The sequence below is a fragment of the Sebastes umbrosus genome, chromosome 1, assembly GCF_015220745.1.
Source record: "Sebastes umbrosus isolate fSebUmb1 chromosome 1, fSebUmb1.pri, whole genome shotgun sequence".
Lineage (NCBI taxonomy): Eukaryota > Metazoa > Chordata > Actinopteri > Perciformes > Sebastidae > Sebastes > Sebastes umbrosus.
This window is the reverse complement of record NC_051269.1, coordinates 23,863,773-24,007,951: the sequence shown is the minus strand read 5'-3', so window position 1 is coordinate 24,007,951 and position 144,179 is coordinate 23,863,773. Positions and strand designations below refer to the sequence as shown.

Below are 144,179 nucleotides of genomic sequence, written 5' to 3'. Positions count from 1 at the left end.
AATAAATACATTTAAAATTAAAAAAAATAAATACATAAAAAAATAAAAGGGAACTTAAACAGAAGAGTAAATAAATAATAAAAAAAAAGAAACAAATAAAGAAACAAATTAAAACATAAATATTAATTTATGTCACAACTTATCAATTAATTATTGGCTACATTCATGTTTAATATAATTTTTGCTGCAAGAAAAATTCACAGTACACCAAAGAGTAAAATGCAGAATTGCTGGTGCTGCGTACCGGTGAGTACCGGCTTGCTCAACAACTTTCTATCACCTTTTCATTTTAAATTGATTAATTAATTAACCCATATTTGTTGATTTTGTGATGCGACTTCGCAATCATGAAATATTGATTTGATTGACATCTCAGTGCAGCAGCGTAGAATTTACTGTTCGGCTAACAGGTAACATTCATCAGTCCTGATCAGACTGCTATTTCATGATTGCTCAGTTGTCTGACAACAGAAAAATAATAATATGTAAATGAGAGACGGGAAGACGAAGAAGATATTTAGTTGTTTTTTCTGTTGTTCAGTTTTTTTAGTGTGGATGGAGATCTTTACAAAAGATACATTACCGGTACTCCGGTTCGACCCACCTGGGTCGAGCTCTCGTAATCCCCGAAAGACTCTCAAGGCTTCCAACCTTCATCTAAAACAGTACATTGAGTTTTCTTACTTGCTTGTCCTGGTTCCTGTGTACGCTGTGAATAAATCACATTATCAATGTTACTCGCCATTGTTTGTGCTGCATTTGGGTCCATACCACACCCATTACAATTAATGCTAATGCATCTATCTATAGACTGTAGAAACTGTAATCTCTGCAGCATTATTTTCCAGGACTTAATGTTCCAGCTCATCAATCAATATCTTCAATATTTACAGTATGTAAAAGCACAAGTCAGTCTGTATTCCATTTATGTACTAATGGTATCATCATGTGATAGCAGGTGTCTCTCCTTTGTGTATCTCAGTTTGGGGGGCCTTTAGCATTTTTACCTCGGTTGTCTATTTGTATGTGAATGACAAGTATTAAGAATACAATGTGACTTTTAGCATTAGTCAGTGAAGTTAACGTCAACCATGACTGTTTCCTGACCCTAACTAAGTGGTTATGTTGCATAAACTGAACTTCCTGTGAAAATGGAAGGACACTATGCATGTAACGAGCATATATTGTCATGCCGTCCCTGGTCCTACCAACATTAACGCAAATGGGGTACCCCGTGTGTCAATCTCTGATGCTGAGGGGCGCTGACCAAGCAGCGGTATTTGATGAGTTGGGAGTGAGAATGTGTTGTGGGAACACTGTACAAAGAAAAGGACCTGGTGACAAACTTGAGTCGAACCGTGCCATGCAGTGGAAAACGCAGCTCTACTGTGAGAGCACCGGGCCCAGGTGCTTCCAACCGGGTTGATCAGAACTCTGCCTCCCCAGGTACCTGCTGCATTAAAGAAACACAAAGCGTGAACAAGCCAGAGGACCGACACACATGAGATAAAATGTAAATGTACCATTTAACTTATGCAGATTTCCTTTAAACATTTGATCCTGATTAGGTATTGAGATTGTTGAGAAAGGGTAAATCATGGGTTTAAATGTCAGCATGGCCTGGTGTAAATTCTTCATCTTCATAGCTCCATAGGTTATGCTTATCATGCAGAAAATGCATATATGTGCCCAGGAATAGACGGGGTGAAGAAAGGGTTAAGAAGGGCTATTATCTGCCACTTATATGCGGGCATGGCTCGGCGCAGATTTCTCATCTTCCCTGCTTCCATCTAGGTCCCCGATGGCCGATTGCATATGTATCCATTGTCCCTGTGTCCTGGGCCAGCTGAGCCAACTAATCAATTATAATCAGGTAACCAATCACGGCACAGGTACACCAATTAGGAGGCGCCAGGGATCCTGGGAATATCAATTAGAAGACCTGATTTGGCTCTAATTTAGAGCAGCTGCTGCTGAGCCCTCTGGACGACAGCTAGTATTCCCCTTTCTAGGACCGTGGTGTCTGTACCACTCACACGCACACACATGTATACACAGAAATGCGAAAAATGTATGAGAGTAAAAATAACATAATAGATTCACATACAGCATACATAAAAAATGAGAATGCACATAGAGAAAAATAAAAACGTACTCACAGACATACAATATGTCCATGCGTGTGCATACAGCAGACAGACACACACACACACACACACACACACACACACAGTATGGGATAATAATCCTAACTATCTGCTCAGAGTAGCGGTGCGGAACCACTCTGAGCTCCTGAGGACAAAGACACATTCTAGCTGACACTGTCTCCTCCTCACTCCTCTGCTCTTCTGTTCTCCTCTTCCTCCACCTCAGTCTCTCAATCTGTTTCTCCTCTACGTCTCTGTTTCCCTGCAGTTCTGCTGTCCTCTGTCCTGTACATTAAAGCACAGCAATGACAGCAGCAGCAACACATTCTCACTCCCAACTCGTCAAATACAGGCGCTTGGTCAGTGGCCGTACGCTTCAAACCATGATGCCCTAGGTACCCCTCTAGCATCAGCTTTGGACTCAGGGACAGCGTGTCAAGTTTCTGCTTGTTATATAGTACGCATAGTGTCTTTTCAAAATAAACTTCCAAGGTAGGTTGCCTTAGTTTTTAGGTTTTAGTTACGCAACAAAACTATGTGGTTAGGCTTGGGGTTAAAGTAAATATGTTTGTTACGTAAAATAACTACGCTTGTTACGCAACTACGCACTGGCATTAGAAAAGTCCGTAAGTTACGTAACAAAACTATGGTAAAAAAAGTCAACGGTGACTTGGTTTCACATGGAACATACCAGCGGTCTCCTGGGTGAAAGTCCTGTATTTGTTTGACCCATCCAACTACCCATCCCACCCGCGACTTTCTCATTATTTAAACTACATCAGTTGCTCTTACCGTCTAATAATGACATGGATGGGTTTACATTGGCGTTAGTTGAAAGTCCGGTGCGTCTCAGCTGCTAAAGGGTGCCTCAGTGCGTTGGGATCAGATGCAGAGGGGCCATGGCCAAGCTGCGGTACTTGACGAGTTGCAACACCTTCCCAATCCAACTCATTGCATACCACAGCTTTGTCTCGCCCCTTGGCGTTACACGCAACAAAACCACTTAGGTAGGTTTTGGAAAGAACTACATGGTTGGGCTTAAAACTACTATGTTTGTAAAGTGAAAATGACACTGAACGTTGTGAACACGAGACATGAGCAGCTGTCTCTTGGATGAAAGCCTTGTGTTTGTTGGACCCATCCACCTCCCCTCCCGCCCGTCCGGTGTGTGTCTTTTTGCTCTTTAAACTACATTACCACACTCCCAGCGCACTTTCTCTGAGTGTTTACTGTTGCTGCGGATGGGTTTACATTGTAGTTAATGGAACGCCCGGTGCATTTCATACTGACGTCAAAAGGTGCCTTTTGTGGCACACTCAAACGTCTGCGGCCGTGACAAAGCCTTGGTATTTATGCCCTGGGAATGAGAATGGGCTGGGGGCTGGAAGTGAGACTGGGTTGGCAGCAGACAATTACTCCGCTTGGTATAGAATATATGGAGCATTAATTCCGGTATTTAATATTTAAAGATACACTATGTTTGCAAAGGCGGTAGTAGGCTAAATACATCTAATAGCTTAAGGGTTGTTAATAGATCTGTATCAGCAGTTGTGCCAGGATTGGACTGTGTTGATACATTATGTCCATGAATCATGACTTGACAACCAATGGTCTAAATAAATCCTCTCTAGGAGCTTTATATTTTGATGTGGTTGTGTAACTCCCTGAAATTATCAATCTTGATTTGTGGAAATATTTATCTTAAAGGGGGACTAGTATACGTTTGTGCTTTTTTCCCTTTCCTGTAGTGTTATATATATATTTTGTGCATTTAAAATGACTTCAAAGTTATAAAGCCCTCAGTTATCCCCCACAGAAACACTGCTCCTGAACTGCCTGAAACGCCTTGCTCGAAGTTCCACCGTTTCTTCCGTAACGTGGTGATGTCACCAAGTAATACATTTGCATAACGGCTAGTTTGGCACGCCCTCAAACAAAGCTAGTTAGAGCGGAGCTGTAGTGAAGTCCAAAGAATTTGGTTCGGTTGACCAATCACAACAGTGGGCCAGCTGACCAATCAGAGTAGACTGGACTTTTCGGGAGGCGGGGCAGGTGCTCATACAGAGCGTTTCAGGCTGAGGGTGAAAAGAGTTGCTGCAGAACAGCTAGTATCAGAAAAGAGTTTTTTGAACATTAAATCATGTAAACATGCTCTAGTAGAAACCCAAAATACAAGTGTGCACCTGAAAATAAGCATAATAGGTCCTTTTTAAATTGTGAAAAAATACCAAATGTGAACTTCTTGCTCACATTAGTCGTGGAAGGCAAAGTGTAGATGATCTTCCATTCATCACTCAGGTAAGTGAGCAGAAGGCATCCAATGATAAAGGCATCCAATTTCTATTTGTTGCAGTCCTGCTGCTCAGGGGCTGACAGTGTTTGACTGAACACAGGCCGGGCAGCAGATGTGAAATGGCTCTCAAACTTTTCCTGGATAAATCAAGTAAATAAATAAACAAGCGACACAAAAAATGTGGTGAAAAGACAAATGCTGTTATTAAGGCTCCTTTATTAAAACAAAATTTATTTCACACTTAAATGTTGATTGACATTTGCCTTTCAGTTATACTTAATTGAACTACTTTGGGAGATTTTATTTTTTCCTGAATTGTTGCCTGTGCATTCGTGGATCTATTATTACAATGATTAAACAAAAAACTAAAATGAGTAAAAGAAATCATAGTATGAGAAGAGATAGACAAGATGATTCATTATGTATAAAGAGCATTTTAAAAAGATAAAATATCATCAGCATGGAAAGAATGTAGAGGTTTATTGTATGAAAATATACCAGAACAATAATGGTATATGGCAGCATGTAAATAGGAGTTGATGCAATAAGTGAAACATGAGCCATGTAGAAATACAACACAGTCTCACGGCAGTTCATGAAATAGTCATGAATTTAATCTATTTGATCTGTGTACATAGACATGAATTTCCCTTTTTTGTCCAGTCAGCTAGACGTTCAACAGCGTATTTTTCTGGCTTTTTCCTACGAATGTCCAGCAACGTGACGCACATGTCAATTTCCACTCTTGTCTTTTCAGAATAAAACTAAACTACTCAGTTAGATTTAGAAATAGATCGACTTGGTTAGGCTAGGTTACAAAACAACTTAGTTAGCTTTAGGAAAAGATCGCGGTTTGGGTTAGAATAATTTAAGTACGGAAGTTACGTCATAAATAATTCAACTTTGACTTCTGGTTTCACGCAGGAAACGAACACTGGCCTCCTGGGCGAAAGTTAGGTCTTTTTTGACCCACCAATCCACACCAACATCCTCACTACGCAGCGTTCACCGCTCTCTATATTTCCCGATTCACAATTACGTGGATTACATACGAATTGATTTCGTGCTGACCATCATGAAAACAAATTTGAAATTTGTGTCTTTGTACAGGAATCAACACATTCAATTTTGTGACTATTTCACGAAATGCTGTGTGACTGGACTGATAAATATGTACATGATGCTACAAGCTGCTCCGGTCCAGTCGTGCTTCACTTGAGAAAGACCAGTCCACTTTAGCCACGGCCTCACTAATGGAGTACAAATGCAGGGTGCTATAATGGTTACCAGTATATGAGGCTGGCCTAGAGCCACTTTACCTCTCCTTGACTTTATTATGTCTAATGGTTTTGGCCAGTGTTGTATATGCTGTCGATAAGTCCCTAATGAATCCCTACTGGTTGCTATTAGCCAGTAGATGGTGCAAGCTTTAGGTTGGTATTTGACTTGTAAATGTGGACAGCAGCGAGGAGTTGTTTGTTGGGGTTTGCCAGAGTCCTTGGCGCCTTAACAAAGATAATCAGCTCGCCTAGATAACCTCTATCAGTTCATTTTAGACAGCCTTGCTCCACTGCAAGCGACTGGAGCGATGGCACAAAGTACTTGGAGCAGCTCCCAATGCATTTACCCAACTCAATAAAAATGCAGACATGTGTAGGCATGTGTACATTGTGTGTGTTGGGCTTGGGTGGGTGCATACTATTGTGTTTGATGCATATGTGTGTATGTGTTGTAGTTTTGTAGATATAAGTCTATCCATTTACCTGTATATTCCAGTGTTTGAAAGCAAAGTACTTTTACTCCAGTACTGTACTAAAGTACGCTTTTGAGGTCCTTGTGCTTCACTTGAGTATTTATATTTTTTGCCACTTTATACTTCTTCTCCACAACATATCAGAACTGAGAGCTTTAGTTACTTTTCAGATTAATATTTTACATAAATAATCATATAAACTTATAAAATACAATGCATTACCTTGGATTAAACTAGCTAACTCTATATAAGGTAGTTAAAACTAGCTCTACCTCAAGTTGCTACAACAGTAAAATGTATGCATTAATACATCATATAAGTATATTTACTTTTATAATTTTTGATACATTTTACCAATAATACTTCTGTAGGCCTACTTTTACTTTTGGATATACGACTTTTTTTTGAATGTGGATGTTTTTGTATTTGGTCAGAGCAAGTCGACGTACTACAATGAGCGACACGCAGATCAAGTGACGTGGTACATGGAGCGACCATTATTGAAAGTTACGTGGTATAATGAGTATAAAGAGCGAGAAAGTCCACTAAGGGCTGGTGGGAGGGGTGGATGGATTGATGGATGGATGGGTCAAACAAATACAGGCTTTTCAACCAGGAGACCGCTGTTGGTGTCCAGGTGTGAAACCAAAAGTAAACGTTGACGTTATGCTTGTTACGTAACGTTAAATCCGATAAGGCGGTAATATTTACGGTATTATTATGTCATTATTTGAACACGAACCATGATGTTTTTTCGAACCTTGACCGAGTAGTTTTGTTCTCTAAACCTAACCAATTGTTTCACAATGTTAGCCACGTGTCATCGTGCGTTTCAGCAAGCGTGATACGAGGCTGATATGAAACAAATATATGAAACACATTTTTGATTCACAAACTTCGACATTCAACGTATCCGTGGTGTGCAGAAACGTACAGTGCCAGCGTTTTGTTTTCTGGTGACTGGGTTGGCCGTATCCATACATGTGTGTATGTTCACAGTGGTGTGTGTATGTACCTGGGTGTAGGTGTAGTGGTATCATTCGGTGACAAAAAGGTGTAACCAATGTAAAAGTTGGTGTGTTTGTGTATGCATGCATGTGCTGCACTGAAGCTCTTCGGGAGTTTACACCACATGGATTTGTCACCATTAACCGTATAGCCTGCTGCTACTGATATGTTATCTCAAGGCTCCTTCCTGCTGCCAGCTAAAAGCTATCTCTACTAAGATATTATTAGTCTCTGATCTTGCTACTGCTCATATGCACACACACACTCAATGATAAGTCACTTGGACTCTCAGCCAGTTACTTACAAACACACACACACACACACACACACAGATAGCTTTATTTGGCCTTCCTGCTCACCACTGATAATCAGGGGACAGACAATTCTGCAGGAGCCTTTATTAGCTTCACGTTGATAGCTTCTCGAAAGCAAGGCTGCCACTGAACAACAACAATGACACAAACAATATGACCTTTACATTCAAAAACACATCTCATTTAGGAGTTGCTTTCATATGCTGTGCTTGTTGTGCTCTGTGCCGTTGCAGTGTGGGAGGGAATACTGTGTTCTAAGACACATGAGCCTCTTATCAAAATGCTTTGGCTTCTTCTTGCAGTTCTGCGTATACCCTCCGTGGGAAGAGCAAGGCAATGGAACTCTCAGGGTCAGAGGTTTGACTCCCGAAGGAACGAGCCATGCTTAAGATTCTGTTTAAGCCTCCAACAAATAGTGCAGTATGTGGTCTGTTTTTTCCGATTTTCATCATTCTTCATATCATCATACATATAATTACATTACGGTGATTGTCATAAAAAACACTGTTGCGGTATTTAAAGGAACAGTGTGTCGCATTTTGTGGGATCTATTAGCAGAAATTAAATATAATATTAATAATTCTGTTTTCTTTAGTGAATAATCACCTGAAATGTTTTTACAGTAGCCCAGAACCGACGAACCAAACACTGACTCTAGAGAAGGACATTCACGTTTTCATGTTTTCATGTTTTCATGTTTTCATGTTTTCATGTTTTCATGTTTTTGCGTCAGCCACCCTAGTTCTCCTGCACGCTTGGCACACAGGAAGAGTTTCAGTCGGTTGCAATCTGCAACCTCACTGCTAGATGCCACCAAATTCTACACACTGTACCTTTAATGCAATCTATTTTTAAAGCAGTCAAGTAGTAAAATCCAACTCGTTCTCACTCCCAACTCGTTGAATACCGACTGATTAGGTAGTGCCCCTCTGCATCGGAGACTAATACATGGAGGCACCCTTTAGCAACGAACCAGGCTTTCATGTAACTCCAATATAAACCCACTCGCTGCGTTATTCGATGGTCGGAGCAACAGACGTAGTATTAATAGCGTGAGAGTCCGCTAAGGTCAGGCGGGACGGGTTGTTGATGGGAACGTTGACTTATTTTGTCACGTGAGTCTTTAGTCATGTGACTCATTGGTATCATCTGTCCCATTTCCTAACCCTAACTATTCCTAACTTCCTGTGGAAACAGAAGCTTATTTTGAAAGGACATAAAATCAGGGGGTCGAAAGAACATATTTAACTGCCCCAGAGAAGCTGTGGTAGCAAATTGTATTACATTAATTTTTCAAAAATGTTTCCGTTAGCTTAGACACTGGCACAAACACTGGCTATAGAGAGAGCCTTTCATGTTTTTACGTTACCTGAAGGCCACCATAGTTCTCTGACGTGCTTGTGAAACTGCGGTAACGTGAGCAGCAGAGGGCAAAACCACGGTACCGCCAGCCGACGTCTGACTTCCGTTGCTCCTTAAGTAAAGTTATATGGTAAGGATGACCTCTGAGCGAGGCCAGTTTTGTACTCGGTGACTCATGTTACCACAGTCTTGGAAATAGAGGAGTGAGAGGAGGGGTACTCAGTTGGTTGCTATCTGCAACCACACCACTAGATGCCACCAAATCCTACATACTGTACCTTTAATGTTCACAATCAAGGCAGGAATTTCACGGAGGCCATGAGGGCCATGACCGCCGTGCCCCTTCAGTTTGTGTCATCTCCCGAAGGTGACTCACAAATTGCGAAAACTGCCGGTATTAACTCTCTGTAGGCTTCCGCCCAATAAAGTAGTAAATAAAAAGAATAAAAACAATTAAAACATACAAAAAATAAAATATTTAAAGGGAAACTACGCCCTTTTGTTACTCCTATGGTCTAAGACAGCCCTAAAAATACTAATAAACATGAACAACTCTCTCCCAAATCCAAAAACTAAAGTGCTAAAACTCAAATTCATGATGTCACAGGGTATAAAGTGTGGAGATGCTCCATAGACAATGAATTGGGAAAGATGTTCTAGATGACACTGAGAGCACCCAGGGGAATGTCCTGAATATATGGGTACATATTCTGTTTCACAACTGAGAAAAGAAGAGAAGCTAATTGGTATAAAAACCTTATTTTTTTATTTTTATAACCCTATATTTATCATAATATAACATAAACTTAATCTAGATACAAAAAGGTGAAAACAGTGAAGTGAGGTGACTGCTCTTTTCTTCACTGTCCTTTTGTCATGTTTCCGTTCAGCAAGCAGAAATTCAGAGGTCCCATGATGCCTTTCTGTCTCTTCACAGTTCAGAGGACAGGAGGGCACAAAATGGCCGCCATCACTATGACATTACCACCCATTACCACACAGAGAAACAAGCTCACACACTGTGTGGTTGCACGCAATTTAATTTTAAAGAAGGATGCGAGTCCTTTCTGTAGCAGATTGATACACTCATGTACACATTTACTCTAAATACACATACAGTGCTAGATGAGTTCATTATTTCTGAAGGTGACACACAAAGGTTGTGACATGAGTGAAGAACTGATGGTGCTGCAGATTGCAAACTGGGGAGGAGGGCGAGCTAATCAGGTTCCATTCCCTCTTTAGTCTTTAATCTAGACTGAACTGTCGTCAATTATCAAACCACCTCCTGAACCTGGCCTCGACACAATGGCTTGTTAATGAGAGTGCAGGTGATTGGAGAGGCACGGGCTCATGTATAGCAATAACAACCAGGAGTGCATTCATCACTGATTAGGCTGCGCTTTGCACCTAGCCACATCACACAAGTACCAATAATCACAGTAGTGTACATGCTCAAGGATATAATGGCTCTCAGAAAATACTACAAACATTTGAGCTACCTGAAAAGTTTTCTTCTCATCACAGTGATGTGATTAACAATGAGAATTAAGAATTACAAAAAAAAAAACAAGAGATTGACTTTTTCTTTTTTTAAGTAACCAAACAATACCCCTTTTTATATTATTACATAAAGAAATACATAAAATGTAGACAATAATAGTAGAAAATAAATATGAATAAGACATTAATATGTGACAACTTTTTAATGTTGTTAAGTATCGAGGACCAACAGCCCGAGCCAATCACAAGACGAACTACAAAGACACAACAACCAACCATCATATCTCTACAGCTACATTTATCATCAAATTGACACATGTTCTATTGCACAGACTTCTGACGGTTATGGAAAGTTAAATTTACATCTCTTCTTTATTCCCGAGCCTCCAGTTGCGACTACTTCAATCAGAGCAGCTGTTGATCATTTTTTTACCTTTTTTATAGCATCAAATTACTTATTAAAACCAAACTTATCAGAAAAATTAAAACTTTAACATACATCAGGATGATAAAATGAAAACTAAAATAACAGAAACAGTCTTTGGGAAAAAAGTATTTGATGTGTACTTTGACTTTTTAGTTTGGCCCATGTCCCATCTGCTAACATGGAGGGGGCGGGATTAATGACCTATACTACAACCAGCCACCAGGGGGGCGATCAAAATCTTTTGGCTTCACTTTTGGAGAGTTGTCATGTCGTCCATCTTTATATATAGTCTGTGGTCTGGAACAAGTTGCCATCGGGCCCAAAAATACTTTTTCCCATACACTTACATTGGGAAAGAGACATCTGTAAATAAGCAGATCATTTATTTTTTGAGGTAAATCAACTTCCCAGTACGAACACTTGAATAGCCCTTATTTAAATCAGTAGGTCCTACAAGTTTTAAAAGGCACTAATAGCTGAATCCAGAGTTATTTCCCTTCCTCCGTTCATGTGATTGAGCCCTTGTACGAGGCTGACCCGAGGGCTGGGAGGCAGAGTTAGAGGAAATCCTACTGCGCCTGCTCTATGGGCCCAATGGATGCGGAAGATCGCCGGAAGATCCGGCTACTTTATCACTCAGCAGTCGAGCCATTTTGGCTTCATGCGCCACTGAGCAACTCTCATAGGAATGAACGGGAGCCCGCCTCTAACGCTGCATTTTTTTTTATATACATCCATGGTCTGGACCCGAGACTTGAGAACTACCTTTGCAAAGGTGCACCATATTTTTCTCACTAGCCAATCAGAGCAGCTTTTTTGGGAGGGGGGGGCTTAAAGAGACAGGCGTTAAAACGGAGCCTTTAGCCAGAGGGTGAATAGAAGTATTTTCAGACAGACAGGATGAGAAAAATAATGTGTTTTATGAACATTAAACCCTAAATGAACCCTAAAATATAAGTATGAAGTTGAAAATGAGCATGATATGTCCCTTTTAAAATGCACTTGCTGTGTGCACCACCAGTAACCACAGGTGTCGCCAAATCAACCTGAAATGAAAAAAAAGTTTGTCATCATTTGCATTTGGAAAAGTTTAGTGCTGTCATGCTCTTTTCCTTTAGTATGAACTCGGGGGTTGTATAGATCACACTATGTCCAGAATTCAGTTGAGACAGTTGGCTGTCACACAGGAGCCTAGTGGCACGTTGCTTCTTCCCTACAGCACCTGCACTGGCTCTCAGTTCAACACAAACATATACTACAAAGTCCTTCTCCTTGTCTTCAAATCCCTGCACAGCATGGCCCCTCCCTATGTATTCACTCTTCTCCATCCCTACACACACCCCTGCCCATCTGCTCTCCACTCCTCACTGCAGGCTTTGCTCCATGGATGACAGGGCTTTCAGTGGAGCTGGCCCAGAGCTCTGGAATGCGATGCCTCAGGGTCTGCGCCAGTGCACATCTGTTGCTTCTTCAAAGGTGCAACTGCAAACACATCTTTGTAGACCAGCTCCCCTTTCAGCTTCTTAATCTGCATATATAAAATGTATCCGGCTGCCTTCACACATCCTGTTATCATCAACTTCTTCTTTCTCCTATCACATATTCCCTCTTTTTGCAACTTTTATTATTCATTAATTAAATGAAATTTGTAAATTGTCAACAGGTGGCTTGAATGATACATATAAATAAATAATATCATCAATATTCAAAGGTACAAACTATTAATTGGAGTGTAAAATAAAAGCATATTTTGATATTCTCACCGTGTGTCTTGTCTGCTTTTAATTACTGCCTTTGTGTTTTCCCGCCTTAGTGATTGTCTGTCCCGCCCTGATGTGTTCCCCCTGTGTCTCATCATCCTGCTCTCCTTGTGTATTTACTCATTGTGTTTCATGTGTAGTGTTTTTCTCCCAGTGTTTTTTTAAAGCTTCAAGTGTATTCTCTATGATCAAACCTTGTGGATTGGCTTTTCTGTATTTTCTGTATACAATCACGTTGTCCAGAATGGGTTGAGTTGCACCTATATTTATGAATCGACAACACAGAGGCTCCGTAGTCTGATCCAAGACGGCAAACTTTATCACTCCTTTCAACCTCGACAAAGGCAGCGCAGACCAGATCCACTCTTTCCGTCCCAGCTTTCACAATAAAAGTCCTAGACATATAATATTTGAGTAAGTAAATGCGTAAGTATTCCGCAATTTCGTGTCGTTTATTCGTCATGCACCCTGTGTGTAAAGGCCTTTACTGCTAGACAATGATTGGTAGGCTGATTTTGTGGACCCACAGAATGTTTATTTTCTTTTTTATACCCAAATGAGTTTTATTCTACTGTAGTGTTGTCAGTTGTGAACAGAAAATGTACCTATATACTCAGAACGTTCCCCTGGGAGCTCTCAGGATCATCTAGAACATCTCTCCCAATTCATTGTCTATGTAGCAGCTCCACACTTTTTACCCTATGACATCACAAGTTTGAGTTTTAGCACTCTAGTTTTTGGATTTGGGAGAGAGTTGTTCATATTTACTAATATTTTGTACTCTCTTATAACATGTATGAATTTAGAAATTGGGCATAGCTCCCCTTTAAGTTTGGAAAGACATTTCTGCTATTGTCTGTCTGCTGCTGTTCTTGACTCGGTCTCAATCCCATTTGGATATGGGGACACTCCAGAAAGTGAGATTTGCAAATAAACAGCATCTGTTAACTGGAAGTCACTATAAAAATCTGATTTTCTGTTCCAAAAATGGAAATCAGAATAAGCATGGATCAAGATTACTTCAGATAAACCATTTCATAGACAGTTTCATTTAAACCGTATTGAACATTATTACTAGGGCTGTAAGTTGATTAAAATATTTAATCGCACGATTGTCCATAGTTAATCGCAATTAATCGCAAATTAATCACTTAATATGCCTGCTTTATGAAAATATATGTATATATTTATTATTGGAAATCAATTAACAACACAAAACAATGAAAAATATTGCCCAGAAACCCTCACAGGTAATGCATTTAGTAAAAAGAATATGCTTAAATCATAACATGGCAAAGTCAAGCCCAACAGGCAACAACAGCTGTCAGTGTGTCAGTGTGCGGGCGTGGGTACCCATATAATCCATTTTCATTCACATATCATGAGGTCAGAGGTCAAGGGACCCTTTTGAAAATGGTCATGCCAGTTTTTCCTCACTAAATTTTGTCTAATTTTGGAGCGTTATTTAGGTCCCTTCCCAACAAGCTTGCCATGTTATGATTTGAGCATACCAACAATGTATGCTAAATACAGTACCTGTGAGGGTTTCTGGACAATATTTGTCATTGTTTTGTGTTGTTAATTGATTTCCAATAATAACTATACATATATTTATATAAAGCAAGCATATTTGACCACTCCCATGTTGATAAAAGTATTAAATACAAATTTCCCTAAAATTTCCCTAACTTCCCAGGCACATTTTGAACAGATAAAAAATGTGTGATTAATTTGCAATTAAACGTGATTAATCATGGACAATCATGCGATTAATCACGAATAAATATTTGAATCAAATGACAGCCCTACAAAAGAATATATGTAACACACTAAAGGAAAAGGAAAAAGCACAACAGCATAATAGGTCCCCTTTAAGAAGTAGGTTTGGTAACAGAGAGGTTGTGAGTTTGAATCCTGTCAGCACATTATTTCTACTTTTTAGAGTAGAGAATGATATTTTAAAAAATCCAACCAATAAAACCTTTATTTCAGATTTTTCCTGGATCCCACCTTTCAATGCCCTCATGTGACTGTAGAGGGAACAATGTTGACTAGTAAACTTCAGTATCTTTGGTGCAGGAGAGGAATCTTTTCTTTCAGCTTATTTGTGAAGAGAATTTGAAGCCCCATGCTAGCTGTCTCACACAGCCACACTCCTTGGGAGCCTGTTCACTGCTCCAAGTCTCACAGGTATGATCAGCCGGCAGCTGGCCGCTGGCTATTAGCCGGCTGTCAGTGTTGCTGGCTCAAAGAGAACTTGAAAGAAACAGCCAATGCCAACAGCAATAAGAGAGCTGCTGGCTACTGAATAAGTACGTCCCTAACCCAAGGAAGCATGGGGCTATGACCAACAGAGGAATAATGTAATTTGCTGCAGTTATTTGGTAGATAATTTGGCTAGCGTATTTTAGCAGCTAATGGCAGCTAGTTAGCAGAGCTAAATTGGGGAAGTTCATTTTCATGCCTCACATTACCTGTCCAAGAGGACCCATTTGGTTGCTGAGTATCCCTGAATATATGTTCAACAGTGACCTCAGTTCATTTTGACCAATGTACAAAAGTGAAGCCAAAATATCCCGGGAGCTGCCATCTTGCACTGGTGACGTCATTTGGAGTCAGATTCTGCACAGTAGTGACGGTACACACGGTCGTGTCTAGAACGTAATCGCAAATTGCGAAATCTGATCTGAGATCTGCAAAAACTTGCAAAAACTCTTGCAAAACTCGCTGCCCGACAACATATCCTAACCTTAACTATTCAAGTGAGCACGTCTCAGCTGCATCTCTTCTAGAGAATAGAGGCTCGCCTATTTTTGATGCATGCCGCGCGGGTCTCAAAGCAACAAGAGACAGTGAAAGAGATCTATTGAGAGTATATTGACATCATACCAGCAAGATTAATACAGTTTCGATGTCTAGACATCTGTAGAATATGTCACTGACAGTGAAGGTGATCTATTGACTGTATATTAACATCATACCCGCAACATTACTACAGTTTTGAGGTCTATCTGCAAAATATGTTACGGACATGAAAAAAAGTAAAGTAAACATTTTTTTCTATGGACAGAATTCCTACATTTGTTAACACAAGGCTTTTATTCTGAAATATAAGCAGTCAGTGCAGTGACTTGGAGAGCTCCATGAACTGATCAAATATGGGGTTTAAATCAACACTTCCTGCTTTCATCAGAAATAAAATCCCGCAAGCGTTTTTTCTGTGTACAGAATTCCTTCATTTGTTAACACAAGGCTTTTATTCTGAAATATGTGCCAGACAGTGTTCTAGAACATAGAGTGACTTGGAGAGCTCCATGAATGAATATAGTACGGAGTTTTAATTGTGGATTATTGCTATTATTTACAAATTACCACGTTTCTTAACCTTTCTCGGTCTAAAATAAATATAAATTATATTTATAATGAAATGAAATGGCAAACTCTATGTAGAAAGAAAGGGCTGACAGCAGCAGCAGAAACACAGCAGACACGCAGCAGACACGCAGCTGGTGTGAACGCCCGACGCGTGTATCACGCAGCCACCACGCGACGCAGCCGCCACGCACTCCTGACGTTCCCATTGTGGATGAGGCTTTAGACCTTTAGAATACATGTCCTATGTTATAATGTGAGGGTTCAAGTTGAAAATCAATGACAGGGCCATTTAGATTTTTCTTTTCAGTTGAGTTCAAGCATTCCCTCCCTAAATTATGCTTTCAGCAAAAGTCATATGATGTCGAGTCTGGTTGTAAGAATTCTGGAGAAATGACCTAAGAGAGAGAGAGAAAACTTATTTCATTACAGCGTTTGCACAGAGTAATCCCATTGATCACATTTCTGACTGCAGTTTGAGGCAGATAAACACTTGTCTGTGCCAGATTACATACTGAGCGTAACCTTGCCAGCACTGCTGCCTATGGGAGCTGTGACTCCTCTCTCCTGTAAACAAGAGGACTTAAAAGGGATTGTAGTTATCCAGATTAGCTAACTCTGCTGTAGTCACTCTCTCTCTCTCTCACCTTCTCTCTCTCTCTTTCTCTGATTCAGATTTAGCAACTGGTGGTAGGTTGCAGACCTGCTTAATTCAGTTTTGCTTCGTTGAATTTACTTTGGATTTAAAGTGAGACCCTAAAGCATCTTTACAAAAGATGGACTTTTACACATCTCACTCTGTCACATTCTTTACAGTAGACATGGGGACAGAGTCTAAGTTTAAAGAAGTCAGAGTAAACTCAGAGACATCATGTGCAGCATTTTCACCCCAGAAGATCAATCCTTTGGGCTGCAGGTCAGCATGAATGGAACAATAAGTCTGACCCCATCTCAGAGGAACTTAAAATTGGCTGGATGCCCTTCTGGCCTTTCCTCCTGCCAAGCGACAGACTCTCATTCTGATGAAGGACACCATTCCTTGTCGTTATAATTCAGCAGCTCTTAAGTGCAGTGTAATGCTGTGTGACTGTGCTGATTTAAGTGGGATAGTAGGTATAATAGGTTTGGGGCTGGAAAATAAGTGCCAGTACTCTCTTATTCACTTGTTGGCGTGTGTATCGGCCGGTATCAGCAACTTATTGCGATTTATTCCTTTATGCATTATTTCTTTAAGCATGTAATACTGTGTCAGTCATAATATCAGCTGTGGTTTTATTGCTAGATTATTATACTTGGGCTTAGCCTCTTATATAGTAGGCCTACAATACTCCGATAATATTCCAACTGGAACATTATTGGGTAAAGGTGGTGTGTTTAGTGTTAATAGTTAATAGAAGTGCTTTCCTGTGTTATTTGTAGCCTATAGTAGGGTATCATTCAGGTCCCAGTCATGATGCTCCTACATGTTATGAGGCAGGGTAAAGAGACACATTCTGAATTCATACAGTGAATATAAGATGCTAGGAGATATTGGGTTTGGGGGTCCTCCCCGAAGAATACGATTTTTTACTTAAAATTGTAAGGCTTTTGACTTAAAACTATGTAATTTGACATATTTTTGGAGCATCATTATCACAAGTTAAATGGTTATTTTATAATTTATCACAGCCTTCATCTGAACATTTAATTATTCTGGAAATGTTTGCCCTAAAAGAGTAGATTCAGAAATCTTTTAAATAATGTTTCATTCGTTACAAATTGCCGTAATGCATCATCATTATGAATCTACCAGAGAACCTGATAAGGAGAGGGCAGAGAAGAGCACCGGCAACTTGTGATAAGTGCTGGGAGAGAGCATGAAAAAGTCCCGGTATGCCAAGGAGTGAAATTAAGGAGTGGCAATACTGTGTACCGGTGAGTGTCGGCCCACTTTGAGCACTATATAGGATACTCATTTTATACAGTCAAGTGTATTGGATTCATCCTATAATTATTATTGTCAATGTGTAATTTATTTATTATTATTCATTTTATTTTAATTTCTTTTTCAATCTTTTCTTTTTTGTCTTCTATTTTTTTTATTTAATTGAGTTTTTTGTTCTTTAGCCTTTTTGCATCGGCAATGGGTGAGGGTTGGATGGGAGGGGGCTTCGGGGGAAAATACTAAAATATAGAGGACCCAAAGTTCCCAAACCAAGCTTTTCAAGCACTGTACATCCAGATCAGTCTTCAGCTTAAACCCAGAAGTAGCTCTGAGTTTAAAACTATTTCTTTAGACCTCCAAATAAGTGGGTTTGATGTTAGAACTAAAATCTGCTGTCTCTTCAATGATGTTGGCGAGTACAATGTGATGCTAACATTGGCCAAATAAAGATATGATTTTAGTCTTATGAGTTGAAATCATTTTTATATGAGCCTACAGAACACAATGCTTTTTTCTTTCCTGTCATCTGTCACGTGTTTCCTCTACTTTCACCCAAGAACAAAAGCAGTTCAGAGTTAAAGAAAAAAAGATAAAACCCTCAATTGCGTCTTATCTGAGTCAAGCTGCAAACCATAATTTTAGTGTGAAAATTACCTTGAACAAAGGCATATTTTTGTTGTTGTTGTTTTATTTACAATTGAATAACTCCCTCCCTAAACCAAAGCCTGTACACAGCAACACTTCTGACCAAACGGGGACTAAAGGCTTCAGCATTCCAAGCAACGCTTCAACCAGAACTGAAAGATGGATCTGAAACCAAACACCATAATTAGCCCCACTCGCCACCAAAATAAGACACAGCGATGGTGGCATTGTTCACTGCCGGGGAACGCTCATGCAAAGTGGCCCAGGCTTAAGCAGTCAAGCTGCTAAACAGGGATTGGGGGGAAGTGTAAGAGGATTGGCTGTAAGTGACCTCCAGATCGCTGCCTTTGGTCTGTGACTACACGGAGAGCTGTAACTACAACATGGCTTAGTTCATAATGAGAGAGAGAGGGATAAACACAGACAGACTGGGAGTTAGAAGAAGACGTAATGTTTGGCATCCTGATTTCATGGCATAATGAAAGAGAGAGCAACAGAAGATGTTAGATGGTGGAAGATGCCGACAGAGACGCAATGCTGTGTAGCTTCCCTACAGTATTAAAACAAACAGGGAGAGAGGGCGTGGGGGTGAAGATATGAAGGAAGATCACCTGTCATCTGTTTCAAATAGCTGTGTGTGTTCATTTGAAGTCAGTCAAGCATGCACACATACATCATCAAGTCCAAAATAACAATGGAAGTCAACCAACCATAAACTCCCAGCCGTAAAGCCAACCTGTGTGTGTGTGTGTGTGTGTGTGTGTGTGTGTGTGTGTGTGTGTGCGTGTGTATGTGTGTGTGTGTGTGTGTGTGTGCGTCCGTGCGTCCGTGCATGCGTGCGTGCATGTGTGTTCTTGTCCAGCTATCTTTCTGAGGACCAATCTGAGTTTTAGACCTTCAGAGTGAGGACATTTTTGGAAAGTGAGGGCATTTTGGCCGGTCCTCACCTTCGGACAGACCTTTAAGAAGAAGAAGAAATGTGGTTTAATTTAGTCCATGAAAATAATTTAACGTGTGTTCTGGTATACGTTTGTCTTTGGGAGGACTTATTTAAGTTTTGGATCTGGAAAGGAGGGACATTTTGGAAAGTAGGACACTTTGTAAAGGGGGCACATTTTGGAAAGAGTAACTTTTTTTGGAGAGCGAGGACATTTTTGGAAACCACAGACATTTTTGGAAAGCAAGGACATTAAGAGAGCAAGGACATTTTAGGAAAGTGAGGACATTTTTGGAAAGCGAGGACATTTTAGAAAAGTGAGGACATTTTAGAAAAGCGAGGACATTTCAGAAAAGCAAGGACATTTTAGGAAAGCGCCGTCATTTTTGGAAAACACCAACGTTTTAGGAAAGCGAGGGCATTTTAGAAAAGCGATGACATTTTTGGAAAGCAAGGACTTCTTTGGAAATTAAGACATTTTAGGAAAGCGAGGAGATTCTGAGACTTGGTTTTAAGGTTCAGGTTAGAATTAGATTCAGGTTAGGGTAAGTATTGGGCTCAGGCATTTAGTTGTGATGGTTACGGTTAGGGTAAGGGGCTAGGGAATGGATTATGTCAATAATGTGAGTGTCCTCACAAAGATAGAAGTACGCGGCTTTGTGTGTGTGTGCGTGAGAGCATTCCTGATGGCAGTGGCCCGTGGCAAGGTGCCAATCACTCCTCACTTCGCAATTACAAAGAGCAGAGGGCTGCAGGTAATCACCATTGATCAGTGCACGTGTATACACACATACACACTCAGACACACATGCGGGGCCAGTAGCATTGATCCAACCAACCCAGCCTCCAGGGATGATGGTGTGTGTGACAGCGAGAGGAGATACAATACAGATACAAAAACAGAGACGGGGGGAGGGAGAGAGACATGGAGAGAGAGAAGAGGGACATATCGAAAATTGGTGATGTGATGGACAGAAATAAATTAGAGTGACATGCCTCTCCTTCTTGGAGCGCCATTACTGTCTTCACTGTGAGAAATGCAGCCACATTAGTTAGTTACTTGGCCATGTAGTCATTCAATCAGCCAGTCTATATGTGTGGACTGTGAGTCCGTGTGCATGTTATCTATTCTCGTATTGAGTGTCACCGCTGCGACAAGCCCATTGATCAGAATCTAGAGAAACACACAGCAGCGCCTGGCTTTGTGAGTGTGTGTGTGTGTGTGTGTGCGTTATTCTCGAATATCGTTTTTCAGGAGAGAAGAATGGTGGGAGTTGTGGTCCTTTCAATATGTCAGTACAGAATTTCAGCGTGATGTCAACTCTACCTGTCCGTAGAGAGGAATCCATCATTGGGTAGAGTTTTACCTCCTGAGGCTGAATGGTACGGCTCAAGGTGTATCAAGGGGGAACCAAGGTCACCATCACCATGAAGATGCTCACGGGCGCTCATATTGTGGTCGGTTTTGTTAGAAGACATAGTTCTATGGTAAACAACAGAATTGGTACACATTAATCTCGGTGTCCTTTATGATTTCCCATTCACTGTGAGTTTCAGGGCAGACCTTAGCCCTTTTGGTGTTCTAGGTGAAATTTGGATTTGGACTTGACCTCTGACCTCAAGATATGTGGATAAGGATGGGTTTTATGTGTACTCACGAGTCTCACCTTTACAGACATGCCCACTTTATGAGAATCCCATACAGTTTTGGGGAAAAAAACAGGCATTTTTGTGAATGCAGTATGAATGTGTTATTTCCACCTATTCTAAAATTATGTGTTTGAATATTTCTGCACACTAGGGTCCATACAACAGTGTTGAATATACATAATCCATACCCATCATTGGATATGACTGGAAAGGTGAAACTCTTGTGGATCCAATGATATCAATTGTATTCATATGTGATGATTTGAGTCCCCAAAGTAGCCATTTCAGTGTAGTAAGACCATTTATTTTTTTTATTTGACCTCACTGTATAAAATGACCTGTGGTGACCTCTAAGATAATCACAACGTCATGGAACTTTACAATCACAAACTAGAAACCTAGAGCATTCAGAGGATGGATGGCTTTCCAAGGTATATTGACAATAAGGGGGTTTCTAAGCAGTTTCCAGAGCAAAAGTGCTCGCCATCCAATCACCGAAAAATGCATCTAAAAATAACCATGTTTAAACAACATATTATCGAGTCCTGTTTTGAAAGATATATTTAAGCTTCTGGGATGCGTTTTCTCCACTTAATGCGTCCGTGCATTTGCAACATCTGTGCAGGCTTAAATACTAAACACTTATAACAGAAGCTTTGTATCTTTACATAATCAACACCTGCATATTTTCTGAACACATTAGGGAGACATCTGTCCTCACCACAAATGTGTGCCATCTTATTACCCTAATCGTCAAATCATTAAAATCTCATTTCTCGCACTCTCCTGTTTGTGAAAGAGCGAGAGAAAACAAGTTGTGGTGGTGTTGGACCACCAGACGGCCAGATTACTTTGTGGCAAGCGATGGTTGTAAAGTTGCTAATGAAAGTCGCTGATGGTGCCTAAAGCTTCCTGCTTTTGCTTAAATTTCACATTGCTGTGATTCTCAGCTACAAGCTTGTTCCATATGTGTGTTCATCTCAGTGGAAATTACACAGAAACCCAGGACAAACACGAACATGGCGCTGACTCACACAAGCTTTCTTTCTTTCTCAGCAGGGCAGGTTGTATCATGAAGGCTCTTAAGGAGCCCGTTCAGCCACTGTTTACTTCCCATGGGTAAATATGGGTCATTTAGCTCACTCCTCACTGTACAGGAACTCTGGAAAGTCCCTCTGTAAGCATGTTGATGGGGATGAAGAAAAGAAGTCAATACACACTCTTAGCCTGTATGCAAATAATCCTTTTATTCATTGCATTCTGTGGTGCATTAAATTGAATACTTTTAGCTGTTAAAATACTTTTCTTGAACGCTCGTACTAATGCATGACATGTAAATATTGTTTGCATTAATGCTCTGAGCGAGCAGCAGCTTGTTATTCTACTTTGCCGCAGCCCACGCCTCAACAACTCAGGAGATTGTTCTCCCTTTCTCCCAGAGATGGAAGGAAGACGGGGGTATAGAGAGCTTCATCTGCATGCGCATGTGCAGACAGCATCCACAGACAGTGGAAATAGTCTCCCACTCCTTTGTCACACAGCCCGAGGCCTTTGCACACCATGTCTGTAATTTTGTATGCATTTTTTTTAGGGCTGTGAATCAATTAATATATCTAATCACAATTAATCACACATTTTTTATCTGTTAAAAATGTACCTTAAAGGGAGATTTGTCAAGTATTTAATACGCTTATCAACATGGAAGTGGACAAATATGGTGCTTTATGCAAATGTATGTATATATTTATTACTGGAAATCCATTAACAACACACAAAAATGACAAATATTGTCCAGAAACCCTCACAGGTACTACATTTAGCATAAAAAATGTGCTAAAATCATAACATGGTAAACTGAAGCCCAACAGTCAACAACAGCTGTCAGTGAGTCAGTGTGCTGACTTGATTATGACTTGCCCGAAACTGCATGTGATTATCATAAAGTGGGCATGTCTGTAAAGGGGAGACTCGTGGGTACCCATAGAACCCATTTTCATTCACATATCGTGAGGTCAGAGGTCAAGGGACCTCTTTGAAAATGGCCATGACAGTTTTTCCTCTCTAAAATGTAGGATAACTTTGTATAATTTTAACTCCCTTCGCCACAAGCTAGTATGACATGGTTGATACCAATGGATTCCTTAGGTTCTCTACTTCCATATGATGTAAGTATCTTCACTCTCCCTTTAAACAGAGCTACAGACTCTGAAAGATTGATTGTGTTGATGCGTTAAAGAAATTAGTGGTGTTAAAACGATTTTGCGTTAATGCAATGACGGCCCTAGTTTATTTAATCCACTGATAAAAATCATTACGCACAGAAACTTTGTGCACTGAGTCCCAAGTACCATGTTTTATTATTCTCTTTGTCTCACAATATGAGACAAAACTGAATTGGGTGCAATGGATAGCGTTAGTCCCAAACGGGGCTAAGGAATGAATGACATTAGAAAGAATCTATCGTTTAGCTGTCTAGAGGACAATCACTACTGTCTCCTTTGTTTTGCGACCAGTGGGCAACTTCCAGGTCTAAAAAGTGAAGCCAATCCAGAAGAGCCTTAAACTTGCATTATGTCTAATAGCCAGCAGGAGGTGACTCCTCTGGTTGCAAAAATAAGTCTGATTGTATAGAAGTCCATGAGAAAATGAGCCTACTTCTCACTTAATTTATTACCTCAGTAAACATTGTAAACATGAGTTTATGGTCTCAATCGCTAGTTTCAAGTCTTCTTCAATACAGCATGATGTTCATTGAGTAAATGATGGTCCCATTTAGAGTCAAATAGACCATAAAGCAGGGGATGCTTCAGGGCGTGGCTATTACCATGGCCTTGTCCGGTCTGGGAGTTGTTTGTGTTTTTGTCTTAGAACTTTAACCCTTTCACAGTAAGTTTTCAGTTCATGAAAGTTAATTATAACCTTTCAGCATTCGGTTGTACTTAGCTCCACCCTTTCGTGTCACTTCTGGTTGCAAGAAACCAAGATGGCGACAGCCAACATGCCGAACTCGAGGCTTCAAAACGGCAGTGCACAAATGGGTGACGTCACGGTGACTACGTCCACTTCTTATACAGCATACAGTCTATGTTTGCGACCATGTCTGATTCTAAGCTTTTCTGCAATCACCTGACACAATCTATATTTAAATTATGTATCTCTGTATCTCTGTATCTCTGTATCATGCTTTGTGCTGGGAGGCGAAGTGATGTTTATCATGCCATTTTGGACGATGACGTTGGCGCAGACAGTGGCTCTGAGTGGTCAAACAACCCTCTTTTGCTTTGTGACGGATTTGAAAAAACGCAGGAAATACCATTCAAACAAACCTATTCCCACAACTTTAATGATGGATGTAAGTTTCAGAGTCTGTGTGTAAACGTGATTGACACAACGTGAGATTGTACTTATTTTTGTGCCAATTTCAGGCGAAAAATACAGCCTTGGTGTAAGATTGAACCTAATCGCGCGCCACCCACTGTGCTACAGTATGTACAGCCACAAGTTAACCCTGCCCTTTGTCTAAATGTCTCCCAGAAACTGCTTTTTTAAAAGGATCCATAAAAAGAGGCATTCTGCTTTAAAGCTGAATTAGGCAATTTCACACATTGCCGATTGCAGTGAGAAGAGGTGACTGAAATTGGATGACTTCAATTCACAGAACTGAGAATTTTATGTAGAACTAAATGATTCTGATCAGGTTGAAAAACAAGAGCACACCGTGGCATAAAGTATAAATATAAAGCTGTCAATTCATTAGAATATTTAGTTGCATGATTGTCCGTAGTTAATCTTGATTAATCACAAATTAATTGCACATTTTTAATCTGTTAAAAATGAACCTTAAATGGAGATTTGTCAAGTATTTAATACTCTTATCAACATGGGAGTGGACAAATATGCTTGCTTTATGCAAATATATGTATATATTTATCATTGGAAATCAATTAACAACACAAAACAATGACAAATATTGTCCAGAAACCCTCACAGGTACTGCATTTAGCATAAATTAAGCTCAAATTATAACATGGCAAACAACAGCTGTCAGTGTGTCAGTGTGCTGACTTGACTATGACATGCCCCAAACTGCATGTGATTATCATAAAGTTGATATCATTGGATCCACAAGAGTCTCAGCTTTCCAGTCATATCCAATGATGGGTATGGATTATGTAATTTCAAGACTGTTTATGGACCCCAGTATGCAGAAATATTCAAACACATAATTTTAGAATAGGTGGAAATAACACATTCATACTGCATTCAAAAAACTCCCTTTTTTCCCCCAAAACTGCATGTGATTATCATAAAGTGGGCATGTCTGTAAAGGGGAGACTCGTGGGTATCCATAGAACCCATTTTCCTTCACATATCTTGAGGTCAGAGGTCAAGGGACCCATTTGAAAATGGCCATGCCAGCTTTTCCTCGCCAAAATCTAGCGTAGGCTTGGAGCATTATTTAGCCTCCTTCCCGACAAACTAGTCAAAAAATTGCAAGTTGCGTTAATGCATCAAAGAAATTAGTGATGTTAAAACAAATTTCTGCTAACGTGTTATTATCGTGTTAACTTTGACAGCCCTAGTAAATATGTATTGAAATTTCTCAGGCATTGATGGATTTTGACTGCATGCCATTGTGGACTAATGACGCAACAAATAAGTGAATTACTTCAGTGAATGGACTCCAAACGAATGAATCACATGAATGAGCAGGAGAACTCGGTTTTATGAAGCTTCCTTGCTTAAGGGTTTTTGTCTCTTCTGTCTTTGTATGTTCTTATCTAAAAATAACAACCAGTGTTTCATGCTTGTGGCAAAGCATTTCAGACCAGACTTTATTATTGTCTGTCTTCATTGTAATTGGGTCGCCGGTTATTAGTTTCTACATGAACTCTGTGCTTTAGGCTGTGAGAGGCCGCCGGTGCAGTGGGAGGTTTTCTGAGTCATCCGTCCCTCCTTTTTAACCTCATTTGTTCCTGATTGTTACCATCACAGGGAGGACACAACAAATACATTCACCTGCAAATTAGGACAGTAGATGACATGACTTTATGAGCCCTATAGCTACGTTTAAAACATATTTGAAAGGATTTTTCACATCATTATACAATGTTTGCACTCAAAGAACTTCTCACAGTGACATAAAAGTCACTTTAAACTGTGTTGCTCAATCTGCAGTTAGTGATCTAAATTCCTCTATCAAAAACTTTTAACACCACACCCTCTTGGGGCTTTCACCTAATTAACTTTAAATGCTACTCGCTAAAAGACAACACGCACCTTAAATTGCATACATTCAGCTTTATTACAGAACTGCTTATGTGGGTGATCATTGCAGGCCTTTTGTTATGAAAGCACATTGATAGGGATTGAAGGGGAAAAAAAAGTTTTTTTCCTGTCGACTGAATTACAAACATTTAAAATGCAAAGTCTGTTTGTTTGGCTCGCTCTTACTTTCCATTTTCTGAAAGCATTTTTCTCAATTGGTAAATCAATTCTGCTGCCAATTTGTCGCAAAACTGTATAAGCACTTTGTCGGCTAACTTTAAGTCAAATTGGATTTTTAATATACTCACAAACAGAATGTGGGGCATTCAGTAAACACAGCTTAAACATGTAGATAAAATCAACAGAGGAAACTTCAAGGTATGTGGTGCGAGATACCATCCCCCTGCGTGGTATCACCACTACGCACCACACCCTGTCAGGAATCTCCCCTCATTAACTTTAGCGCTTAATGACAGACCATGAGTTAAGATCAATTATGTCGCCTGTGTCGCCATTACTTTCCCAAAGACCTGTCCCTCTGTCTGGGTGATCAATGTGCGCCCTAAAGTACCAAAGCAGACGTCTTCTGTTTTCACATTCCTTCAGCCAATATTGCCCGAGGGGGTGATTTTAGATAGGACCCCTCCTCGCTTGGAACAATGGATCAATGGCGTGACTTTGCATGTTCCTCCGTAATTCATTGAATACCTTTAGTGACCTGGTCTGTGTGGCCTGAGGACAGAGAGATGGATAGAGACAGAGTGAGGACTAGGAACACACACACATCTATGCATGGATGTTCAGATTGTATATTTATACTTCTATGCATTCATGCATCTATCCGTACAAATACAAGCAAGCATTGGCAAACATATTTGCTCATTGGTATGTAAGACAGCAGGATACAAGGAGACAGTGTGGTTGTGTATGTATACACACACACACACACACTCACATACACATATATATGCAGTATAAACAGTATATATAAAGATATGACCAGCTCTCCAACAGTCTCTATATGGGTTGTAATTAGGTTAGGGATCTGGGAGCCTATTGCATCTACAAATGGTTATTGATCATGCAACAGGTGTTGAAAAAAAAGAAAAGTGTTTGTGCATCCTTGTCTTTGGGAATCCTTCTATTTATGAATCCAACCTGATCTCATGGGAAGGCGTATAAACACCACGACTTTACAAATGTTGTGTATCATGAGTGCGCATTTAAGCCTTTTCACGTGTCATTTGTACGCCACACAAACGCCCACAGTTAGGTTCAGGCAAGAAAACCACTTAGTTAGGGTAAGGGAAAATGTCATGTTTGGGCTTAAAATAAGTACGTAAACTAAGTAAAGTATGTATGGAAACAACGTAACACAAATACGTAAAACCTGTCACAAACGTCAATAAAAAACACGTCACAATCATCACGTGACAAACGTTGCTAACTTAACTTACAAAACAAAACACTGGTCAACAACTGTCTTGAACCTCCCCATCCGTCCACCATAAGTGGTCTTTTTCCCTTTTTATATAATGTCATTAACTTTTACCATAGCATTTATATGTGGATGTGTTTACATTGCAGTCAGTACAGGATACATGGTGATTAAATAACACGTGAAAATAAATAATGGCTGTCAAATTTAACGCGTTAACGCAAATTTGTTTTAACGCCACTAATTTCTTTACTTTCAGAGGTTGTAGTGGACTCAGTTTTAAAGCTAGAGTGAAGATACTGGCATCATGTGAAACTAGAAAAACCTAAAGAATCCATTGGTGCCAACCATGTCATAGTTAGGAGGCTAGTTACAAAGTTACGCTAAAATTTGGCCAGGAAAAACTGTCGTTGGCATTTTCAAAGGGGTCCCTTGACCTCTGACCTCCAGATATGTGAATGAAAATGGGTTCTATGGGTACCCACGAGTCTCCCCTTTACAGACATACCCACTTTATGATAATCACATGCAGTTTTTGGAAAGTCATAGTTAAGTCAGCACACTGACACACTGACAGCTGTTGTTATGATTTGAGCATATTTTTGAAGGCAGCACCTGTGAGGGTTTTATAATTAATACATAATTCATATTTAATATTTGTCATTGGTTTGTGTTGTTTATTGATTTCCGATAAGAAATATATACAAACATTCCTATAAAGCAGCATATTTGCCCACTCCCCACAAATCTCCCTTTAAGGTACATTTTGAACAGATGAAAAATGTGTGATTAATTTGCAATTAATAGCGATTAATCATGGACAATCATGCAATTAATCGCAATTAAATATTTGAATCGATTGACAGCCCTACAATAAAGGTGTACTTATTGCACGCTAAACGCCTTGCGCATTATCGTGGCATTTATATGCCTTTTTGTGCAAACGGGCTGATGAATCTCTGTGCATACTGGAATGCCTCCATGTAGTGGCTCAGTGTGTTCATGTGTGTCCGCCAGTCCAGAACGTGTGATTCTTTGTGTTTGTGAGCATGCTCAGAGCAGGGGATCAGGGCGGGGCGCATTAACCAGTGACATTTACAGCTATTGTCTCATCTGTCAAACCCTGCTTGCTCTCTGGGTCTTTAATTTGCTAATCAGGCCGCAGGACCCATTTGTTTCAAAAGACCACAGTCTAGATACTTATCTGTTTTACAAGATAATTCCCTGACAGGGTGGTATGCTATGTTTATCCCAGTGACACCTTATTCCTCAGCACACCCTAGCATGTTTTACAGACACAAACGGACACAAAGTCTAGTGGAGATGGAGATGGAGTGACTTAATCAATAGGATTTTTTTTTTTCTCTTGTGGGGAAGAGACAGGTTAGTAACTTAGACCGAAAAAGTCACAAAAGACATTTTCAGAAACATCCTCAGTTTATTTTCCATAAAATCCCCATGCAGGTATTTGTGTCATTGGCATCAGTGCAAGGACAATAACTAAAATATCATCAGCACAGTACTGATATGCATAGCTGCTGACAAGCACAGACAAGGACAGCTGTCATGTTGGCAGTAAGCCCTCAGTCTATTTTTTATGAAGAATATCAGAGGTTATTTACTGAAGTGCCCTGACTGACTCATCTAGCTTACAGTTCTTACAGATCTGCTGGTGGCTGAAAACAACCCAATCTCCTAAAAATGATGTTCCCATATAACAAAACTGCATTGTCAATTACGTTTTGAGGCAAACGTATATTGTTGCGGATTACGTTTGTTTTAGGGCAGTCAATTGATTAACATATTTAATTGCATGATTGTCCATAGTTAAGAGTGATTAATTGCGCGTTTTTTACCTGTTCAAAATGTACCTTAAAGAGAGATTTGTCAAGCATTTAACACTCTTATCAACATGGGAGTGGGCAAATATGCTTGCTCTATGCAAATATACGTACATATTTATTATTGGAAATCAATTAACAATGCAAAACAATGACAAATATTGTAAAGTTTATTTTGTAAAGACAGTGTATGTAACAGGCGGAAATTGACATGTGCAAAACTGATTCTAGCAGAGCATCAGTTTGAAGAGTATTTGACAAGTTGAGAGTGAGACCGTGTACGTTTACTAATAATTTCAACTTATCAACTTAAAATGTGATGATATGTAACATTGTGTTAACGACTTGTTTCTGCTGCCACTAAATGGCAAAAAAACAACAAACATTTATTATGATTTACTTTGCTAAGACTAGCTGCTTTAATCTATACGGAGCGACAAGTTTTTTAAAATGACTATTGCGAGATACAGTATATCTGTATGTGCAAATACATATAAAGACACACAGAAGCATGAAAAATGTGCACCAGACAGATGCAAATACACATACTGTGGAGATACTTCTGGTACATGCATGAAGGCGTACTGACACAGACACACAAACATAAGAGAAAAGAGCTGTTGATAATGTCAGGAGGAACATCATGTGTGCGTTATCATGCTTGGCGACAGCTGTAGAGATCGGCAGATCCACACTAACACGTGTAACCAATCTCCTCGTGTGTGTTAAATTCTCCTCACGCTAAAACCAGAAATCCCACATGTTATTCCTGTGATCTTAGACACTTCAGTGAGATTCTTTATATAACATCTGCAGCTCTCTCCAAAAGCTAGAACTCAGAGAAGAAAAGATAAGTCCTAGTAAGAGTAGTTAGTTAATAGTCTCTCCCAGCAGGCGCTGGACATTTAAACCATGGATAAGCCTCCAGTATATCACAGGGCTAACTTGGATTAATTCTGTCTCCAGTGCACTTCACTTGCATGAGTTTGGACTGAAGGAAGCTCGCAAGAACAGTTCAATTCCACAAAGAAAAAAAAAAGAGAAAAGCTCATTCTTTTTTCTTTATTAACATAAATGAACAGGTACAAATACCTTAAAGGACAAATCGATGATTGTAAGCTAGGGGTAGTTACACCTCATATAATCATTTTAAACAGAAAGTAAGTTCTAATAATTCTACCTGCCTTTGGATTGATAGAAAACAGAGTTTTGCTCGATATCAAACAGAGTTTGCATTGATGAATATGAAATATAGCCTATAAATTAAAGATTAGAAATCATAGACTGTATATAAGAAGTGGATGTAATCACTGTGTTGTCACCCATTGGTTTGTGGACTGCCGTTTTGAAACCTTGAGTTCGTCATTTTGGCCTTCACCATCTTGGTTTATGGCCTCCGCCATCTTGGTTTTTGGCCGTCGCCATCTTGGTTTTTGGTCGTCGCCATCTTGGTTATTGGACTTCGTCACCATCTTGGTTTTTGGCCGTTGCCATCTTTGTTTTTTGCAACCGGAAGTGACACAAGAGGGTGGAGCTAAGTACAGCCAAATGCTGAATAAAACCTTTTCAGGCGACCAAAAAGGTTATGATTAACTTTCATGAACTGAAAACACACTGTGAAAGAGTTAAAGTTCTAAGACGAAAACGCGAACACCTCTCAGACCGGACAACGCTGTGGTAGCGACCTGTCAATCACGAGGTAGCCACACCCTAAAACATCCCCTGCTTTATGGTCTATTTGACTCTAAATGGGACCATAATTTACTAAATGAACATCATGCTGTATTGAAGAAGACTTGAAACTAGCGACTGAGACCATAAACTCATATTTACAATTTTTACTGAGGTAATAAATCAAGTGAGAAACAATCAGACTTCTTTTGCAACCAGAGGAGTCGCCCCCTGCTGGCAGTTTAAGGCACTTCTGCATTGGCTTCACTATGCAGAGCCGGAGGTTGCCCACTGTTAGAAATATACAGTCGAGAGTTCAAATTCATGTGATCTTATAGGAAGCCAAATAGTTAATGTTTCTAAAATAATATCATTAATAAAAACAAAAAGACTATCACAAAAGAGCAACATAACTGAGTCACAAGGGCACTCCGACAAAATTAATAACCACATTTCATTCTGGTTTAAAAAAGGATCAGAGATGAACGATTAATTCTACTTGACACCAGAGCTATGAGGATAACTTGACTGCAGTGTTAGTGTGACGGCCGGTCATGACAATTAGTTGCAGGAATATCAATGTATCATATCTATAGACAGACAGGCAGGCAGAGCTAAGTGTTTATAAGATTGTCTTTGAAGTCTCAACTCAGACAAGCAGATTGTGTCATCAGTTATTCCCTCATTAGCCATCTTGCTACCAATCTCTATCAACCAAAACTAATGTGTCATCATTTGACTTTTCAGTCATGGCTTGCTACATCAAATAAGACAAATCTCTGTTAAGCTTCCTCTTTGTTGGTGCAACGTGCTAATGATAGCTTCTGATAGCTGATGAGCAGTGCTTGAAGAGGAAAAAAATAAGTGGCAGTACTCCTCTTTTTCAAATGTTTGCGTCTGTATCGGCCGGTATCGGCAATCTCTTGCTCCTATTTTTTTATTTATTATTATTATACTTGGGCTATGCATCTTCTATAGTAGGCCTATAATACTCCAATAATATTAATACTGGAACATTATAGGGTTAAGGTGGTGTGTTTGTATATTTACCCATAGTGTCAATACTTTCATCAGTGTCCCAGTGAGGATGCTCCTATTATAGAGAGACACATTCTGAATTTCTACAGTGAATAAAAGATATTTGGAGATATTAGGTTTAGGGATCCTCTCACAAGAAAATATGAAAGTTAAACTATACAATTTTACATAATTTATTCCCATTAATATTACCATAGATAACTCCAAAAAAGCTTAAAGACAACACCTGCTATTGTTGAATCATTATTTTATTATTTACACATATCACGGCCTTCATCTGAACATTTAATTCTTCTGGAAATGTTTGCTCTAAAAGAGCAGATTTAGAAAACGTTTAAATACTATTTTATTAATTATATTTGTCCACAATTAAAAAAAAAATTAACAGTTCACTAATTATTTTACAAAAGGGACGTGAAGGACATATTGTATCGATAAATTACAGCAGCCTCATTCTGACTCCATCTCCCGTGCCGTGCGTCGGATCGTCCAGATGCTCTCCACATTGTTTACACATTGTTTATGTTCATACGGCTTATGAGGGGTGGTGCCAAAATGCTGGCACTGTACCATATGATTGTGAGTCTCCCAGAGAACCTGATATGGGAAGGGCAGAGAAGAGTACAGGCAAACTTGTGACAAGTGCCAATACGCAAGAAAAAATCACGGTACACCAAAGAGTAAAATGAAGAAGTGCCTGTAAGGCTTACCAGTGAGTACCGGCCCACTTCCAGAACTGCTGATGAGGCTGCACTGCACAGCCGCGCCATACAGGGCTGTTGCAGGTCTGTGTAACCAGGAAAGCCAGACATAAAAGTGCAATTGTCACAAATCGCCGATCAACTTGTATGATGAAAACATCAAATGGCCAGAGTTTGCCTGCACTCAGGTAATGACCTCATATCTTAAAGAGCAAAATAGCCAGACTTTTTGACAGTAGTAAATCAGGATGCATGAGAGAGTTTTGAAAGGGCTGCAAAAGCCAAGAGGGCTCAGTGTGATACCTCCAGGCCTCCTCCAGTTAGAACATCAGAGTTATCTTCCACCACAGGCTGAAAACTCATCTCTTGGAGAAGTGCCTCACGTCCCCTTGTCCCCACTGAATCATATCCCCTCTCCCGTATCTTCCTCCTCTACTGGCTATAATATGCTCTTATCTTGAACTTAACAAAATCCTTTCTACCTCTCCCGCTTGACTTTCATTTCTCTTATTTCACTTTAAAGTACTCCTCTCTTACATGATAATCCTCGGGTCATTGTAATATTGTCAGGACACTGTGGCGCTGGCCGTTGTGATAGGCTGAAACCTAACTGAAGGCAAAAGTGGGAAATTGCCAAGTTTTGTTTTTCATGATCAGTTTTGAGTCGACCCTAATTTTAATCCGATGAGTCACAACACTGACGAAATGCTAACTGCTCTCACTGATTACTGCAATTATCATCTCTCAACAGTGGATAAAAACACAATTTTCCCAGAAATGAAGAATTGCTGTCTTTAAATATCTGTTTTTGTTGCTCTTGCTCAGCAACATGCAACAACCTAAGGCAAGTCCATGTACTATTATGACTTCGCTGAACCCAGTAAAACAAATCAATTAGGGCTGTCAATCTATTTAATCGTGAGTAATTGCAAATTAATTGCACATTTTTTGATTAAAATATACCTTAAAGCTTCAATAGGCAGAACGTTTTAGACATATATTGTCCAGAAACCCTCACAGGTACTGCATTTAGCATAACAAATATGCTCAAATCATCACATGGCAAACTCAAGCCCAACAGGCAACAACAGCTGTCAGTGTGTCAGTGTGCTGACTTGACTATGACTTGCCCCAAACTGCATGTGATTATCATAAAGTGGGCATGTCTGTAAAGGGAAGACTCGTGGGTACCCAGAGAACCCATTTTCATTCACATATCCTGAGTTCAGAGGTCAAGGGACCCCTTTGAAAATGTGTGTAACTTGTGTAACTTTGGTGCAATTAGACTCCTTTGTGACATGCTAATACAACATGGTTGGTACCAATGGATTCCTCCAGTGGGAATGGTTTTCTAGTTTCATATGATCCCAGTATCTTCACTCTAGCTTTAAAACTGAGCCCTCTACAACATAAAAAACGCAAGTTGCAAAAAAAGAAAAAGAAATTAGTGGCGTTAAAACAAATTTGCGTTAACGAGTCATTATCGTGTTAACTCTGACAGCCCTAAAATTAATTAATAAATGAGGTGGGAGCAATCATTGCAGAACAAAAGGCTTCCACCCACAGACCTTTATAATTCATATACTGTAAACATCATATAAGGGCACACTGTGTCTGCAGCTGTACAGTGGCTATCTGCAGTAAGAATGACTCATGGCTCAGATCTCAACTTTATTATTCACTTAAGGTGTGAATAACACATTTCTCCCCCACACTATGTCAGAGTAAATGATCAATATCCGTTGACATTCCCAAGTAGCAAGCGGTTGCTTGTGTCATCACTATGGAAACTGTTGCTGGCAACCTAAATGACATTCTCAGCAGTTAAAGAAAATTCTCTTTTTCTGTAGATTTATATCTGATTTGTATCTCCACCTGTCTGTAATTTCTTAAGGGGATTTTGAACACACTGATGTCACAAAATGTTGAACTGGCTGAGGCAATATAAGATTTATCCAAATCATGTATGTTTTATGATTATTATGGATTTACAGTATATACTGTACCATAGCCACTAACCAACGAAATGCCACTATCAAATTAACATATCAGTCGTACTTACTTATAGGCTGCAACATTTGAAATATCATGGTATCGTTCCACTATCGCAGAATTCCTGTTGCTTGAGTTGCTAGGCAACATCTAGCTGACCTGGAGAGCGTATGTTTCACAAAGCTGAGCTACGAGTTTTAAAATCCTGACACAATTTCCCAGGCAAAACTTTATTTCACCTGCAAAACTTTTTTTTCACCTGTTTCACAGATGAAAATAAAATTAAGAAGGATTATCCTGGCAAAACCTTTTTTCACATGTTCTTAAGTCATAAACACAGGAGAAAAAACAATTTCGATCAAACTGAATTTTTTTTTCACTTGCCTCTCAGGGCTTCCGTACATACTGGCTCCAAACCTTAAAGCCGCACCATTGCTGTCCACATTAATTAAGAACTGAAAACAAACACTTGCGAAATGGCGTCCAGTTATACTGACTGGTTAATCAGGTTAATCCACACCTGACCACCAATCAGAATCAATAATTATCATCAGCCATAGTATAATTTTAAAATAGCCTATTTTAGAATAGAATATTTAAAAATTCCTGTCATGAAAATATACAGTAGGTGGGTCATATAACCCGAGGCTGAAAGTAGACATATCTTTTCCTTCCATCTGGCATGTTTATTTAACTTCCTGCTAATGCAGTGGGATTAGGACATCCCTATAGCAAATTACATCATGCATTTCTCATGAATTCCACCTCACATGTAGAGTGCAGCTGACATGTCGATGACAGCATCTAGGAAAAAGTGTTGAATTTCGTTCATACCGATCACAGAACAGAAAGCTTTAATTGCACATACATGACAAACACCGTCATGGCTGTAGCACAAGAGCACGACACGCGAAGAACCACGAAGCACATGTGTGCCAGGACACATTAGTGAGCCTGCATAGGGTATGTGTCGGTCTGTACTGTATGCATGCAAGCATAGACACAGATGTATTGAAAACACACACATAAGCAGAGTAGTGGCCTCTTTTAAACATGCTAAGATATGTCCATAAACAACAGAAAAAGCAGGCGCAAAACAGTCAGAAATCAATAGAGAATAAACAAAACAGCCACAAAAAACGGAAGATGTGTGCACACACATAAACACACATCCCCCTGCTTACGGAGCGTCTCCGTCGCATTAGGCCTTGTGTGTTTCTCTGCCCCATTTCTTTCTGCCAAACCTTTTTTATTCACCTGTTTTCACGGATGGAAAAAAGTAACTTTCACCTGCAAAATCTGTTTCACAAGTGAAAAAAAAAAGAAAATTAAGGAACTTAAAAGGATTATCCTGGCAAAACTTGTTTTCACATGTTCTTAAGTCATAATCACAGGAGAGAAAACAATTTAGATCAAACTTAGAAAATCGATCACCAGAATTTTTCACTTGCCTCTTACGGCTTCCGTACATACTGTATAATACTGGCTCAAAACATTTACGCTGCACCATTTATGTCCTTGCCAGCAGTTAAATACTGACACATTAATTAAGAACTACAAACAAACACCTGCAAAATAAGTGTCCTGTTATACTGGCTCGTTAATCCACACCTGACCACCAATAAGAATCAATCATTATTATTAGCCATAGTGTAAAGATATGTCCAAAAACAACAGAAAAAAACAGGCGCAATACAGTCCGAAATCAAAAGAGAATATACAAAACAGCCACAAAAATGTAAGATGTGTGCACACACATAAACACACATCCCCCCATCTTACGTCGCATTAGGCCTTCTGTGTTTCTCTGCCCCATTTCTTTCTGCCAGCGCTGAGATGAAATATTAACAAGGAGGACGGCACCCTAACCCACATACTGTATCCTGCACCGCCAATTTAACAGGCAGAGGAGCAGAAAGCACACACACACACATGCAGAAATAATGGTGTCTTTAAATGTAGATATACATGCTGGTACTTCACAATCATATGAGTATGAATGAAAACACAAACCAACGGCACCCCGACCCATCTCAAATGAAATCTATTTCGCTTCATCGACTTATAAACACCCGCCGAAGACGGAGAGTTGTCACATCAGAGACGCAGTTTATCTTTTTTTGTAGATTGATCGAGTACAGTACGAAGTTTTCCTATCACACGCTCATCAGATTATCTTACACGCTCTGAATACCTGCCATTCAATAATCAATTTACTTGCTATCTTTCAAATTACGCCGTCAAACCGTCTCGCTGCTTCTCCTTCTTTCTCTCCCGAAACATCTGCCGTTCCGTTACTAGTGACTGCCTACAATTTCTCAGATTGTTACACATTTAAAACCCATCTTCCCTCCCTGTCTTTTTCCTTCCCCTGAGGGACAATTACAATCTTTAAAATATAATAAGACTATATTGGCATCACATTTTCCAGAAAGTGGGGAACACTCGTTAGAAAACTGAGAGGGCGATGAGAGGAGAGAGACGGGAGAGTGGTGGTGATGGTGTGGGAGGTGGTGGAGACGGGGGGGGGAGCAAGCAAATAGGATTTGAAGCCTAGCAAAACAGGAAGGCTCTCCGGGAGAAGGGAGTTGTCACTTTTCATTAGATACAGTCACGCGGATGGGCCCCGGCTCGCCTGACGCCTTCCCTGCATTCATACCAGCAGATGAAGAGCTGTACAGCTGGAGAGATTTACTTTCTTTCCCCTCCTCAATGTGTGCATTGCATCTGTGTGTTTGGATGCATCTGTCATATGTCCTACCTCTGTCTCCTGTGTTTGCATGTCTTCATGTTGCCAGCTTCTCTTCATACTATACTGAACAACCTGCTTTTTGTCTTTCATTCTGCACAGATGCAAAGTGACAGAAGTTAGTTTAGGCGTACACGTCACATTCATTTATTGATGCACCATGTTAGGTGACTGACATTTGGAGCACTTCCAACACTTGAAGGGCATAAGACCAGAGACTGTACTGTACATAAGAAGTGGAAGTAGTCACCGGGACTTCACCCATTGGTTTATGGACTGCCGTTTTGAAGCCTTGAGTTTGGTATTTTGGCAGTCACCATCTTGTTTTTTTGCAACCAGAAGTGACACGAGAGGGTCACGTTGTTTCAATTATGTTTACACACCGACTCCAGAACTTTCGTCCATTATTGAAGTTTTCGGAACAGGTTTGATTTTCTGTGTTTTTTTCGCATCCGTCAAAAGCCAAAAGAGGGAGGGTGTTCAACTGATCAGGTCCACCGTCAATGAAAACGCCATCATCCAAAATGGCATATGATAAACTGATTCACTCCCAGCACAAAGCACTATACAGAGATAAAGAGATGCAGAATTTAGTAGATTCGTATTTAATAGTTTGTCACAGGTTCAACATTTAGTCTGACGCTGTCTTGGTTTTTGGCCATTGCCATCTCTTTTTTTTTTCAACCAGAAGTGACACGAGAGGCTGGGGTCAATTTGGGTCAATTTTTTATGAATTGGGCAACTGTAACGCTGTGTTCTGTAACAATTTACTACAGCTCTCAGTTGTGCCTCTGACATTTGCGCCTTCTCCATAGTAACGGCAACTGAGACTCATGGGTATTGTGGTATTTAGAGCCAATGGCCATGCCAAACAGATGGAAATAAACATGACTTCTAGGAAATGTAGTTGAAAGCATTTAACCTAATGGCCAAAACATAAACATACACTATGATATCCTGTTTTATGTTGAGGACTTTAAAACTAAACCTAACTAAAACAAAATTTCTGTACCCAGCAGCTGCTTGAATCTCTATATACTGAATATTTTTGACAGGTTATAGTAGTATCATATTTTCTTCCTCAGACTCTCCCTCTCCAGCTCTTTGTCAGACTCAATATCCCTTCTACCTCTTCTCTTCCTGCCCTCCATCTCTCCATCTCTGACTTTCTTCTCTCCCTCTCTCCTGTCTCCCTCCGTGGAGTTGGTTTACTCCTACTTCACCTCTCATCAACGCTGCTGTCATGTACCGTCATGAATATTGAAACGCCACCCTCCCCCCCCAGTAAAGCCTGGCCTGTCTGAAGATGTTAGGAGCAATGAATACCTCCTCCAGCAGCTAGTCTTTGCTCTGCGCTAACATGTTTGAGTGGTGCCTGGATGCTGCAGTGAGCAGGTAGAGCCTGCTAGTCCATCATGTTAGGTACAGTTGGACTTCACAGGTAGATGGCTGACCTCTGCGTCGCATGCTATGATGTCTGTGAGCATCAGTGAGGAGTTAGCAGATATGGTTTATCTTATTGACAGTTGTTGGTACTTAATGCTGATGTAACCAGTCAGAGTATATTAGATTCAAAATACTTTATTATCACGACCAGAGTACACACTCGGCACATATGGAAGCAAGATGTCGTTCTCCCCAACAATGTAATGGCTACAATGGACAAGACACATCATTAAAAGAAGTCGAGACAGGTGACATAATAAATACAATAAATAAATGTAATAAATAAGATGGTTGAGAACCTGTGTAATTATGCAATGAGCAGTAGAAAAGTATAACCTGTTCGCACAAAAAGGCGTATAAATGCCACGATAATGCACACGGCGTTTAGCGTGCAATAAATGTGCCTTTCTTGATTTACGCGTGTCTTTTTACGCCATGTTACTGACTGTAATGTAAACGTATCCGCGTATAAATGCTACGGCAAGAGTTAGCGAAGTATTATAAAAAGTGAGAAAGAGCACTTATGGTGGATGGGTTCAACAAACACAGGACTTTTAACCAGGAGCTCAGTGTTCGAGACCGTTGACTGGTATTTTGTTTTGTAAGATACGTTAGTGATGTTAGTCACGTGTTTTTTGTTTGCCAACTTATCACAGGTAAACCGAAACAGAATTTTGATTAAATTTCATTTGTTTTTCTGTTTAATTTCAACTTCTGTCAAGCTGGAGTTGAGTGTTCAGAAGCACATGATTATTATAACCATTTTTCAAATTTGTCTTCATTTCTCATGCAGATTATCATCTAATTGACATTTGTATATTTATTAAATGAAGTAATGACTGTCTTTACGTGGGATTTGACTCAGGACTTGCCTGTCTTGACTTGGAACTTGTCAGTCTTGACTCGGGACTTACTTTTGACTTGCAAAACAATGACTTAGTCCCACCTCTGCTAAGTGCAGCCTCACAGAGTTGCTACCACGGCTGTCGACTCTTCATACTTAAAGACAATCCGCTGTGTTACGACAATGATCATTAAACTCTTACATTTCCCCCTGATTATTTTAAAGAGAGACTCATCAGATACCATTTTTTTTTTTTTAGAAAAGTTAATGTTTTATTATTTGGACACGCTGTAGTTTATACAGCTTTACTGATAACTATTGTGTAATCAATAGAGAGCAGCAAACTTAACATTCATTTTTGAAGGCTATACCGGCATTATTCCCTCTCCCCCTACCTCCCACTTTGTCTCAGCCAACCAAACACTGCCCGGGTTACCGGTATAGACAAGCCTTCTTCCCCGTTTCTCTGTGTTGCTCATCTAACATGCACCCACCATAACCTCAGCTCCACCTTCCATCAGATGACCCCCGCGTCGGCCGGCTCCGACGCCCTCCTGCAAAGCGCTCTACCAGGATGTTGCTCCAGCCTTGGACCACATAACCTGAGACCGGCTCTATGCCAAAACGCTCAATATAACAGTTTTACTTCTTCATCTTATTCATGAGTGGTGAACTGTCTTCTTCTTGAACTACAAAAAAATATTTTTAAGGTGAATAATATATTCAACAGACCATGATGCAGCGGGCTATTATACAATTCTTACAGATGCAAAAATGTATTCACAGTGCTCATTTTTCCCTCATCCCACTGTTTTAAAATGCTTTTTTTGCATATGGCATCAACATTTTGAAGGCAGGAGCTTCAATGTGGTCTACTCAGTTTATACAACCAATCCTTTAACTTATCTGTCACACAACCCCAGTGTCCTACAGCAATCTTCTGTTGTCATAAAAATCCTTTTTTTTTTTTAAATTGAGGATAAAGTGGTCAATTGTCCAATTTTGGCTTTTTCGTTTTTGACATTTAACAATACATTTTCAATTATGTGACTCAGCCACAGAGTCATGGAACATTTTTTTCCTACACAATAGGGCCAATGTCTGCTGTCAGTTATAATAACACTCTCAAAGATGGGACAAAATACCAACAATTTTCAGGATATGTTTCACCTCTCTTCCCCCTCAATCATATCCCTCTCTCCCCTACCACTCCACGACGGTTCAATGGGTGCTTTATTCTGTACATTGTCAAAGCTAACTACATATCTTCCATCCCTACTTGCTTCAAAAAATATCCGCTCTACGTGTACCTCTCCACTTGGCTCTGCTTTCCTTTTACCTTTTTCTCTTTCATATAGGATCATTGAGTAGTAACAGAGTCAGTTCACTGTGGTTCTTACACTCCTATGTGTTTGATCTAAGAGGAATTAAATAAACGTAAATTAAATGAAACAACTTTAATGAGTTTCACATTTCACTCATTCCGAAATGAGACATGCATTACTTAGAAGTGACACCTACGCTCGTCTAGTACAAACGATGTGATAACAGAATAAAGCTGAATCAAATTAAAGCAGTTTTCATATGGACAGTCAGCCACTTAAAGGGATAGTTTGGGTGTTTTGAAGTGGGGTTGTATGAGGTACTTATCCATAATAGGTGTATTACTTACAGTAGATGACAGTCGGTGTGCTCCCAGCGTGGAGAAACAGACAGGAGTACCGACACCGGAGCAAAGCAATACAGTGCTGTGGAACGGCGCTGGCAAAAAAACTTATTTTAGCCACCTAAAAGAAAGGCTCACCTAAAAAAAAAAATGTGATATCCGTTTAAGTGTACGCTATATTTTGAATATTTGCACCAGTTTATCTTGCCATAAGACAGCCCTTTCCTCCTCCTATCCGACAGGGAACTGAAAGTTCAGAACTCAAACCACGAGCAGCTCTCTTCCCCCAGGAAACAAACATTTGGTGAAGCTGTATTGTTGTCTGGGAGTAATCAGTGGGGCTTTTACACGCTGCACAGTGCCAGAAACAGGTTGAGATAAGGAAAAGGAAAAAAAGGTGTGAACATTTATCATAAATTGGCAGAAATACGGGAGAATGGTGACCCTGGGGGGAAACTAGGAGAGGGCAAAACGGGAGTCTCCCAGGAAAATCTGGAGGGTTGGAGATACGTTTCACTTTCAGTTCAGTTTACCATAGGAAAATATTTTAAATATAGCGTACACTTAAACGGACATACAATTTTTTAGGTGAGCCTTTCTTTTAGGTGGCTAAAATAAGTTTTTCTGCAATCCCCGTCCACAGCACTGTATTGCTTTGCTGCAGTGTCGGTGCTCCTGTCTGTTTCTCCGAGCTTCGGGCACGCCAACCGCTATCTACTGTAAATAATACATCTACTATGGATAAGTACCTCGTAAAACCCCACTTCAAAACACTGAACTATCCCTTTAAGTCTGTAGCAAGGATACACAAGAATAGCATCTGTGCAGAAGAAAAAAATAGAAGAAGTAGAATACCCTTAAAACAGTCAAGCTGTTTTAATGGCTCAGACAGACAAAGGGAAATGTTTTCTATTCAATAATGCAGTGCTTCAGTGGTTCAATTCCCAGCTTCTCTTAACAGCATGTTGAAGTGTCCTTGAGCCAGACACAGAGCCCCAAATTGCTCCTGATGAGCACCTCTGCTTCCATGGTGTATGAATCTGTGTTTGTGTGCGTGGGTCAATGTGCTGCAGTGTGAAGTGCTTTGCAGGGCTCTTGGGATAAAGGCGCTATATAAATGCAGTCCATTAACCATTTACCATCACCCTACTTCACACTCACACTATTACATATTGCATATTCACACATCTCCACCTTCACCAGAACAATTGCATGTTAAGTGCCTTGCTTGTCGGCACATTCACGGTAACTGTTGGTGGAGGGATGAGTGTTTTCCATTCACTGTTCATGACCACGTCTGGGACCTGGGCCAGTGACCTTCAAGTCAAAGCAGGTCTGAGGCTTGGCCCATGGAGGGAAATCAATGTGGATAGCATCATGAGCTATATATGAGGACCAACAACTTGTTAAAGAATAGTCGCCAAGAAAAAATGTTGGCATTGCACGTTTCTGCAAACCACAAACACGCTGAAGGTGGACGTTTTTACAGTTGGTCAGAAAAAATGATGTAGTACAATGAAACAAAGTTACGTGGTGTAATAACAAGTATACAACTGATAAAGTCCACTAAGGGGTAGTTTTGTTGCCTAAACCCAACCAATTGTTTCACACATTAACGCTGCAGAAAATATGAAAAAAAGTTTTTATTTCGAACTTTTTTTTCCACAGATTATCTGTCTCATGCACTACTGTGAGGATATAGTGACCATTTTATAAAAATAACTTTTATCATATTTGCTCAAAGTTATCGTATGCAGCTTTAACCATGTGAAACAATTGGTTGAGTTGAGGCAAAAAAAGTACTTGGTTAGGTTACCATGTGGCATTGTGCGCTTCTGAAAATACAAGGCTGATATGAAACGTATTTATGAAATATATATTTTGGTTCAGAAACGTCAACATTCAAGGCGACTGGGTTGCAAAATTCAGTGTGTTAAAGAGCTTGTGGCCACCAACATGAGGTTGCACTTCAGTCTGTAGAGGTGAACATGAATCCCTCTCGCACAGAAAGACCAGAAAGCCATTACAAGACAAAAAAAAAACATGAAGCTTTTACCACGGACAAAGAATGATTTTATGAATGCATAGAACACTTAGTTGAGCTTTTATATCCACTCAAGCCTTATTTCACACAGTGCTAAAATGTATGAGCACATATAAAACCACTCCAGGTGCTGTCACTGTGTCCATAAAGTCAATATGAGCAAAGATACGCTCAGTGAGGCAAATAAATAAGGCTTTTACCTTACAGAGATACACATTTGATTGTTTTGGTGACACAAAATGGGAAAAAGCAACTCTTTTCATTTGTCAATATTTGGAGAAGCATTCATATGAAAAAATTTGCAAAAAATATTAGTTGAATCACTTTTATTTTTGTTAGTTAAATGCCAAATATGATGGTTTTCATAATGAATGCAGCATTCCTTCAGAGCCGTATCAGTCGAAATAATCGAACTTGGCAACCGATTTGATTGTTATCAGGCCATTAAATAAGTGTTATCAGTCACTATAAGTACCATCAATTTGGGTCAATAGGTGCCTACTACGCCTACTACATTGGAAAAGTGAAAATTAAACTTAAAAGCAACACATTCTAACATGTTGTAAAACTGAATGAAACATCACATTTTGATCACAAACGACAAAACAAAAAGGTTTAGGCAATAAAACTACAACTTATTAAGGTTTAGGCAAAAAAAACAGTTAAGTTTAGGCAATAAAACTACAACTTCTTTAGGTTTAGGCAAAAAAAACAGTTAAGTTTAGGCAATAAAACTACAACTTCTTTAGGTTTAGGCAAAAAAAAACACTTAAGTTTAAGTTTAGGGAAAAACATTGCGTTTGGGGTTAAAATAACTACGAACACAAAGACAACTACATACTGTTGGTTTCACATGGGATCCGGTCTCCTGGGTCTCCTGGGTGAAAACCCTGTGTTTTGTGTACCATCCATCATCCCCAACCTCAACCATTTATGGAGTTTCAAAAAGTCTGTACTACAGCGCCTGACTTCCACTTCTGCCCCTGTCATAAATACTACGGTCGCTAGAGGTCCCTGTCGTGTTTCTTTTATACCTTCTTTCGGTGATCTACCATGTGAATAGATGATAAAGCCTACTAGTGGGTGTAGTAGGCCCCTATTGACCCAACATCTATGGTGCTTATAGCAACCAGTAACGCCTATTTAATCGCCTGACAACAATCTAATTGGCTGAACCTGATCCTGTTTAGTTGTTGCACCAATGACAATATTGATTTAGTGAATTTCACTATCGCTTTGAATAAGAGAGCCAATGCTCTCCACTACACTGCAATGCACAGATATTGATAAAAAAAAAACCTGCATGATGATCATTCACACCCTGGATCAATGTCACCATCATAATTCCATCGGTGGAGGTATTGAGTAAACATATTGATTTATTTGCTCATGATTAGGGCTGCATGCCTTTAGAGACACTGTGGCCCCTGCACAGTGTGGAACTGAAGAGGCTGGGCTGCAAGAGGAGAGGGGCGTGATGGAAAGAGACAGGGTGAATTAAAGAAGGAAAAAGACAAAAAGGAAAAGAAGAGAGCAAATAGTGAATGAAAGAGAGGTAGAGAGGTGGAAGGGATTGAAAAAAAAGAAAAAGGGAGAGGGGGAAGGCAGATTTGGGGGTGGAGTAATTCAGAGAATGCAAGCCGCTGCCCACCTCTCTCTCTCTCTCTCTCTCTCTCTCTCTCTCTCTCTCTCTCTCCACTGCTCCTCCGGGTGGAAATTCATCCTTCAGGCTCAGTAGCGGACATTTGTGTTGAGGACCTCGGGAGTGCAGGACGTGTTCAGTCTTGAGGTCCAAACAGCAGCAGCAGCAGCAGGAGCAGCCTCTCCAGCCGTGTTAACTGGGTGTAGCAGCGGACACACACACTGCTGTAGCCATTCAAGTAGTGATTTTATTTACCGCTTACAAAAATGATGTGATTTTCTTCTTTCTTTTTTTTTTTTAATTCTTACCACTCAACTAATTTCTTTCTTTTTTTTTTTCTTTTTCTTTTTTTTTTTTTACAGGATTTTGTAATTCATATCCGGACACTATTCTGTATTTTGTAGGCAATATTATTTTGTATTTTTGAATAAGGCTTTATTCCCACCTTCCGCTGCGACTACTAGAGGCTAACTTTGGAGCACCGGAGAGACAGCCAGTCGAGAGGAGCGGGAGGAAGGAAGAGATTTGACACCGAGAGGCGGCGAGCCTATATTTGTCCGCTTGACTGTGTGTGAAAAGGAGGAAAACGGAGCTCCACTGTCGCCACCTCCTCCAACACCACCAGCCTCCTTTTCTTCCCACCGTACGGAGGAAGCAGCAGCAGCAGAAGGAGAAGGAGAAAGGGAAAGGGTAGAAGGAGGATTTAGCCTGAATTACGCCACGGGGGATATAAAACCTGGAGGAGATTTGACGGTCAGTTTCCTTTTCTTTTTAATCATACCTCTCTTTTTTGTGTCTGAATATGTGGCATGTTTAAGTGCTTGTCGGACATTCTAGAAGACACCGGCAGAGAAAGAATCCAGAACGTAGCACTGAACTATGTTCTATGTTCTATGTTAGCTACAGTTGTTGCAATAATGAATGTAGCGTTCTATGAGGTGCGTTTGATATGACATCCGGGTTCGCTCCGCGGGGTTTTTTGTAGAGATACACCGCCGCGGTTTTGCAGCGGCACAGCTCTGTCTGTGGTGGAGGATATTTTTAGGCTGTCGCTGTGTTATTAGCTGGCTTGCTGGGGCTACTTATCCCCTGCTACCGCTTTCACCAAGCGCTCTCCGCCCTGCTCCCTCCCTCCCTCTCTCCTCGCCTCCTTCCTTCCTTCCTCCCTCCCTCCCTTCCCGTTGTTCCCTAGTACCCGGCGTTTGGACAGCTGAAGCAGCCTCAAGCCCCACCAGACCAGGCTCTCATTCCTCTGGCTTCAAAACCGAACAGGTGCATTTTTAAAGCCAGGCCAGGACAAGGCTGTAGTCCAAGAGAGAGAGAGAGAGAGAGAGAAGGGCCTCTTTTATCATTTGGACTGACTGTATTTCACATTACACTACTCCCATCTCTGGGTTTATTTTTGGCTCCCCCCCTGTGAAGGGACAGTGTCCCCCTAAAGACTTGAAGTCCCCGTAATGTGCTTTAGACTGCGAGTTAGTGACCTCGTTTTGTTCTTGATACTATCTCCTCCACTGTTGCATGCAGGGGTTCGAACTTCGAAGTTGGTTACAGTGTATCAGGGTGAAAACGTGTCGGATCGCAACACACAGACCTCATTATGAGCATTGCTTGCACCCCCCTGGTAATGCTGAGTGCAGAACTGCCCTGCTATGTTGGAGGATAAACGGTTCCGTAAACAGAAACACGCTTTCAACACTAGCTTGGCTAACCTCTTCCTTTTTAGAGGTGAAAGTAGGCGCGTATATACCAGGGAATGTTTTTGCGCCCACCTCGTCGTGATTCCTCTCACGTAGGCTTTGCCATGGAGACGTTTGACAGCCTGCCGCGGTCTGGGGATGTCTCCTTTGACCGAGGGGACAAGACAAGAAAGAGAGAGGGAGAGGGAGAGAGAGGCTGTTTGTGTGAAAAGGAGAGGATGAAGTCTCTGAGAGAGAAAACTAGGTAGAGAAAAGCAGCTGAGTCGGGCTGTTTATTGAGTTGGAGAGTGTGTGGAGGGACACATAAATAATAAGAACACTGTTGGCCTGGATAGCAGTGACTGGAGGCACTGTATAGTGTTTATGGTCCTCAATACTGTCTACAGTGATATGAATTACATGTAATTGGATTTTATGACGTGTGAATCAGGGCAATATATCATACAGTATTGATAGATTGTGATACGAAACGAGATATCGTCTTAGATTTTGGATATGGTAATATGCCATAAGTGTTTTCCTGTTTTTTAAAGGCTGCATTACATTAAAGTAACTGTTCTAGCGGTTGTAATGTTTGTTTTTACCCACTTAGTCATTATATCCACATAACTGATGATTATTCGTCAAAAATGTAATTGTGTCTACATTAGGGCTGTTAAAATAGTTAATAGCGATTAATCACAAATTAATCACATTTTTTTTTATCTGTTCAAAATATACCTTAAAGGGAGATTTCTCAAGTATTTACTTTATCAAATTTATTAACATGGGAATTAACATGGCTAATGTATGTATATATTTCTTATTGGAAATCAATTAACTACACAAAACAATGACACATATTGTCCAGAAACCCGTCACAGGTACTGCATTTAGCATAAGAAATATGCTCAAATCATAACATGGCAAACTTTGCCAGTTGCCATGCCAAAATTTAGTTTGGAGCATTATTTAACCTCCTTCACGACAAACTAGTATGACATGGTTGGTACCAATTGATTTCTTAGGTTTTCTAGTTTCATATGATACTTTGGATACTACAGATACTGCAGAGGAGCTTTGACAGCCTTAGTAATCTTCTGAACTTTCCAGACTGTTCTAGCTGTTCTATTATTTGTATTATATCCACATTATGATGATTATTTATAAAAAAGAATCTCATTGGGTATATATTTTGTAAAAGCACCAATAGTTAACCCTACAAAATCATCGCAATATCGACATCAAGATATTTGGTAAAAGATATTGCGATATTTGATTTTCTACATATTGCCCAGCCCGAATGCCAGTGTGTCGGTTTGAGCTTATAGGCTAACCTCAAGGTGCTACATGGGACTTTTAATCACCGTATGGGAAAACCTTCTCTATAGCATCCCCATAATGGTTTTACTGGAACCAGTAGCCTATTTCTTGTGTGTACATTTTGTTTTTCCATCAGGGAGGCAGAGGGCCAGAGGCTTAAGGTCTGGCCCGACTACAAAGGTGTTTTTTTTAGACAGTTGGCTGTTGCAGCCTGACCTTTTGAGGTCCTCCTGGTAGCGATTCAGTTCATGTCTGGCTGCTATCCTGAGTATGGTTTGCAGAGCGTGTGGAGCGGCAGGCTTACAAGTGAAAACCCCCACGTTTTAAACACCTCATGTTCCGTCTATTTCTGTTTTAATGTCATTTGATTGTCCAGCAATACTTGGCTGCTCGATTCCCACAGGCCCTTAATACATTAAATGACTCAACTGTTCAGTAATGGGCAATTTGGAGGGTTTTGAGTGGTCCCATGGGTGTCGTTATTCTCTGCCTAAAGCCTACAGAGCAGGCCTTGAGGTCCACCTATTTCCCTACTACCCCCAATGGACTTAAATCAATACCTTCTCAGCTCAACGCCATGCATTAAATTCTATTCTTTTCAGTCCTTGGTGACGCAAATGAGCCAGCTGAACACACTTGCCTGCATGTGTGTGTACACAGGCGTCATGTTGATAGGACTGGTGTGTTTTGTAGACAAGCTGTCTTTAATCCTCTACACAGAGAACGCTGTTTGTTTCCCGCCTCCACTGACGATGAGGATGATATGTGTGTTTGTTTCTGCGCCGTGCTGTTAATTTGTTCACTTAGGTGTGTGTCTTGTGTGGGTGTGCACCACATGGTGTGTGTTGTTTTTTTGAGTCAGGATGAGTTTGGACATGTGTGTGTGTGCATATGTATTAGTTCTAGTGTTGGTGTGGCTCCAACACAGTCTCACGGCAGTTTGTGAAATAGTCACGTAATTTAATCTATTATATTCATGAAGATAGACATGAATTTCCCTTTTTTAATTTCGTGACGCTCAGCACGACTTCCAACAACGTATTTTTTGTGCGTTTTCCTACGAATGTCCAGCAACATGTGACGCACATGTCAATTTCTGCCCCAGTCTTTTCAAAATAAAACTTCTTAGTTAGGTTTAGGAATATATCGACTTGGTTAGGTTTAGGCAACAAAATTACTTAGTTAGGTTTAGGAAAATATTGCATTTTGGGTTAGAATAACACCGGAAGTGGCGTACCTTAAGTACGGAAGTTAAGTACGGAAGTTACTGTATGTGACAAAAACTACTTAGTTAGGTTTAGGAAAAAGTTTTTTGACCGACCCATCCACCACAACTTCCCCCTTACACTGTGTTTGCTGCTCTTTATACTTCCTGCTTCACAATTACGTGGATTACAGACAAATTGATTTTGTTCTGGCCATTGATTTGTGTCCATGTACACGAATCGATACATTCAAATTCGTGACTTTTTCACGAACTGATGTGCAACTGGGCTGGTGGCTCTGTCATGGCTTGAGTTTGGCTGATCACAGACCGTCAGTGTTGCACCCCCCCACCCCCCCACTCCCACCCTGCAGCACTCAAATGTAGCAGTGTGTGAATATGAAGCTGGGTCTCGCTGGAAAAGGGCAAACATGTTCCATCGTCTTTCCCCCGATGCAAAAAAAAAGGATTAAGAAGCAGATTAGTGTCGCAGGCAGTTGCAGTAAATAACCTCATCTTGTGTTTTTTTTTTTGATGAGGAGCAGAGGACACAGCCTGACGTACACACACAACATTGGAATCGTCTGTTTGTGTATTTGACTGGATTTATTTGTGTAGCACCTCATCACCCTGCACTGTAGTAGGAGAGCTGTAATAACACACAGAGGTGAGAAATGCTCGGTGCTGTGTGTCGTGCTCTCTCCTTTTGCAGTGAAAAGAGGTCCAGTTGTTCTGTGTTTTCAGCGTGTAGTGTTTTCCATAATTTTTATAGAGAAGAGATCTCTGTGCCAGCCTTTAAGGGTTAAGTAAACAGATTTGCGAGTGTGCGTGCTTTGCCCGTGTGGATCCTGCGCCAGTGTGTGCATGTGTTAATGTATCAAAGGGTCAACACCAGCAGAGCTCGCCTCTGAAAGGCGCCTCAGTCTCCAGTAAAAAGGTGTTGTCCTAGGCTTAAAGAGGTTTAGATTACCTCTAGGAGGCATCAGTGCCTTCGTTGCAACCATCTTTTCAAGGTGATGATCATGAGCTGTAGCACACGCGTTATGTTTGGCCTGCTGTGTTTTGGAGGAGAAAAGTCTATGGGTCTGTTTTTGTGGTTTTGCAAGGAAACCCTGGAACTTGAAGCTTATAATCTTTAATGTGCTGAGTAACTTCTGACCTGAAATGACCCAGAGAAGCCCAGTGCAGACTTGTTGCAGAACTGTATGTCGTTTCTGGCGACAGTAAAGACTGATTCTTGTTACTTAACCCTCTGAGACCCACAATGGACCCGTTGTTGTCTTGTTTAAGGCGGGTACAGAGGGTCTTTAGGGGGAGATAGCAGGTCAACAGTAGATGTCACCTAGAAGTGGTGTACATCATCTGAAAGCTGAGAACCTGAATATTAATTTTAGATACTAAGCACTGTGTGTCAATTTGTTCTAGTCATAAATCAGAAATAAACATGCATTAATTAAGTAATTAATTAATTGAAATGAATTATAAAAGTGTATACGGGTTTTTAACATTATGATAGAAGTATGTGATGACCATCCCCATGCTCTTTAATGTCTCATAAGTTGTTTCTGCAATTTTCGTGTTGATAGCATTTGTTACACAGATTTGGTGCTAAATTTAACCATTTTTACCACTCGAGAATTGATAAAAATGATCAATAATCCCTCCAAAATACCACATTAAGACACCAAGACCTTGAGGTACACCATAGAAAAAGCCATGCTGTGATTTGGTATCAAAAACCTTTGACATTTGGAGATTTCTGCAGGAATTTTATTTTTTGGCAATTTGGTGAGCACTTCTGTTCTGGACAGGACTCAGAAACCATCTTAATGTCAGTCTACCTAGGAAAGCCATCCATCCTCTGAATGCTCTACGTCTCTAGTTTGTGGTTGTAAAGTTCCATGAGGCTGTGATTATCCTAAAGGTCACCACAGGTAATTTTATACAGTGAGGTCAAGTTTCAAAAATGGTCTCACTACAAAAATGGCTACTATAGGGACTAACATCATCACATGATTACAGTTGGGCTCAATGGATCCATAAGAGTCTCAGCTTTACAGCGATACCCAATTTATCTAATTCCAGGACTGTTTAGAGGCCCAAGTATGCAGAAATATTCACATACACCATTTTAGTATAGGCGAAAATAACACATTTATACTACATTCAAACAAACTGCATGGTTTTTGCCCAAAACTTTATGTGATTATCATAGAGTGGGCATGTCTGTATAGGGAAGACTTGTGGGTACCAATAGAACCCATTTTAATTCACATATCTTGAGGTCAAAGTGTCAAGGGACCGTTTTGAATATGGCCATGCCAGTTCTGCCTCACCAAAATGTAACCTAGCTTTGGAGCGTTATTTAACCTCTTTCCCAACATGCTAGCATGACATGTCTGCTACCACTGGATTTATTAGGTTTTTATAGTTTCATATAATATCTGTAGCTTCTAGCTCTAATACTGAACCTGCTAAAGCCTCTGAAAGATAGTTAAGTCGGTGTGGGTCTCAGGGGCTTAAACACCAGCTCCGGGAAGTGCACATGGTGCACAAATAAATAAAAAATATTCAGAATAACAATGTTTAAAACTCTCAGAATCCATTCAGCAATCCATTAAAAAATCAAAGTGGATTTTTTCCAACCCCCCACCAATCACAGTGCTAACAAGGCTGTTCACTTCTTACACGTTTCTTTGTTGCTGTTTTTTAATCCGACAACGGCTTTGGTTTTTATCCCATTTCCATCTCGGTAAACAAGATTTTTGTCAAAAGGCAGATTGGAGTCAAACACATTCCCCAGACACACTCCCATCCCCCCTCCACCTCTCTGAGGGTGTTTCTTCTGTCTACGTCTGAGCTACTCCCTATTTCAGAAATCAATATCATCCAAAATAGGATTGAGTTCCTCTGATATGAAACGCCTTGTGTATCCTCCTCATGATAAGTCTAATCTTCGGCTCCCTGCTTTTCAAACTTTCGGTACAAGTGGAGAGAAGGATTCTTCTTTCGGCTTAGAGATCAGGATGGATTTTTTTTTCCTATTTTGAAAGCTTTGGAAGGAAGGTAAAAAATGTGCATGTTGTGGAGTAAGCCTGCTTTATCACATTGGGAGATGAGATTTAGATGCTTTAGGCACTTTCTCTCCATGTCTCTCTCTTCCTCCTCCCTCGGCCCTTGTGGGCTAAAATAGGGGATGAGGCATCTCCAGCGTTTCTCTGCCTACAGTTGGCTACAATTCTGTCGCTGTGAGTCATGCTCTTGCCATGACTGAAACACCACTTGTCGACGCACATACTGCACTTTTGTCAGAACTCGAAAATAAACCAGTCGCACTGTGTTTTAAAGAGCCTCACAGGCTCTAAAAAGGTGTGGGCTATTGCTGCCGCTATTCTTAGTCTGAGATAACAACAGAAGGAAAAAAGACTGGGCTTAGGTTGATGACGTCGGTTGGTAGATTCAGAGGGTCTGCGAGTGGAAATTGGGACAGAGAGCTGAAGTTGGTCTCTTCTCTGTTGTCATGGTTTCAACATGGTTTAAAATAGAGGCCCCTAAAGGTGTAGTGTTGCACGGTATACCAATACTACAAAGGTATCGCAATGCCCTGCAGTTAAAAACTGTATGATACCCCGTTTTATTAGTTTAATAATGACGGTGTTTTAATACGAGCTGTGAGTTGCGTCAATGTGCGACAAGTGAAGTTGGAAAGAAGATTAAAGCAGGTTATGAATCTCTCGCCGGCTGTACAGTCCCGCTCTGAGCGTGTGTCTCTATCAGCAGAACTCCCTCCAAAAAACAAGGAAATAACAGCACAGCTGTAATTACCAATCAAATGTACCGATAACATTAGATTCAGCATCTTTTCTGAATCTGACCAAGCATCTCCTGTAATTCGGCAAACACATAACCCACCAAAGAGCATGTGTGAAAGTGTTATTTTACTGTGTGTCTCTGTAACGTGCGTGGACGGAGAGGAAAAGCAGTCCGGCGAGAGTGACTCTTCCTTCTCTTTACACCACTTCGATACAACACGATCTACAACCGCTCTTGCCATGAGCTGTAATTCCTTATTATACATTTCCTCTGGGTTACAGTGTTCATTGTCAGTCTGTCAGAGCTGATGTTGTTTTCCCCCCCACTCTACCGACAAGTCTCCAGCTGCTGTTTTCACTCACCTGTTGGGAGCTAGTCACACCACGGAGGACTAAACAGCTGTAGAATCAACATCATTTTAAGTTAAAGTTAGCAATCAGAGGTAACGGAGGTGTATTTCCATTACAGTCCTGATGTGCAGGTGCCAAGTTAGGTTTGCACAAAATCATGTTTATAGGATTTAGACCGGTCTTTTACACAGTCATGGTTCATTTAAGTCACAGTGTGAACATTTTGTGGTGCGTCAAAGTCTATAAAAGTTTGCACCCTTCAGAGTTAATTTAATACTTTTAGTTGTGGTACTGGCCTGGAGCCATATCAATCCTGTGAGTGAACAAACAACAGTCTAATCAACACCTGTCAACTTTAAATAATCCTCCCTGAAATAATCAACTCTGGAAAAATGTGCTCAAAAGGTGTCCACAGGGAGCTCAGCTGGGGGAATGCTTGCTGACTAGTGTGACGTGTGGTTGAACTCAGGTGCATTCTTATGGTGACTCATTATGCCACCCAGCAACAGGAATAATCCTCCCTCTTTTGGGTTTGACATCATCCAATGCCAGTACTCTTATACTCTTTTCCACCAAAATTAGAGAAAAAATACGAGAAAACCCGCCAAATATGGGTGATGGACTTCTTTCTCATTGCCAGTAGACAAGTATGCCTTTCTGTTTTTTTTCTGGTGTGTCACATTTGACATCACAGACATGCAAACCAGAGTTGGTGATTGTTGGAACAGTGGAAAGACAAAAACGGTTTTGTTGAGTTTTGTTTCTGTCGAGTTTGAATGAATTGTGTTTTACAGTGACCAGTGTGGTAAAATTACTGTTTCTGTCAATGGAGTCTGGTGGCTTTGAGGAGATCATATAACAGCTGTTTCTTTTCCCAGTTAGTCTAACTCGGTGAGTTAATGGTGTATTTCGATCAAACCAGAGTTGGTGATTGTTGGGACAGTGGAAAGACTAACAAAGACGGTTTTAATGTTTTATGTTATGTCGAGTTTGAATGAAGTGTGTTTCGATGATCAGTTAAGTAAAATTACTGTTGTCTGACTGGAGTCTGGTGGCTTTGAGGAGAGCATATTAATTTGATGTTTTGTACGTTAATACATTATGATAATCGTCCAAATACCTGTTGATTTTATTTATTATATAAATTCACTTCAACGCACCGCAAAAGGGGTGGAAATTAGCGTGTCCACCCGGGCGTCATGTTTCCATCACTGCCGATCGGAGCCTGAGCCGATAAATACCCGTGACTACTGCAGAGTCATTTGTCCCGGGAATGAATGCCGATTGTAACCTTTCCATTAGTGGGTGTTAATGGGTTTTTGTCCAGTGGAAAAGAGCCTTTACATGGTACGTTTCAATATTTGAAATTTAAAGATGTCTTTTAGTTATTGATTTAATTGACCTAACCCTGACTCTAGTTATCTAATGTGCTGTATCATCAGCATGTCCTCAGATTGGCTGGTTTTTGGAAAGTTATATCCAGCAGCACTATGCAACCATAGACACCAAATGACACAAAATGTCTAGGCTCAGATGGTGTGGGAAATAATTGTTCTAGTTTTTTAACTCAAGCTTTGAGCATTAAGAGAGTGTGACAAAATTTCTGCCATGTGTACAGTATATGGCTCTGGAGCTATTCGGGTGTTGCTCCTAGTGGCAGTTTCCCCGTATAATTGGAGCTGACATAGCTGTGTACTGCTGCAAAGGGAGACGGCACAGCGAGCTGGCCAGGCCATTATGAGCGATCAGTGTAGCTAACTGCTCAGGCCTGTATGTCACTGATAGAGAGGCCATTTCAGTGGCAGAGCTCAGGAGGGTGAGGGAATTGTTCTTGTGATGATGCACACATCTCACGGGTGGAACTGGTGTCTCTGCTTTTCACACATCTTTTGAACACCTTTTAGTTTTTTTTAGTTTTTTTTGGATTAGCTGTTGACATTGACACTTGTGCTGTAGGATGTAGACCCTTTTGCAGCCAACAACATCAAATATGCGCACACATATCTGTAAAGGAAGTGGTGTTTCACCGCAGCCATTCAGACGACAACATTGAATGCATACTGATACCAGCATCAAAATGTCTAGTTGTTGCGTGTTGAGTTGTCAGAATCGATATTCCAACTAGAGTTGTTCCGATACCGTTACCAGTTTGGAAATGCGTCCAATACTGCCCAAAATCCGGGATCGGGTATCGGAGAGTACGTCAGTCTACGCACCGATCCGATACCATAATTTGTTAACCCAGAAAAAAATCAACTTGTTTAACTAGAAATCAGTTCTTCTTTACTGCTCCGAAACAGTAGCCTTCACTGTGCTCTCGCCCTGGATGTATCATGGCTGCCACTGGCAACTACTGTTTTAGAGCAGCAAAGAAGAACTGATTGCAGGTAGTTTGTCCCAGCTGTTTAATAATTATAATAATAAGAAAAGAAAAAGAAAAGAATCGGATCGGTACTCGATCGGTAGCAACAGGTGTTTTGGTTTAACGAGTGATCGTGTCAACTGGTGACTTTCAGCCGAACATGTGCGTGGTTGCTCGTAGTAACTTACGTAAATAATTGACGTAGATAATAAACACAGATGAGTATGTATTTGAAATTGATTGAAGGCTTTTGTGTGGATGCCTACATGTTGCTGCCGTCACTACGAGCAACCACGGACCCATTCGGCTGAGAGTCACCAGTTAACACAGTCACGCGTTAAACCGGAACACCGACGTCTATGGATGCGAGCTGTTAAGAGTTACTACCACTGGATCAAAAATGCTTATGTTTGTATTGCCCGTTTTAAAACTCAATCAAGTCAGAATTTCAGTTTAAAACTTTTTTCCTTTAAAATGTGTAGCTACTCAGCCTCCACTGAGTTCCCAGATTTCCCGTTTCTCCTCATTCCTTAAATCTTCCCTCTGTTGTCCAGTTACAGCGCATATTACTGTGTAAGAAGCAGATATTACCGCTGTGTGTGTGCATGTGAATGTCACACTACTGATTTGGGAGGGAGAAAACAGGGTGGCAGCGCAGTCATTAGTTCTGGGGCATTAACTGCTTATCAGTGGACAGTTTTATTAGCCCCCTTGTTTTGGCTGGTTAGCCTTCTGGACATGGAGCCAAATGGTGCTCTGAGTTGCCCGGTCAACCATGGAGGAATTCCATTGCCACGCCAGAACCCTTAATGCTGTGAGAGGACCTAATTGTGATTCCACTTCACTACCAGGGCAGCAGCCACATGCTGTGAAATCTTTATTATGGTTTTACCATTAACAGGGTTTGTGCAGTCTTGAAAGTTTGGGTAATGCTTGAATTGAACTGTTGTGTGCTTGAATTCAAATACATTGCTTGAAAATGCTTGATTTTCAACATAATCTGTTGTTTCATCGGCACAATCACTCATGTAAACCAAAAATCTTTTAATATTTGAAATGAAACAATCCCATCATTTTATATCATATCATGATCAAAACATACAATCAAAGTAACAGCTGGTAAAATAAACAAAGTGACAATATACGCTGATTGCTGTGGGTATAAAGGCATTCTTTATTTTCACAGTTTCATTTATTGTAACAATTTAGATGTGATGATAAATTCTTTGTGAGTCTGGACATTTTGGGTTAATAACCCTGAGTCAAGATTAGGGCTGTCGAAATTAAAACGATAATAACGCACTAAAGCAATTTTTCAGTTGTAGCGGGCTCAGTATTAAAGGTAGACTGAAGATACTGGCATCATATGAAACTAGAAAACCAAAACCGTTTCGGTTTGCTATACTTGATGCCCCCATTTGGGTTTGTCTATTCAAACATGAAGGAAATCCACCACACATAATGAAAATATACTGAACGTTTTATCATTATTAAATGTTTGTAAATGCTTTTTTCTAGTATTATAATTTTCACGTTACTTGTCCCCTAGTGTTTAATTACGGAGTGCTATAAAACAATAATCCTTTTGTTTTACAACAAGCCGGATTTTTGACACATGCTGAGTGCAGACTTTCAGAGAGACAGATTCTCAAGTTGCCTTATAATGATGTACAATTTGTTCTTTGTAAGCACTGGAAACAGACCCACATGTAGAGGCGTGTTGCTTGGTCATCTGCGAAGGAATTCTGCTTCACCACAAACAGCCAAAACAACCACAGAATGTCAGAGCCTACTGGTGCTGTAACCATGGAGACGTGTCTGGTTTGCTCAGCTGAACGGGGGTGGTGGTGTTTTTTTTGTGTGTTTTTTTTAAATAGTTCTTTTCATTCAGGCCAAGATAAAAGTGCAGACATTCACAAATATTTGAATAATATTTGGTTTAACTTTCTTGGCGTAAGGATCGAAGATGCCTCAGATAGCGAGACACGTTCAAATAAAAATGCTGAGTGCTTGTTTTGGCTTATCTGGCATGCAGCGTTAACGCCCAGAGCACAAAATCTTATCTGACACATTGTGTTCGTGCTTGTGAGAGTATTTGCATGCCTCGTTATTAAAAATGTAGGACTGCACAGTAACTCAAAGAAGTGGGAGAGACTCGAGAAGCGAAGAAATGACACTACAGAGGCCAACTCAGGCTAAAAGCAAACCTTACATTTTTCATGTTTGTCGCTATTTGAAAGGGACATTTGTTTCATCTGTCTCTTTCTGTGTGCGTGTCTGTGTGTGTGTGTGTTGACTCAGACAAGCAGCTTGGCCCTTCCACCTGGCTGATAGCTTTTAAAGCGTCAGTTGGAGACAAATACAGCAGGCCAAGGAAATGACTTGAGAGGACCTGACATGTTAAATCTCACAGTCAAACGGCACCAGGTCGACTTCACACCAGCCCACCGTGTGTGTGTGTGTGTTAGATTCTCAATGGGTGACATTGTTCCTGGCTTGGAGTCAAACACACACAGAGTCACACACTCGCACAAGCAGGGTCATATTCTGTATGTACATGAGGCGGTGCATGTCAACACACGTATACACTCGCACATGCGCTACATAATCTGACACAAACAGGAAGGAAGGCTTCAGGTTACACACATTCTACAGGTCTCGGCAAGTCAACAGGTTGCAAATAGTGCCACATTCCAGCAACAGCAAGAAGCAATAGATGTAGGGAACAGCATTCATTATTTATGCATTACTTAGGGATTATATAGACAGAGTAATATTAGTATGACTTTAGTTGTTGGTTTTCATTCAAAGCAGAAAACACTGTCACAGTTAAATAGTGTTGAAAACATACTTGGATGTAGGGCTGCGGCAAACAATTATTTTCATTATTAATTAATCTGCTGATTATTTTCTTGATTAAACCTGCAGTAGGCAGAATGTTTTTGACATCATTGGGGAAAAATTCCATAATAACCTTTCAGCATATTGTAATTCAAGTGTTCTGAGAGATAACTAGACTTCTGCACCTCCTCTTGGCTCTGTTTTCAGGCTTGAAAAAAACACCCATCACAACTTCCCAGAGCCTGAAGTTGATGTCGTAAAATGATTTGTTCTGTCTGACCAACAGTTCCAAACTAAAACATCAAATTTATATAAAGAGAGAAGAGCAGCAACTGGTCCCATTAGAGTCGCGGAAACCAGTGAATTTAACATTGTTTTCTTCATAGATTTCTTAAAAGATAAATCGGTTATCAATATTATTGACTAGCCTAATCGTTTTAGCACTCAACGCATAACCCCGGTGTGTTTCCCTGTTTGGCCAAGTGTATATTGATTATTTTATAATGTACTTTTGTTTTTCCCAAATCAATGAAATGACTCTTGGTTGTAAATGCATCCAGCTTGAAGCAGCAGATAGACTAAACTCCTGTGATGATGTAAACTTTATTGTAAATGTATAGACTTTTCCAGCAGCAGCAGCAACCACCAGGTTCTCCATGCAGGCTGGAATAAGCACCATAACGTTGATGCTCTCCGTAGAAGCACTACTTCACCCGGTGCATTTGGTGCGCCAGGAAGAAAACACTTGGGGAAATGTGTCATGGGGGCATGAATGCTCATCTCCAAGCCTATTTGCAGATTTGTGTAACGGATCAGGATGTCATGAGTCACCCATTCACCCACCCTTTTATCCCCCTATTCATCCACCCACCCTTCCATACACACACTCATCCACCCATCAAGCCATTTATTCATCCCCCACCCATTCATCCATCAATCTGTCTTTTATGAAGGGCAGTCATTCAAAGGGACGAGAGCTGTCGTCTGCCAATGTGCTCTGATGATTCACGTCCTGGAGACGCCATAGCTGTGAGATTATGTGTGTGTGTGTGTGTGTCTGAAGCAGCAGAGGACGGGATGTGTGTGTATATTTGTATGTATATGTATGCAGGCTGCGGGGACAGAAGAGGAATTTGGGTGTGACAGGGAAAGTGGTAATGGGATGTCTTGATTGATAGGACTGGAGACTGCAGAAATACACAGAAAGAGGGGAGGTTGGTGAGATGGAGAGAAACGGGGTTAACAGAAAGCGAGGGAGTGATTGCAACAGAGGAAATGAGCACAGAGTGAGAGGAGATGGGGGGGACAGCAGGAAGCTGGGTAGAGAAAGACAGGTGAGTCGGAGAAATGGAGCAATAGAGCAGCTTAGTGTTCCTGAACGTCCTCCAAGTGTTCACTTTGACCTCCATTTGCAGCTCTGGACCTCATGGGGGTGGGGGTATTGTTTACATAGTTGCCGCTTCAAAGAGCATTACAATTTAATAAAGCAATAATCTTCAAGGGCAAATGGACTGCGATGCAGATGGAGCACACACCCAGATGCCTGCTGTTCACAACACGGCAGCAGAACGCCTCATATCTCACTGCGAAATGCGAAGTTTAAAAGCTGTTTATCAAAAATAAGAATCATCTGAAGTTTATTATTAGACTCGCAGCTTTAAAAATAACTTTCCAGGAAGTTTTTCGTTCGAACCAAACAGTCTGCAACCGACACGTTCACCGGAGGAAAAGTCGAAACTCGAGAATGAAATCCAAGTTTAACAGCAGCTGGACTCGTTTCACGTCGCCGTCCCTTCTGATATCCTCTGGTTCAAAGAAATTGGAGACCAAACAAGTTGGGACTTTTTGATTTGGATTTTTTTGAGAGTCTGCTTTACAAATTCATTGTCTTTGTACATTTCAAACTTCGGGTACGTTGAATGTGGACTTTTTTTTCTTTTTTGATTTGTTGCCTAATCGTTTACCAATCGTACCAATCATTTCACAACGTCAACCACGTGTCACTGTGTGTTCCTGCAAGCAGCTTTTAGTTTCTCCAGCTTCTGATGTGACATGAAGAAACAAAATCTCTTAAAACAAGTTTATTTAATTTTTTTTGTGGCATCAGTTATATCAGAACGAGACATTGAAATTGTTCAGACCTACAAATACTTGAGCAGCAGCTCTCTACTGTGGGTGATGACTGCCTGCAGTTTGTTGAATAAGTCATGACATATAGTATGACAGTTATGAGATATAAGATATTGATTGTTTCTGCTTTCTGTGAGAATGTGAAAGTCATCAAGGGTGTCAAGAAAATGTGATTTTCTCTAGACTGGCCTGAAGGGCCCACAGAGGTCATCGGTGGTGGCACGTGTTGTGTGTTCACGCAGTTCTCTCATAAATACACCCTGATTTACCCCGAATTTCTTTATATGTGATGAGTTCACACTTTCAGGATATGAACATTTAGTGGATGGCTATTTCCAGGATTTTGCCACATTTCATATTTATGTACGACCAGCCAAAAGACAATATGCTTTAAGTGAATTTACAACAACTTGAAACACCAGAAACAGCAGAAATATGGTCAATAAAACATCAATAAAACCACCAAAATACCAGAAGTAACCTCAGAGAGAACATTTTCATATCCTCCAAAGCGAGTTATGCTTTTGCTTCACAGAAAAATGAAAGAGTGAGCGGTTCGAGCAGCCCAAGGCGCTCTGCCATCATCTGCTCTCTGTTTAAGTCCTGAGACATCAGGTGGATTTGCTGCTGAGCCACAGCTTCTCTTGAAGTTCACCTCAAACCAGGTGTTTAGCCTCTGCAGGGCTTGGCCTGTAATCAGCCCGGCTCGGCTGGAATGATATGAATTCTGTTTGAACATTCAGGGCGAGGCTCAAACTCTCCCAGCCTTAAGGTAAAGTAACCAAAAAAACATACCTTTTTTTTTTTGTTTTTGAGCTTTTTGTTCTTTTTATTGAGACATGGGTGCGATTGTCATTTTTAGTTATTTACATTGTCTTTTTTTTTTTATCTCCTTCTTTGTTGCTGCATGGCCAAATATAATTCTACACACAGTATTTCAATATGAGCAACAGATCTAATATTGTTACTTACTGATTTTTTTTTTAATCCATAGCCCCTCTGTACGGAGTTGAGTTATTAAACAAATCAGTATCTGTGTTTTTCCCCCTTAATTTCCAAGTAAAGACAAAAGACAAGCCAATCTGCTCTGTATAGTTTCTAGTTTGTCTTTTATGCCTCCGCACCGGCAACAGCCATGACCAGCGTTATGTTTTTGGGTTCTTCGTCCTTCTGGACATACGGATGTACGTACGTCCAATTCTTGTGAACATGATATCTCCAAAATGCCTGAAGGCAATTTCTTCAAATTTGGCACAAACGTCCACTTGGAATCGAGGATGAACTGATTAGATTTTGGTGGTCAAAGGTCAAGGTCGTTGTGACCTCACAAAACACGTTTGTGGCCATAACTCAAGAATCCATATGCTAATTATGACAATTTCACACTAATGTCTAATAGGATAAAATGATGAAGTGATGGCATTTTGGACAGATATGGATTTAAGCAGCAACTTGACTGGTAGGCAGAGGCATCATTCTGGTTTACAGCAGGAAGAGAGGGAAGAGAGAGAGGCTGGTAAACTCGTCTTTGAAGTATGGTAATTCATCCATAGCCCTCCACTTCGTTGTTATTCTGAGACGCTAGCCGACTCAGTAGCATAGCCAATACATTCATTGTTTGCTCTATGCTATCAGAGGGTACAGGACTGCACTTTAAAAAGACTGTCACCCACTTACCCGAGAGAGAGAGGAGGCAGAGAGAAAGTCATTAGGGCAGAGGGAGTAGAAAAGACGGAGCGAGCGAGCTATCGCTCCGTGCAGCAGTGTGTTTGAAACTGCGTGGCTGCCGCCTGCAGTCCCTCAAGACACGAGACAGACTGTGTTTTTGTGTGTGTAGAACGTACATACATGTGCATGTGCGCTTTGTAGGAGTATCTGCAGGTCTGTGTGTCACTGGTTTACATGATACTAAATAGTATTGTTATCCTGAGGCCTGCAGGAAGTCTCCTGATGCTTTGAATCCCTCGGCTTCTCTCGGTCTCTCCCTCTGCTGCTACTGCAGATTAACTCCAAACACCAACACATCCCCCAATTCTTTTTCTCTCTCTCGTTCTGTCTCTGACTGTCTCTCCTCTGGTTTCACTGTTTGACTCATGTTCTCTGCCAATACAGGTAGGAAGCACTAGTCCCCCCACCTGTATGTATCATCCACTTGCGTATCTCTTTTTAGCCACTCTTGCGTGCTTTGCTTTAGCAAATGGCAATGTCCGTCTGTTGGTTGGTCGATCCATTTTAGTCCGGACTGAAATAATTACCACCCAGTGTTCTATGTATGGTCCCCTTGGGAGGAGCAGTGATAACTCATCATCCAGTGTCATCATAAGGTTATTTTTTGAGTTATCTGTTGGATGGATTGCCATGAAATTTTGTCATATTTTATTCAAGGTTATATTTCAGAGTTATAAAACCAATCAATTTGTTCTTCGCTGTTCCAAAACAGTAGCCTTCACTGTGCTGTCGCCCTGGATGTATCATGGCTGCCACTGGCAACTACTGTTTTAGAGCAGCGAAGAAGAACTGATTGCAGGTAGCTTGTCACGTGACGATAGTAAACAACAACAGTATGATGCTAGTTGGAGAGTGTAACGGTAATTGTGGTCAGAGCGAGGAAAATGTAGTAGTGTAGTAAACAGCTGTCGGATCAGTACTCGGTATCGGTATCGGGAAGGAAGAACTGGTAGCACATTCCTGCTTGCCGAAATAACGGAGCTAACAGCTAACTTCCATTATGAAACGTTCATACTCTTTTCAGTAAAAATATTATCCGAAGGTAAATTCTAACGTGATCATGATAATAGAGAGGGAATCATGACCTGTTTAACTTCCTAACACTAGCGTGGGTTTATTTTGTTAGTAAGTGTTTATTGTTTTGTTTTTGTTATTTATCGTGGTATTGATTTGGTATCGAGAATCTTGGCATTTCACCACTATTGGTATCGACAACTAAATTTCTGGTATGGTGACATCCCTAGTCTGTCGCCTCCTTTTTCCGCCCGTTCTTCTTTCTGTTGCATCCCTCCTGGCTTCCACAGGTCTTGCTGTCCTTCTTAAATCTCTCATCCATGTCCCCATGCACTCCTTGTCTCCTCGTCCTTCCCCCCATGATCCGACTGTCCAGTGATAGTGTTGATTGAATATAGATGAGCCTTGAACTGCTTCCACGCACAGTACAAACTCTGCATTCCTTCATCTCTTTCCTCTCACCCACTCTCTCCCTCTGTCTCTACGGTCTGTCCCGTTCCTCTGATGAGCATCTGAAACACCAGATATTCAGCCTCTAGCTTTCAACCTCTCAATCACTGACGCGCTCTCTTTCTCCCTCCTCCTCCTCCTCCTCTTCCTCCTCTTCACTCCCTCAAACTCCCTCTTTTTCCGTTCACTTTAAGGTTATCAGTTTCCTCTGATTGTATGCATTGTGCTTTTTGTTAGATAGCACGCGTGGAATGTCGCCCTGACACAATGTTCTGCTGCAGAGTGCACCCAAATCAAATCACCTCGTAAGCCTGCAAAGAATATGACATTTTAATTGACCGATTACAATCAAAGAGGCTGATTTTTACTTTCCTCAAATATGCATGAAGGCTTAAGATGTTGATGTGAACCAAATACCAAACTTTAGACAAGAGCATCGAAAATAATTAACTACATTTCCAACCCTGAAGACACTTTGTGTGATATACAGTTTATATATGTATATTTTAGGGCTCTCAAAGTTACCGTGATAATAACGCTTTAACGCCACTAATTTCTTTAATGCATTAACGCAACTTGCCATTTTTAGGTTGCAACAGGCTCAGTTTAAAAGCGAGGGTGAAGATACTGGCATCATATGAAACTAAAAAACATAAGGTATCCACTGGTACCAACCATGTCATACTAGCTTGCCACGAAGGAGGCTAAATAACGCTCTAAACTTATGTTAAATTTTGGCGAGGAAAAACTGGCATGGGTAGTTTCAAAGGGGTCCCTTGACCTCTGACCTCAATATATGTGAATAAAAATGGGTTCTATGGGTACCCACGAGTCTCATACATTCCCACTTTATGATAATCACATGCAGTTTGGGGCAAGTCATAGTCAAGTCAGTACCAGTGCAGTACCTGTGAGGGTTTCTGGACAATATTTGTCAGTGTTTTGTGTTGATAATCAATTTCCAATAATAAATATACATACATTTGAATAAAACAGCATATTTGCCCACTCCCATGTCGATAAAAATCTGCCCTTAAGGAACATTTTTGAACAGATAAAAATAATGAATCACCATTAACTATGGGCAATCATGCGATTAATCACGATTAAATACTTTAATGGATTGACAGCCCTAATATATTTTTACCATTGTATCACAAATGCGACATTTCATCTTTTCCTCACAAATGCTTTATCTGCTTCCTTAGGACTCCTTTTGCAGCCTTATTTTGATAATAACAGACATCTTCTTTGTTCCGTCAGAGACGAACAAGCCGTAATATCACAACCACTATTTATTTGTCCCTCCTCTGACCCTCATAACCGCTGTTAACAACATGCAACTGTTGCCATATCATTGCTCATGGTGCGTTTCCATCACTAGCAATGAAATAAGCCAGACGCTCTAACAGTGTCTAACCCCAATGTTCTCTCTTGTGCTTTCATTTGCAACAATTTAGAGGGGTCTCAAGTTTGATTTCTCGTGGCATTTACCTAAATCCTTTTACAGCGGAGCGTTAAGTAACATTCAGTGCGGAGCTGAAAAAAAAAATCAAATCTAGTGATAAATATCAGCTCAGTGAGGCTGCTGAACGCAGCTCGCTGTCTCGGTCTATTTGACTGGGATAAATTTAGCTGACGGGGGACATCTTTAGCCTGGCGAAAAAAATCTAAGCTACGGTTCCTCTCAGACCCTGCCAGTGAGTTGGAGGTCACATTGCTCAGTCTGTAAGGCTATCAGCCGTGGCCTGCTATTATCATAGAGATAAAGAATGGAGCCTCGGAGCTGAGACATCTGCAGTGACCGTGGAGGGACTTAGAGGTGGAGGGAGATGGAGAGGGAGGGGGGGACAAAGGTAGATCTGAGATACTGGCTGGCTGAATTATGAGCTTTCTGGGTTAAAAAAAAATGGACTAACTGAGTGACTGGCAGAGAATGTGAAATCCTGTGGGTGTGAACGACTGGCTGTATCACTGACAGTACAGCTGGCTGGATTCATGAATGACTCAGTAACACTGAACGTGTGACTGGCTGACAGACGGACTGAGTGAGTGAATAAATTGCTTACAAGCGGACAGACTGACCGTGGCGTACTGTGTGTATGATACAGCTTACTAGCTGACTGAATGAATGAATAAAGCTGTTATTGATTACTGATCTGCTGACTGCTGGGATTTGGCAGTAAAGGACTAAACACACTAGGCAGTTTCTTTTGTGCGATTAATTCGCACTTCAGTATATTTTTTGGAACTTTTGATGATTATTACGCGGCGGAAAAGCAATGTACTTTCTTTCAGAATGAAGTTGATTTTTCGGAGCTTTCGCACCACGAATAAAGGCATCAACCAATCACGTTGTGCGGAACCGGTTGAGTTGCGCTTATATTTATGAAACAACAACTCAGAGGCTCCGTATTCCGAACCAGGACGGCAAACTTTCTTACTCCTTTCAACTTTGACAAAGGCAACATAGATCAGGTCATATGCACACCGGGGGCGTGACGAATAAACTACACGAAAATGCCAAATACTCACCTGCGAATGTTATATGTCTAGGGCTTTTGTTGTGAACGGACTGAAGGAGTGGATCTGGTTTGCACTGCCTTTTTCAAGGTTGAAAGGAGTGATAAAGTTTGCTGTCTCTGTGTTGTTGTTTCACAAATATAGGCGCAACTCAGCTCATTCTGCACAACAGGATTGGTTGATGCCTTTATTCGCTGTGCGAAAGCTCGGAGAATCTTCCCTGTTCCGCAAAAAAATTGTCACTTTTTCGTAATCACGTTCTGTGTGAAAGTACTCAAAACTCCAAAAAAACAAAACAGTTTGAAAAAATATATAGAAGTGCAAATTAATCTAAACTATTGATTTTTTTTTTTAAATATTAGAAATTAAAAATATTAAAAATATTGTACTATTCATCTCGGAGTCATAACAGAACACAACAGTCAAATCTAAACACCGTTTTTCGATGTGTGTGTGTTTATTTAAATTAATTTTAAATGGTATAAACTTTCTATTGCACAAAAATGGTACTAAAGTGTATATATAGTACAACTAACATGCAAAAGTATAGCACATTTGAGTGGTCCAACTTATTGTGGATATAACAATACATGGCATGTCTGGCTAATACATGTAGTGACTCTGCTAAAAGCCTTTAAATGAAGAGAGAAAATAAATAAGAAAACTTGCCTATAGGGTTCACATTGATGCCTGCAGGCTGGTTTTCCAGCAGGTGTTTGTGTGCTTTAGCTGGCTGACTGTTTGTAACTGGCATATTAGCCGACCTCGTCCACGGGATGGTTTGCTGCCTGGTTGTGTATTTATAACTCGGTGGTGTAAGCCAGATAGGACGGACACACAGATGAGAATTGATGACCTGCATCACCGAGGGATGGGAGGAGATGGCTATCACTGCAAACTCATCACACACACACACACACACACACACACACACACACAAATACATGTAATGTGAAGGGACATACAATGAACAAGGCTTTACTCAAGAAAACACAGCACCCTAGCTTGTGGTTGTTGCAGTATCCAGGTCACTGCAGTATGTGTAGACGTGGGCTATATTATCAGAACTGTACCTGCACAAGGCTGACCCAGTTTAGTCCTGTTTATCTTAAAGGAGAAGACCAGAAATGTGTTTGCGTTTCGGAGCTAAATGGAGCTGCTTGGCCAGGGCCGGCAGGAAGGGAAATCAAACTCATGGATTAGATTTCAGTTGCCGTTTTTCCAACACATTCTCACTCCCAACTCGCCAAATACCGCCGCCTGGTCAGCAATCCCGTGCGTCAGTCTCCGATGTCGGTTACCTATCTTAATTTTCGTCACAGACCAGGGACGGCGTGTCAATATACGCTCGTTACATCCATAGTGTCCTTTCAAAATAAACTTTGGTTTCACAGGAAGTTAGGTTTAAGCAACACAACCACTTAGTTAGGGTTAGGAAATGGTCGTGGTTGGTGAGTTGGGAGTGAGAGAGGGGTTCTTAAAGAGACATGCGCTAAAACGTAACATTTCATAGAGAGTGAATAAGGGTATATTCAGACAGACAGTCTAAGAAAAATAATGTGTTTTTTGAACATTAAAGCTTGTAAACATGTTCGAGTAGAAACCCAAAATACAGTATAAACCTGGAAATGACTGATATGTCCCCTTTTAAACATTAGTTTTTAACAAGGGCAAGGATTTTGGAAAACAAATATACCGATTTAAACAGTCTGAGTCACCTTCCATCCTTACCCACAGGTCTCAACACATAAAGTGAAAGTTAGAGTTCTCTGAAATCTAAATTTCACAATTGTAGCATTGTCTAGAATGCGTTAATCTGTCAATTATAAAGCAGTAATTAAACTGAATACAACATTTTGGAAGAAAACGTGATACTTTTCTGCCACAAAGCACCAGAAGAGTCAAACTGTTTAATCTAAAACGAGATACCTATCTACCCCATCTATAAGCACAAATGATTCACCACGTAAAAAATAAAGTGCATCAGCTTACTCATCTTACAAAAATAGCCGTGTATTTGAGGAGAGAGTCTATTGTGTTTCTGAAATGATGAGGTCAGACAATTTGTCCAAAACACTGTGGTATTTTTAAATGAACCACCTCGTGAGTTTCTCGTGTGAACTACACAAGTCTCACTTCACCATAACTCACTTTAACCTCTGGCTGTATTTAAGTCAAAGTCTAAAAATAGTAACTGTGAGGTTATTTACCCCGATCAGAGCTGTCAGAGGGAAGGGAAGCAGGGCACGTTCACAGGGAATTGGATGGCACCTGGGAGGGGAAGTTCACGGATTGAAGCGCGCCCTCGGATTAAAGGGCGCAGATTAGCAAGTGTGCAGTGCTGTTTTTGGGGGTTAGAAGTTGAAGATGTGTGTGCCTGTGCGTGTGTGTGTGCGTGTGTGTGTGTGTGTGGTGGAGCATTTAGAATGTCTCGTGTTGCCCTGCTGTCATTTTCTGTCACACTAGCAACTGTCCCCAGCTGTCTGTCTCAAACACACACACGTGACCAGCTGCCCCCAGCTGTCACTGTATCTCAAGTCTTAGCTGGTGGTCCCAGTAGGACGAGGTCTCACACACACACACACACACACACACACACACACAGTCTCTGACAGCGCATATGTGAAAACAGTATGTGACATATATAAACTAGGGCTGTCAAACTTAACACGATAATAATGCGTTAACTCAAATTTGTTTTGACGCCACTAATTTCTTTAACGCATTAACGCAACTTGCAATTTTTAGAGTGTTGCGGGCTCAGTTTTAAAACTATAGAGAAGATACTGGCACCATATGAAACTAGAAAACCTAAGGAATCCATTGGTACCAACCATGTTATACTCTCTTGTAGGGGTGTAATGATACGTTTTTACAACGATACGATACGTATCAATTTCCATGGTTTCGATGCGATTCAAGGACGATATTTGGCTCATCTAGAGCGATACGATACGATTTACAATCGATGTAGTAGATGAATCGTTACACCCCTACTAGCTTGACATGAAGGAGGCTAAATAACGCTCCAAACTTCCGCTAAATTTTGGTGAGGAAAAACCCGGCATGGCCATTTTTAATGGGGTCCCTTGACCTCTGACCTCAAGATATGTGAATGAAAATTGGTTCTATTGATACCTACGAGTCTCCCCTTTACAGACATGCCCACTTTAAGATAATCACATGCAGTTTGGGGCAAGTCATAGACAAGTCAGCACACTGACACACTGACAGCTGTTGTTGCCTGTTGGGCTTGAGTTTAGTTTTATGCTGAATGCAGTACCCGCGAGGGTTTCTGGACAATATTTGTCATTGTTTTGTGTTGTTAATTGATTTCCAATAATAAATATATACAGTACATTTGCATAAAACAAGCATATTTGCCCACTCCCATGTTGATAATACTTGACAAATCTCCCTTTAAGGTTCATTTGAACAGTTGAAAAATGTGTGATTAATTTGCAATTAATTGCGATTAAATGCGATTAAATATTTACAATTGACAGCCCTAATATAAACATACTTGACTACCACATAAGAAACAGTTTGAGGATTTAGCAAGATAAACACACACACACAGAGGGGGAGAGGGAGAGAAAACACAACTTCAGCAGTCTAATTGGAGTGAAATGTAATTACTCCTGCTACCTACACATTCTTTAACAATAATTGTATTTCCTCCTCCTCATTTTTTCTCTCTCCCCGTTGTTTTCTCTCTCTCTCTCTCTCTCCCTCTCCATCTCTCTCTGTGATTGTTAATTCTTTCATGTTTCATTTTTGCAGCGGCTGCAGTGTTATAATTAGCCTACTGAGATGCGCAAAGCATCGCGGCACTTTCCCCTCATGAGCTGTTAGCCCTCACACACACAAACACTCACACACACAAACACATCCTCTCTCTCTCTCTAAAGCCTATGAGCCTTATAAGCGAGCGGTCGAAAGCGCTGATGCTTCGACGTTCCAAAACACAACTCTAATCAAAGTGGACGTGTGTTTGGCTGCGTTCGCAAAAGAACCGTAATTCCCATGATTCCGCCTCGATGGGTTCATATTTAATTTTTTCTTTTTTTTTTGTTGCTTCGCCTCAAATTAAACCCTCATTTCGAGGAACTTAAAGCACACTGAGGCCTGTGGGGGACAACCAGGCTTTGTGGACACATTACACACGCTCTGACAGTATAGGAAACTAAAACACATCAATTGAACAATATTTTTAAACAGCGGGGCGTTGTTCTGTTTCTTTCATCTCAGTGAAGTTCACATTATGGTTTGATTTTCCTTTCTAATGTCACAGTTGGAACAACAAAGGAGAGGATGTTTTTAATGTTCAGGTGTCACGCTGACTAGATGGTGGTTGATTCTTTTTCTGGTAAAACAATCTTGTTTGATGGATTATTTGGTAGATAAGGATCTTGTTTTTGGAGATAATAGATGGCGTCCCAGTCGCCGCAGGTTGCCTGTGTAACTCTAGAATACAAACCTTCCCCGTGTGTTGTTGGAACGCTGGGAGGTCCGGAAGAGCCGCCCCACCTACTGTCCGTCAGGTCACAGTTTCCCTTGTTTTGTAACATCTGGAGCTCAAAATGGCATCCACGCCCAAATGATGTGCCTTTTGTCCTCACTTTCTCCACATGATCCTCTGCTGCATGTTTTGATGAACTATTTTACTAACATGTGTTTGCAAAAGTTTAGCAGACTATAACTGGGAAATAAAGGCTGCTACACATCGGCGGCTGCGTTTTTTTTGCGATTCATTGAACTTTGTTACTAGGGCTGTCAAAGTTAACGCGATAATTACGCATTAACGCAAATTCCTTTTAACGGCATTAACACAACTTGCGATTTTTAGGTTTAACGGGCTCAGTTTTAAAGCTACAGTAGAGTAAAGATACTGGTATCATATGAAACTAAAAAAACCTAAGGAATCCATTGGTACCAACCATGTCATACTAGCTTGTCGAGAAGGAGGCTAAATAACGCTCTAAACTTATGCAAAATTTTGGCGAGGAAAGACTGGCATAGCCATTTTTAAAGGGGTCCCTTGACCTCTGACCTCAAGATATGTGAATGAAAATGGGTTCTACGGGTACCCACGAGTCTCCCCTTTACAGACAGCTGTTGTTGCCTGTTGGGCTAGAGTTTGCCATGTTATGATTTGAGCATATTTGTTATGCTAAATGCAGTACCTGTGAGGGTTTCTGGACAATATGAGTCATTGCTTTGTGTTGTTAAATGATTTCCAATAATAAATATACACATACATTTGCATAAAGCAAGCATATTTTCCACTCCCATGTTGATAAGAGTATTAAATATTTGACAAATCTCCCTGTAAAGTACATTTTGAACAGATAAAAGATGTGCGATAAATTTGCGATTAATCACAATTACTATGGACAATCATGCAATTAATCGCAATTAAACATTTGAATTGTCAGCCCTATTTATTACTCCTTTTAACGTTGACAAAGGCAGCACAAACCAGATCCACTCCTTCCGTTCTTATCTTTCACAATAAAAGCCTTAGACACATAATGTTTGCAGGCGAGTTTTTCGCATTTTCGTGTCGTTTATCCATCACGCCCCCGGTGCGTAAAGGCCTTAAGTCATAAAAGGAAAACAATGAATGATTTTGACTCATTTTAAATCAAACATATGCAAATACCAGCTTGGCTTTCCACTAAATCCCATGAATGGCACATTGATTTCATGTCAGCCTCCGAAATTGTGTCGCCATCCCTTTTTTATAGGCTTCGATTTCTTATACATATGCATACCCATCTGTGCCTCAAATCATCCAGCATGAATGGACATCTGCACCCTGATGTGGCGTATTCGTTTCAAGATGGATCATATTTACATCTGAGCCCCAAATGGCCTCCCTCCCCACCCAAGAGTCTGGTGCGAGGTGATGTTTGGTGTTTTCTCGTCCTTCTGTCGTGTGTTTCCGCTCCGCAGGCTTTCCCACAACTCCCTGTGTTTTATGAGGCAGGTTCACATCTGCTTCTGACTCTTCTGTCACACGCAGATTATAGCAACTCCTACAGTATATCACAGCTGGTGCGATTGAGGAGTGGCCGGAACATTCCAGCGGGAGTTGTTTTATCTGTCAGCTGGATTTGTAGTTGTTGTTCTCGTAATTTCTCAGAGTTCTGTTTTCATCGCAGGATTTGTTTTTTTCACCTCTGTTAACATCCGTGTTTGTTGTTCCCCTAAAGGAGTTCTGACTCCCACTGCTCTGCTCTTTTGTTCTGCTCTGATCTCTGCTGTGCACTACTGTACCTGTGTCATGAGGACTTTATTTCATTTAGTTTATTTTTTTTTGTGGAATTAAAGGGACCAGTGTGTAACAACTAGGGGAACTATTGGCAGAAAAGGAAAATAATATTAACATGTTTTCTTTAATGTATAATCACCTGAAAATTCGTTGTGTTTTCGTTATCTTAGAATGAGCCGTTTATACCTACATAGGGAGCGGGTCCTCTTCATGGAGCCGGCCGCCATGTTTCTACAGTAGCCCAGAACGGACAAACACTGGCTCTAGATAGGGACATTAACGTTTTCACGTCGGCCTCCGTAGTTCTCCTACATGCTTGGCATACAGGAGAAGTTTCAGTTGGTTGCAATTTGCAGATTGGTGCCAAATCCTACACCCTGGACCTTTTAATAAGTTATTAATTTGCCTTTAAATCTGCAGTAAGCAGAATATTTTTGGCATTGTTGGGAGAAAATTCCATAATAACCTTTCAGCATATTGTAATTCAAGTGCTCTGAGAGAAAACTAGACTTCTGCACCTCCTCATGGCTCTGTTTTCAGGCTTTAAAAAAAATCTAGCCCGTGACTGAAGACTTTGGCCAATCACAGCTCATTTCAGAGAGAGAGCGTTCCTATTGGCTGTTCATTCAACGGAGGCAGCTGTGAATCACTAGCGAACTCCAATCAAATTAGGCAGCGCTGATCAAATATGAATTAAAATGTTTTCAGAAACATTTTGTAGTGTACTGTTTAGCTGTAAAATGAGAAAGTTTGCTCCGGCTGGTGGGTGGTGCTTGGTATTTCCTCAACTGATCTCAACATGGCCGGGTCACAAACTTTCTAATTTTACAGCTAAACAGTACACTACAATATGTTTCTGAAAACATTGTATGCGTGAAATAGGCATTACACTAACAGAATATTAATTAATATTTGATCAGCGCTGCCTAGTTTGACCGTTTGATTGAAGTTTGCAAGTGATTGACAGCTGCTCAGAGACGGCAAGACTCCAGCTCGGCTCTGATTGGTTGTTTTCCTCCGGACTGTGAAATCTTGCAGATGCCATTAGGAGCACCGGAGAACACCGGAACATGATTTTTTTTTCAGATTACCTGTTTTATGCACTACTGTCAGGATATAGTGACCGTTTTATAAAAATAACTTTTTTTAGTCATATTTGCTTCAATCTGCCTACCCCAGCTTGAATTGAAAACTCATTGGATCAGTTAGTGGATGTTTTTCTCAGCTTACAACAGTTAGAAAGAAAATTGACTTCCACTTAACATGTAATTATCATCTGTTGTGTTTCCTTCTCCTCTTTCCTCCTCTCCTTTCTGTCCCTCTCCTTCTCCTTCCTGTCCTTGCTTCCTCTCCTCTTCATAATTCACTGGGCCGTTGTGTTTCAGGCTGAGCTGGTGCAGCTTTGGCATGACACACAGAGCCTCTCCTCTCCGCCTTATGTTCACACATATGGCCCATCCGCTCGCCTTAGTAGCAACTAACAGAGCACCAGCCACAGACTGGATTTGCATTGTGACTGATTGCATTTCTGGGAGTGTATTGTATTATTTTGTAGCCGGATTGTCTTGGATTTTTTTTTTTTTCAAAACTGCCACCCCGTTAATTACAAATATAGCCATGAGTGGGAATGCAGATTCATTTGAATATATTTAAATATATATTTTTAAGTGTGTTTTAGAGGTAGCTCAGCCTCTGAGGTTACAGGTTTACTCCCGATGCTACTGTTCTGTTCTGAAATTCCTCCATAAGCAGCCAATAATGAGTTCTAAATGATCACACGTTTCCTTTCTCTCTCTGTCTCCCACACGCACTATAAAAGAACAATGCAGACTTCTTATATCCTCACACCGGAAGCATAATCTCACTCTTCTATTTACACGTTGCAGATCACTGTGGATGAGAGAGCTGGCTAAATACCTAAAATGTGCCTAATCTCCACGCTAAATATCTAAATCTTATTGTGAATGTAAACCGTATTGTAATCCGGAGTTTTGCTTGACGGCTGCAGTAGGAACACAACCTGCAGAGACACTGCGTTTCTTTTTTTTTAAAGATTTATTTTTATTGGCAAAAGGCTTATTTTACAATTCAATTCCAACGTGTATCAACATCTTTTTTGTTTTTAAAACAAATATTGAAACCCGAAACGTAAAATAAAATAGCATGAGAAATTAATATTTATAGAAAAAAAAGTGGTAAATATTATTGATAATGAACCTAACCTTTTATCAAATATACTTTACATAATAATAATAATAATAATAATAATAATAATAAGTAATTGAAAATATAAGATACATTCAAAGTAATGATTGAAATAATAAAGAAAAATTCTTAGAAAAAAGTCATTAAAACATCTAAAAAGAAATATACATATTGCATAAAATGTATATAAATAATAAACACACATATCTAGTGCACATACACGTTTATAAATCTGAATGCATCAGTAGCAAGCATGGTTTGAAGAAATATTATAAACAAAACTGCAGAAAATCCCCCCCCACCCCACCTCCCCAGTATAGCTCTCTAATTGCTTTCATTTATTTTCATGTACTTGCACACACCCATAAACATATCTCAGAGGGTTAACTTTGAGTTGGTCCAGGGGGAGTTGTAAGACACTGCGTTTCTGCCTGGACTTTGAAAAAAGTGTGTTTATCCGGGTCTGTAATATGTTTGCCCCGCGTGGCGTCAGTGTCACCTGTCAGTCTGGGAACTTCCTCAGGAATGTGACCGGTTTAGAAACTCTCCCCTCCTTCTGTTTCTCAGGCCGCCCTCGTCCCGTCTGTGCCAATAATAGAGGCATCAGCTGCGACTTTGGGGGATTGAAAGGTGACAGCGGGAGAGAGGGAGGAAGAGAAGGTGCAGTGAAAGCGAGATTGAAGGAGGGAATAGCGGAGGAGGAGTGGACTTTAAAGTGCCACTGAAGTGCCAATATTTCGTCCTTGACAGGATCTCTCCGATTGGCCACCATGTGGGAATTCTCTTTCTTTTTAATTGGCCGCTGAGTGGCGTTGCTGTGTCCTCGTCGGTTGCTGAGGTGAAGGAATTTCCTCAGAGTTTTAGACAGCCACTTCTACTGTTAATACTTTAGTTTCAGGTTGCCCCCTTGGTGTCTGTGTGTCCTTGGTCACTCCACATCTCGCCGTGTTGGTGTTTTAGCAGCTGCCTAGGGTGTTGGACTTCTTCCTGCTTGCCTTCTGTTGAGTAAATGCAAAATCCTTATTAAGTCAGGAACCGTGTGTTTGATACCTGAATTCCCTTCTACCGTGGGTACAGCTTCTTCTTTTTTCCTCCCTTGGGAAGGAATCAAAGCCTTTCTAGAAATTTTAACTTTGGTGCTTTCAAAGCTCCCTCCTCCTGTCCCCGTCCTCCATCCCATCACCTCCTTTTCATCATACCCCAGCGACAGCATTAAAGTCTCTCTCAAGTCTCAGGATGCCACCAAGGATGTCTCCTTCATCCCCCACCCTAAACAAAAAAGAGCGCAGACTATCACCACTTTGTCGGGAAGGGTGAAATGTGTTATGGGAGTGTAGTCTGCAGAGAGGCATCCTGAAAGTGAAGGATCACAGCTTCTGTAGGTAATTTGGGCTTTTTGTCGGTACACAATATATCTCTCTATATATCAGCACATTAGTCAGGAAATATTGAAACATGCCTCAAAACTCAAGAAGACGCTCCCAAATGACAGGAACAACAGTCCAAAACCCAAGAATATTTAATATACAATTATATAAAACAGAGAAAAGCAGCAAATCCAACAAAACTTTTTTTTCTGAAAAACAGTTTGCTGATGGTCGTTTTTAAAAAATTCATCATTCATTTTATTTATCATTTGGTATTTGTTCATATTTTATTTAAGTATTTATTTACTGCCTGACTGACTTTTTGAATGAATGTGAAATTGCTGATCCATTTACTGGAAGATCGCTTTTATTTTGAAATCAGTCCTTGGTTGCTTTTATTTTGAAATCAGTCCTTGGTTGCTTTTATGTTTAAGTCAGTTCTTGGTTGCTTTTATTTTGAAGTCAGTTCTTGGTCGCTTTTATTTTGAAGTCAGTTCTTGGTTGCTTTTATATTGAAGTCAGTTCTTGGTCGCTTTTATTTTGAAGTCCGTTCTTGTTGCTTTTATATTGAAGTCAGTTCTTGGTTTCTTTTATTTTGAAGTCAGTTATCGGTCGCTTTTATTTTGAAGTCAGTTCTTGGTTGCTTTTATTTTGAAGTCAGTTCTTGGTCGCTTTTATTTTGAAGTCAGTTCTTGGTTGCTTTTATATTGAAGTCAGTTCTTGGTCGCTTTTATTTTGAAGTCCCTTCTCTTTGCTTTTATATTGAAGTCAGTTCTTGGTCACTTTTATTTTGAAGTCAGTTCTTTGTTGCTTTTATTGTGAAGTCAGTTCTTTGTCGCTTTTATTTTGAAGTCAGTTCTTACAGGCTCTTACCGTAATGCCTAGTATATATACGTACCGCAAAACAACGTGGGGGCTAGTTTCGCTGCCTGACGACCTATCCTAACCTTAACCATTCAAGTTCAATGCCTAACCTTACTATACTATACACAAAATAGGAAATGCATGTGCTCTTTGCTAACTATACATTTCACAGAGCACTTTTCACATTGTGTTCTGTAACTGATAACAAACATCTCCTTTTAGCCCCGGGTCTCATCCTTAAATCCCCAGCCATCATCTCTCTGCCCTCTCCCCCATTTCCCTGTCCAAGTCCATTCAGTAATACCTCGCAGAGGAAGAGAGACGGCAAAAGCATGCCTGTGTCCAGTTAACTGTTTATTTATAAGATGTCCTCGCAACCTGATATTGGAGATGGGGCGCTGGTGTCTGACTATTTATTTTTGTCACTAAGCAGCAGCTAGTGAAGCCTACAGTCCCCAGGAGAAGGTGTAATATTAAAGTCACCAGTGAGTCTAGCTGAGGATAATACACATTTGTGGTACATTTTTCAAACAGCATATACTCTACAGTATATAGTATATAATGCTGTATGACTGTTGTACTTGTGTTTCAAACCAAGTCAAAACATGGTTGAAAACTCATAAGACAGGTGTGCGGTTTGTTTTAATGTTCTTTTAATTGTAAAGCTATGCCTATATTGTAACGCCCAACTTATACATGTTATTTATACGATTGGTTTGCATTTCAATTAAAGAGTGATTCCTCCTTCACAGATTGTTTTATTTGAATTATGTCGAACAACCCTGTTTCCTATAAATTAAGTTCCCATACAACTAAACTGCATTCTCAATTACTTTTCGAGGGAAAAGTATTTTCTCTCAGATTATGGTTGCCGTTTTAAACAGTTTTAAACACGTGGTTAACGTTGTAAATTGAAAAAAAATAAAAAATGCAGCAAAAATACTTGGTTAGATTTAGTAAAAAAATCATGGTTTGGCTTAAAATGACTAAGTTTGTTACGTTATTAAGCTACTAGGACGTAAATGAAAAGTCCCGTGTTTGTTTGACCCATCCACCATTTGTCATATGTCAAAAACAAGTGTAATCCAAAAACAAAATACGTTTCCCTCGAAATGTAATTGACAAGCAGTTCTGTTGTATGGGAATGTCATTTTTAGGAGACGGGACTGTTGTAAGAGGCACAAATAATTCAAAGTATACATAAAAAAAAAAAAAGCAAAGATTAAAATTATCTTCATATACATATGTTTCTAAAGCTAAGACTAAAAACAAAACAGTTGAAACACTTTAAAAGGACAACATGAACCTCATTGGATCGCTGTCTGAGACCAACATACATATAACAGTCTAGAATTCACTCTTTTGTTTTCGACTATCTTTACCTTTTCAAAGTGGTTTCGATTTGACATCTCACTTGGAAATTCCCCCATGTTCTCAACTAGTCTTCTGTCATTACACTTCCGTTGCTCATCGGTTGTTTTGCACAGCGTTGCCTCATTTAGCAGTGCAGCTGCTGTGGTTTTAGAAAAAAATAAATTAACCTCAAGGTTTTTTTTTTCTCTCTTCCTTTTTTTTCAAGCAAATCATCAGCTTACATAAAAACACAATGAAAAACAAGGCTTTAGCGCTCATAAAACATTTATAATACCATGCTGCAAAAGTGTTAAGGAGTGACTCTCTAGTGAGCCACTGCCTCTGTATTCAATCAGAAACCTTCTCTATTAGTCTGACAGGTACACCCATTTAATTACTGCTGCTTTTGTGAAGCACATACGACATGAAGCCAATTATAAAAAGGGTTGTTTTTAAAACATGCTGCTCAGCTTATCCAGATTGCTTTGTAAGTTGCTTCTGTTTCACTTTGAGTCAGGACAAACACAGTGTGACTTACACTGTTTGATACAACAACCTTTATTTCCAAATAAATGCTTTTCTTTGTGTTAATAGTTAAAGAGGACCTACAATGCTTTTGTGCTTTTTCCCTTTCCTGTAGTGTGTTATATCATTTTTTGTGCATGTAAAAGGTCTGCAAAGTTACAAAGCCCAAAGTCCAGGCCAAAGGGAGTTACTCTCCCCCACAGAAACACTGCTCCTGAACTGCCTGAAACACCTTCCTTGATATTTCACCTTTTCTTCTGGTGACATGGTGATGTCACAAAGTAACACACTTTGCGGCACGCCCTCAAATAAAGCTAGATAGAGCGGAGCTGGAGCGGAGCAACTAAAATTTGGTCAAAGCGTTGGGCTGAAAAGTGATTCTTAAGTTGTTCTTCTTATATTATTATTTATTAGTTATTCTTATCATACTATATCTAGCCTTTGGACACATGGGACTACTGTTTTTGCAATAGACTACATTATATTTTATGAAAAAAACAGTAGCCCCAGGTGCTCAAATACTAGATATAGTATGGTAGGAAAATGGAGAAAAAGGAGCACAATCAAGTATTTGGCATCTATGAACTCAAGTTGAAGATATGCACACATATGCAGTGTAAAAAAAAGCACATGGGAAACAGTTAATAAACACAATGTTAGCATTTTCCCTCATTTTTCAAAAAGCCTGACTTTGACTACTGATAAAAGTGTGACTTTACATGCGATCTAAAAATGTCAAAGTTGTACTGTTAGATACTTTCCCAAAGTATGTTCGTATCAAATTTCAAGACTTTTGACCAATCCTTTTTGCACCTGAAAACAAGCATAATAGGTTCTCTTTAAGTTCATCTCAGCACCCAAAATAAATGCTAAGCGAAGATCTGAGTGGCTTTTAATTTCCCTACCCATCCTCCCTGCCCACACGGCTCAAACATGATCAACATGTGGGAAAGTCTTCCGGACTGTCATCCCTCAAACGCCATAAATCGCTGCAGTAATTGCAGGGCAGTTAAGAGGCTCTGAAAGACCCCAGCCAATGGGAGGAGAGAGTCACACAGACATCGTTAAGTGCTTGTCCGTAACAAAGGTGTCGCCATGGCACCCGGTGAACTGGTTTCAACCGACACACCAGAGCTAGACGCACAAAAACAATGTCGGGCATGTGTAACGGCATCTCTTAGTGGTAGTTCTTTTGAGGTTTTCAACCAATCGGGAGGCATGTGGGGAGCCCCATGGTTGTTATGTCTCTTTTCCTTTCCTCTCTTTCGCTTCCTTGCATTCATGTTCATCTGAAATGTTTCATTCGGATGCATAGATACAAAAAAAACTGCCATTTTCTTTTCCTCCCTTCCGCCTGTCCCTATTCTAAATGTCTTCGGCCTCCTCCCCCAACAAACCTCTCCATCCACGTCGGAGTAATCAGCGCCGGGGAGGTGGGTGGAGTGTGTTTGGGGGCGGCGTCGTAGGTGTCGAGGTAATGACTGCTTTCTGTCCTCGCATCCGAGGAGAAGATTTCTCATCTCTCTTTTGCCTCCCTGTCTGTGCGTGTCACTCATTCTCTGCGTTTGACGGGGTTTCTTTATCCAGCAGCGTAGACGGCTCGGCGGGCTCTCTCATAGCGACACTCCCCCGCCATCATCAGCCCTATTGTCACGCGATGAATAGACGGGCTGTGTTTTTGATAGGTGAGTGGAGAAGAGTGGGGAGAAAAAAAGGCCTAGAAATTTGAGAGAGAAGGTGTGGCGTACCTTAAGCCTGTGGAGGAAGGAGAGGACGGGAAGAAAAAAAGAACCCATGCGAGGTAGACAACATCCTGAGAGACAGAGAGAAGAAGAATAAGCAAAAGAAAGAGAAACAGATGACAGACTGAAAGGGGAAACGGGAGGAATATTGCCCCCGGCAGCGTAGTTGAAGGTAGCCTACATGAAAGGGATGGAGCTTATCCCTGGCAGCCATCTTGGACTACTTTCCAGAGGGTAAAACTTTAACGCTCCAAAACAGTGTGCAGAAATGATTCCAAGGTGGCAGGAATTCTAAAGTCGTGGAGCGAAGAAAGGAGAATTTCGCTTCCTGAAGTCGACTCTTTTTGGATAAAAGCTTTAGCAGCGGGGAAACTGACTACACAGAGTGGCGCCCGTGATTAAAAACAAAAGTTTTGTCCAAAGGTGATGCACGGCGAGGGTCGAGGTAGCAACAACAAAAGAGTCTTTTTTTTAAGTTGGTCAAAAGCTACCTGGGAGGCCTCGTGTTGTTGTTGCCGGGGGAGTTCCTGCGGTGATTTCACTCTCTATCGGGCATCTGCTACGGGGCAAAATGGAGCCACAGTGGGGGTCTCTCCCTCTTTCCCTCTTTTTCTTTCCCCTTCTCTTTCATTCTCTTTTTCGTGCTTTCTGTCTATCTCTAACGAAAGCCCTCGGGGGGGAAATCATTTGTGTCGTGACACACACACTTGCACAGGAGGGGATCCTCTCCTCCATGAAAGAGCTGTATGAATAACAAACCCCCTGAGTTCAGTCCTCCACACTAACAATGGACACAAACACACACACTAGCTCACTCTCTCTCCTCCCCACACACACACACACACACACACACACACACCTACACGCACACACACACTCGGTTTGACCCCTCTCACAATAGCGAAGGCATGCATTCATTAGCGGTTCCAAGAAAGCTTTGACTGGTTCGGCATTGTTGGCTAATCCAAAGTCCCACCGCATATCACCTCCACTCTCCCCCTTCCATCTATCCGTCCCTCTCTCTCTCTGTTTCTCTCTCTCCATCACATCTCTTTCACTTTGTCTGTCTCTCTCACTCGCTTCCCTCGGGCTCTTTCATTCTGAAGTCGCTGAATGACCCACCGATGAGCAGTAAAAAAAAAAAGAGCTTGTGAGAGGAGAGAGGGTGAAAGTGAGAGCCAGAATTGTTGTAAGAACTAATCAGATTACTCCACAGCGTTGATAATATTATCCCTTCCTGCCCCCCCCCCCCCCCCCCTTCATGATGGATTTCTATCGACAATGAGATTTGCGTGGCACGAATCAGTTTAAGGGCCTGAACTTATCAAGGGGATTGACTTTTGATTCAGTGCGAGGCGCTTTGAATCGAGGTGTTTAGGTTGTGACGAGACTAAGTATGGAGTAGTTTCCCCCTGCTCCGAAAGCAACTCCCCTAACCATGCCTTCTGTCTTTCTCTCTCTTGTCTGTCTCCTCACAGATCTCTGAGGTGCTCGGCACAATGGGACTCCAGAACCTCTGAGGGGTGAGCACAAAAGGCCGTGGGGAAGAGGAAGAATAAAGCCGAGGGAGGGGGAAAAAGAGGACAAAAGAGGAAGAGGAGGAGGTGGAACAGAAGAAGAAGGAGGGAAGATTCTCACCCGGCGCCAGGAGACGAAGGAGAGGCTTTTTTCTGCAGAAGAGAAGTGGGCGGATAAGGAGAGGGAGGGAGGGAGATTTGAAAGGAGGGATTTGATCTGTCGGGGGTGCATGCTCTCCCCTAAGTCCCCCCCCTCCCACTCGGACATCCTTTTTACTTTTTTTTCTGCATCATCGACCGGACAACAAAAGGAAAAGAATGCGCAATAAACTAAGTTTGGGATGCCTCGGGGCGAGCAGGGGCCTCGATGTGAGACTACCAAGGACTAGAGCCTTGCTGTTGGGCTTGCTTCTGGCCACAGCAGGCTGGCTCCTTCCGCCAGTCTGTGCAGATGTGGAGATCGACGTGCTTGGCGAGATGGTGTTGATGGAGGGAGGTGGAGAAAGTGAGAGGGTGGGTGGAAGTAGTGACCTGGAGGCCTCCATGCACTCCTCGCTCCTTCAGGACTTCCAGGAAGCGACGGAAGGTATCCGGGCGATGGAGGCTGTCGCCGCGGAGACCGTCGAGAGGGCGGCTACTCAGCAGAACTTGGCCGCACCCACTGCCTTCCCGGACTCCTCGGCGGTAGTGGGTCGGATCTTCCAGATGACGGTGCCAAACAAGATGGAGGATGTTTACCTGGGTGATATTGTCAAGGTGAGATCCCGGCATCACCGCTTTATTTCTTTTTTTAGTTCATTTGAGTTTGTTTCCATATCAACCCTAATGTTATTTTGCTAAAATTGGCTTCCTTATTGTTTGTGCTCAATTAGATCCCAGCGTGGTCTAACTTCCTGTTGGTTACAGATGGTTCTAAAACTCCAATAATACATACCCAAATAGAGTTTTGGGGAATTGGGAGGGTTAGTTCTGCATAAAAAGCACCAACCACAGTTGTGCTCCATCATCACATTCATAGAGTATGTTATATTTCATTGTATATGAATATGTTTTACAGTGTGGGTCTCTCAAACCCTGAACAGAAGCCATTGTCTGTAGCGGACTTCTGAAACAAGTCATCAGAAAAATTGGGAAAAGTCACAAAGTATCTTTACACACCGGTGACGTGCGATTATTTCACACCTCCATGTATTTGTTTTTAGAACTGTTCAGTATGTACACTATAGTGTACAACAACACAGAGGCTCCGTAGTCCGAAACAGGATGACAAACTTTATTACTCCTTTCTACCTTGACAAAGGCAGCGCAGACCAGATCCACTCCTTCCGTTTTTACCTTTCACAATAAAAGCCATGGACATATACTATTCACAGGCTAATATTTTGCATTTTCGTGTTGTTTATTTGTCACACCCCCGGTGTCTGAAGACCTTAAGTCATAAAAGGAAAAACAAGGAATGGTTTTGACCCAATTTAAATCCATCATGTGCAAAAACCAGCTTGGCGTTCCACTAAATCTCATGAATGGCACATTGATTTCATGTCAGCCTCTGAAACTGTGTCGCCATCCCCTTTTCTATAAGCTCTTACCTTTCACGATAAAAGCCCTAGACATATACACTGCGTAACTGTTTACCAGAGGCAAATTCATTCAGAGCATTTCACTAAAAGGAAACCAACATAGCTTACAGTAGTTAAGGCTATACAACAATTTACCTGAGGCATATCCACAGGCGAGTATTTCACATTTTTGTGTCATATATTCGTCATGCCCCCGGTGTGTAAAGGCCTTAAGTCATAAAAGAAAAACAATAAATGGTGGTGACCCAATTTAAATCCATCATATGCAAATACCAGTTTGGTGCTCCACGAAATGCCATGAATGGCACATTGATTTAATGTTAGCCTCTGAAATTGTATCGCCATCTAATTTTTGCATAACTGTTTACCAGACGCAAATTCACTCTGAGCATTCACTTAAAGGAAACTAATATAGCTTGTGTAGGATGTGCAACAATTGACCTTAGACAGACCGTCAGATGCTGCTCTGGGTCAACAGGATCCCGGTAGTCGGTCCTCTGCATGCGCAAATCTATTCAAACCTTTTATTGAACAAGTGTTGCCACTGTCGCAAATTATAAAAGTATAATAGTTTTGATTTCCCAGGCGAGTATTTTTCATGTCTGTGTTGTTTATTCGTCACGCCCCCGGTGTGCAAAGGCCTTTTTAAGCTGATAAAACCAGTATGTTCTTTTAGTTGTTAAAGAGGACCCAGCAGCTCCATAACTCCAAACAACAACATGAGGCCACCGTCACATACGAGGTTATGACACATTTATAAACCCGTACGTGCAGACACAAACATAACAAAGAGGCGGTCGCAGGGAGATGAGGGAGTATCGGGGGGTGTCGGGGTCGGTGTACAGTTTCTTCAGCCTCAGTGAGTGGGTTGACTCCAGATGAACTCCAAGAACAATCAGAGAGGAGCCGTTTCCCTAAAAAATATGTGCCGTTTCTCAGAACCTGCCCCGAGGCGGCACATTTTTAAAGCCATTCAGAGCAATATGCCCTTTTTTAATTGCACTGAATTTTCCGCAATGGCCAATTTTCTATAATATATGTAGCCTCATATCTGAGGCTTTAGTAGCATTGCCCTCCCCCTCCTCCCTCTCTCTCCTTGCTTCTCCCGTTTCTTCTCTCTCTGGCCCTCCCTCAGCCAATCCCACCTGTTCATCCTCATCCTCCCTTCTCTTCTTTCAATGTCCTCCTCCCCTCTTTTCCATTCTCTCAGACGATACCCCCTAGCTAAAACAACTCATCCTTCTCCATATCTTTTTCCTCCACCCCTCCCTTATTGTTCCAGACACACTTTGTCTACATTTACTTGCTTTCACACCCAAATGTTCTCTCTACTATCTTTCCTTTCCTCCCTTCATCCATCTCTCTCTCTCTCTCTCTCTCTCTCTCTCTCTCTCTCTCCCTCTCTCTCTCTCTCTCTCTCTCCCTCTCTCTCTCTCTCTCTCTCTCTCTCCTTCAGGCTAAACCTTTAATATTGCACCCTTCCTTCCTTCCTGTCCTTCATCTTCCTCGCATCACCTCCGTCTGTAACCAGCCATCACTCTTGCCTCGCTATCCGTCCAACCCGCTGTTCTTCCATCCCCTCTTTCTTCTTATCCTTTTTTCTTTATCACGTCTCTCGTTACCCCCTATCTTCTCTCCTCCACCTCCTCGTCTTCCTCTCTCTCCCTCCTTATCTCCCTCCATCACATTCCAGCCTTTCATATCCTATCGCTCACTCCCTCTCTCCCTGCCTCCAATTTCTTTGCTTTTAAGTCCTATCTCTCCCTCCACATCCACTCCTCCCTTGCTCCTTTCTTCCACCCCTGTCAAATCACATCAGATCATATCAATCAAGTTCCCCAGTGATGAGCAGCATGAAATTATACTGTCCTAATAAAACTTACACATGAGGCAGGTAGACTCGGTCGCAAAAAAGACACTTTTGAAAAGGATTCAAAGAGGTCTAAATACTTTAGTTTTGTCTTATTTCACAGCAGCAGCTTTTTTGGTGTATTTCCAAAAAGGTAGATTTCATTCCGGGTAGGAATTGCTCTTCAATTTTTCATTAATGGTAATGTTCTTATACAGTTTACAGACGACTGAGCAGGGCTATTTGCAGGATCTCAGCTGATTGGGGCTGACTTGATGTGGCTAGCAGGCACCCAACGGACGCCTTGTGTGTTCTGTCTGGGAATTTAAAGGGATGTGATGTATATTTCTTGTGACAGTTGATACACGACCCGTTGGGTCAGCTGCCTGGCTTATCCAAGCTTGTGGAGGTTAGTTTTCATAATGTAACCATTATTTTGGGAGCCTGTTCGTTTAATTTTGGCACTCCTCTGTGCTCTCTCTGCTTAATTGATGGCTGATTCCTCTCCTCTCGTTTCCTTCTGCTATCACGCTCCTCCTCTTCTTTCGACCCGTCCTTCTCTCCTCTCCCCCCCTTTCTTTCTTTTTAATCCTGCTACTCATCTTCCTCTCACCATTTTCACCTCTTCCTCTGTCTTTCCTCCCCGCTCTCCGTTCGTCCCACAGGCTAAAGCTGTTCTTCCAAACCTGATTATATCTGTCACACTGTAAGCTGGGGGCTCCCTATTAGAGCCAATAGGAGTTGACAGCGTGGGCATAGAAGTGGTAGGGAAGGAACAATGAAGAGAGAGGAGGAGGAGGAGGAGAGACAGAGGACAGGCTAGAGGTGGTTTTGAGAGAGATGAAGGGAGGCGTGAACAGAGAACGAGGTCATGACCTTAGAAGCAGCACGATTACCTTTTGGGGAAATCTAGCTTTCCTGTAAAAGACAGGGCATAGATTATATCTACACGGTGGGATCCAGTGGCAGAGAGAACATATTTTATAAATGATACTGAGATTTGGTAAGGGTTTATTTCATTCAATTACTAGAGGTCGACCGATATAATAACGATAGTTTGAAGCAGGAAACAGCTGATAGACGATTAATCAGCCGATGTCTTCTTTACTTCTGCAGCAGCAAAGCCGGGTACTAGTGCATACGCCGTCATCATTCTACATCCTGAAGTGTGATTTGGTGGATTACATCATTGGAAAAATGTTGTATTTGTAATGGGCAATGCACTGTTCTGTGGTTTACAGTATGACAGGCCCGGATTACTTCTGTTGCGTGTTTCGTACATTGTTAAATGCCCCTCTTGCAAACCATAAATGTATATATATATATAAATGCATATTCCCGGGGTAAGGAGGATCCTTAAGTGTGCGATTTCATGTCATAAATGGATGGTTACATGGCTGGATTATTTGGAAGAGACTACGCCAAATTGGTACAGTAAGCAAGTTAAAGTAACCTTGACTTTGTGTTTGGAGCCTCCATGCAAAGCGGGGATGTATGTACCCGCGTGACTGGTGGCGACTGTGCAGCCATCGGCTACTATCTGAGTCCAGTTCCGTCGATACTGATGGCTTGTAAAATGTTCTATCGGCGCCGATTAATTGGCCATACCTCTACCAATTCCTCTTTTTTATATTTTGATCTCCTCTTGCCTCTCAAAACTAAAGGAGGAGCAACCTCCTCTGCCTTTATCGACCAGCCTCCATTGATGTGAACCATACATAGTCCCATCGAACTGTCCGTGTCAAAGACACCTCCTTCCTATTTTGCTCTTTGACTGTTAGCTCAATATCTACAACTTCAGAGAGTTTGTTTACTCCGCCCTCCGTTCCTAATTTCCCTTCCCCTGCACTCCTGCTCTTTCCTCCATTACAAATTTCAACACTTTCCCCCTGCATCCGCCGTCCTTCCCCTTCTCTTTAGATGTGAGTCCCCCCCTCAGGTATTTGGAAGGTCGGCGCTCAAGGTTGTGGAGCGAAAGGCCAAATCAATTTTTGTGCTTGGCGTTGCACTCATACTAATGGCCTTTTCTTATGAAAATCGGCCAGAGTTTGAGAGGTCTCCAGCTCCGTGACAGCCCGCCTGTCCATTCACCTTTTGCTGAGCAGTCTGGGCCCCGTTAGTGAATACACCACCGATTATCCATTCATACGGCGTAGAGATCCTCAGCCGGGTGGGCAGGACATCATCCTCAGAGGAAGAGAGGGAGGTTTTACAGAGGTTGCAGAGACAGGACATACAGTATATTATCTTACACGTACATATCGATTTATCTAGGGCTGTCCTCGACCAAAAGAATTCTTAGTCGACTAGCACTCACAGGATTCTGTTGACTAATGGATTAGTTGATTTAATCAACAGATCATAGATATTTGTAGGTTCATTTAAGGTTAAGGTTAATTTGACAGTATCTCTTAATTAAGGGCTCATGTGAGAATTAGTGATGCACACAGCTGATGGGTTAACTTTCAAATGTCTGGTCATATTCTTTAGTTATTCTTTGATCAACAGTTCCCAAATAAATTAGTCTAATTATACCGATATTAAAACTGCTTGTGATTAAAATGTTGACAGACATTTTTGGGGAAAAATGGGTAGGCCTATTCTAGAAAAATCCATGTTTATATTCCTCAAAGCACGGTATAAAAAAGAAGCATATTTATATTAACATCAAAAGTCAACAGATTGTATCATATTAGCGATAATAATTGAAAAATTGCCAATGATACCTAGCCCAAAATGCAATCAAAAATTGCACAAGATTGTGGGGTGTATGAATGACGTTGCATACAGTGAGGAAGTGATGTGTAGTTGTAGTTGCAATGGCAGTCAATTAATGATGCCGTTGACTGTTTAATGCATAGAAACATTAGTGGCACATTGTGTTACCAGAACACAGTGGTTGTGGTGGTGGTGGCGTGTGAATGGTCACATCGTGTTAAAACACCATTAAGGTGTTGCTTTTGAGCATGGACCCCTTAACTAAATTGGTTGAGGCAAATTATTCGGTATTCTCTTTGATCAAGACAAATTTTCTAATTTGATTTCTACTGCATTTATGGCCGGTTAACCTTGTTTGAGCATTTATGAGTGTGTGTGAATGATTTTTTAAAAACTTTTTAGCCTTGGAATAAATGAAAAGGTTTAGAAGCTGTGCTCCAACTACAAAATACCTACAGGGCTGGAAAAGAAATATTTTTTAGATTTTTTTTTTCTAAACAAGTCCTTTCCAGGGGCAGAGACACAACAGCGCGGTGATAATTCACGGCAACGACAGTGGTCGAAAAGGTGGGACTTTTGCCACTGCAGCATCTGTGCTGCTGGGATTGTATCGTCTACTGTTATTAATGGAAGTGGCCGCAAGAACAGGGTTCCTGGCCAACAGATGAGTACTCTCCATAGCCTCATTACCACAATTACCAGCGTAATTAGCTGATTGGCTGATGGGCTGGCTGGCAGGCAAGCTTACCCCCTTCATTTATTTGTTTCCCCTCTTTCATTCCAGGAAATAACTGACGTTAGCTGAAACTTCTTTTGTACTTTTAGTTCTCGGAAAAAAGAGAATTCAGAGTCCAGTAATGTTGAGTTCAGTACGTGTTTGTGTGTCTGTGTGTTTTTGCATGTATGCCTCAAAGCATGTTGTGTATTCCTTTGTGAATATTTTGATTGTGTATTTGCATGCAGATTAAAAAGAGAGATACTCGCAGCTAATTACTCTCTGTAACCCTCCCCCCCTCTCCCTACACTCTCTGTGTCTTTGTCTGTCTCCACGGTAAAAACGCCTCAAAGCACCACCCTGGATAACAAACAGTTTATTTGGTAAAACACTGGTCTCCCTCTGCTCTGCTAAACCATCCGAGCTCACACAGATGGGAGATTGCGTGTGCGTGTGTGTGTGCGTGTGTGTGTGTGTTCTTGTACTTGCTACATAGTGAGGACCAAAACAAGTTTTTAAAACACGTGACTGAGGACATTTTTGGAAAGTGAGGACATTTTGGCCGGTCCTCACTTCTTCAAAGGCTTGTTTGAGGGCTGATGGTCTTTGCACACCAAGTCCTTGTGAAGTGAATATTTACCAGATGCCATTTTGGATGATGACGTTCGCACGGACGGTGGCTCTGAGTGGTCAAACATTCGTCTGTTGGCCTTCGACAGATGCAAAAAACACAGAAAGTCTAATCTGTTCTGAAATCTTTGACGGACAAAAGTTTCAGAGTCAGTGTGTAAATGTGATTGACACAACAGGAGGTCTTAATTATTTCTAAACGTGCGACAATTTCTAACGAAAAATACAGACTTGGTGTGCAAAGAGCTTAAGACTCAGGTTAGAATTAGGTTTAGGTTAAGGTTAGGGTTGGGGTCAGGCATTTAGGGTAAGGGGCTATGAGTTAGTGTTGTCAAAAATGTTGAGGTATCGACACTGAATATCTGAAACCGTTTCAATACTCATTTCCCGCAGTATTGATACACAGGTACCAGCTACGCCTCTGCTCTCTCTTCTCTCCGACAGCGAGTCGGCGCACAACGCTATTCATCTTTTAGTAAAAATCCCAAATTTTATGCACTCAATGTTGTGTAAACTTTTCCCCGTGGTATCAAAAATTGTGTAAAATGTCGATATTTTTCAAGGTATCGTATCGAAGTTAGAAATTCCAGTATCGTGACGACACTACGATGAGTGTCCTCACAAAGATAGAAGTACAGGGATGTCCGCGTGCATGCGTACGTGCAACAGAGAGAGAAAGAGACAGTCAGTACAAAAGAATAAACACACATACAGATGCATATTTGTGGGAAAGTGTTGCTGTGTGTGTGTGTGTGTGTGTGTGTGTGTGTGTGTGTTTGGTTGTCAGAACACATTGACTAGCTGTTTGAATCGCTCCCCTCTTGATGAATGGAGACAGTAGCTTGCTGTTGTAAAGGGCCATTCCCCTCGGGGGCATTTTGGTGGGAAAACTAACTTTCTCTTCTCCTCCCCACTGAGTCCTTTCCTTTCCTCTCAATTCATTAACGTCTCCTCCTTTGTTTTTCTTTCTGCCGTCTCTCTTTCTCCTTCACCCTCACTTTCTTCCTGGCATCTTGTTATATTTCCAGTCCTCTCTGTCCCTCCCCTGTTCTTTCTTTTTTATCACTGTCGTTCATCCTTTCTCTTCCACATCAGCAAGCTCTCTGTCTCTCTTTTCAGCTACTGCAGATTAGCAACACAAGCACATTTTTTTTTCTGTTACACAAGCAACAATTATTTCCCCCTTCTATCTCCTGATGAACTCCCTCCACATTTTCTTTTTGATGGGGCTTTAAAACCCAAAACCATCATTGTGTTATTTATCTCTTTCCATTTGCTTTGCAGTCCAGCTCGCAAAACCTTTCTCAAAATTTGGATTCTCTAGGCTCTCCTCTTATAATAGAAGTATTCTCGTTCGTCATCTGCCTCCCTGCTGTCCTGCTTTTTACAGAGAGGCTCACCCTATAAGCCCCTGTAGCTCCATAGCTGTTAGCTGGCAGGGTAGCAGTGGAAAACTGGTATTAAAGAGAGCAGGAGGGAGGAGGCAACCCAAAGATAAAAACACACACACACACCAGAACATATGAGTCACTCTAGCTGTAAGCTAGCATGCCGCGATCGGTTTACTGGCACCAAAACGGTGGTGGCCATGTTGCTATGTAATTAAACATACAGCGGGCGAGGCTTTTTGATTCACATGTCCCAAATTATATGCTCCCATAAATTCATTCATAATGTGGAGTTTCTCAGGTTTAGCTGAGAGTTTGACATGTGCCTACTGGAAAACATTCCCTTTCTGTCCGTGTAGAAGGCTCTGTAACTGTTAGTCACATCGATGCCTTCATGTCAGTGTTGGATTTCAGAGCGTAATTTCCATTTGACCTTCAGCAAACATAATTACTGCCAAACTGCCACTGTTTGGCTCCCTAACATCCAGCTAATGTGGTGGTTTTAAAAGAAAAGTATAGACATATTTTGCATCTGCTCACCATTGGAGAGAAAGCATCCTGATTGTTGTTATAGCGTGTCCTTTGTCGCCTAGCAACCACAGGTTTTGGACTGGCTGGTATCCTCTAGCGTGCTTGGTTGCCGCCCAAAGGGGAAGTAGAGTTGCAGCGTGGCGACGGGCTGCTTTCATTGGTTTCCCAGGCTTAGAGAGCCAAGCCTTACTTGGTGTGTGAAGGTTACAGTAGCAGATTATATTTAGACGCTGGACACTGCGATCATAGATTGGCCTATTAAGGCAATTCTACACAGAGCAATTTGTTGATCATCGCTGGTGTAATAATAATACGCAGGCAATGATTCTGTCAGCGACGAGTTCGATGAATGTGCAGCTGCTGTACAGCTGTGTTCAATATCAAACAGTATCATTGTTCTTCCTTGAAATCTCAATTTGGAATGAAACTCCTTCCTCTCATCTTAAACTGCGTTGATTTAGTTGGGAGTGACCAGCCTCCGTGTCCTCTTGAGGCAGCAGCGCCCTGCGTCTCCTCCACTTCAAAAAATAAAAGGCCCTTCTATGTATATCATGTCTCTCATTATCCCTGAGCAATGTGTTTAAGATTTAATGGTTTGTGTCGGCACTATAGCTCGTTAGCCGGATAAAGATAGCTAATGTTTTATTCACGGCATCAAAGGAAAAAGGGGATAATTGCTGACCTAGGGACAAGCGGGGGCTTGGCACTGGAGTTGTTCATCAAGAGGAGAAGCGATTCTTTAAGGATGCACTCAGCCTGTCAGGTTACAGCGAGGAAGACAGTCGGAAGCGAAACAAGTCTGTCAAATATCTTATTGAAAAGAGCAATAAATGTAATCGTAGTTGAGTTCTTTTTCTTCGCGTCTCAGGAGAAATGATGGGGACTCAACTTAGGATGAAGTGAGCTTTAATTGTCTAATATTGTCCTCCATTGTAGCTGTGTCACAATGGATTTAACAGTGTTCTGATTTGGCCCGCAGCTCCTTCTTTAGAGAACTCGACTATATTATTTCTTCCTGCTTCTCACAACACTTCCCTGTGGATCTAACTCCAGCGCTCATACAGAACTATACGAGTGTTCATTTTTCTGTGAGGTCCTGTCATTTTTATAACTTGTCAGTATGTCCTTCAAAACAGAACGCCGCTGACATATTTGAGCAGCAAGACAAGTGCACGTTTACGTTGTATTTACAGTAGAATGTTAAGGGGTTGTGATTCTTATTAAATCTACAGTAGAGCTCAAATGATTAGTGGATTAATCTGCAAACATTTTGATAAGAAATTCATAATTTTACGTCAAGCAGAAAGTTCAAACATTACAGAGTTTCAGCTTTTCTTTTTCTTCGTTTTATGTTACAAAGTAAATATCTTTGGGTTTTGGACTGTTCGGACAAATCAAGTAACTTAAAGGCACCTTGACCTTTAGGAAATCAAGTTTTTTGAGATCAAATGATTAATCAAGAAAATGATCATCAGAATAATTAGGGCTGCAACTAACGACTGTTTTGATAATCGATTAATCTGTCCATTTAAAAGAGTTTTATTCAAGAAAACAAAATGTATTCCTCGTGTTCTTGTACAATGCTCTTTTACTACTCATTGGGGATGCAGCCATGCGCTGAAAATAAAAGAGAAATATATATATTTTAGCTATTTGCCCTTGTTTAAATGTGTTGCTTTTTTGGAAAGAACTTTGAGCTGCATAATGAAAAGTGCTCTTAAGTTTATTATTATTTTTTTGAGGCAACAGCTTGGGTCCATATTTACTTCCTGTCAGCTGATGTTATTCACATACACCACATTTGGAATGTTTACTTTTAAAACTGTGAAATGTCCACTGTCTCTCCAACCTTATTTAAGCTAATAAGTGTTTGCAAAATCTGCAGATTTTGATGGACAAACTCACAATTATATGTTAATTTAAAAACAAATGTAGCGGACAGAAATACCTTCCGTCTGTTTTCTCTCCGTTTTGTGATGGATCAATGTAACCGAACGTTACCGAGCTTTCAAATAGCTTTATCAGGGGCCCAGCTAAATTGATCCATCACATTTTTGTATTATTTTATTTTTACTTTATTATTTTTTATATATATATAATTATATAATTTTATTATATTTTTAATCAATTTTAATCAATTTAATCAATTTGTTGTTGCAGCCCTAAAAATAATTGTTATTTGCAGCCCCACTTACAGACACAACATACAGAGGACAGTGTGAGCGATCGGATCTTTTACAAAACACAGAAAGAGAACAAACTGATTTCTTTGTTTTAACAGATGCATCGCTTATAGAAATTTGCACCAGTCTTTATTCTTCTGAAATTAAATAGTATTTGTGTGGGCAAAGCGGCGCTCCAAAGACAAACAGAAGTGTGGGTCTGCAGGTGTGTGTGCCCGACTGTGTGCACAAGCTGTTGGTTAGGCTGAGATTCCCCACAAGAGTAAAACTGTAGTCGAACATTTTCTACTGGTGAGGATATTTGGTGTGTGTGTGTGCGTGTGTGTGTGCGTATGTGTGTGCTGCTGATAGTGAGTAATTCTGGTGGGGCTGCAGCATTAGTCAGAGCTGAAGCTGAGCGTCTGCGGAAAACCAGCCACATGCTGAGACAGAGATAACACACACACATGCTCCGTGTTATTGTTCCAAGCAGGGGTTGTACAAATATCCAGTTGCATGTACATAAAGTATATGCAGTGTGTGTTTTTGCCTCTGTGAGTGTGAGCATGCAGTCTTTCAGTGTCTCTGTGCTCACTTTCTCTCCTCTCTCGTTCTCTCTTTCACACACAACATCTGTCTCCCCGGGACTTTTGTTTACACTCTGCTTTATTTTCCTTACTCCCGGAGTCCAGCGTAGCACAGTAGGTAGCGAGCTAGCATTGTGTTCGCTAAGCCAAGACTGCTCCTTGGATGACTACTGCATAGGCGGCAAGCTGTGTGCTCGTCTCCTCGCTTGCCTTCCAGTTGTCCTTGTCATAACAAAAACACACGCGCGCACACACTCGGTACATGTATTTCTCTTTTGCTCTTGCGTGAGCAGCTGACTTAGTGTTTCTGCTCACACACACACACACACAAACACGCCACATCTTTCTCTTCTCTCTCTCTCAATCTCTCACCCACACAGCTGGAATCAAACAATGGCCAGCTCCTGTTGGCTCCTGCGTAGCCTTCCATCGTCGTAAACTGCAAGCAAAAGAGAGGGAGAGGTCGAGAGACATAGAAAGAGAATGGGTGGGAGAGCTTTATGAGTTTTGCTGCAGGCTTTGGCAACCAGGTCTACCACAGTGTGTGTGTGTGTGTGTGTGTGCAATAGAGAGAGAGAGAGCATACTTTAGCACAGGTTTTATAGCTAAGAGCCCTCTCCATCATTATGCTTTAATGACTATATAATAGGGGGGTATTTGTGGTTCCGTGTGTGTGTGTACGTGTGTGAATTAACGTATGTACACACACACGATGGTTTGCTCTCTCCGGTGTAGCAGGAGTCGTTTGCTTGTGCGTATGTATCTGTGTTTGCTAGCAAAGTTCTCTCTTTTAGTGCGCAGCAGTCACAAATATTTGAATGACTTTGCGTCTTTAAGTCCAGCAGCCCATAATGTCTTCCTTATGCTACTCATTCCTGTGGACGTCTGACACTGCACCATTCTACCTATTAATAGAAAGGGTATGTTTTTCCCTGGAACGAATTTCATCTCTGTGAAATTCCATTCAACTTTATTACGATCCAGTGAAAAACTCAAGTTCCACTCGTATGCTTTTATTTTGGACGTGAACAGGAGGTGTGTGCAGAGTTTTGGATATGCATTGTAGGTTTTATGGTCGAGGAGCCATTAACGCATAATTAAATCAAGCTTTACAATGTAGGTACTGTATAATAACTGCTTGGCAGATTGTCTTATTGGAGAATAAGTTGAAAGGTAAATATTATCACTATACGATTATTGACATTATTGTTTTGATTATATTCAACATGTCAGTTCCTGTTGCTCTCTGAAAGGGTGGGTGCACCCAAATTACAAAATAACATATTTTCTTCACTTACCTCTCAAGTTGGTCCTAATCAATGCAGTTTCACCTCCAGGTTTTGAGACAATCAATCTCTGAGATTTCCGCCATAAACTAATGTAATGGTGGTAAATGGGATTTGTTTTGTGGTGCTCAAAGGCAGTGAACACTTCAGGAACAATGCACCGGTTATCCACAGACCTTGCTGTCAGCAGCTTTCATTGGTTTTAAACTGCTTTCTAGCAAAGAAATATTCTCGAAATAACTCCTGACAGTCTATATTATCCACTTAGTAGGGCTGGCAAAGTTACCACGATAGTAATGCGTTCTTAATGCGTTAAAGAAATTAGTCCAGTTAACACAATTTGCAATTCTTAGGTTGTAGCCGGCTTTATTTTTAAAGCCAGTGACACTACTGGCATCTTATGAAACTAGAAAACCTAAGGAATCCATTGGTACCAACCATGTCATACTGGCTTGTCACGAAGCAGGCTAAATAACGCTCCAAACGTATGCTAAATTTTGGCGAGGAAAAACTGGCATGGCCATTTTTAAAGGGGTCCCTTGACCTCTGACCTCAAGATATGTGAATGAAAATGGGTTCTATGGGTACCCACGAGTCTCCCCTTTGCAGACATGCCCACTTTATGATAATCACATGCAGTTTGGGGCAAGTCATAGTCAAGTCAGCACACTGACACACTGACAGCTGTTGTTGCCTGTTGGGCTTGAGTTTGCCATGTTATGATTTGAGCATATTTTTTATGCTAAATGCAGTACCTGTGAGGGTTTCTGGACAATATCTGTCATTGTTTTGTGTTGTTAATTGCGGAATGTCTTTAAAATGTGCTATTTATGCACCTTCCCATGAGATCAGGTTGATGTAATCCTATTGTCTATGCTGTGAAAATCTGAAAACCTAAAAAAACTAGAGGTAAATTTCATTTTTGTAGTCAAGGTGAACTGACCCTTTACTTTTTTGGGGCAGTGGTGGCCTAAATGTTAAAGAACCGAGCTTGTGATCAGAAGATCGTTGGTTCAATACCCTGGACCACTTGGTTATGACCACTGAGGTGCCCTTGAGCGAGGTAGAGCTGGAGCTGTTCAGTTGCCAGCAGATCAGACTGTGGTTGTACTGTTCAGCTTCCAGGTGTGAATGTGATCAGGGCGTTCCTGAAAAAGAGAGCATTGCTGTCATTGAACCTCTCCTGAATAAATTAAGGTGAATTCAAATTAAATGAAATCCAAGCACTGACAGCATGGTGGTTTCAAAGGAATGTTCTAGTTTTGTTGAGTGTGTGTGTGTGTTATCTTTGGATAACGTGTGTCTGATGCTGTGGGAGGGTTGCAGAGTTTATGAGAATTTACATGAATCAAAAAAACAAATTTTCAAATCTCCAAAGTTTTCCATTGTTAAAACACTGTTGTTGTTGTTTTTTTGTGAACACGTTGACATTTCAGAGTTGCAGGGCTTGCAGCAGCCCTCCCTGCTCATATATTTCTCGTTCCTAGATTGCACTGTTAAGGAGTGTGAATGGGCCTGCTGTGGACCGGGGCCACGGATGAATTTTTAACGGTAGAAAATGGGCTTTAAGATGGATTTCCCCTCGTAAACATCCGCCTGCCTTTTGGTCACACAAAGCCCCCCCACCACCACCACCACCCTCTCGTTCTATAGCTCTTCCATCCATCCATCCATCCCTCCATCCCTCCTCTGCGACTCATATTTTCCACTGGAAACACTTGACTATGCCAGCAATTCCCTCTACGCTCTCTCTCTCTCTCTGTCTGTATGTAACCTCTGGGTTACTCTCCGTCTCGCTCCACTTTTCACCTCCCCTTTTCACATTACCTCCCCTGCTTTTTTCCTCCATCATTCTCTTTTTATCTTTTCCCCTCCTTGCCCATCACTCCCTCCCTCTTCCACCTCTGTCCTTCCTACCATGCATCCTCCTTTCCCCTCTCTCTCTCTGTTTTCCTTCCTCTCGTTCAGCTCACCACGCCGCGTTTCATTTCACCCCAAGTTATCATATCACAGCGGCATGCATGCCCAGGCTGCACCTCCTCTTCCTCCTCCTCCTCCTCCTCCCTCACCTCCTCCAAAATATGAGGCTTATCTGTCGAGCTGTCAGCCTCGTCCCCGGTAACAATGCTCTCCTTTCTCCGTGTTCTCCTCTCGCCGCAACAATGAGCTGCTTTCTTTCCCCCCCGAACGCCGAGAGACTCGACGCCTCCTCATAATATCTCTATGTTCAGGAGATCTCTCTCTCATTCTTCTTGGTTGACCTCTCTCTTTCTTTCTCTCCGTCTCTACTTCTGCCTCTCCGGCTTTGTCAATATCCCCCCGTCTATCTGACTGTCTTTCACTCGCTGTGTTCTTTCTCCCGCTCTTTCTCTCCTCAAAAGAGCTCTGTGATTGCACGTCTCCTGGGATAATAAAGACGCGTGTGTTTGTGGAGGTGCAACACTATATACATATGTGCAGAATTACCAGGTCATGAGTGCACGAGATGTAAAGAGCGCTTGAGGGAAAGGAAGGAAGGAAGGTGCAATTGCAAAGCTGCAGTATTTCTCCAGCTTAATGAAATGATATACGTCCTTTTATGGTTTTGGCTGCGATCCTAAACCATATAGAGTAGCAAAGTGAGAAGAATTTTTTCGGGCTGATTGGGTTCCAGAAGTAAGAAATCCTATTCATTTTCTGCATAGACAATGTTAAATGAATGTCATTTGGAGCACTTCCCAGACATGGATGGGCATGAAACTCTCTCCTGGTTGAATCATCACTAAAATAAGATCAGCAACTGCTTTAGGAAATATCTGCTTCTTTGATTAAAACAGAAAAAGTCAAAAGGTACAAGCCTTTAGACATGAAACCTTAAGGAGAGTCAAGTACGAGCGTTCCAGTAAGAAATGTCCAAAACAATGAGCTTAAAATTTGGTTTGCTACGCTGCTAACGGCGGGCAGAACCTAAAGACTATGCTTTGTAGGAAGAAGCTATTAGGGATGCACCGATTTATCGGCCGAACATCTGTATTCGCCGATATTCGCCTTGTTGACCGATGGCAGTGGCTGATGTTTTCTGTTGTGTTGAATCAACAAAAGTCGGCCGTGTGGGAGAATTACATTGTTTCGGAGAAAGAGCCGCGACAAGAACGTTGTGATCAGTGACAAATGAATCAGCAAAACAACGGCTTACAAGATTTATTAAAATCAATCACTGCGGTCTGGATGGGAATAAACCTCGTGTGTGCGTAATGTCAGCCCAATGAGGGGTGCCGCAACGGCCAGTATGTTACAGTGGGAACATCCTCCATGCTGTGCAGCCCGTGCAGCAGCCTGTTCTCCATATGGGGATCCAGTCCCGGGTAAGCAGCATCGTAGTCCCGCAGCTCCACTGTGGGTCCATCCAGCCCAGACAGCTGAAGCAGCGAGGCCCGAGTCCGGGCTCTCCATTCATTCCCCTGCGGCGTTCTGCCGCTACTAGTCCAGTAGTTAATCGATCTTGGCTGGCGTCGTTCTCTATTAGGGATAAAAAAATATAAATGAAAAATGCTAAAATGGGTTGCCAAATATCCTTGGGCGGACCCTGCTAAGTGAAGTCTATGTGTGAGAAACACTGCTTATGTTTCTAATCGCTTTTACATTTACATTTAATTTATATTTCCCAAAACATTTTTTCTTTGGCTGTGTACTGAAACAGAACACAAAAGAAAAAGGTTTTATTAAAGGTTGTTTCATAAATTTTAATGATTGAATTTGTGCTCATTCAAAGACAGTGTAATGAACTACTGAATGAACAGCTCAGTTATTTTTAGAATGAAGAGGTCTTTGTTTCCCTGGCACAAAAGGGGAATACCAACATCGGTATTGGTATCGCCTCAGAATTTTGCAGTCGGTGCATCCCTATAACTTATTCAGGAGTTTAGTTGTTTTTCCAAAATTCTGTTTCAATTTTGCCCGGGGAGCAACTTGAAGTGCAGTGTCTCGCTCAAGGACACTTCAACATGCAGACAATAGGAGTCGAGGAATCGAACCGCCAACCTTGTAGTTAAGGGATGACTCCCCACCCCCGCTCCACCCACTGAGCAGCCGCCTACAGAACATCGACGATGTTTCAAATAGGATTTTAAAGTAGAAAATACTTCCGTCACCAGCAGCTCCTCCCACCTCTCAACTCTACAGATACTGCTCTGACATTGGACGCACAATCTGTGACATTAACCGTCATCACGGAGGCTGCTTTACTATCCGTCTCTGACTCGGTGTCCGGGCTGCAGCGCCGTCTCACTTCCGACTGCAGCTCCTCTCTGACGGAGGACTGTAATTCCAAAACAAAACAGCTGAGGAGGCAGAGAGGGAGCTGGAGCAGTGATGCAGAGTGAAATAAGGATGATGCCAGTGATATGCGATAATGTCTCCTAGTGTTTCATGCCTGTCACTCACGCAGACTTCAAATACGTTCTCACCCCAGTTTGCCACACCACGGTGCCCATCAGTGGAGCTTATAGCGCCGATAGTCACGGTGGCTTTATGGCTGACGTTTGTGTCAGCGAGAAAGAAAAAAAAAAGATGATCAAACAACCCCTAACTTTGAGGAGATTATCATTTATTTCGTTTTAATTAACAGTCTTTGAAGTCGGGGGGGTTGAAGGGGCAAAACGGATGTGGTTCGCTGCTGCACTCACGCTGGGGGTGACAGCCATGCTTAGACCTCTTTATACATGTCATTGATTCAGTCTTTAAAAAGGCTCTTATCTTTTAGTGGCTTGGGTTTTTAATGCCATCAACATTGACATTCATTGTACATGGTGCTTAAAGTAATTCTGTACCTCCTCAAAAGCCATATTAACTCAAAACTAGTCTGGGTTTGAACCTTTTTTTGGAGGAGAATAAGATGTGATTTCACTGTCAAAGTCCTTGAGCAAGGCATATAACTGGTGCCTTAAAAGGTTATCATACGGCTCAGTGAATTAACTATGGTGGTTGCTTCTGTATGTTATGTCTTTGCCCCGAGTTGCCCTTGCCACCACCTTTAATAGCTTCCTAGAAAATAGTTTAGTTTCCTTCCTTCCTGCTGCCTGGCCCTCTGTGCTTCTTCGAATAAATCTTCCAAAACGCAGGGTTTTCCCTGGCTGTTTCCGAGGGGCTCTGGGCTGTAACCTTGCCAGCGGTGTGTGTTGTGCGGGAGGGAAAAGGGAGGCTAGAGGAGTCGACGAGAGCACACGATAACCTTTAGGGCCAAACATCAAGCTCTCTTGCGCTGGAGCCTTGTGCCAGGAAGAGATATGAAATATTTTTCTTGACATTTTGGGGGGATTTGATGTATTTTTCATGTTCTTTTAGGGAGGCAGGAAACTACAAGCTCTCTGCTGGGTTCATGTAAAAGGCACTATTGTGTTTTTGTTTTAACGCTTACTGAGTCAGGGAACGCTGACTTTGAAAACATTACTTCTGGTCCGTAGCTATAGGGGAGCATATAGGGTTTTCTATGGCTAACCTATCACAACTGGAAGCTGTACAGTGCAGCCACAGTTCTTCTATGTTTAGTTCAGACCCTTCCTTGTTCGGTGCTTGTGCGTACGTTGTCGGGGAGGGATTCAAACGGCAGCTTGTTTTTCTGTTTCTTGTGTAATTCAGAAGTTTCTCCATAAGAGTCAAATGTCACACCATGTGGTGCAGCATGCTGTTCTCATACACCGTTCGTAGCTATACCTATGAAAAGTAATGTACTGCAATTCATATATGTCCCACAAAATCAATTTGTATGTAATTCACGTCATCGTGGACCAGGAAGCATTAAGAGCAACAAACGGCCCGTAGGGCGGAGGTCGGGGTGGATGGGTGGGGCAAAAAACACAGGACTTATGCTCAGGAGACCTCTGTTCTTATCCCGTGTGAAACCAGAAGTCAACGTTTATTTGTCACGTAACTTCCGTACTGAAGTTACAGCACTTCCAGAGTTATTTTAACCCAAACCGAGATCTTTTCAAAGAACTTAACCAAGTTGTTTCCTGTGAAGACGGAGGTCTATTTTGAAAAGACTGTATGCATGTAGAAAGCAGAAATTGACACGTGTTGCTGGACATTCGTAGGAAAATGCACCAAAAATGAAGAATAACTTTCTTAGATAACTTAACTTAAGATACCATACGAACAGTTGTATGAGGATACGTTGGGTACAGCGATTTTGTTTGTTGTTAACTTGTGATATTTTCACCCCCTGTGACCAAAGTACCTGATAAATGATTTAAGTGTTACCTCCCCCCCCCCAAATCCCCCTTCCCCAACACACACATATTTAATTGGCTGCAGATGAGGACGTAGTTTAGTCATTTACAGAGCAATTATGACAGCTATGATGAGATTACTGCCTAGCAACTCACTTGTCCTTCATTGTCTCTTTGTGATTTAATTTGCAATGCCATGTCAAGAGGCAATTGTTTTGAAGTTTCGAGGCTGTGGAAGTCTGTGACAAATTAAATCAAACATTGCTCGAGGAGCCAACATTTGAAGACGCATACGTATTTTTGTTTCTTGTTTTCCATACAGGCTAATAATATGCCATCAACAGTTTCAGTGATATTTGGGGTATTTTCTGTTGCCAGCAGTGGACATTATTTCCTGTCGGAAAGAAAATAGAAAAGACTGACGTCAGTTGTAACAGTCCTATGTTCCTGTAATCTATAATTATCTAGGTGGATTGAATTGTAAATAATATTTGTGTTTCCAGCCGTAATAATTTCCGAGCTGGTTTTCACAATCTCGGCCAAGAATCATGACATGTTCCTACACCGCCACCCTAGAAATTAGCTTTTATCTGCCTTTGAAAAGGGCTGTCACATTTTGATAATGGCATTTTCAAATGATGACGGCAGAAAAGAGGGAAGCAGGGATACAGGGGAGGGGCTAGGTGTCAAAAGAAGACAGGGGGAAAGGAACAGGAGAGGGAAATGATTGAATATGAGAAAAGGAGGCCAAAAGAAAAGCCAACGTATCCTCATTTTTCATGCGTTTTCCTACGAATGGCCAGCAACATGTTTAAATTTCTGCTTGTTGCATGCAGACAGACTTTTCAAAATAAACTTCCGTCTTCACAGGAAACAACTTAGTTAGGTTTAAGAAAAGATCGTGGTTCAGGTTAAAATAACTCCGGAAGTGGCGTAACTACGGAAGTTACGAGACAAATAAATCAAGGTTGACCTCTGGTTTCCACCCTACGGTAGGGATGCACCGATCCCACTTTTCTGTCGCGATACTGATAGCGATACCTGGGCTGTGGGTATCGGCCGATACCGAGTACCAATCCGATGCCAGTGTTTAATTAATAAGCTGAATGCCTCACTGTATGGAAGTGACTGGGATCATTCTTTTATGTGTAAGGTGACATCAGGCTTGACTTAAATATTACTTTCTTGACATATATAAACTTAAACATAAATAAACGCATATATATAAATTTACTGCATTTTTCCTTTTTATTAAAATAATAAATTGTATGCCAACAACTTGGTAAAAGAAAATATCAAAATTAGCAGAAATTACAATTCAAGTGTTAACCTTTTTAATGCAGCAACAAAGTGGTCAAAAGTTAAACAGGAATTAAAATTACAGTATATAATGTATGTAGTGTATAGACATAAAAATGAATTGAATAGATGGTGTTGGTATTGAAGTCAGATCATTCTCAATATTAATGAATGCACACAGAAGGATTCACAAATGTATTTCGTGATTTATATATAAATGACTCTCTCCACAAAAATATTTTTCAATGCACACAAAAATAGTAACCGTTGTATATAAATGTAAAAAAAAAAAATCCACATGTAAAAAATAAGGTTGACAAATATATTTGTGATGCACACAAAAATATGTATTGTTTTAAATAAATGTAATATAAATCCACAAATATATGTATTTAAAAATATTTGCAATTTTCATCAAAACCATATTTGGATGTTGTTCCATTTATATACAAACCGTTGAAATGTATCGATTGCTTGGAAGACTTTACCAAAGCTTTACAGCTGTCTGGGTTACCACATGTTTACCGTATGTCTGAGTGAAAATGCACACACAGTTTTCTATGTGTAGCCTTGCGTGTCCGTCTATGCCCTTGTATGTATGTGTGTGTATGTCTGCATGCTTGAGAATGCGTGTGCTTCCCTGTGTGTGTTTATGTGTGCGTGTGTTTTCCCCCGACGCTGCCTGTGTGCTGGTTAGAGCATTAATGATGTGTCTAGGGAGCACCGCCTCTACATAATTTATCAACCAGGATTTATTAGCTGCAGAATTAACTTGTAGGGGCTGGGGAGCCCAGGATGCATTTGTTCTTGTTTTTTGGATTTATGTGTGTGGATGCGTTGTCACTCCCCTGTGATCCATTTCTCTCCATCAGCCTCCTGCCACGTGGACGTCCCCAGTCGTATAATTGGCCAAGTTATTTTAATTTTAGTCGGGTATAAATTACAAATCAGAGTACTGCTTTTGAGTGTGTCTGTGTGTACGGAGTAGGGCTTCGTGGACGCCAGTGCATACCATGTTGCATAGCCACAGCAGTGAATCCTGCTGATTGTTGTTTATAGCACGCATCCCTGCCCTTTATTTCTGCATCTGTCTTCCCCTTCACACTCTGTCAAAAATTGTAAAATGAAGCGTCAGTAACAGATCATTTTAGACTAGGGCTGTCAACGTTAACGCGATAATAATGTGTTCACGGAAATTTGTTTTAATGCCACTAATTACTTTAACACATTAACGCAATTGATCTTTCGTAGGTTGTACCGGTCTCAGTTTTAAGATACTGGTATCATATGAAACTAGAAAAAACCCAAGGAATCCATTGGTACCAACCATGTCTTGCTTGTTGCAGAGGAGGCTAAATAACGCTCCAAACTTGCACTCAATTTTGGCGAGGAAAAACTAGCATGGCCATTTTCAAAGGGGTCCCTTTACCTCTGACCTCAAGATATGTAAATGAAAATGGGTTCTATGGGTACCCACGAGTCTCCCATTTACAGACATGCCCACTTTATGATAATCACATGCAGTTTGGGGCAAGTCATAGTCAAGTGGTTGCCGCCTGTTGTTGCCTGTTGGGCTTGAGTTTGTCATGTTATGATTTGAGCATATGTGTTATGCTAAATGCAGTACCTGTGAGGGTTTCTGGACAATATTTGTCATTGTTTTGTGTTGTTAATTGTTTTCCAATAATAAATATATACATACATTTTCATAAAGCAAGCATATTTGGCCACTCCCATGTTGATAAGAGTATTAAATACTTGACTTTAAGGTACATTTTGAACAGATAAAAAATGTGCGTTTAATCATGATTAAATATTTTAATCGATTGACAGCCCTATTTTAGACAAAAGACAACATATCGGAACACGAAAATACAATGAGAAATGAGAAATGCAAACTGTGATGGTGACATTAAAGTTGAATATAAACACCAATAAAAGCAAAGGTGCATTGGTGCATACCATACCAATTAAAACAACTGCCCTTGAATCCGTTTAATCGTTGCGTACTGGACAAAAAAAAGGTAACTGCCAAGAACATTACCTATTTCATAAGCAGTATTTCATAAGCAAGCGTAACCTTTTTCTAGCTTTTTGTGTGCGAGGCCTTCGATTTCCGTTTTCTTCATTCACTTTTTATTTTCAGAATGAACCAGGATGATGATCAACATTCATAATACATGTTTTATCCCATCAAATCAAATAACCCTCCCCCTTTGTTTCTGTTCATCTTAAAGTCATTGATGATTAATCATCTCTCCTAGTATGTATATTTAAACATTTGTCAATTAACTTTCTGCTTTGTTTATCTATCAGATCACAGAGATGGGTAAGGACTCCCTCCCAGCCTGGCTGCACTGGGATGCCAACAGCAGAATCCTGCAGGGTCTACCTTTGGAGGAGGACAAAGGCGTCCATTACATCTCGGTATCCATCTCCAACCACACAAAATCCTCCTCTTCCTCAGAGGTGTTCTCCATCGAGGTACACCCTGAAGATCACTTGGAAGCAGATTCAGCCCAGCTGGCGTCCAACCAAGCCTCCACTGAAGATGACGTCCAGCCATTCATGTGCGGCACCGAGGAACCAGTCACAGTGCTGACGGTGATCCTGGATGCCGATTTGACCAAGATGAGCTCGGAACAGAGAGTGGAGCTCCTCGACGACATGAGGAGCTTCTCTGGGGTGGGGCTCCAGCACATGAAGATACTCCCTGTGGTCAACAACAGGCTGTTCGACATGTCTGCATTCATGGCTGGGCCCGGGAATGCCAAAAAGGTAAGTTGATGTGCCAGCGAATGCTAATGAGCACACAAGTATGTGGTTTTATAGTCAATAACATGTCAATTGGTGGATGATTAAATGAACAATTCTCAATGTCTCCCCAGGTGGTGGAGAACGGCGCTCTGTTGTCCTGGAAGCTCGGCTGCTCACTGGACCAGAGCACGGTCCCAAATATCAACAGTGTCCAGGGTCCTGCAAAGGAAGGCACAATGTCAGCCAGGCTGGGTTACCCTGTGGTGGGATGGCACATTGCCAACAAGAAACCCCATGTCCCTAAGAGGGTGAGGCGCCAATTAAACAACACTCCAACACCCGTTCTGGCAGTGGTTCCTCCAACAACTGTAGTGGAGCCGCCAGTGAGGATTATTCCAACCCTCTCATCTCCCTCTATTGCTGCACCAACCGAAAGCTCTGCTCCCCCTGTAAGAGGCCCTGTTCCCCTACCAGGCAAGCCTACAATCAAAGTCCGTGACTCTATTGCCCACACACCAACCCTAGCACCCCCTCAACCAACAAGGATAGTGGAGACCAGCAGCACCATTCCTATCCAGCCAACCATGACCAGACCTACTTATGTGGAGGCCACCGCTACACCACCTGCACCTACTAGAAGACCTACCAAGAAACCTAAGAGACCCAAAACCACACCGGCGCCCAGAGAGCCAAAGACCACCACACCCAAGCCTTCCAGGCGCACCACACCATCAACTGTCGTCATCCCGGACCCATACAATGAGAAGCCTGTCCTGCGCAACCCCATCGACCAGGTCAATGCATTGACGGGCACCTATTTCGAGGTTAAGATCCCATCTGATACATTCTTTGACAAAGAGGACGGGACAACTGACAAGCTGCGCCTAACTTTGAGGCAGAATGACAATGAAGTGGTTGGAGAGGGCTCCTGGATCCAGTTCAACACCACCAGCCAACTTCTCTATGGCCTGCCTGATGTCCAACACGTGGGCAAACATGAATACTTTATGCATGCAACGGACAAAGGTGGCCTGAATGCAATTGATGCTTTTGAGGTCCGCGTGAACCGCTGGCCCGTCAATGACAAGACCCCTGTGATCTTCACGGCCCGATTCGAAGGTGAGCCGCGTTCAATAACAAATGACATCCACAAGAAGATCCTTCTGGTCAAGAAGCTGGCGTATGCACTGGGAGACCGCAACAGCAGTACAGTCAGTCTACGAAATATCAGCAAAGGGTCCATTGTGGTGGAGTGGACAAACACCAGCCTCCCGCAGCACCCGTGTCCAAAGGAACAGCTTGCAGTCATGAGCAGGACGCTCGCCAGTGCTGATGGAAAGCCTTCACAAGCTTTCAGGTACTCTATGGAGCCTGAATTCAGACCACTGGATGTCCAGGCCAAGGGAAGGGCGAGCTGCAGAGCATATTCCTTCATCCCGCCGAAAGAGATCGATATAACAGAACCTCCAGCAGTCACTCCAGCTCTGGGAACAGGCCGGCAGAGCACAGATGACGTCTATCTCCACACAGTCATTCCCGCCGTGGTGGTGGCAGCGATCTTGTTAATAGCAGGTATCATTGCAATGATCTGCTACAGGAAGAAACGGAAGGGCAAGCTGACCATCGAGGACCAGGCCACCTTCATCAAAAAAGGTGTGCCGATCATCTTTGCCGACGAACTCGATGACTCTAAGCCGCCTCCATCTTCCAGTATGCCCTTGATTCTACAGGAGGAGAAGCCCCCACTTCCACCCCCTGAGTACCCCAACATGGCCACACCAGAGACCACTCCCCTCAACCAGGAGTTGCTGGGGGAGTACACAGCTCTGCGGGACGAGGACCCCAACGCTCCTCCCTACCAGCCACCGCCTCCCTTCACCACCCCCATGGAGGGCAAGGGCTCCCGTCCCAAGAACATGACTCCCTACAGATCTCCACCTCCCTACGTGCCACCTTAAGACTTGTTTAACCCTCCCCTCATAGGGTGGAGGGTGAGGATGCCTGAGGAACTGTGACGGTTTCCATTCTGGTGTTTTGTCTGTCTGGACATTTACAGGGAGAGATGACAAGAGGTGCTAAAGTACAAAAGGGGACTACAGGGGACTTTGGTTTGGGAGGGGGCATAATGAGTCAGGTGGGTTTTTACACTAGACATATGGGATGATTGGTTGAAACAGCTGGGAGGGACTACTGTTTTAGTGGTAGCCCAGCTACTACAGTGGCCTAAGACAAACAAATTCTCGTCACATTGGCTTTTGGATCGACCAGTTGGTCAGAAGCGACGATTGGGAGACGTGCTCTCCCTTCCCAGCATTACATTTTGTTCCTCTGTTGATTTAAAATACTGGCTTTTATTTAGGTTTTTTTCCTCATCATTATCCCAAGGTTATTATTCTTTTTTTTTTGGGACTGAATCGTTTGCCTAACAACTCTTCTTTTGTGTTGCTTTTAAATAATACGAGAAGACGGCGAACTGCCATCAGACCACTGCGGGCAACGCAACTCGTGTTTTTAATAAGGAGCGCGAGATTCTCTGTATATGAAAAACATCTATCACAAGGATCTCGAATCCCCCCCCCTGCAGACGACACAAGAGAATGGGAGGCCGAGGCGTGTGTGTGTGCGTGTGAATGAGTGGGCGGGTTTATTCAGATTCAATACGGTTTGCCTTTCAACACTAGCTGTCTGTTTCTACCCTTATTCACAATGTCTAGTAAAGATGAGAATAACAAGGTAGCCTAAAAAAAGAGTTAGAGCATAATAAATATTTTGTTTGTTTCATTGGTTTTAAAATTCACTGTATATCTGGAAGATAGATTGTGTTATATTTTTTTGGTGGTGGAAGAAAGCGGGAAGAAAGGGACTGCCTCACTAAAATAACCTGCAGGAGCTCTTTATTCCTGTTCTCATGTAACAATAGCTTAATTACAGTCCATTAGATGCAAATCTTACCTTCCTTTTAGTTGGCCTCAGCAGATCTAACATGCTCAATAAGATGATGATGAGGTTAATGTGAGAAAACATGAATTTCTGTTTTTATCAGGGATGCACCGATCCGACTTTTTCAGTCCCGATAGCGATACCTGGGCTTTGGGTATCGGCTGATGCCGAGTACCAACCTGATACCAGTGTTTGATAATAAACTGCATGCCTCACTGTGTGGAAGTGATTGGATCAGGCTTGACTTAAACATTGTTTTCCTAACTTTGTAAAACAAAATGTAACAAATAAATACATAAATAAAATTTTACTGAATTGTATTAAAATAATAAAATCGTACACCTGCGGCTTGGTGAAAAATCTTCAACAGGAATTACTATTCAATTGTAAACCTTTTTAATGCAGCAACAAATTCAAGTGAAAACTTGAAAAATTCCAGTATATAATATATATTTTATACAAACAGAATTTAATTAAATAGATCGGCGACCGATACCCGATCCAGCTATTTGACTCGGTATCGGACCAATATTCGATCCGGTATCGGTGCATCCCTATTTTTTATATAACTTAAATGCGGAGTTTGGTGTAGATTTGGATGCAAAATATATAGTTTTATGCAGATTTCAGTTAATGCAATTTGACCTCAATTTGGCGACAGCGTTACCTGAGGATAGCAGAAGTACAGTAAAAGTCAAACGCCATGCCCTTTTCTACATACATCCAGTACCTCCCACATGTACGCAAACAGGAAAAGGACCCCCCTCAGTTTATTTTAGCCCAGGGATAATTATTTTTTTATGTAATGAGGCAGTTCTTCTCCCCAGTCAGAGGAGAAACATTGCGTGCCATGGAGACTGTCCCAGACGGGATTGTACAGCTACTCACATTTTAGAGGTCACAGAGGAGATGATTGAGGCAGGGATTTCGGAGAGAAAAAAGAACCTTGAATTCCCAGCAATTAGCTCGCTGAAACAACGGTCGATGAAAATCTCCCTCTAATTTTTTTACCAAGTTTTTGATACAGCCTCAAATTGTTTGATTATTAAAAGAAAAACATGATTAATGATTAGTCTTCTGTGATTTGTAAAATCTTAGCCTAGAAGTTCGATTATGATTCAGTTATGTACACTTTCTCTTCTTTTTTTTTTTGTCATGGGTCACAAGTGTTTTATTTTATTGTGTGTGTGTGTGTGTTTGCATATCAAAAATGTATCCCCCCCACTATACAAAGATGGAATGACCCATATTTTATGTAATCACAAATTTTATTTTTATGTCCTTATGTTTGCTAATGAGTTTCAACTGAAAGTGACCCTTTGCAATAATAATGTAAGGCGCAGTCCACTCAGTGACTGGTCGATGCAGGCTCAAGCGAGTGACTCGTATTGTCATAATATTGCTGTTTTTTTGCAGGATGCCAAGGCTTTTTTGCTTATCAAGTGTGCATTGTCATAATAAAACCAACTGGTACGTTTAAAAAAAAAAAAAAAAAAAAAAAAAATCTTCATTCATGTATCTGATTTCCCTGCTGGTTCTGTTGGGAGTTTTCCGCCTATGGAAAATATCTTATCCTGTCATACTCTCCGATCAAACCTGACTGATGTTTATGGATGAGGTTTTTGATCACTGTCACTTTTCTACTGCTCCCGCTTAGCCTTGAATTGATAAATCAATATGTCTGAAGTCCACAAGAGGTTTTCCCTCACTAGACGGCTCGCTGCCTGGCAACCATCTACGGTCTTTGGGGCTTATTGAAACGGTCGTACTGCTGTCCTTTTTGTACTAAATTATTCTGCTATTGAATGACTAGTTGGACTATCCAGTTTGAAAGCTCTGCCCATTAAAAAGGCTATGCTGTGAAAACACCCTCTCAGCTCCATCTCTCTTTCCACACATTGCATACAGATCATTCGCATTGATTACTTGAGAGTATTGATTCAATGTAAACAATTTGCCAGCTCTGTTGCGCCTCTGTGATAATTCATGACAGAGTTTAATTTGGGAGTAGGGGAAGCAATGATGAACGGATTCCCAAGACATCGCTAGCCGCTAATATGGACAAATGGATCACAGTGATGACAAAGATTAATGGAGCATTGATCTTGGTTTGATTGAGACAAGATGTGAGGTGGCTGAATGTGTATTATGACAAGGTCCTCATCTTTCAAACTAAAATCAGTAGGGCTGTGTATTGGCAAGAATCACTGTCAAAGTTAACTCGATAATAACGTGTTAACGCAAATTAGTTTCAATGCCACTAATTTCTTTAACGCATTAACGCAACTTGCAATTTTGCAAAGCTAGAGTGAAGATCAATTGGTACCAACCGTGTCATACTAGCTTGTGAAAGAGGTTAAATAACGCTCCAAATTTACAGTAAATTTTGGTGAGGAAAAACTGGCATGGCCATTTTTAAAGGGGTCCCTTGACCTCTGACCTCAAGATATGTGAATGAAAATGGGTTCTATGGGTACCCATGAGTCTCCCCTTTACAGACATGCCCACTTTATGATAATCACAAGCAGTTTGGGGCAAGTTATAGTCAAGTCAGCACACTGACAGCTGTTGTTGCCTGTTGGGCTTGAGTTTGATTTCCAATAATAAATATATAACCTACATATATTTACATAAAGCAGCATATTTGCATACTCACATGTTGATAAGAGTACTAAATACTTGATAAATCTCCCTTTAAGGTACATTTTGAACTGATACAAAAATGTGATTAATAGCGATTAACTGGACAATAATGCGATTAATTATATTGCGATACTCCAAGTAAGGCGATATATGTTTTTTTTTTAAGCAATCACAACGTTGGGATCTGCATTTGCATTTATCAAGTCATTGTAAAATCCAACATCATAGTAGGCCTACTACTTTGAGAGGGCACATGCACTGAGAGGGCGCATCTCTTTGCAACTGAAATTAAGTATAGACCCTTTTACAGCTGACCTCATCATAATTAGCGTACGTCACAGGGTTAGCTGGAGGCAAAACAAAGGAAAGAGTGGGCTAAAGTTACACATCGAAAATGTCATCTTGTGTGGTTGGGTGTCACAATAGATATCACATACATTTGAGATTACAAACTGTGATTTGAGGGTCTTGCGAGCTACAATATCAGTGAAGCATTTCAGAAAGGTTGAATCAACACATCTCTGGCCTCTCGGTCTTCATGGAAACTGATTATGTGCGTAAAAGTTATTTTTGAAAGTAAAAGGCTATTGTATTTCATATTTTATATCCATGACATTTCACCCTTGCCCTGTAGACCAATACTCTGACACTTATACAGTAACTTTAGGATTGCATAAGCAAATTCTCTTCCCAAATGTGCTGAAAATCTGATTGGGGATTCTGGAAGATTATAGATGTGCTGAGGTTGCAGTTTTACAAGGCCTAATCAGTCGCCTTCAAAGTAGCAGACAAGCTCAATCTATCACAGGGACGTGGCTAAAATGATTTGTAGTGCCACTTTGTCTGTATCCTGCAGGAGCATCGCATCACAGAGAGTCAACTTTATTTTTTCTCTATTTGAGATAAATTGGAGACTACACATAGTCAAACCCAGATCATGAGTCCTGTTAATGTTCTTTGCCCACAATACATGATGATAGGCAGCTGATTGTTCCAGTTTACAAAGGCTTGATTACAATTGCAAAGTTGATGTAAGACACTTGTGGATGAGAGGCCTGGGTTGGTACTTTATAAAGCCCCTCAGAATAGCAGAACTATACTTCGTAAATCCAACAATAGGAGGACTTCTCAGAATAGAAGCACCAGAGTAGGATCAATTATCAGACTGCATGACTGTACACTCAACATTGACTCCATGTTCCCTGGAAACCATGTTCTCAATGTTCCTATTTTTAGATACAACACAAATATTGGTCTGAATTTTATGACGGTGTATTAGGGCCATTGTAGCTAAATGAACATAATTATGGTTAATAAGATTAAAGTCGTAAATTTATGAGAAATAAACTTCAAAGGACTCAATGTAAGAAAGAAATTGCTTGTTAATAGTGACACCTGTGGCCGTTAAGTCAACGACAGTCAGCGTCCTGTTGCTCGCGCTAGTGCTCGCACTACGTAGACGTGAACAAGCGTCGGTCAAATCAGTGAGGCGACACACACGAGGCTTAACGTGACTGACAGCTAAAAGCACAATATCACTATATATTTCAAATGCTTGGCAGTAATGTTAGCTGACCAAACGAAGGTCCCTCCATGAATGGAAGGCCCGGTCGATGTTGATCCTAGTGTCAACTTTTCCTGCTTCAGCTTCCCGACCGTGGTCAGAAGGAACAGGGGAGACACCGTAGTCTTGGTCTCCTGGGCCGAAGTCGATAGCGTTATTCGCTCCGGAGTTAACCCCCGTCACTTCACTCAGCAGCAGGGAAACAAGACATGGAAACCTCCGTTGGTCTGGAGGAGCTGCAGCGTTTATTTCGGCACAAACTGCAACTTCCACTGTACATTCCCTTGATATTCTCAGAGCTAAACTGACTCTTTTCTGCTACGCTGCTTGCTTGTTTCGCCGCTGCTCACCCTCTCTTGCTTCACCACTCATTCACCACGTACACACACACACTCCCACAACATTAGCTTTCTCCCGACGTCGGTCACATTCTTGTTTTATAAGACGGGCTTCACTAGATATAACTTTGGTTTTTCTGTGCTTCCGTGGAGTTTGTGTTGGAGTCTGAGTTGTGGTGGGGGCTGGTCGTTTGTTGGCATTAGAGGATTTCTAACCCAACATTACCTATGTTTGCACACTGGTGCTGAAAATAAGGCACGCTTGACTTGACAGCCGTTTGATTTTCCCGGAAAACACGTCCCGTTTTTTTCACATTAAAGTAGTCTTCAGGCTGATAGAGGAAACTCAGAAAGTCGCGGAAGGTCTATTTTTTAGGATGGGTAACAACCTGTTCACACATTGGCAATAAAAAATTGATTAAACGTATATTTTATATGTAAAAAGTTACACAGTCCCTTTGAATATTCTCTGAAATGAAAGTGTTTAATTTACGAGAAACAACTTACACGCGAGATTTTAAAGTCGTAAATTTGTGTGAAAAATAGTGGAGTCCAAAACCGTGGTAATAAAAAAAAAAACTACTATTTTTTAAGGAACCACATTGCTTCACTTTGCAAGGTTGGATCACCCTCATCACACCACATATGCCACCCTTAAACACTGTGCAGTAACGTGAGCCACAGAGTGCAAAATTATATTGTAGCAGATTCTAAGGACACCCCTCCATTCTCATCGGCTTATCCGGGGCCCGGTCGCGGGGACAGCAGTCTAATGCCGGGTACACGCTACACAAGAATTAATCCAATTTTGGGCCTGATTCTCCCGACAATCGTCAGCAAAGCCGTGATTTTTTGATAGTTCTAAATATTATCTTTCCAGATATTCCTGTGGTGTGAGGAATGTTTTTACTTCCCCAGATTGGCTCTGAAGAAAACTCTGAGGACATAATTCACCAAAATCTGTGGTTCAACACAAGGAGTTATGTTATGTGCTTTTTCTGCGATGTTTTCCCTTCACACTGACACAGTGACAGTTAAAAGCATCAGTGTAACTATGGTAATGCAATGAGTTCGTCATGGATTTGCACTCCACTATTTTTCAGAGGTTTTTTTTCTTGTAAATTTATGACTTTATAATCTCGCAAATTTGTGAGTTTTTTTCTTGTAAATTTGCAACTTTTTTCTTGGAATATCACCCCCTCTCCCGGCTCCATAATTATTATTATTTTTCACCTTCAATGGCCCTAATACACCATTGTAGAATTCTGATAGGAAAGGAGTGTAAAGTCACGTTTAAGGAAATGTCTAAATTGACATTAAAGACGGGCTATGCATTGGTATGCACAATACTCCCTTTTGACTGGGATTATGTTGGAGGGGTACTTTTAGAAGTTAAAAGCCGTTCTTTTAAAACACAGTTACAAGCGTGGACGACTTGATCCTGTTCTGGGGAAGAAGAAAACCAAAGATAAAGGACATGCAGGCACATTGAAGTGAAGTGGTGTTGTTCACTCACCGGTTCTGTTGCTGTTCTTGAAGCAGGTCTTTTGATTGAATTACCTTTGTGTGCTGGTTGTTAGATGTGGCCTGTGGGTGTTACAAAGTCTAACAGAAAACAGAACAATATTATTAATTTAATTCTAATCTTTTGGGATGTATTGTGTATGCCTTAATGAATTTACAAGCTTTTTTTACTCAGTCTCATGGAAAAGATCTGATCTATTTCCATCCTGTCAAATCCTTCTTTCCATACACAGAAAACGATGAAAGATCGGCCTCTATAATAATAATAATAATAATAATAATAATAATAATAAATGATGGTGGGCACCCTTCCTCATATAGGCCAGAGCCGGCCCTGTTGGTTTGACGAGAAACCTTTAATAACACAGGGCAAATATCCCACAGTAAGAACCAGGTTAAAATGTATTTGGAACAAAGTGAAAAAAAGAAAATTTTCCTTGAGTCAGCCCTCTGATAGATGATTAGTTCTCTCTGGAGTTGTGACAGACTTTATGAGATGTAATTTCAGCTGCCTGAAGCTCTTTTTTCAGTAATTGAACAATCTGGTGAAAGGTAAAAGAGTGTGCCTTCTGACAGTTGTGCAGTGCATTGTTTGAGGAAATGGTATAGCCCCAGTCACAAAGGCTTTCTTGTTATAGTTCTTTCTGCAGGGAAGGTTGATTAAAACCTTCGGTGTCCACAAGAGCTGCAGTTGGGTCTGTATTAAAAAGGCGACCACATGGAGTCTGGCGGTTGGGCAGAAAGTGTGCTGTGCGGTCGAGGATCAGGTCTTTAAATTGAAAATAAATCAACTATCCATCCCACCGAGAGTCATTCAGAAAACAATTCAGCCAGTCTCCTGCAGCCAGGCTATTATCCGCACAATCATGAGGACTTTCAACACTGTCCACAATGACATACTCCTTCATTACAATGAACACGGCCAGTGTGGTTTATTCTACTCAGCAGAGTAAACACGGCATTGTGTCCCTGAGCATGCGCAGTGACGTCTATCCTTCACAGAGTTACTCCCCAGAGATGGAATATGCAGTTTCAGAATAACAGTGTCCATGTTTAATGTAATAAACATGGAATATGTCACCCAGCACCGTAGGTGTAGATGTTGTTCTTTTGTGTTACAGCATTTGTATGCCTCCGTGCCAGTGACAGCTGGGACCAGAGGCATTATGTTTTTGTGTTGTCCATCCATCCATACGTCCGTCCGTCCGTCCGCACCATTATCGTGAATGTGATATCTCAGGAACGCATGGAAGGAAGTTCTTCAAATTTGGCACAAATGTCCACTTAAACTCAAGGATGAACTGATCAGATTTTGGTGGTCAAAGGTCACTGTAACTTCATATCCTTCCCATTCTCGTGAACGCCATATCTCCAACTCTCTCTCACTTCTAAATCGTCAAATATTGCCACTTGGTCAGTGCTGCTCGGCATTAGATACTGACGCACGGAGGCACCCTTTAGGTATGGTATGACCAGGCTTTCAACTAAGTCCAATGTAAACCCACCCGCGGCATTATTCGACGGTCGGAGCAAGTGACAAAGTATTAATAACGTGAGAGTGCGCTAAGGTTTGACCAGGAAGGGGTGGTGGATGGGAAAAACAAACACGAGACTTTTCAACCAGGAGACTGGTGTTCGTGGCCTGTGTTGACCTCTTTTGTCACGTCAGTCAACCACGACCGCTTCCTAACCGTAGCTAAGTGGTTGTGTTGCCTAAACCTAGCTCTCCGATGCCAAGGGGCACTGACCAAATGGTGGGATCTGGCGAGTTGGGAGTGAGAATGTGTTGATAGCTCAGAAACGTCTTGAAGTGATTTCCTCAAATGTGGCACAAATGTCCTCTTGGACTCAGGGATGAACTGATTACAATTTGGTGGTCAAAGGTCAAGGTAACGTGACCTCACAAAATACAGTTTTTGGCCATAAATCAATAATTCATATTCTAATTATGGCAATTTCACACAAATATCTAATAAGATAAAATGAAGAAGTGATGACATTTTGGACAGCCATGGATGTAAACTGCAACTTCACTGGTTGGCAGAGGCATACAACCACGAGGCGCTAATTCTATTCTTTCTCTCAACAATGGAGTTCTTTGGAATAGAGGCATAAGTTATCAGGCTTTTGGTTTTGATCTATTCGGGGGATTTGTTTATACAATTAAAAAGACAAAACAAGGGCAGCCTTGTCCTTTAACAGGACACAATACAGTGTTCTGTGTAGTATTTAAGAAAGAAATGCTGGACTATTACATGAAGGAGGCATTGTAATGGAGAATGTGACTTTTTTTTTATTCGCTGAAGTGAGAATTGTCTGCAGTTTTCAACTTTCATAATTTCTTTACATACTTCAGAAGACGTTCAATAGAAAAACGGTTTGTTTTGTTGGCATTGTGCAGCATCGAGGGGGAGTCAGTCTGGTTTTCAGAAGCATTAGCCCGTATTGAAAGCCCATTCCAACACACACACACACACACACACACACACACACACACACACACACACATTCTTCACTTCAAATCGTCCTGGTCGATGGAAAACACTCAGGACCAAACACAGTGAAATTGCAGGATAACAGCTGTAAGTGCAAAGTTAGTATTTATGGTGAAACATGAAAGTGGAGAAATTGGTCAAAATCTTTTCTATTTGTTCTCACTTTTTTGACCCTGTTTGCTTCCCCCTACACCTTCCTATTGCTGTGATAATGTAGTGATATTCTAGTGATAACCCTTGAGCAAGACACTTAACCCCAACCTCTCCAGTGGAGTTGCTCAGTGGCCAGCAGATCAGACTGTGGTTGTACTAGGCAGCTTCCAGATGTGAATGTGTAACTGTGTGAATGTGATCAGGGCGTTCCTGAAAAAAAAAAAAGTTAGTAAGCTGTGACGACAGCATGACAGCTGTGACCCCGTGACCAAACCATGTGACCGAGCGGCGTTACTGCGCCTGCTCCATGGGCCCAATGGATGCAGAAGATCGCCGGAAAATCCGGGTACTTGTGAAGTCGGAAGTCAAGCTTTCATAGGAATGAACGGGGCCCCAACTCCAACGCTGTATCCAGTTCTCTTAATATATCCATGCTCTGAACAAGGGGATGTCTGAGCCGGCGGCTAGCAGCTAATGGTGCTCAGAGCGCTAACAACGGCAACAAATGCTGACAGAGATAACACTTAAACTGGGAGGAACAGGAGGGTGGCCGTTACGCTTCCACAACTATGCGGGTGGGGCGAAATTAAATAGTAAAAGGGGTAAATAAAGCAATGTCCATGGGGGAAAATCACAAAGGAATAACTGGGATATGAAGTGCTGAAATATTTTTGTCCCAAAAAACAAACCAGCTGGGTCATTTTTTCTACCCAATTATGATTCTGTGATACATCTATTATAAATAAATTTGCCACTACCTTCTTTCATCTCATCTTCTTGACACTATAAACCAAAACAGGGACATTCATGCTTGTTAAAATACCGAACTAAACCTTGACAAAAACACCTACTTCTTTTTTTCCACCATCATGCCTTTGAGAGAAAAAACACTGAGGAATAAACATAAAGCTATGAGGCAAAAACAAAATTCATAATTTTCTGGCCATGGTTGAGTGCACCATCTTCCATATCTGCATAGCTGCGACACGGCGAGGGTCTATGTGATGTAAATTCTGTCCTCTGCTCATGTCCCCGAGGGTCTGTGCAGACCAAAATCTAGGCTGAGTGTGGCAACTGTACCCGCAGAGTGCACAAGTGAATAAATCTGTGGAAGCAGACACCCAATGTAGTATGAGCAGAGCCATGTGCCACTCTGCTGTCATTGTGGTGTATATCAGGGCCTTCAAGATACGACTCATGCCTAGAGAACATTTCAATAGGTGAGGATTCATCTCCCCTTATACCTCACCAAACTAGGTTTCATTTTATCTACATTTTTTTAAATGATTTACATTATATATCAAGACAGTCACACTATTCGATACTCAGACCAGTTCAGAAAATTTAGTTGAGCTTCCTTCCTTCACCAAATACCACTACAGGTATTGGAGACCAACATAGTTGCATAGAAGTTCGTGAAATACTCACAAAATTTAATCCATTTAATTTGTGTACATTTAAACGATTTCCCCTTTTTTTTCGTGACGCTCAGCACGACTTTCAACAACCTATTTTTCATACTTTTTCTTCCAAATGTCCAGCAACACGTGACACAAGTGTCAATATCCGCTCAAGTGTTTTCAAAATAAAACTACTGAGTTAGGTTGAGGAAAATATCGACTTGGTTAGGCTTAGGCAACAAAACTACTTAGTTAGGTTTAGGAAAGGATCGCAGTTTGTGTTAGAATAACACCGGAAGTTGCAAAACTTAGTACGAAAGTTAAGTGACAAATAAATCAACTTTGACTTGTGGTTTCACACGGGACACAAACACTGGTCTCCTGGGTATTTTTTGACCTCCTCCCTACCCCTGGCTATGTACACAAATCAATACATTAACTTTTGTGACTATTTCACAAACTGTTGTGCGACTGGGCAGGGGAGAAACCATGCACAAAAAGGGGAAAAACAAAATGCATCCCCGCATTTTAATGGACCATTAATGGACTATCACACATTCTTATTCGTTTGTATGGTGCCTCTTTCAAGCTCTATGGTGAGCGCCAAACACAGAGGATCCAATTAAAAGAGTTTTTCTCATTAACCGGCTGTGTGTGTGACTGCGGCTGTTTGTCTGTCCGTCCGTCCGTCTAGTGATCCAGATCTGTCTATCTTCCTGTGATGTGCGGACAGACACACTCAAAGGCGCCACACTTGTCTGATTCCCAGCTATTTTAATGGAACAGATTCTGCGTGAAACTCCCCTCCAATCACTCATCTTGTCACGATGAGTGTTCTTGACCTTGTATACTCCAACAGAGGTGTGCGAATCTCTCGCTCTCTCTTCTTTCTCGCCCCTCTCCTCCTCTCATCTAGCCCACCTCCCCCTCCCCCATTGCTTTTATAAACCACATAATGAGTGCTTGTCTGGTTTTACTGAAATGCTTCTTTTTCTCTCCTCTTATTTGGTCTAAAATGCTGCAGCTTCTTCAAACCCATCATTTTGTGTGCGTGTGTGTGTGTGTGGATTGCACATCTTGAGATTGCCACACAGCTGAAGAAGTAGAATTCGAGGACTTGATATGTTTTTGTTGTGAGGGAAAAAGTGTGTCTTTAAAGATTTTTCTTGTCTCTGTTGCTTTGTAGGACACCACTTTACAATGACATCTCTGCTTCTGCAGGAGGGCCGAGCTCCAGAGAGCTCCATGTCCAGAGAGGTGGCACGATATGCACTCAGCTGACACTCTGTAAAACGCACATGTTCTAAATGTAAACGTTCACTGGTCGTGTGTTGGGGCTGTGTAGGGGGTGCAGTCGCCACTTGGCATAGTGGTTTGTTAACAGTATAATAATACACCCCATTTTATATCAGGCCATGAAATAGGCGCTATCAGTCGCTATAAGCACCATAGATGTGGGTCATTAGGGGCCTACTATGCCTTCTATGTTGCAAAAGTGAAAGTGAAACTTAGAAGCAACACGTTTTAACATGTTTTAAAACTGAATGAAATGTCATGTTTTGAACACAAACAAAACGGCTTCTTTAGGTTTAGGCAACAAAATTACAACTTATTTAAGTTTAGGCTAACAAAACCACTTAGTTAAATTTAGGAAAAAACATTATGTTTTTGGTTCAAATAACTACGAACACAAGGACACACATTGTTGGTTTCACACAGAATGCGAACTCCAGTCTCCTGGGTGAAAACCCTGTGTTTTTTTGCTAGAGGTCGCTGTTGTGTACTTTTATGCCTTTTTTCGGTGATTTACCATTCAAATAGATGATAAAACCCACTAGTGGGTGTAGTAGGCCCCTATTTACCCACATCTATAGGCCACATCTAACACCAGCCAAAGCACAGCCAATAGGAACTCTCAATATGAATGCTCTCTCTCTGAAATGACCTGTGATTGGCCAAAGTCTCCCGTCACGGGCTAGGTTTTTGAAAGCCTGAAAACAGAGCCATGAGGAGGTGCAGAAGTCTAGTTTTCTCTCAGAGCACTTGAATTACAATATGCTGAAAGGTTATTATGGAATTTTTGCCCAGTGATTCCAAAAATATTCTGCAGGTTTATGTTTAGCATTATTGTACTTAGGCATGGATAAAAAAAGAAAAATTCAACAAATGTTAGCATTAAATAATGCCTCATTTGCATATTTAAACATACATTTCAGAAAACTTGTAATACAGAAACAATTGTTTTAATGTAAGTCATCAACTGGGGAAGTTTCATGGTGAAATGTATTAGTTATGCTTACCCTACTCACCTATATTGTCTTGCAAAATGTAGCCTATGGAATTTTATACATATACATATCTTTAAAGGCTGTTTTCTCAGAATTATTTTTTTTCATTCTCTGAGCCAGAAATCTCCACTTCAGTAGCACTCACATCCACCAAACTTTCCAGTTTAATTCCTATCTATATTCTGGAGGTTTTTCTTACTGAGGGGGTTGTTCATAGCCTTATTTATACAACATTTTATTCCTAAAAATGTGGTGAAAATGGATTTTTTTTTTTTTAATGACATTATTTTCTGATTTATGGAGTGATACAGAGAGATCTCCAAAATTCGCTCCACAATACCCTTTGACTCTAATATGTTAGCAAAATTAAACAATAATAACAACCTGGCTTTATCCAGTGTCCAGATTTCTGTTCTGGAAATGTATGCAAATTAGTACATTTTATAAGACAATGCGTCATTTGCATATTTAAACATACATTTTTTAGAATATAAAAAAAGAAACATAATTGTCTTCAAGTAAGTAATCAGCTGGGGAAGTTTCATGGTGATATCTATTGGTTAATAATTTTTACCCTATTCACCTTGGGTGTGTCCCTTTAATTAACTCCACCCAGCTACCACTGCACGCTGTGCAACAAATCAATCACACCCAAGACGTCGGTGAACAGGCGCATGCTGTGTGTGGCTATGATGATGTTACCTCTCCAGAGGAAACACGTCAACATTGTTAGGTAAGGTAACGTCAGCATTGTGTGCTTATTATGTGTGCTGCTCTCTTTCTGCGTTGTGTTTGTGTCTGCAACCTTCGGAGGAGTTTATAATGTTCATATGAGATTATGTTGTTGCCTTGCTGATGCTTTGTTCTGCTGCTGACTCTATAACAAGTTGCAAGCTATTGAATTGATGTATAATTGCTTGTTCCTCCCGCCGTGGTGTCCTCACCTCTTGTTATTTATTGTCGGTCATGTTTGTGTAATTGTCAGAGTTTCGTCTTCTTCTGTGGTTGTATAAGTGGCAGTAGTAGGCTATGTTCAGGCTGCAGAGTGCTGTAGAATGAATATATCAGTTTGGACATCAGAGGCCTGTACTACGAAGCAGGATCCTTCACCTATAGGGGATATTGGGTTTGGGGGTCTTCCTCCCCCGAAAAATTAAGGTTTTTGATTAAAACTATGCAATTTTACATAATTTTGGACCATTATTATTAATAGTTAAATGATTATTTTTTAATATTTATCACAGCCTTCGTCTGAACAGTTTATTCTTCTGGAAATGTTTGTCCTGTAAAATCATATTCTGCAATTTAGATGAGGAGCCGATTGAATTTGAATACTGGACATTACAGGTCAGGGTTCCTTAAAGCTTTTCTTGTAAGGGACTCTGGGATAAATGTAATATGGATATATATATCAAGTAAACACAATGATTAATGGCAAATACATACACCTTTTATTTGAAAATAATAAAAAAGTGCAACTTCAGGAAACGCTGCTTCAGTTCTCAAGATACAAGGCAGTGCAATATTTAACACAAAATAAAATAAACTAACTTCTATTCAACTTAAATGAACAGTGGTTTAACCTGCTGCTTCTGTTCTCATTTTCAAAGCAAAAGGCAGAGCAATAATATTTAGCAAAAAATAAAATAAATCAACTTCTCTTCAGGTTGAACCTGCTCCTGTTCTCATTTTCAATACAGATGATAGAGAAAATAATATTTAACAAAAAACAAAGTCCATGGCATCTCAGTAGGTGCATGGAAAGATTGGTTGTGTTGCCGTTGTACTTTATCTGGCCTTCGCATATTCTACAAACAGCGAGCGATTTATCAAGGACATCTCCCTTTTTGCAAAAGCCAAAATGTTTCCACATGCTGGAACTCAAACGTGGCTTGAAAATCTCTCGCACATCTGGCTCTTCCTCGCCATCAGCCTGCTTTGTTTTGTAGTCGTCTTTCTGAGATTGCCGAGTACCTATCGATGTAGTTGGATTTTAGGAATATAAATCGATACATCGATGTAGTAGATGATTCGTTACACCCCTACTATCTCTTTATCTCATGTTTATTCTCATCTCTTTTTCATGTCTCCTTTCCTGTTTTCCCATCATGGTAATCAGACTGACCTCTCTTTCAAATATGCTTTCATGAACATTATTATGGGGTATCACTCATCATACATACAATAGAATACATACATACTGTACATAGGAGAAGAAGAGGAAAGATGCAGCGCTCCATCTCTTTATATCACACTGCATCCTCTGTTGTATAAGCTGCACTTCTTTGCAATCAAATGACTTGAGAGGCATCGCATGCAACCTTTACACTTTGCATATTGATGGGAAAATAAATAGCCGGCACAAACACACACATACAGATGGATATTTGAAGTGTATGATAGAAAAGAATAAATCACATATTGATACCTGTGAAATAGCTCAAGCATATTGCAACATCAATATCTCATCTGTTTCATGAGTTGCTCCAGGATTCAAATCTGACACGGCGACACGGCGGCGCGCGGAGAAGAAAAGAAGCATCTGGGGATCAGTGTCTCTCTGAGCTTGTACTACAATCATCGTTACTAACATCAATCGATTAACTTTCACACTATCTGACCTTCACAACAATTCAATGAATAAATGTTATTACTTCCTCCTCACCACTTGTCTCTGTCTCCCACCTACTTCCTTTCCACATTGACCACTTTAATTTGCCCCTCATCATGTCCACCTCGCTACGGAAGAATATTGATGACAAAAGATTTGAGGGAGCAAAAAACTAATTCTGAGTGCTGCTCAGTCTGCAAGTCAACATTTGTGAGCACACAGGAACAGATTCGCCAGACCAGAATCAGATTTTAAGCGTATAATCCCGATCACGCTCACGTCTGCTCTCTCACTTTTCCTCCGTCTCGGCAACCCACCCGACCCGTCTCGAGACACGGACCCCGCCTCGTTTACCGCGCCTTGTGGGTGTGACTTTTTTTGTTGTGTCATCACCATTCATATCTGTAGACAACAACCAATGTATTTTTGATTAAATTGTTTACTAGAGCCCAACATTGCTTACAAGAGCACAAAGTTTGTCATAGATCTAGCCTCTTCATTTTGCTTTTTCATGTGCAAAAATATAATGTAGGATAATCAGGGGTGCAGTGGATCCCAAAACTCACGGTTCGGATCGTATCACGGTTTTGAGTCACGGATTGGATCAGCAGGAAAAAGGGAGCAAATGTAACTTTTAGAGATGCCCAAATCACATTTTTCTTTTCTTTTTTTGACACGGGTAAAAATTGTTGATCGGGGATGAGCCCATATCGGCCGATACAGATTGTTTTTGTTGTTGTTTTTAAATTCAAATGTTATGCTTTTACTTTTCTATAGTCATCTTTAGTGGTTATTTTCACAAAAACACACACTTTTTATTTTTATTGGTAAAACAAAATCTTGGCATTAGTAGTTCTGATGATGCTAATAAGCTGCTTAGATCTAGTGTTAGGAAGTTAAACGGGTTAGAATTCCCTCTCTATTATCTATTTGATATTGCTGTGAAAACATCTCATTCAAACAAATGGATTTATTCAATTTTCTCTCCAAAAACTACATTTTGCAATTACATTTGAACACATCACGATAACTTTTGAGTTTACTTTCGCCGGAGGAGACGTTTGCTACTGTTAACTAACTCTCATCCTGCAGCTGATTTACATTTGTAAAAAGCATTACGTTCAGGCACTATTCACTAAAAAGGAGGATTCGGTGATGTTAAATTCTAAAGTCATTATGTGCTCAAATTTTGTAAAACGTAATTTTTGGCGAGAAATTTGAATAAATCCAGTTGTTTGAAGGAGATGTTTTCACAGCAATACAAAACAGATTATTGTTTATGAATTATTTATGACCTGTTTAACTTCCTAACAAAAAACAGTGTGCAAACGGTAAGGAGTGCATGCTGGAGTAGTACATAGAAGTACATGGGATTTGCTGTTTTACTTTTGTTGACTCGGCAACTAAATTTCTGGTATCATGACATCCCTATTAGGCACAGTGGTGTTTTAAGCTAAACGCTAACGTCAGCTTGCTAACATGCTCACAATGTCAATAGGCTCGTTGGAGATGAACTGCGTCTCGCCTGGATAGTAGATGAGATCAGGCGGCAGCAGTAGGGGGTGGTGACTAAAAGCTGCGGTCAAGTCAGACAGTTTCCAGCCATTTCGAGCAGCCAGCACGGAATTTACAGGAAGTCACTAAATAAGTTACTTCCTGTTAGATCAGATCTGTAGGCTACTTGTAGTTTTCAGACCACGTTGGGATTTATTTACATTTGTTTGTAAATATATGTGGAAATGTTCGTGTGTCTGGCATTGGATTCTATCCTTTATTATTTTTATATCCACCTTGTAAAGCACTTTGTAATGAGCACTCATTTTGATAAGTGTTATATATAGATAACCTTCATTATTATAACAATTATTATCAACCACACAAGATATGTTTGTTAACAGATGAAACCTTCATTGCACAACATGAGACTAATACAATCTAGCATTAAATATTACAATTACACACAAAGTTGTGACTTTCTACAACACGTGGTGTTTGCTGTCAAAACTAAGAGCCAATCAGCTCTTTGATCAGGCGACAGCCAGGCGTTTCCCATAATGCCCTGGGGTCTTGCAGTCGGTGGAGAGCAACTGCGGCGCCTGGCTCTAAAAACTGCGGCCGCCTCGATCTCGTGAGGTTATCGTTCCCCACGTGTGCATGACGTCAGAGCAAGTCGGCATCAAGTCGGACACAAATCTAACCGGCATGCATTGCGCGGCGAACGCCGGTGATCGATTCTGCGCTTGCCTGCCTCATCTCGAACAAGCGTAATGCTAACCCTAAATTTCTCCTGGTGGTTGGACCAGCACCTTGTATGGCAGCTCGCTTTACATGATTTACAAGAAGAAAAATGACCTTTGCTGAAAACCAACATTGGCGGTGTTCTTCATCAGATTAAAGTCACACGTAACTGTATGACTGCTGTAGCTTTGTAAAAGGCGAGTAGTTTGCTATGCTACTGTATTTCAAGTCTTAAGATTAGGTTAATAATATGTGTTGTCCTACAGCCATTTGAGCGTAATCTGAAGTCTCAGGACTGCAGATGAGATAAACTGTGGTGAGCGTCAGTGTTTCCCTATTTGACTATTCTCCTTTCATATTCAGCTGCATTGACACTGCAGACAGCAAGACATCCACATCACAGCTCTACCGCTTTAATACCGCACACACAAACACACACAGGGGCACCACAATTCAGTGTCACAGCCATTTTCCTATCATCTCAGCCATGGTTAGTATTCTGTCACAGTGCCCAGTGTAGTATGAAGCAGTGCTCATTTGTATGTTGATAAAATGTAATCTCCCAGGTGCCTGGCTGCATTTGTGAGCGCTATCCTTCTGACATTTGCAGAATGCCAAGCAACACATTGCTCTGCCAGCCAGGGTAGAGGTGTGTGTGTGTGTGTGTGTGTGTGTGTGTGTGTGTGTGTGTGTGTGTGTCAGTGTGTCTTTGTGTTTTAATGCCCAAATGTATTTGTGTGACACCAACTGTTTGTGTTGCATGTGCCAGTCAAGACCTGTTAAATTGTGTGTTTGTTTCCACACATGCATGGATTTGTATGTGTGTGTGTGCCCTTGCATTTATTAGTGTAAATAGTGTTTGAGTGTGATTTTTCTCTGTGTGTGTGTGTGTGTGTGTGTGTGTGTGTGTGTGTGTGTGTGTGTGTGTGTGTGTGTGTGTGTGTGTGTGTGTGTGTGTGTGTGTCTTTATTTCCTCTCTTGTCCCAAGAGGTGTGTGAGGGATTAAGCCAATGTTTGCTCAAGACAACAAATAAGATGGTAATGCTCGTGTCTGATAGGAATTAAGTTTTACAATCTTTCACAACAATGCTCGGAGTAGCTTAGCCGGTTTAATGAAGAGTCACTCAAACCTCAGTTTGGTCTGTTCTCCGCCCCCTTTGTTTATACGTGTGTGTGTGTGTGTGTGTGTGTGTGTGTGTGTGTGTGTGTGTGTGTGCGTGTGTGTGTGTGTGTGTGTAGCAGCTATTATATGACTGTTTTCAAATCTTTTAAAGCTAAAAGTCTCTACAGATCACGGATCATTTCTATCAGAATATATAATTTGACGTCTTGCTGCTTCATTGTTGTGATTGTTTATGGTGCTGCTTTATCATTGAGGAGAGGCTTATGATATGTGACAGTGATGTTAGGACAACTTATTGTTTGGTTAGAGCTGCTGTTTAATAGGGGTGAGAAAAAAATCGATTCACCAATGTATCGCAAATTTTGTTTACGATTTAGAAATCTATTTTTTAATGCCAGAATTGATATATTTGCTTCATTTGAGTTTATGTGGAGGTAGAATGAAGTTATTGCTTTTATTGTTGTAGACTGAGTAACGTGACGTCATATCCGTTCCGTATGAGTGAACCGAATCAAACTGTAGCTGGCCACAGCGAGCTGAAACAAGAAAGCAGAGAACGGCGAAGGGTCTGCGTGGATATGACCTGCACCCTCACATGTTAAATCCAACGTGGTAAACACTACACATCCAGTAAAGTATGGAAACACTTTGGGTTTCACAAATTGCAGGAAAAGCAGAGCTAGACATCATGGCTAAAGCTGCATGCTAACTCTGCCATGGACAGGAAACGTTATCGTATTGCGGTAACGTGCGGTCAAGCCAGCCGTCACTCTCATCTCTGTGGTCAAATCAGTTGACGCTACAACTGTAGAGCACCCATATACTGACATTTATATTAAATGCATTCAAACGGCCCCGATGGAGCTGACCATGGATGTATAAAGAAAACGGAGCTGTCAGGAGAGCTAGCTTGGCTAGACTATTATTTGCTTTTACCCACTTAGACATTATATCCATATAACTGATGATTATATTTTCTTGAATTCACAACATTAAGCACGTGTTTACTGCGACCGAAAAGTGACGCCGAGGGGTCTGACAAAGCGTCAGTATGTGATGAGTTGGGATGAGAATGTCTTAGACAAGTTCCAAGTAAACACTGGTTCCTACATTTCCCATAATGTAGCTGGATAGTGCCTTTCATTCAACCTTTATTCCTAAATTCCTGCTGCGTTTTAAACCAAGCCCACAGGAAACCAGTGATTTAGATCTATGTTAAATGTAATAGTTGTTTTAACAGCATATCGATGAATATTTCAGTGAGTTAAAATGGGTTCTGTCTACACAGTGAAATACAGTCACTGAAAAGCTTCTGAAACAGTGGTTACAGTGGTATTTTATGTGTGTTGGTTATCCAGAGTGTGATAATATATCTGAGATATCGTCCTGAGTCAAGGACAGAAGTGTTGCACTGACATTGACTGAGGTCAGTTTGCTCACTTGCGTCATGGAATTAAGTGTGTTATCGGGTAACACTGACCTTTTGAAACGTGTCCTGTTTGTAATTTATCTGAATGACGTAACTCCAGCAGAGTAAGATTCCTCACACTACCTTCTCATCATTTCTGCACATCTCCACCCTGATTGATGCTTTACTTGGCTGTCATTCAGCACCAACACACCCGAGGTAAAGTCATCATCGCTCCACCCTTCATCTGCACTAAAGCTGTTTGACGTCCAGTTTGGTGTTGTTGGGCAGGCAGCATACAGTTGGTTCATCCTCTTTGCTTCAAATATCTGCTGTTGTGGCTGGAAATGGTGCAATGGAAAGCATGATGTCCGCTGATTTCAAGGGGTTGAAAAAATAGGGGTGGAGGAAAAAAATATTCATGTAAGAATCGAGATTCTTATCTTCTAAGTAGGGCTGTCAAAGTTCATTTTTCAAGCCAGAGTGAAGATACTGGCAACATATGAAACCTGAGGAATCCATTGATACCAACCAGGGTTGGAAATTAGCACCAGCCACTAGCCACATGCTGGTAAAATATGCAATTGGCTGGTTGATCTGCCTCACTCACCAGCCAAAAAAACAATGGTAATCTATTGAGTGGCTGGTAGATTTTGGAATCCACTAGCCACAGTGGCAGGTGGACAAAAAAGTTAATTTTCCAACACTGGTACCAACCATGTCATACTAGCCTGCTGCAAAGGAGGCTAAATAGTGCTCCAAACTTGCGCTAAATTTTGTTGAGGAAAAACTGGCATGTTCATTTTCAAAGGCTGACCTCAAGATATGAGAAACCCTCACAGGTACTGCATTTAGCATAAAAAATATGCTCAAATCATAACATGGCAAACTCAAGTCCAACAGGCAGCAACAGCTGTCAGTGTGCTGACTTGACTATGACTTGCCCCAAACTGCATGTGATTATCATAAACTGGGCATGTCTATAAAGAGGATACTAGCTGGTACCCATAGAACCCATTTTCACTCAAATATCTTGAGGTCCTCACCAAAATTTTGCACAAGTTTGGAGCGTTATTTAGCCTCGTTTGCGTCAAGCTAGTATGACATTATTGGTACCAACGGATTTCTCAGGTCTTCTAGTTTCATATGATGTCAGTATCTTCACTCCTCTAGCTTTAAAACTGAGACCGCTACAACCTAAAAATCACTAGTTGCGTTAAATATCGCGTAATATTAACTTTCACAGCCCTAATAAAAACACAAGATATGAGCCTGCTATTACTCCAAAATCAATTGGCAACTCTTTAATGCTTTAACTAATAACACGTAACAAATATATCCAGGTTGACTATTTAACATCAGTAATGCAGGTAAAGTCATGTTCCCAAACAAGAATGAAATAACAAGCTAAACTTAAAGCAGTTGGAGGAAGTGTATCAGTGATTCTGTTACTACGCTCTCTCTCAAATAGTATTTTTTTCTGGGTTCTGCTCTGAACACATATTGCTACTTGAAGCAGTGTGACCTATGTGTCATGTCATGTTGCTGCATTACTCGCCCAGGGCACAGAGATACAGAGACCAAGTCATCTGTTTCAGAGACAGTGGCAGTTTAAAGTATCAGTGGGATCTCCGTGTCCCTCTTCTTCTTCTTCCTTCCTCCCTCTCTCTCTCTCTCTATCTCTCTCTCTCTCTCTCTCTCTCTCTCTTTCGGTCTGGGTACACTCGTTCCCCCAAGGAGTCATGTCTAACAGAGAGGAGCCGATATCAAAGGTTGTGTTAGCCCCCTACAGGGTCGGGATCAGAGGGGCTCGAGCCAGGAAGAGGCAAAATGAGTGGATGAGGAAGGAGAAGAGAGGAGGGAAGTGGAGAGGAGAAATTATTTTGGGGGGAAAGATTTGCCATATTGCAGCGGGGCAGAGGGGGCAGATGAAAGGGGAAGAGGAAGAGGAGAGGAGGGGAGTGTGGAGGGCAAATGTACTGTAAAGCAGCGTTAGAGAAGTAACTACCACAGCAGACGCCAGCCAAGGAACAAAAGAAAGTAAAACTGTCCTCTGCCAAGGTCTTTTATTCGTCCTTCTCTATCACGGGTCAGGACATGACAGAAAAGAATGTGGGCAGATAAAAGAAAACGACTGACTCATTCCTCTGACTGTACTCTGAAGGAACGTGATGTAAAAAGCAACCCGGTCTCACAGGAAGGCGTAAAAATACCACAACATTACATAGACATTCTTCGTGTCATGATAAGTAAAACACGTACAAAAACAATTACGGAAAACACGTCACAGGTCAGTCATTAAAAAACACGTGACGATCGTCACTAACTTCTATCCTCCTGGTTTAAATATGCTTTCTTGTTAAGCTATTATTATGTATATTGTTGCTTTTTAAATGGCAAAGGTGACAGTTTTAAAACTAATTAAATACTTGTTTATTGTGTGTATTGTGTTAATGTCGGCATAAGGTAGAGCACGTATTAAAAGAATACAGCGTTGGAGGCGGGGCCCCATTCATTCCCTATGAAAGTTGCTCAGTGGCGCATGAAGTCGAAATGGCTCGACTTCCGAGTGGAAAAGTACCCGGATCTTCCGACGATCTTCCGCATCCATTGGGCCCATAGAGCAAGCGCAGTAGCGTCCGCTCGGTCACATGGCTCGGTCACCGGGTCACAGCCGTCACGCTGTCGTCACGGCTTGCTAACTCCACCTCCCAGCCCTCGCTCCAGCCTCCACCTGGGTCTCATTCACATGAACGGAGGAAGGGAAATAACTCTGTATTCAGCTATCAGTGCATTTTACAACTTTTAGGACTTATGATTTAAATAAAGGCTATTGAAGTGTTCGTACTGGGAAGTTGATTCACCTAAAAAAAAATGTATCCGATGAGTTACAGACGACTCTTTCCCAATGTAAGTCTATGGGAAAAAGTCGGCCCAGTGGCATCACATGATGGACACGGAAGTTGTAGTACCGCCGTTTTGCCACTACAAAAATTGGCATCAACGACCAGCGCTCTTCCTGGGGGCTTGAGGTAGAGTACTTGCTCTGGATGAAAGGAAGGCTGAATCGCGTAGGGCGAGAGGACGGACCTGCAGGTCTGTCTTTAATCATTTATCCTCCTTTGTTGTTGTTCAGCACTTGTAGCCTACATGTAGGATGTGACGGTTGGTTGATGTGGAGTTTTACCCAAAGTTGAACATTTTTCACCATACGTGCAAGCGCTCAGCGCAGAATCGACGCTCAGCACCTCGTCACGCTGCTGCAAAGTGTAAAAATGCAGCACTCCCATTCGCAAAAAAATCGAAAAAGAAAAAAATGTGAACATTGCAATTGTGGCAGTTGCTTGCCATCGCTTGCGGTTGGCCAAATTGTTATTTCAAACATCGGTATCTGTATTGGAGTTTCACAATCACTGCATCCCTACAAAATCCTAAATATGCCGATAGACCAATGTAAAGACAAATTCAACACCGCTCCGTTTACAGTAGCTCTCCCTTCCGTGAGCATTGGTGAGAAGAAATTCAATGAAAACATATTTATCATCCAACACTGTCAAGACCTCACTTAGCAATTCAACAAGCAAAAGAAAATCTAGTTTCTCTGAACCTATTCAGATATTAACGGTTGTACAAGCCAGAATGGAGTTGGCAGGCTGATGGTTTCTGCTTGGCAGTATTTTCTTCAGCCCTGCTGGAGTGTTAAAGGTCACGAGAGATGGGGAGATGTTTACAGCGCAAATTACATACAAGCACAGAAGCCTGGGGAGAGCTTACAGGCTCCAGTGGGCCTGACTTGACTCATTAGTAAGAACCGCTGCAGCTCCATCAGGGTGCAAGGCCACGAGATCTGACAACAGCACTTCACAAATAAAGCTGTGGAGTTTGGGATTTTATTTTTCTATTAGCAGTGCTATATGCAATGTGTCGATGAATACATGCTCAAGTTTATCCTCAGCTAAAGTAAGCTGCAGCTGGACGGATAAGCTTGAACCCTTTTAACGGCTTCGATGTGCAACGTTTCACCTTGAGGGAGTGAAAATAAAAGTTCCTTCTCCTGAACCTGCGATGAACCCGAGTTAATTCTGTAAAGCCACTATGACAATAAAAGAAGCAGACAAAATGGCAACAAAAAGCCAGCACATGCATTCAAACAGACTGATTATTGTAAAAAAAAAATTCAGTCCTGTACAACCTCTAAGCTACTTTTTTCTGACTGATAATAATGAAGTGCAGGATCTAATCACAGATTGATACCGAACGTCAAATACCTAGAGTATCATTTATACTGGGTTTTTATTTTGCAAACCAAGTCCGAATTTTTGTTTGCTTTTTTTTTTTAATGCGTCATCAAATAAAAAACTACGCACAGAAACCTTGCACACTGAGTCCGATGCGTTTTATTATTATACTTGTTGCGAAAATTCGCAATACGAGACAAATTGAATTAATTACGCGGGTGCAATGGATAGTGCTAGTCTCAAACCGGGCTAATGAATGACTGACATTAGCAAGAAGCTATCGTTTAGCTGCCTAGAGGACAATCACTACTGTCTAATCTTTATAAATCCTTTGTTTTGTGACCATCTGTGATTACAAGCTGTTCTGCAATCACCTGCCACAATCTATCTTTAATTTGCGCATCTATCTATTCTTTTATTTCTTTATCATAGAGAAATCAAACCTGTTCCGATAACTTTAATGACAGACAAATGTTTCTGAGCCGGTGTGTAAACATGATCGTCACAACGTGAAGTCGTATTTATTTTTAAACGTGCGACAATTTTGACGTAAAATACGGATTTGGTGTGCAAAGGCCTTTATTGCTGCTACATTTATGTCTGTGATTGACTTAGATATCTTAGATACTGTATATCATGGAGCATTGTGGTTGGTTCATCACAAATCTTAATGCCCTCACTCACCATGGCTGCCTGTATGCTATGGTTGATTGGCCTACATTGTCTTCATCACTGGCATGCCCTTATTTATAAGGCAATTCTTAACTTGCTTCCTTCTTTTCTATGTTAATTTGTCCATCTCAAAAATGCTGGAAGCTACCTTCTCCGCTTTCTGACATATTCGCAAGACTTTGCAAACCAAGTCCGTATTTTTAGGATGCATTTTTTTTATCCGTCATCTGATGTGTTTCATTATTCTATTTATTCCGAAAATTCACAATACGTCCATCTGGAAATAGGGAAAAAGGGCGATGGAATTTACTTCAGACTGATTTGGGTCCAAGGAAGCTGGTCTCTAAGTGTTTTTAAAAGTACATTGAAGGAGTTGGACAGGGGTAAATCAGGCTGTAGATGTTTTGTTTGTCCCTATCTGATCTAGAATATGTTGACCTGAGTCTTTTGTTTTGTATAATCATGCTGTGACCTGAAATGTAATTGTCTGGAACTGTTGTACTGTTGTTGTGTCATTTGTTGTATGTCTGAAACTTTATTTAATGTGCTGCTTGTGCCTTGGCCAGAACACTCTAGAAAATGAGATTGTAATATCAATGAGGTTTTTCCTGGTTGAATAATTTTAAAATAAAAAAATAAAAATCAGAATCAGAAATACTTTATTGATGCCCAGGGGGGAAAGTGGGCGTTACAGTTGCTCTTGTATAAACATAAAGAAATGTAAGAAAGTAGAAATAAAGGAGTATGTAACATGTAAATTATGTAAATAATGCTACAATATAAACACTATACATGTAAAGAAATATAAGTAATTACTAAAATTAAACATAATAAAATGAGAATATTAGAAATATGTAAAAGTATTTGCATTAAGACAGCAATATATAACAAATAACCACAGTGCAAATAAGTAAATACAAAATGCTGAGACGAGGGATCTATTAAGTGTGTTAAATATAAATGCCAGAATGGTTTAAATAAGAAATTAATAAGAATATTTCTTGAATGTACAGTATCAATGACAGTATTGCACAGCTTTTTTTTTTTTTTTACAGTTGAGTTAAGTCAGTATTGCACATGAGAATAATACTAGATCATGAGGTAGTAGCAGCTGAAGGGTGAAATGTACAGGTGAAAAATACACAAGATATTTATTGCATCATAAGACCAAAAAATATACAAAATGCAATAATTATAAAACAAATATTAACTTATGTTAAGTCATAGTTCATAAAACGTAAACGTATCGTTGTTTATATGTAACTGGTAGATTAAATATACAGGCCCACTTCAGTGCTCGATGTGTGAGATGCAACCAGTTCAATGAAGACTTCCCAGGGAAGATCTTCCTCTTCCACTGCTGCTGCTGCTGGTGTCTCCGTTCATTCCCTGGTCAAGGTCATACTGTGGTAGGACGCTGCAGTTTGGTTCAATTCGTTCAAATCATTAAGTTAAAGTCTGTGTGCTGTGCTGCCTCCACAGTAACGACTTCCAGCTACACAGCGTATATATAGTAGCAGGAGGGGGTAAAGGTTTCTGCCTGTGTTTAAATCAATGCTGTGACGTGATGATATTATGACCCAGGTGTAGGTCTCCAGGTTTGGAGTATGTCAGCTCTGGGCGGAGATGAAGTCACTTGCTGTGCCACAGACTTAATGTCAGAGGGTTTCGGGCAGCCAAGGATATATTGCCACTGCTGCTTTGCCTCTTTGCTTTGACTTACTAGCTAGAAGTTTTTGCTTTTTCCTAAAACTTTGTATCTTGCTTGTAGAGATTATCATTGTATCTGGACTGTTTTTGTGCTTTGGAATTGCTTGTATCAAAATAATCTTAACTATATGATTATATTTGAGATAATTCTTTTGGTTGGATCTTTTTTGTTTCTTATGTGGTTATATTAGTTTTGTTAAAAACTCACATCTCTATTGGAGGACTTGCCTGAGCTGGTGGAAACCCTCTTTTTTTAAGGGCTGAGAAATAACATATGCATCTAGTGTATCCTTTGGGTGAAAGTCCCACGGTGGCATAGTGGTTAAATTTGGCCTGTAACAAGACCTGGTGAAGCCCTCTCCCTGGCTCGGTCACACATAACACCTGTAATATATTGCCTATTTGACAAGGGGACCAGAAAAAGAAAAAGCTGGTGCCACGTCTTGGGAGTTTTGTAACATTACACTGCTTCCACAGCACTACTACTAGAGTAGCTAACACATTGAGATCAAGATTCTCAATAGTCGGGCATTGATAATTGTGTAATGTTGCTTTGGTGTGACAAAGTTACATATTTGTATACGCTGTAGTGGTGTCGTCACGACACCCAAATTCTGGCTTCGATACGATACCCTGCCTAAATATCTCGATACCGATACTGAAACGATACCACGGCAAAAATGTAGAACATCAGGAGAAGTAATGGAATAATAGATGACAGAACATGGAACTTCAAATTATTTTTTTAATTAATTAAAAATGTTTAAATGTAAAAATGTATTCATTAAAGAAATGATATGGTATGCAGTAATCTGATGTCCCCTATACTTCAGTTTATGTGATTTCTTTGATAGTTAATTTTATATTTGCATTTATTTTTTATAATGCACATATATTTACATTTCATCTCTATTTTTATATCTACATTTCTTATAACTTATCAATGTTTATATATATTTGTATTCTAGAACGAAACAAATGTCATTTCCTACTTATTAAACAGCGTTTAACAAGGCCCACGCTGGCGCATTAGTAACATTTAAGGCGGAGAGTGGTACTGCAGCACGGAAGACCAAAACAAAACAAAAACCCACAAAATGATAATAAATTCAGATGAAGTTCTCGGAGAAGTCAGTGAGAGAAAAGCTGCTAAAATCAGAAAGACACCACAGTAACTGTAGAAAGTGTGGTGTGAAGAGAGAGAAGAGTCACTCTCAACGGACTGCTTTTCCTCTCCATCCATTCACGCTTCAGAGACAAACAGTAAAATAACACTTTAATGCGTGCTCTTTGGTGGATTATGTATTTGCCGAATAACAGGAGATGCTTGGACACATTCAGAAAAGATGGTGAATCTAATGTTATCGGTACATTTGATCGGTAATTAGAGCTGCGCTGTTATTTCCTTGGTTTTTCGTAGGGAGTTCTGCTGATAGAGACACCAGCTTAGAGCGGGACTGTGCAGCCGGCAAGAGATTCATGACCTGCTTTCATCTGTGCGATTGCACATCGACGCAACACGCGGATCCTATTAAAACACTGTCATTCTTAAAGTATCGGTACTAATAAAACGGGGCATCGTACCGTTTTTAACGGTAGGGTATCGCGATACCTTTCTAGTATCGGTATACCGTGCAACACTACGCTGTAGACACTGAATCCCCACCACTTAGTGTACAGCATCTCTGCAGCTTAAAAAGTTTCATGTTTAAGTGCATCTTTCTACGATGATAACTACGATAACATAATGTTGTGTACTGTCTGTATCTGATGGTATAAACATATCAATAAACTCATTTTAATAAGCACAAGTTATTAAAAATGAGGCAAGCTTTGTGCTGCAAAATGTCGACTCTAAACAAAAGCCTCCAATTCTTCTCCAGAGTAACTTTAGTAATTGCTAAATCACCAAAGTGCAAGCTGCCAATAGTAATGAATGGACAAGTTAAAGACACTGTGCTCTTCCAATGAAGCTACATATTACAATTATCTGTGTATGTAATGTATGGACTAGAATATGAAGCTAACAACTCTGGGAGTAGATAGAGGGACGATAGAGAGCAGAAACTGCTGCTGAGTCTATTAGCAATTAAGAATCCCGATCTCCCTCCATTCTCCTTGAACTGTATTGGACAGCAGAGACTGTATCTCAGCGCGCAATTGGTCACTGTCAGGACACTGTGAGCCTGACTGTCCAACTGAAATCAGGACGGTGCTCAATATAATGGATTCCTATTGGTTTCTGCCGGCCAGACAAACGACATTGGAGAGGTGAGAAAATGGCTTATTGATGACTGTCTGAAAAGGTGCTGGCTCTCAGGGTGTGAAGCCAGCATGCACATGGTCCCGCCACCTCTCTCTCACACAACCACAGTTTTGGAACTCTCGAGGACATTTCATTGACTTATATTAATGCTGTAGAGGCTTAACCCCAGCCTAACCAAAAACAAGCCCTTACCCCTAAAGTAGGGAAGTCACGAGAACCGATACTTCGGTACCAAGTCGATGCCAAAATTGACGGTGACGGTACTCTTTTTCTACAGTACCGGAGGTACCGTACGATGCTTGTAATGGTCATTAGTAGTGATGTGACAGTGAGGAAAATGTTCCCACCGGTTAATAAACTTAATAAACTTAACATCTCGATTCAATATTTTAATCGATTGCCCTAGTATTTAAAACAAATTTGCGTTAACGGGTTATCAGGTTTACATCGACAGCCATATTAAATACTTGACAAATCTCCCTTTAAGGTACATTTTGAACAAATAAAAAATGAGGGATTCATTTACAATTAATTGCACTTAATCATTGACAATCATGCGATTAAATATAATAATTATATATATGAATTGACATGCCTAATAACTGCATCCTTCTCTAGTGCATTAGACAAAAAACATAATGTATCATGCATTCCTGATTTCTAGTGAATAGTCCATGTACATTGTGAGCTCCGTCATTTTATGTTATGTGATGCTAAACATATTTCAAACACCAACCAAGGACTTCAGTTACTGATATGATTTCCTTTGCTTTATTCTTCAAATTGTTCACATTTCCTTACTACGTTTTTCTAATTCCATGCCTCGTCCCCAGGCTCTGTTTCCTGTTATCATTATCTGTTTCTGTGGGTAGCAGTAATGCATGCTCTCATAAACAAACTGCACTGGCCCCAGGCATGTTGAATAAACAATGTGGATGCTGAAATTATATGCAATTCCCCTTTAAGTATATTTGAAATTCCATGCTAATTTGTTCTCCTAAACCGCCCGCCTGGTTTCTGACTATGAATAACTGCAGTGTTTGTTCATTGATACAAATGGAGCTACCCTTTGGTGTATTATAAATATTATATGCATCGTATGAACCAAGGATTTAATCAAATCTGCACGTGTGGTTCATGAGCTTCAATCACAGGGACATAAAATGCATTCATGCTACAAGGAGGATTGCGATGCAGACCGTTAGACATGTCTCTATGGAACTATAGGAGATTTAATATGAATTCAAGGTGGGATACAAATAATACATTTAGTTATCTCAACATACTGGTATTGTTATCATATAGCACAGACCAGCTCTCAAAGCCTAGATGAAGAAGACACTCCACAGGGTACGCTCAACACCATATAAATCATTTAAATGTCATAATTAAATTTCCTACAGTGTGTGATTAAAAAGCAATGATGCTGACATTTTATTATTCATGTCACTGTTATAGCTCTACTGTTTCCTTTCTCTGCCATACAACGGTTTCCCGTTCAAGAAAACATATGGGACTGCCCAACGATAAACAGGACCCTCCATCATTTAAATTATGGTATTTGTATAATTCATGTGCTGTATCCTCAGTCCGCGTGTTTATATGGGGATAGTTTGTACTGTATGTGCCTGAGGACACCATGCATCCCATGAATCATAACATGACACATGATGAATTCCATGAATGCAAAAATAGTGAAATGCCTCAGTGCCTCTGCATGCTGTACTATTGTTTATTTTTGTTTCTCACTCTCCTTTATTCCACTGCACCCAAATACTAAAAACTAAAATACAATCGATTAGGGGTGTAACGATACATTTTTACAACAATACGATATGTATCACTTTCCATAGTTCTGATATAATTCAAGAACAATATTTGGCTCATTTAAAGCGATATGACACAATACCATTTTTTTTTTTGGCAGAAATTCAATCAGTGTGACTGTGAAATAAATAGCTGGATACTGGACAGTACAGGTTAGGATTCCTCAAAGTTTTTTCTTGTAAGGTAATCAGGTATAAATTAATTATGGATATGAACAAGTAAACAACGATTAATGGCAAATACATACACCTTTTATTTGAAAATAATAAAAAACGCAACTTCAGGACCCGCTGCTTCAGTTCTCAAGATATAAGGCAGTGCAATATTTAATAAAAAAATTAAATAAACCAACTTCTATTCAAGTTAAATGAACAGTGGTTTAACCGGCTGCTTTTGTTCTCATTTTCAATATAAACGGTAGAGTAATAATATAGTGATCGACCGCTCATAGCGATCAAACAGCTTGGGACAGAATCATTCCTATACAAATGCTGTTTAAATCATTTACTGATAGTAATCAAGTAGTCCACTTACAGTGTTCATTTTGGGGTCTTTTCATACATGACAACGTACGGAAAAACATTTTAAAACTATGTTAGACTAACGTTAGTTGAATTTCTGTTTTGTTTTTTACTCCCTTAATAATTTGCCTTGCAGGCCGACTGCTTTCCGGATGGATACGTGAGGCTGATGCTGCGTGCACATCAATATCATGACGGGAAAAAGTTAATTTTCTCTGAATAAAAAAACTGCTGTGCACGGGGAAAGCACCTGTGGTTGAAGCCACCCTCGTCAAGTGGATTGATAACGCCTTGTCACGTAATGCCCCCAAAGTGAAACTCTGACCGGCTACCGCAGCCCTCGGCAGCTCATGAATACAAATTCTTAGTATCAATTCAACAGATTATTTACCTTGCAAATCGATTTTAGATTGATATACATCCCCTTTGAAGGACAACTTGCCGAGTACCTATCGATGTAGTTCGATCTTGGAATATAAATAGATACAACGATGTAGTAGATGAATCGTGGACACTCCTACAGTCAATGGACAATGTATGAATTTGGAGCTTTGAAATTATATGAATTATCCCATTTTTATAGTTCAGATATTGTTTGTCTCATCTTAAACACACGCCTGCAGTCTTTGAACACAGAAATACACTTATTTCTTAAGAGCCGCACTAACAGAATAAATAATGTACAGATCAAATAGCATGACTCCATATATGAAATTCTGTTTATGGATGATGAAAGTGAAATTCCCCCTTTGAAATGATGGCTGCATGTCATTACATGCTACAGTATATGTTTCTCTTCCATATTGCTCACTTGTGTTTCTGGGTTTACCGTAGGAGACAGTTTCTTTATTAATAGTATGAAGGACAATTTGAGCACAACAGTATACACAGTATAAACTACACAGTTGTTAAATTGTATTCAATTATTCTATCTCCAGCAAAATGCTCCTTCGTGAATTGTCTGTTGGATGTATCATTGTTTGATATCTGTATGGTGGCGTGGGGTATCTGAAACAACACTAAAGAGAAAAATTACAGCTGTACGCAATACACAAAGATTGGACAGATAGAAGCCACACAGCACATAATGTAACGTCTGCAGACAAAATACAAAGTGGAGCAACACAGCAAGCTTTATGCAAATATGACAGTCTGAAGAGATTTTAACGCTTTGTTCTACGACATGAAATATGTCAGTAAATACTAGGGATGTGACGGTGAGGACATTTTCCCGCCGGTACTTGTGACAACACCGGTGTCATTGATCTTTACCGTTGGGTGGCTGTGTGTCTGACCTATGACTATGACTTGCCCAAAACAACACGTGATTATCATAAAGTGGGCATGTCTGTAAAGGGGAGACTCGTGGGTACCCATAGAACCCATTTTCATTCACATATCTTGAGGTCAGAGGTCAAGGGACCCCTTTGAAAATGGCCATGGCAATTAGTCCCATTCCAGCTGGTTTGTCATTGTACCAATGGATTCCTTAGGTTTTCTAGTATCTTCACTTTAGCTTTAATACTGAGCCCACTACAACCTAAAAATTGCAAGTTACGTTTATGCGTTAAAGAAATCAGTGGCATTAAAATTAATTTGCATGAACACGTTATTATCGCATTAACTTTGACAGCCCTAATTTGAAAGATATGTCTGTGATGGCATGCTAATGTGTTGGTTAGTGTCACCCTGTCTGTTGCAGCAGTCCAATAGATCAGTTTCAAGCTATTTTGACTCTGAAAATGATTAAACAACCACAGTAAAATAATACAACAAACTTCAGAGTGTTTGGCTCGTTCCTCCTTCCTCCTGAGATCTTAAGCCTGTCTCATCGTTTTGGAGCCTTTTGAATTTCAGTCCCAAGAAAGCACATACATGTATAACAGACATAAGCTTACCAACTCAGCCAGTCCTGATCATTTTATACCAAACTTTCCAAAACCATTTGTTGTTGTTGCCAATGCTATTTTCACATCATGACTATTCCTGCTGCCACCGTTTAAGTGGCATGCGAATGTCCGTTTTGAAGCTCAGTATAACTCTTATTCTCCTGTAGTATAGCATTCAGTGTGTCCATGCTCTCCTCCTCATTACAGCCACTCATAAGGTCAGTCAGGCCCTCCAGAACAATATGGAGACAGAATGACAGATGGGAAGAGACAGACAATGACTCAAATAGACAGACAGAGCTGTGTCAAAACCGAAAGCTGCAGCTTTGCCATTCCGGCAAGAGGAACTATAAATGGGCCTCTTAATTAAGGTCCCTAGCCCCACACATGTCGCTAAGGGCTGTTGCTGCTACTCACATCCAACTAATATGGTTTTATAAAGGCCTGGAGGAGGAAAGTGAGGGGCGAGACAGGGACAGAAGAGTTAGAAAGACAGGCAGGGAGGGAGAGAGAGCGACAAAGGGAGGCCACATCCTGATGGCATACAACATTGGGGTTATTTCAAAATTTCAAAACTTTCTAACAATGATAAAAAAAAAGTGGTTAGATGTATCACAAGCTAGCAGCCGCTAAAATACCTGCTACGACACACATTCCTACTCTGTATATCACGTCATGTGTTCTCCCATATAGTCAGTGGTCATGTCTATAATGTTAAATCCAGCGGTACATGTCCCACCAGGTCCCGCGAGGACACTATGGGACGCGCTGCTTCACTCAACTGGTCATTCAAGCGGTGACTTACCCTATCGCGGAATGCACCTGATTGGTTTTCCGCTTGACGTTTCAAACAGGAAACACCATGGCGGCCAACTCGTAAACTTTCTGTCATTCTGTATAAGCAATCCACTGTTGGTTACACCTCTTTAACTATAAATGCAGTCTGCACAGGCAAAACCCAAAGCTGAAACTGAGAGTAGTCATTCAGCGCTATTTATTGTTTGAATAATCAATGTCATAGGACACACCTGGGCAACAAAAAACACCCATCAGTCACATGTTCCAATAATCTTGCTCACTTGAAAAATGGGTGGGTTCAAACAAAAAGTGCTATCTTCTAAGTTTTTTAACAGATCTAAATGTAAATACCTGGAAATACTGATAGCTGATCTCTTTTCTCATATTCATCTTTTGATGTCAAACCCAAATGTTTTCAGTGTACAGCAAAAGTGTACAGCTGTTGCAATAGTTTTCGAGGGGACTGTACTCCTCTACAGTTGTCATGAAAGGGGAAATTAGCTATAGAGACCAAAACCATTTTTGTACCAGGCTGTAAACATGTTTATTTCTGCTATAAAGTTGGACATTTTAACATTTTAACAACCTGAGTGGAGTAAGTTACTTTATACAATAGAATATATTCACCATTTAGAATTGGTCTAATCACACAAACATGCTGGCATGAATACATATTTTAAAGACAATTTCAATCTAGTAATCCTTGACAATGTAATAATCTGATTGCACATGTTTTTCAAATGTAATCTGGGTTGATTATATTTACTTGATTTTTTTGTAATCTGATTACTTAATCCCAATTACATGTAATCAGTTTCCACCCAACTCTGACTACGATGTAGGCTCTGTGTAGAGCCTACCATACAATATAAATCTGCCTTAAGATGAATTCTAGTCTGAAGTAGTCCAGATGTGTGCTAAGCCAAGCAGCATGTAGGCCAGTGGGCGAACGCCGCATGCTAAAAAGCTTTGGAGGATTGACATGCACAGAAAAACATACACATCTGAATGGCTGCTGCTGAAAACTCAGCACAAAATCATCACGCTGTCAACGGGGCTGACAGATGAGCCATGCACATCAAAATGCTGATGAGAGAAATGTTTACCGAGAATAGATAACAGA

At 40.9% G+C, this 144,179-nt stretch overlaps 1 protein-coding gene and 1 long non-coding RNA gene across 3 annotated transcripts; both read left to right on the top strand.

Annotated features, from left to right (window-relative positions):
- The first annotated feature begins 45,093 nt into the window (after positions 1 to 45,093).
- Positions 45,094 to 109,082, top strand: dag1 (dystroglycan 1). Of its 2 annotated transcripts, XM_037788284.1 has the most exons (5): positions 45,094 to 45,673; positions 45,798 to 46,188; positions 82,664 to 83,458; positions 105,970 to 106,431; positions 106,542 to 109,082. In XM_037788284.1, exons 3-5 carry the CDS (start codon positions 83,021 to 83,023, stop codon positions 108,366 to 108,368), a joined length of 2,727 nt encoding a protein of 908 aa, XP_037644212.1. In that variant the 5' UTR covers positions 45,094 to 45,673; positions 45,798 to 46,188; positions 82,664 to 83,020; the 3' UTR covers positions 108,369 to 109,082. The 2 variants fall into 2 exon arrangements, with proteins under 2 accessions (XP_037644212.1, XP_037644153.1); XM_037788225.1 differs by having other exon boundaries at positions 45,094 to 46,188.
- Positions 109,083 to 114,649: 5,567 nt separating this feature from the next.
- On the top strand, positions 114,650 to 129,598 carry LOC119493591. The gene is made up of 3 exons (XR_005207992.1): positions 114,650 to 114,797; positions 115,814 to 115,821; positions 129,587 to 129,598. It is a non-coding gene; the product is annotated as an uncharacterized LOC119493591 (long non-coding RNA).
- Positions 129,599 to 144,179: the final 14,581 nt, after the last annotated feature.

Excerpts from the sequence above, each read along its gene's own strand:
- dag1 (XM_037788284.1), top strand. The coding sequence starts at position 83,021 with ATGCGCAATAAACTAAGTTTGGGATGCCTCGGGGCGAGCAGGGGCCTC. Across the intron at positions 83,459-105,969 it reads ACCTGGGTGATATTGTCAAG|ATCACAGAGATGGGTAAGGA; the intron begins GTGAGATCCCGG and ends TTTATCTATCAG. Across the intron at positions 106,432-106,541 it reads GGCCCGGGAATGCCAAAAAG|GTGGTGGAGAACGGCGCTCT; the intron begins GTAAGTTGATGT and ends ATGTCTCCCCAG.